The sequence below is a fragment of the Sus scrofa genome, chromosome 8 (assembly GCF_000003025.6).
Source record: "Sus scrofa isolate TJ Tabasco breed Duroc chromosome 8, Sscrofa11.1, whole genome shotgun sequence".
Lineage (NCBI taxonomy): Eukaryota > Metazoa > Chordata > Mammalia > Artiodactyla > Suidae > Sus > Sus scrofa.
In genome coordinates, this window is record NC_010450.4 from 110,066,597 (window position 1) to 110,210,775 (window position 144,179).

The following is a 144,179-nucleotide window of genomic DNA, read 5'->3' on the forward strand; positions in this document are numbered from 1 at the left end:
TAATTTTTTGTTTACAGCAGATTAAAAGATACGGCTCTGTAAAAGTATAAAATATCTATGCAGTAACTAAGTTGAAAGGCAGGAGATTGAATGGGAGAAAATATTTAAAGGAATGTAATAACTGTTGCTAGCAATACAAACAGTTTTGGACTATTTCAGACGTGCTATATAAAATATATCTCTGTTGCAGCAATTCCTACTCTAGAAATCTATCCTATATCCACGTCAACAAAGGTGGTGGAGGACACAATGCGCTTTTAGCAATAAAATAGAGCGGACAACTTCAAGTCCAGTGGAAGCACAGTTACATAAATTGCCGTACATCTCACCGTCGAAGAAATGCAAAGCACTGGTTGAAAAGGAAGAAATAAGGATGTAGGGAGAGGTTGGGAGAAAAGGTGTCCTAATCTTTAAACCTGTGGTTCTACAGTAGAGAAACTGAGTTGAAATCCTAGACTAGCCAGCTACCATGACCTTGAGCCAGTGCTTTAGTTTCCTCATTTTTTTCTTTTGGTTGAGCCTGGGGCAGTTGGAAGTTTCTGGGTCTGGGATCAAACCAATGTCACAGCAGTGACCCGAGCTGATGCAGTGACAATGCCAGATCCTTAACCTGCTGCACCACAAGAGAACTCCAGTTTCTTCATTTTAGTTTTTTTATTTTTTGCTTTTTAAGGCCATACCTTTGGCACTGGAAGTTCCCAGGCTGGGGGCATATTCAGAGCTGCAGCTGCTGGTCTATGCCAGAGCCACAGCAATGCCAGATCTGAGCCATCTCTGTGACCCACACCACAGCTCACGGAAACCTACTGGGTTTTCTAACCCATTGACTGATGTCAGGGATCGAACCTGTATCCTCATGGATACTAGTCAGGTTCGTAACCCACTGAAGCACCACAGGAACTCCCGTCTCTTCATTTCGAAAGTGGTGATAATGGCATCTACTTCACTGTGATTACAGAGCTAAAATAAGATAAAAACCAACGACAGGGGAGTTCCTGTCGTGGCGAAGCAGAAACGAATCTGACTAGGAACCATGAGGTTGCAGGTTCTATCCCTGGCCTTGCTCAGTGGGTTAAGGATCCAAAGTTGCTGTGAGCTGTGGCGTAGGTTGCAGACTCAGCTCGGATCCTGAATTGCTGTGGCTGTGGCGTACACTGGCGGCAAAAGCTCTGATTAGAGCCCTAGCCTGGGAACCTCCATATGCAGTGAGTGAGGCCCTCAAAAGACAAAACAAACAAAACCAATGAGGTTTTCTTTGTGAACGTGGTGTAGAGCATAGTTCTGCAGTTAAAAGCAGCAAACCCCATCGACATGCACAAAGACAGGTAGTGGCACTTAAGGGAATGTGGATACTGAGAATCAGCAACTTGGAAGAGAAAATATCTCTTATGCAACTAAATCTATATCTGACCTAGGGGAACATCTTGAGACACACATTCAATTTAACTCAACTGAACAAATATTTATTGAGAAATTACTTTGTGCAAAGTGTTGGATAATGAAGGGAATACACTTAGCCAAATGATCAAAGGATAGAGACCTTGAAAGGTCATGCCAAATTCTGACTTTGCTTTCAGGAGGCCATTCAGTACCATCTGGAGTAACTTGTTCTGTCACTTACATTGTATTGCAGTATTGCCATTTTATGTTGACTTGCCTGTCTTCCCAAGGCTGTAAATTCCTCAAGGGCAGAAGATCTTACCTTTTCTTTGTATCTCTAATGATTGTTGCTGTTGTTTTTAAGGCTGAGCCCGAGGCATATAGAATTCCCCAGGCTAGGGTCACATTGGAGCTGCAGATGCCAGCCTACACCACAGCCACAGCAATGCCAGGCCCAAGCCACATCTGTGACCTACACAACTCATGGCAATGCTGGATCCTTAACCCACTGAGCAAGGCCAGGGATTGGTTCTCATGGATGCTGGTCTGATTCATTACCCCTGAGCCATGACAAGAACTCCTAATGTTTTTGGTGTTAGTATATGACATACAGCAGAAGCCAAATAAATATCCTATTAAGTAAAGAATAAATGAATGAATGAATGGCATTTTCTCCTCCTCCACCTATTTCTGTCCTTAGGGCTTATCTAACAAATCTGTAATTTTCATCTGTTTTTGTTCAATGTCTCTATCTATTGCTGGAATGTAAGCACAAGAGGGATCTTTGATTTGCTTAATGCTGTATTTCCCAAATGCTACAGCAGTGTCTAAACACAGATATTTGTTGAATGAGTGCTTATCTTGTTTTAATGATGGCCAAGGGGAGAATTTCTGAAATTTTACCTGATAACCTCTCCAGAGTCACCTTAGGACAATCCTCCTTGAGATTAACTGGATTTGTGAGACATACCCCTACTTCTTTGATTATTTGGAATCAACTGGACCATATTTATTCACAATCCTTTTAACAGTTTTTAGCAACTATTTACTGATCATCCCCCACCCCTGAGTGTGTATGCTTACTCTCATGGGGAGAGAAAAACTAGTGAGTCAGTGGCAACCTGCCGGGACATGTATTTTTGGCAGTAATAAGGTCTTGCCATCCCAAGTGACAATGTAGCCAATCTTCTTGAATCTCTGGTCAGTAGGAGTGAATAGATTCTTGATCCTCTGCCTCCCACAAGGTACAGAAGGGAAAACCACATTAGGCCCCCACTGCCTGACAAAGCTGATGGAATTAGAAACGGGTGTATAGCCCAAGAAAATGAACCTCATGGGTGTCCAGAGTATTCTGACATCCTGATGAGAGATTGAGAGACCAGTCATGTACAAACCTTGTAGGTTCATTTCTAGAAAGGCTGGCAACACTCCACTCTGATTTTCCTGAATAAAATGACAGACTTTAGTGATGCCTAAGGATGATTCCTAGATTTTTTTTTTTTCCCCTCTGTTCACAGCATCTGGTACATCTTATTTAGTTTAACCAAAATAAAATGTTTAGCTTCATTTATGAAAACAAACTCAATACTTTTAAAACTTACTATTTTAATTGGAAACAGTTCATATGCTCTGTCCAACTGAAGCTCAGAAACATAAAGTACAATGAGCAGAATGAAATATCACACATTCATCTCCGTATAAAGCAACATGAAAAGATATTTCAAATGGAAAAAGCAAGCTACAAAAGTACAGTGAGAGTTTTATGTTAAACATTTTTCCTAAACCATTCATTTATGTATTATTATTTTTGTAAGTATGTTATTGTTTTTATAATACAAAAACAACAAAATTAGGGATACTGTTCAAAACACATTTATTTTCTAAATCACTTTGAGGTTGATTTATATCAGATAATTTCAACAAATACAATGTTTAATGGAAATCATGGTATATAATGTACCTGTCTCTAGAAAAGTCTTATTTACAAGTTAAAGAACAAAACTGTTTCTTCATTAAATGTAGGTTTTAGAAAGACATTCATTATATGCATTACTACCATAAAAAAAAAAAAATTTCTTAAGAGTTCCACTATCCAGTGAAATCTTGGGAGTGAATCAAAATTTCTTTTAATCGTATTCAGAAAATCTAATGTGTTTACTTGCTTGTTGAGTCTTTGCGAGTCTAATCTTTTCACCTTTGGTGATTAGCTAAAGAAAAAGAAATCAGAAATTAGAATGTACTGGATACCTAAAACCAAAAAGAGAATTATGACTAGAAAAAATTTCATAACTATTAGCTTGAATAACATTTTTTAAAAAGGTGATGAGTTAGACAAATGAGATAATTAAGTTTAGGTCAAATCAGTTACAGAGAAAACTGTTTAGATCATGGCTTATTAAATATAATACATATTAAATCTTTGAACTAGCTAAAATCCTCTCACTTTAGTTCCAGAGTACTAAAAAAACCTTTCAATTATTAAAAAAAAAAAAAAAAATTCTACGATGGTAATTGTTTTGACATTTTAGGAGGGTTAAGGACCAATATTTATTAGTTGTTTCATATCTGTCTGGGCTTGAGTATTAATTATCACAACACTACTTAAATGATATGGAATCTTTAGTCATTATATGGTGCTTAAAAATACCTATGTTCTTTGTATGAGACAGCATATTTTGGGTTAAGTGCTCCACAAAGGTTTGCTTAATTTGAAAGATATTCAAAATAAGGATCTGCTATTAAGAATACTTACACTTTACTAAACTCTTACATAAATACTTGAAAATTTTAAAGGTAAATGAAATTATGTGGAATTCAGAAGATGACCATTTAAAATGTCTAAATATTCCAAAAGCTTTCTTGATAGAAAACTGAAAGAATCTAGTTTTGGAGGAAATTAAAATCTTATTCTCTTAAAAACACAGATTCCAATAAGTATTCATTAAAATAGTTTCTTTAAATGTTTGATGATAAGAGGCCATTGGCAGGAGGTTACACTTCTAGATTAAACTAGAAGCCTATTCATCAGTGAGGTGAATCAAAACGTTAAGTGTTTAAAACTCTGTCACGTCTGTATAGCTCTTCACAAATTTTATGAACCCCACCTTTACCTGCTTAATATCTGACATATCAGTACTTTGCAAAGGAAAGACCATTTTGATAAAAACAACAAAAAAATTCAAATATACTTTAAAAGCTAAAAAGAAATGAGAAAAGCCTCACTGTGTCTCCAGTAGCTGTTATCTAATTTTTACCAACGTGCTCAAAGTGAGAGTACACTCCAAAGATTTGGTCTAGCAAGACTGAATGAAGAGTTCCCTGGTGGCGCAGCAGGTTAAGGATCCGGCGTTGTCACTGCTGTGCCGCTGCTGTGGCGAAGGTTCGACCCCGTGGGTGTGGCGAAAAAAAAAAAAAAGAATGAATGAGACCCCTTTGGCAGATCTTTCCTGCATCTTACTGATCTTTTGACAGAGGTCTTAATTAACCTGTACTTGATTTTTATATGTAAAAATGCCATACACAGAAAATAAAATTTTTCTTTACCAATTCCTTTGTCCTTTAATTCCGTATAAACTGACCAGAACTTAGGAAACTGTCCCCAGTAGCCTTCTCCTCCACAACGTGAAAATAAGAACAAGGATTTTTTACTTAGTGCTTTTTCTGCGCTCAACTATGGACCAAATATAATCCGACCGTGGAAACGGTGGTCTGGCATGTCAGACTTGTTTTGCTGCTAATTTTTTCTAAACACTTCATTTCCATCACCGACATGCTGGCTTCCTGTACCCCAGCTACCCTGGCCTCCTGGTCCAATTATCTCCCTTCAAGGCCTCAGCACTTTATGTTGTCTCCGACTGCAAAGCTGTGCGTCCCAACTTTCCTGGCTCGCTTGCTTGCTTCCCGAGAGTGTGCTGACTGTCACCTTTGCAAACTTAACTTCCCAGACAACCTTGTCTGAGGTAACCTGTAACACTTTTCATTTGATTTTTCTGTTCAGCACTTGTCATCATCTGACCTATAGTAAATGTAAGCCTCCAGGAAGTAGGGGATTTTATTATTCGTGGAGATCTACCCAGTTCCTAGAACACAAACAGGCACCAAAATATTAATTAAGTGAATTAACAAAAAAGTAAACTAATTATGGTTTAACCCTTACCTCCTCTGGGAAGCTATTCCGTGTGGTATAGTTTTTTCATTTCATGAGATGAGTAAACTAGTTATTTCCATAGCTTCAGCTAGGACTCTATACTTTCAGATATTATTATTTATCAAATAAATCGTGCTAATGATAAGCCGGATGGTCTAAGAGGTAAATGAAATCAGCTAAAGAACTCTCTGGTTCAGTGATAGAGCTACTCACTGTGTTCTAAATGAATTTACAAAATTCCCTAGGTCAATGTTTATTTCCCTACCTAAAACTAATTTATGGAGATGGAATCTTTATTTAAAAAAAAACTAACTTCTAGCTTTAAAAATATATACAATTTAAGTAGGACTTCCCTGACGGTTCAGTGAGTTAAGGGTCTGGTGTAGTCACTACTCTGACTCCAGATCCATCCTGGGCCCAGGAACTTTTGTATGCTACAGCGAGGCCAATAAAAAAAAAAAAAAAAAAAAAAAAAAAGAAAGTACACACACACACAATTTAAATGAAATTTCACATCAATTAGAAGGACATATTATTTAACAAAGTGACTTCATTTCAGTTGTGAGTTCTGGATTAAAGATTTTAACATTTAAATAATCTCAAGCAGCCTTTGAAATTAACACCTCACAGACCTGAAAGAGTCCTTAAGAAGGAAGGAGGCCTCCCCATCACAAATTCAGTCCGCATTCAGGGAAATGGAACTAACAAAGACAACTTGGAAACCTCCCCCAAATCATTACATCTCACTACTTGTAGGCAATGCAAGGCTGATGAAAAAAACTTGATTTTTAAGTTAAGAAAGAGGAATTTTGTAAACAGGACCCCAGATTATCAAACCTAGAGCAGAGGAAAAATGACTGATTAAGTGCTAACCAATCATAAAAGATGTACATTTATATTTTTCTGATTTTTATAAAATACACCAAAAAACTGATAGTCATGTTAGTTACTATGTGCCCGATTTTGTTCTAAGCACATTAGGATGCATTAACCTTTACATGTATAATAATTTGTTTTAAAAGAATAAATGAGACAGCTCACTAGCAACAATAAATATCTGAAAAAATTAGTGACATTTAAAATAAAATTTTTGAAAGAGAGGCTTCCTTTAAATTATTTAATGTATTTATTTAGCTTGTTTATATCACTTGTCAACTTATTCTAGCAAAAACGAAAGAAAGCTTACCATTGCTATAGGAAATGTTATACAGAGCTTGTAATTCTTATCTGTAGAGCTCATATCTTTAAAAACTACATACTAAATAAATAGTTTTTACCATTTAGACAATCTTTATTTATTTACTTTTGATTTTTAGAGCCACACTCAAGGCATATGTAAGTTCCCAGGCCATGGGTCAAATTGGAGCTATAGCTGTTGGCATACACCACAGCCACAGCCACAGCCACAGGGCATCTGAGCCTTGTCTGCGACCTACACTGCAGCTCACTGCAACTCGAGATCCTTAACCCACTGAGCAGTGCCAAGGATTGAACCCAAGTCTACACGGACACTAGTTGGGTTCCGTACCTCTGGGCCACAATGGGAACTCCAAGACAATCTTTAAATAATCATTTACCACCAAACTACAAAGAAAGCAACCAGAAATTTAAATTATATCACTAGTTAAAAAAAAAAAAAAAAAAAAAATATATATATATATATATATATATATATAATTGTGCTCCCTTGTGTGGAAAATAATTCTAATTCTGGATATTCAAAATCTAGAGAAATAAAAAAGATAAATATGAATTGATTACCTTATCAGTGCCTCTTCTCTTTTCACGAGGCTGATTAAGTTTGGCTTGCCTATCTACCAAAATCTTCTGCCAATACCTCTGTTCATGATCACCTTAAAAAAAAAACAAAAGAAAAAACTGATCATTGATCATAAGAATACAAAGAAACACATTTAAGGCTTTACACTGTCAATAATAGAACCAGATTAGCTGTCTGATTATATATAATTCTACTTTCTGCATATTAGAGTATTAAAAACCCAGAAATTATAAAACAATCACTTAACAATAATTAGTTTAAAAAGGAAGGTTTTGTAAAGTTTTACCAGAAAGAATCTCGAGTTTCCAGCAGTGTTTCTTTTTAATTTCCGTATACGCAGTTATTACTGCTTGTGCATCCTCAGGCGTTTTAAATCTAGCATGGCATTCTGTATCTCCTTCCAACAAATCCACATAAACAACTTCTGAGATGGCTGCCAAAGTATCCTGAATTAGTTTAGAAAGATCAAAATTAATAACGAAAAAGTTTCATTCTAATTCTAAAATTATTCCACTGATTGTATCCAAATGTATTATACAATTAAGCCATATGTTATTAAAAAGGAATAACTATCCTATATCAAACATTTCTTCTAAAATACATATAAATATATAAATGCCCTTAAAAATTGACTTGGACAAAGTTGAGAACCAACTTAATATCCACTCTACTAACTTCCTTTCATTCAACAGCATCCTTAAAATCTTAATTGGAATGGGAATACTGAATAAGGAAAAAAGATTTATAGAGCAGAAGGTACAAATACTTCCTCCCAACCCTCAAATCTAGGAATTCCAAGTGTAGTTAAAATAAAAAGTAAAATTAAAACAAAACCCAAAAGGGATTAAAGAAGATGTGTTTCCACTCACCTGTACAAAATCACTTATGACTTAAAACACATGTAAAACATTTTATAACCACTGGTGAAAATAGTTTCAAAAAACCTACAAAGATCTAGGTTTACAAGTAGTCTATGGGAATACAGCTCAAGAGCTTTTACTCTCTGATGAAATACCTAGGGAACCTCTTCTAAACAAGGAGAGTCACACAGCAAGGAAAAGTTTCACCTATAACGCCTGCTGTGAGAGCAAATTAACAAGATTCCTGCATTCCTAGCCATTTTTTTTTTTCTCACAGGGGGTTCTACAGTGTATGCAAAGCAATTATGCAGGAATGTCACACTAATTCTTAATTCATCAACTTCCATCTATAAAGCTAAAGAAATAACTGGAGATTCCCCACTTAAAAAAAAAAAAAAGAAAAAGAGCATTTTGCCTACCTCACCCTCTTTAATTTTAACCCAAAATTTCAAGACACAACTAATTTAGATTACTTTTAGGTGTCAGATTTTTCAAGTCTCAACTACAGAAAGAACTGAGCAATACCTGGAAATATTATTTCGTAAGAAAAGTCTTTTAGTTAATAATAGAGAATAAGTAGTAAAAACCTATGCATACGTGTTAAGCCAGGGACTAGGTCTTAACCCAGTACTTGGAATACTGCCTATCACAAAATATGCACTTAATAAATGTATGCTAATTCAGTGAAGAAGAAAAATTAAAAGAACTGGAGAGAAACAGATTTGCCAAATCTTCCCATTTCTCTTAACTAATCAACATTAAATTCAGACATAAAGCAAGAAAAATAAGGTACAAAGTGATAAAATCTGAATGTATTTATTGGTAGTAGTGAGAGTTTTATAATTCATTTATCAGACAGAATAGATAGCTACAATTCAAAAGATATTTACTAAATATCCATTATAATGTCAGGCTAATCTTCAGATTTAAAACCTTTCTAAGACTAATTAACCTGATAATCACATGGGCAAGTCACAGACAGCAGTAGCCATCATAGCCCAGTTTTTTTTTCCAGCATAATGTAAGTAACTACTAACTTGGTTAATGCAGTTATTTAAGATTTCAGTGACCATAAACTAAGAATTTGTTAATTTACATAATTACCATTTAGATAATAAAAGCTCTGAAAAGTATAATTAAACTTATGTCAGTCATTCCATATAACTGAGTAATTTTTCTGTTAAATCTTTTGTAATCTGACTAACCACAGCCACATTTACACGCTCAATTTTTTATCTATCTTATCTGAAATTCTATATTGCTACCAAACTACTGAATGCAAGCTGGTAATATAAATCTCGGAATAAGCTCTCACAGCAAGCATTAGAGGTGATATTTTTCCTTGCTGTGTGACTCTCCCTGTTTAGAAGAGGTTGCTTAAGTATTTTATCAGCAAGTAAAAGCTCTTGAGCTACATTCCCATAGACTATACTTCATCAAATCCCTCATCAATATTGCAGGGAGAATCTAAATCTGTGTTAGTGACAGCTATAGGATTTTAGGATAGGATTTCTAAGATAGAAAGTGCTTACAGGTTTCCCTGGTGGCAGGGCAGGCTAAGGATCCGGTGTTGTCACTGCTGTGGCGCAGGTTCAATCCCTAGCACTGGAACTTCCACATGCCACGGGTAAGGCCCCCACCGATAGAAAAAAAAAAAAAAAAAGTGCTTACAGATGAATGAGCAACCTATGCAAGTTAAAATACATGACTGGTAAGAGTCTATGCAAAATCAAAACAACATAGTACATGATGCTGAATGTCATTACAATAACTTCAAATATACTTGCTATGTTACAGAACATGTTGCATAATTTAAAAGAAAGTTTCTCACCTAAATGGGTGACAAGATTTAAGAGTAAATAAAATAGGGAGTTCCCTGGTGGCGCAGTGGGTTAATGGATTGGCAGCGGGTTAGGATCCAGTTCTCCGTGCTGTAGATCCTGTTTGATCCCTGGCCAGGGAACTTCTGCATGAGTAGGCACGGCCCAAGGGGGAAAAAACATAGTAAATAAAATAGGGTACTCCCACACAAAGGAACATGTGAATAAGAAAGAAATATTGCTGTGCTGGTACAAAAGGATATAGATGATAAACTATATAAAGTGGAAAAAAAAAAAAGAGTAGAACACTATGAAGTGGAAACTGTGTAGAACTATGGATTTATCTGCAAATGCATGTAAAAATTTTAGAGCTATTCAAAATACACTTTTCTATAGTTGTTTCAACTATGAAAAATAATTGGCATGGATTGAATATACCAAAAAATTAAAAAAAAATAAAATAAAAAAGGTGGAGCTCCTGCTCTAGCCCAACAGGATCAGCAGCATCTTGGGAGTGCTGGGATGAGGGTTCAATCTCCGGCCCAACACAGTCGGGTAAGGATCCGGCGTTGCTGCAGCTGTGACTCAGATCTGATCCCTGGCCTGGAGCTCCCTATGCCTGTGGGTGGCCAACAACAACAAAAAATATATATATATTAAATAAAGGCTATTTTCTCCAAAAACCCTGCATTTCTTTGAGAAAAAAATTTCAATTCCTACAAAGATTTTTTAAGATAAAAATAAACCAGAAGTCACTTTGTTATAGAGCAGAAGTTATTACAGCCTTGTAAATTAACTATACTTCAATAAAACTTAAAATAAACTAGGAGTTTCTGCTGTGGTGCGGTGGGTTAAGAATCCAACTGTAGCAGCTCAGGTCCTGAGGAGGTATGGGTTCGATTCCTGGGGTCATCGAAGAGGGTTAAAGGATGCAGTGTTGCCACAGGTGTGGCTCAGATTCAATCCCTGGCCTAGGAACTTCCATATGCTGTGGGAGTGGCAATTTAAAAATATTTAAAAAAAAAAACAAAAAACATCATAAGTGAAAAGTACATGCATATTATTGCTATTATTCCAAAACAGTACTGACTTCAAGTCACAAAATCTTTAAGATATCTATTGAAAGCTAAACGCTCACCTGAAAAAAAAATTACAAATTCTCTAGTTAGCTGCAAACTAGACAAACAGATGACTACAATTTTGTTTTAAAAATAACTTCAGGAGTTCCTGTTGTGGCTCAGCAGGAACGAACCTGACTAGTATCCATGAGGACTTGATTCAATCCCCAGCCCCCACTCAGAGGGTTAAGGACCCAGTGTTGCCATAAACTGCAGTGTAATGTTGCAAATGCAGCTTGGATCTGGCACTGCTGTGGCTGTGGCTGGCAGCTGCAGCTCTGATTCAACCCCTAGCCTGGGAACATCCACATGTCACATCTGGGGCCCTAAAAAAAAAAAAAGAAAACAAAAAAGAATTTCAGACCAACTCTAATGTAGTTGAAATCTATTAAAAAGTTGTAGCAATAAGTATTTTCCTAAAAAAATGAATACTGGGAAAGCATTTTACTTTATCTGCTCTTTTAGTTAATAATGACTATAGGATGGTTTTCTCATACAACTATACAATGACCATTAGGAACACTGAAAAAAATAAGCACAAACTGTAGTCTTCCGATAAAAGCATTAAACTATGTACACTTTAAATTTGATCCAGTGAGGAATTTCCATCTTTAGAATTTGCCTCAGGTCAAACCTAAGGGCTATTGTGGAATCAAACCCAACAAACAGTTTACCACAAGAGAACAAACTCTAATTTGATTGGCTTCATTTTCCACGTTCAGAACATTTTCATAAGGCTTAGTCTTTAAGAGAAAAGGAAGACAACTATCCTGGAGATTCAAAAGCATTATTACCCTGACTTGTTTCCTGCCAGGTAGAGGCTCGGTGCTAAGGATCTTCACAATCACACCGCTCACAAACTGAGGTCCTGTTGCATTAACCTTCTCCTGGGGACAACACTCTTCACCGTTTGCTGCAGATGTGAAAAGAAAAAGACCAGGAAGAATCCTTTACATTTAATCATTTAGCACTTAGGAGGCCCACTTTCGAATAGCAATAAAGGTTTTTCAGCCTGATTTAAAGTTACTATGTTGTAAGTCTTACTACTTACTGCAGATTACCATGAAATACAAAAATTTTTATTACTATAAGTGCAAACTTTTTACTATTGAGAGCATTTGAAAAAGCTTAAAAAAAATGCCCCTTTTCACTGAACCAAGTATTAAAGTGCTTTACTCAATATAAAAAGAAAATAAACATGCATAGGATAATATTTATGAATATTCTATATAAATTACAGTGGAAATGTGAAAATTTCTATTTTCAACTTATAGAAATTTAAATATATCCTGATATTGGAGTTCCCGACGTGGCGCAGTGGTTAACCTATCCGACTAGGAACCATGAGGTTGCGGGTTCGGTCCCTGCCCTTGCTCAGTGGGTTAACGATCCGGCGTTGCCATGGGCTGTGGTGTAGGTTGCAAACGCGGCTCGGATCCCGCGTTGCTGTGGCTCTGGTGTAGGCCAGTGGGTACAGCTCCGATTGGACCCCTAGCCTGGGAATCTCCATATGCCCTGGGAGCGGCCCAAGAAATAGCAAAAAAAAAAAAAAAAAAAAAAAAAATATATATATATATATATATATTCCTGATGTTGAAGATTTCATGAAAATCTTATTTTAATTTGTTCCTGCTTGTAGTTAATACCAAGGAATGAAATGACAGGTGAGAAGTGATGACCTTTGCACAAACTTGCTCAATTCATAAAGTAGGCACTTACTACTAGACCAAAAAAAAGGCATTCAAATATATATATATATTTTTTTTGTCTTTTTGCCATTTCTAGGGCTGCTCCCACGGCATATGGAGGTTCCCAGGCTAGGGGTCGAATCAGAGCTGTAGCCACTGGCCAGAGCGGTATCCAAGCCGCGTCTGTGACCTACACCACAGCTTATGCCAACGCTGGATCCTTAACCCACTGAGCAAGGCCAGGGATCGAACCCACAACCTCATGGTTCCTAGTCGGATTCATTAACCACTGAGCCATGACGGGAACTCCTCAAATTTTCTTATACTAGAAATAAATAACACACCTGGACAACTTGACAAATCAGTAACTGTTCTAATAACCATCATTGCATAATTAAGTTTTTAAAGCTGAAGTTTATACTATAATAAATCAAAAAGAGCATTTTAGTATAAGTACAATATAGTGCTACAAAAATACATTAGTGATGTTTACTTTTTTCATTTTTCATCTCCAACTTATTAGGTACTCCATGGTCTGTTTCCATTTCCGATTCTGATTTTATTTGGGATATTCTTTTTTTAAAGAAGCCATGCTGGCTTTTTGCAGTGCTAAATACTCTTTTTTAAATCCATCCATTCACTCCTGGAACAACAAAAAAAACCTGTAATGTGACAACAGATCATTAAATAAAAAGTAAATATCTAAATACAGACATTCGCTGTGTGACTTACAACCACTTCTTCTCCCCATCTTTCTTTAAACACGTATCCTGAGTTCTAAGGCCATCTGGGAAACAAGCAAAGTTCCCTTTGCCCCAACATTTAGATTAAATGTTTCCTATTTGCCATCTGAATTCTTGAGTATGTTCCAAATATTTGAATTTATGGAAATAAAAGTATTAAATTAACTAACAAGTAACATTTACTAAAGTCAGTCAGCTCTGGAGAGGGGAGAATGAGAAATTAAAATTTAAAGATGATTTGTTAAACTGCTTCCAATTTGAGAGATAACATTCCTCACCATTTACTTGAGTCTAAAAGAATTTCTAAGAAGAAAAAAACACCCCATGGAAGCAATTTATTTATTTACATACATTTAACATGTAGATGTTTCTTCAAACAGCTAGAGCTCCTCCAGACAGAAACACAATGGCTCTCCAGCCCGGCAGGAGCACTCATTGTTACCCTAATCTATGCCATCAAACAAGCAGATAGGGGATTTTTTTTTTTTTTTTTTTTTAAAGAGGAGGATATCTGTGGTAATGGTTTTAGCTGTTAACATTGACATGTGTATACTTCAAAAAAAAAAAAAAAAAAAAAAAGGCATCCAGACCCACCCAGGACCATACATTCCCTGAGAGCTGATACATTAGAATAACAAAGAGCTCTTGTAATGATTCTCTGAGATAAAAAGGCAAAAGGAATCCCGGAGTTAAGAATAGTATAAATACAAGTGCCCAAAGTCCCAGCCTTTTAACCTTCTACAGGAAAACTGGACTCCTAGGAAACTGTAATCCCAGAAGGTTAAGAAAAACTTCTAAAAGGTATGCCATTTCCTTTCTCCTACTTATTTCTCACCCCGATGACATGGACTCCCTTTAACTTTAACATGGGAGTGCTTTCTGTGAGTTTTAAAGTAAGTGCTTCCATGTTTTAGTAGAAGTGAATCCAAATTATGCTTCCGCACGCAGATATCTTTTCTAATTTCAAGAAGCCAAGGGGATCCCCTTTGCTTTAACATGGGGGTACCTGCTGTCTAAAACTAAAGTAAGTGCTTCCATGTTTCAGTGGAGGTGTCTCCAAACCGACACGTTTGTTCTGATCCCAGTTTATTTTCTAAATTCCCTTTACAGGAGAAGGGATGATCATGATTTCCCACTGCTCTCCTCCCCGAGACCGGGCTCCCCACCACTTAAACGTGGATGTACTTGCTTTCAAACTCTAAAAGTAAGTGCTTCCATGTTTTAGTGATGGTAAGTCTTACTTTTACATTTTAACTTAAAGGAAACGTCACTGAACTGCTGGTCTCTGGTACTTTCAAGCTGTCCCCTGCAATGTGCTAAGGAACACCCTCTACTTTAACATGGAGCCACTTGCTGTGAATTGATGAAAAAAAATAAGTGCTTCCATGTTTTAGTGCGGTGGTTCCTTTTTGAAACTTCAAGAGTGTTACACCAGCTTGAGCACAGATACTGGCTACAGGCCATGACTGTTGCTAATATGCAACTCTGTTCAATACAAACTGGAATTGCACTTTAGCAATGGTGATGGGGTGTGGCAACTGCCGACGGGAGCGTGTTTTGCCGCTGACTTACTTCGATAATACTCGTAGAGGTATGACCTCTTCTCCCATTTTATGCCTCTCTTTATGTTTCTTCTTATGCTTTCTTTTGGCTTTCAAGAGGGATCCGTCTTTCGTATCTCCAGTATCCTTCTCCTCTTCAGTAGAAATTTCTAATTCTAAATGAAAGAGAAATAAGACATATAATAAAAGTGAAGAGAAAGCCTCATTTATCTAATCCTAACTTTAAAGCTCGAAATACCTACCTTTGTTTTCTTGGCAAACTTCAGAAGCTTCTTTTATCATGTTGTCTTTCTGAGCCATTTTTTTAATTTTTGATTTTGGAGTTAGGCAATCTGCATCTTCGGAGCTACTTCTCTTCCTTTTCCCTGCTTTGACTAAAGGTAAGCCAGACACTTCAGCTCGTTCCCGTTTTTTCTTTTTCTTCGAGGGTGGCTTTTGGGGTTCGGTAACCTCTACTTCTGAGCCCTCAGATGTGGTCCTCGATCTTTTTACTTTATCGACAGTGTCCTTGCTAGTAGTGTCTGTATTTGAGTCTTTGGTCTGGATGTTGTCTTCTTTCTTCATTCGGCCTTTCTTCTTCTTTTTCTTTTTCTTTTCTTCTGTAAAAATTGTAGCATTAGTTTTAGTTTACCTTGCCATCATTTTACTTCAACTATATCTACTTTAAAAATACCAACTTACCGGCCACCCTAAGGGTAGGAATGGGCTTATTTTTCACGGTTTTGGGAAATATACCAGGTTTTCTAGGTGCTTCTTCTGGTGGGTTATTAAGAAACTGAAATGAAATGATGCAGAATTTTTTTTGTTACTGTTTAAAACCCTTGGTAATTTTCTTTCTCTTTTTGTTTTAGGTTCTGGACCTACCTCAATAGCTTTTGCTGCTTGTTCTTTTGTTTCAAATTCCACAAAGGCAAATCCCTTTGGGTCTCCAGTAGATTTATAATGTGGAATACTTATATAAACAACGTTTCCACATTTTCCAAACACTCTTTCAATCCAGCTGTGATTAACATTTTTGGGCAATAACTCCTATGGTAAATCAAAGTAGATATTAAATAATAAATAAATTTTTACTTTTAATAACTGAATATTAAAAATGTTTCGGTTCTTTGGGGACAGCTCTGAGCTTTCTTTCCAGGCTTACCACATACACTGTCCGCTCATCCTCATCTTTCGGTCTTTCGCCCAGAGGCTTTTTTCTCCTAATTCTGGTGCCTTCTAAATCCAGCTTTAAAACAGTATATAAGGTTAATAAATAATACAATATCATGTGACATAAATAAGTTGTAACAATTCTTACCTCCACAACAGCGGAACTTTTCAATGCTCTGGCTATTAGCTTCCGATCAGTGGTTAATTTTTTCATTTTGTTGAATGACACAAGAAGTGATATATCAACATCTAATGAAAACAAGTGAATAAACAAAATATTTTTTTCTCATTAAATACTAACACGAATTTGACATTTTTTCCCTTTTAAACGGGTGTTTTTGAGTAAATGCTTGTCTGAATTCTGCCTTCTACCCTATGCAAAACAGTTTAAACTATTTCCTTTGTAATGAGACCCTGCTATATAACAATGGGAAAAAGACTGACCCGGTCACCTTAACTGACAAAACTGTAAACCAGCAATGACGGGAAGAGTAATCATTTAAAAAGTGGGTCCTAAATAGTAAAAGTTATACTTTGTTATTGGACACTTTTTAAGTTAGGTCAGTTATTATAGAAACAAACTTACATCCATCTCTAGATTTTTCTATTTGCTCTCGGAGAAATCTATCCTTGTGAAGATTTGCATCTCCAAACCAGAAGTCCACTTGTTTTGCAATATCTGCAAGCACCTGTTTAACTCGAGACCGTTTCTTTTTTTCTACTTCTTTTTTCTTTTCAGTGCTTTCCTCTTCCATTGCTTTTTCTAGATTTCCACTTTTTGTTTCCATTCCTGTAAATCAGAAGCAATTCAGCAATATAGGAAAATACGCGCACCTGTGACAGTCAGTTCCCAGGTGTAGGATCCAAGCAGCAAATGTGACCACAGCTCAGCAGTGCTGGATCCTTAACCACCTGAGCAAGGCCAGGGATACTAGTCGGATTCCCACAACAGGAACTCCTAGAGAGCAGAGTTTCACCATCAGCTGTGGAAATTTTCATTGCCCTTGTGTTTTTTAGGTTTTGTTTTCTAAGCTCTTCGACGACACTAATTCTCACTTGGCTTTGCTTTTACCTTAAAAAGCAATCTCAATCAAGGTTTAAGTTAGCAAAGCCAAAATGTAAAAAGCCAAAATGTAAAAATTAAGGAAACTTGGACACTTCCTTTACTCTTAAGGTGGGCTTTTTGAGCTTATAACTAGTTGAAGTACTGGCCACTGCATTATTTAAAAATGCAATTTCTGGATGCTTTTATCTCCCCCACCTTATTTTTTTCTCCATTGCACTTACAACTGCCTAAAATGCTTACCCATCACCCCCCGCCCTAATACACAGTAATCACTAAAAAGAATAACCTGTCTCCCATAACAATCTCCTGGGAAACAAGAGTTTAGACATATCTTACTGTCTCCCATTGCACTGGGGGTGGGAGCTGCTATCATTTGGTATGCTGGCCTTGGGCCTGTGACCAGGACGACATAAGGACATAAGAGATATGCAGGCAAAAGGGCTAAAGCTTTTACATATATATCAAGGTGCCCCACACACCTTTGCCTTTATCTGTAAATGCCATACACATCTGCTGTAGATAAGGGGCAGCTGGGAGGAAATCAGTGGATTTGGGTTAGTGCTGGGCCTGGGACTCTGTCCCTAAGTATCTTCTGCCCTGTAGCCTTTAAAGTTCTGTAAACAGTTATAGATTAAAGCCTATTTGTGTCTCCTGAGTCCGTTGGCTAGAATCTGTCACTGCCAATAGTGATGCTTGCAGACAGCAACGGAAATAATGTGTCTCAAAGTGATATTCAGTAACATGGTACAAAGCTATTATGCATTTCAAATCCCCAACCAGATATGCATTCTCACCAATAGGAGGAGAATTTTGGCATTTTTAGAATAGGCTCCTTGCTGATCACCCAAGCACCAATTTTAAAAATATACAAGTAATGAAGTATTTGTTTAGCTGTTGCTACTAGTGTACCTCATAAAATGGAACTACAGGTCAAAATTAATCATTAGAAAACAATCAAGTGTAATTAGTGTTGCATTACCACATTCCTCATGTCACACTTTCACCTCAACCCATCCTGGCAGGCTTTCCTTCCCACCACCCTACGAAAAACTATGAAACAGTCTATCTCCTATTACACATTACCTTTCTGTAGCACTTGCTGTCGTTACTCCCTCACTAACACTGCCTTCATTTGGCTTCCGGGAGCGCTTTCTTCCCTTTCAATTCCTTTTTTTCTGGTCCCCCCTACTCTGCTCTACCTCTACCTGCTGCCTAGGATTGCTTTCAATCCGAGCTCTCTTCTCATCTACACAGACATCCTTTAGGAGGGTCTCTGGCTTCAAGCTCCTTGGCTTGGTTTCATAAATCTCTTTTCCAGGAGCTCCTGTTGTGGCACAGTGGAAAGGAATCTGACTCGGAACCATGAGGTTTTGGGTTTGATCCCTGGTCTCACTCAGGGGGTTGAGGATCTGGTGTTGCTGCGAGCTGAGGTGTAGGTCACAGATGTGGCTCCGATCTGGCACGGCTGTGGCATAGGCCAGCAGCTGCAGCTCCGATTTGACCACTTAGCCTGGGAACCTCCATATGCCGCTGGGGCGGCCCTAAAGGAAAAAAAAAAAAAAAAAGTATATCTTAAGCTTAAAATGGTGCAAACTGAACTCTCAAATGTTAAAAAAACCTATTCGTTGCCTAATTTTCTCCATCTCAAAACACCAGCGACAAAATGGCTGAGGGCAAAAACACCAGAATTCTCCTTAATTCTTCTTTCCTTATACCCCACAGCCACTTCATTAGTATTTCTTTTTTTTTTTTTTTTTTTTTTTTTGTCTTTTTGCTATTTCTTGGGCCGCTCCAGCAGCATATGGAAGTTCCCAGGCTAGGGGTTGTATCGGAGCTGGAGCCACCGGCCTACGCCAGAGCCACAGCAACACAGGATCCGAGCTGCGTCTGCAACCTTCACCACAGCTCACAGCAACGCTGGATCTTTAACCCACTGAGCAAGGGCAGGGATCGAACCCGCAACCTCATGGTTCCTAGTCGGATTCGTTAACCACTGTGCCACAATGGGAACTCCCATTAGTATTTCTGTTAGCTGTACCTTTACATCCTGAACACGAAGGGTGTACATCTTCATTTCTTCCATAACAATCACCTGCTCCAAACCATCACCAAATCCTGCGTTAACTTCCATAAACACACCCTAATACGTGCTGGCTGATACTTTTCTTCCATTATTGTCAAGTTTCCAGGTAGCAGCCAGAATAATCATTTAAACAGGTAAACAAAATATCACTCTCTTGAACAAAATCCTCCCCAGGTTTCTTACCATATTCGGAATAAAATCCAAAATTCTGGAGTTCCTGCCATGGCTTATCGGGTTAAGAACCCGACGCAGTGTCCATGAAGATCTGGGTTAGATCCCTGGCTTCTCCCAGTGGGTTAAGGATCCGCCGTTGCTGGAAACTGCGGCATAAGTTGCAGATGCTGCTGGGATTTGACTCACAGCCTGGGAACTTCCATATGCCGCAGGTGCAGACCTAAAAAGAAAAGAAAAAAAAATCCGAAATTCTTACCGTGGCCTACAGGCCTTATTCCATCTGGCCAGGTGATCTCGCTCTAATGTCCTTCATCACTTACATCTTCTTCCAGTTGGGCTCATTTCAACCACAACAAACCACCTTCAACATGCTAAGTAAGGCCATTCCCATTGCAAGGCTTTTGCTCCTGCTGCTCCCTAGCCTCCCTGTCACACCTGTAAGGATAACTTCCTTGTTCTTCAGGTCTCTGCAAATGTCACTCATTTTCTATTTCTTTTTCTTTTCTTTTTTTAGGGCTGCACCCACAGCATATGGAAGTTCCCCAGCTAGGGGTTGATTTGGAGCTGCAGCTGCCAGCCTACCCCACAGCCACAGCAACACAGGATACGAGCTACGTCTATGGCCTACATGGCAACTCATGGCAATACTAGATCCTTAACCCACCGAGCAGGGCCAGGGATAGAACCAGCATCCTCATGTAAGATATCAGTCTGGTTCGTTACCACTCAGCCACAACAAGAACTACCGATTGTCACTTCCTCATAGGGGCTTTCTCTTTCACCCAGTCTAAAATACCCCTTCCTGCCAACCTTAACCCCACACACCCTCTAGGTCACCACTTTCTATACTTACATGCTTTCATCCCTACCTGGAATTATAATTTTATTGCTCATCTGCCTCACTAGAATATAAATACTGTGAATGCAGGGACTCCAGCTTGATCACAACCTCAGCATTTGTTGGTTAAAATCTAAAAGGATCTAATAAACTGTAAAGTGTCAAGCATTTCAAGTTATTTTGTAAAGAGGCAGCATTATGGGATTATAAAGAAGATACAAATGTAGCTCTGATTGTCACTACAGCAGGATCTAACTTTCCCTTCTGAAAAACTACAAATTATAAAGGGCAGGTTAGCAGCTCTCTAATTCTTTTCATTGTCAAAGCCATCATCTAAGAAAATAGTGGACAGAACTGCATAAGCACAAAAATCACAATTCTCCCAGAAATTAGATTTTTCTGATCATTCTCACATCTCAGCATAAATAGTCTCCTTTCCTTTTCCTAAGGATTTTTTGGTGGCTTGAAGAATTAAGTTCAGAAAATCTTGCCTGCTATGAATAACACTTATCTGTAATTTTCGATCTTAAACATATATTCTGTAGATTACCAAATATACCTTCATTTTAGAGGAAGACATGCATCAAATAGAAAATAACAAGCTATAGGACAAGTTAGCTTCCCTACACAATAGCTGCGGAAGATCAGGAAGTACACGGAAGCACTTCTGCTATAATTTTTATCTTCAGTTTACTTTCTCAATGTCTTATGAATGGTAACAAATGTGTCTACTGTCACCCATACATTTCAAATCAAACTTTTATTTTTCCTACCCATGTCTGTTCTCACCATCCTCACTTTATTTAAGGATGACATATTCTACTTAGCCAATCAAGCTATTTACTAGCTGTATGGATCTTGAGCAAATTACCTCATCTTTCTGAGGTCTATAAAATGTTTATTAAAATTAGACCTACCTAATAGCTTGTTGTAAGAATTCATCAAAATAATGTAAATAAAACACTAAACATGGCTGCTATATAGTGCACACTCAGTAATTTGGAACCATTATTATCATTTTATCATTTGCCAATCTGTCATTAAGTCCTACCAATTCAACCTGCGAAAGGCCTTTTAGCTCCATCTAACGTTTTCCACAACTACTGTCCCCATAATAGAAACAGTTTATAAATTGTTCTAGAAGTCATCCATTCTTCACAGAAGCTGTGTAACATGTCTAAAACAGATCTAATTTTGTGATCCTGATGTTAAAACTTTCAACATTAGAAATTCCTTAGCATCTTCTTATAACTGAATATATACATATATATATTTAAAAAAAACTGTTAAATAAACCAAGGGACTTCATGGGCTTTAGCAAAGAATAAAAGTTACTGTGTAACAATGCCGTTACTTTACATACAGGGTTTTAATCCTCACAACCCCTTTGGGTTGTTTCTTTTAACTCCTTTATATGAAGGTTCAAAGGTTAAGTAACTTGGCTAAAGCTAGGTAAGTAAGCAAGCTCAGGTATGCTTGACTTCCACACTGCCTACCTTTTAGTAGAAACTCTTGCAACCTGTCACCATGCAGTCAATGCTCTGACTCAGGAACTCTTAATCTGCAGTCTATGGAATTTGAGGTGGGTTTTAAGATTTCTTGTGAATCCCAGGAAAATTTTAAAAGATAAATTTTAATGAAAAGGTAAAATTATGACTCTTGTACAAATTAAGTGACAATGAAAGACAGAGATAACCTGGAAGAGTAAGCTAGACAAGACATCTAGTTTTATTTTTTTCTTGGCCACTTCAATGTCTTTCACACCTTTTCTTTCAAAAAAATTATAGCAAAATGGTTTAATATATACATGCATTTTCCTGGGAGGCTCAATGATAGATTTTTTTTTTTTTTCCCACTGTACAGCAAGGGGATCAAGTTATCCTTACATGTATACATTACATTTTTTTCCCCCATCAACGACAGATTTTTTTAACAAGTAAATGGATGCCATAAAGGTTAAGAAACACTAGTCACAGTTGACTATTTAGCGATACCCACACACTTTGTCTCCATGCCTTTGCTTTAAATGAGTCTTCTCATCTTCCTTGCTTTATAAACTCCTATTCAATTTTTAAAGCTCAGGTTAAATGGCATTTTACTCTCTGCAGCTTTCCACTACCACGTGTTCCCTAATTAATGGCCTCATCTATTTTCCCTTACGTATTTATTAGTGCACTCATACACTATTTAGTTCTTACTTGTTGGCTCTTTTCCCTAATTGGACTTTTAGTTCTTCGAATGACAAGGCGCAAAGTTCTAAACGAGAAAATGACTTAATTTTAAATTACAAACTCTCACATTCGTTAGCCTCCTGCCACCAAAAGGCAAACCTGCGAAGCAAAGCTATTTACCCTCTCGTCCTTCCGCGTGGAAGCAGAAAATGCGGGGCTGCCCTAAACCTGCCAACATCGGACAACAAGCGCCCCCAACCACTGAGGATTGGAACTACAAAGACTGCCAGAGGACTTTTGCGCGTGCGCAGAGAGAACTAGGACAGGCGAAGTGATGGACTCGTGGGAGGGGGCAGGGCGAGAAGGACGACAGATGATAGAATGGACTGCATGAAAAAGCACTGAGGACTTTAGATCTCACCTAGCCAGGGCAACCCCATAGTCCACTTAGAACTTACTCCGTCCAATTCCCAAAATAGAGTAGGGCCAGAGACTGCGTCCTTCAATCCTTCCCGTCTCCCGATCCTTAGAGTCGTGGTTGTTTCCGCGTCATAGGATGAGCGACACCGTCCTTCGCTACGCCTCGGAAAAGACAGGCCCAGAGGCTGTGCGTCCGTCGTAGACGTCACAGGCGTGGGCTGGCTCGGCATGGGGGCGGGGCCTCGGAGATCGCGGCCGCCTCAGAGGCTCGCATCCAGCAAAGAATTTGATTGGCGGTTTGAAAACGGCAGTTCTGGTTGGGGCAGTGGTGGGCGGGCTAAATAGTGGGTCTTGATTTGGTGTGGTCGCGAGTTGATGACGTCAAGGGCTTTTCGCGGGAGAGATTCGAAAGTGGATTTTGTGCAATGGCCGGGTGAAATGAGCTGTTTCCCGGGGTTTCTGGGGAGTAAGAGGCGAGAGGCGGTGTCGCTGATTTTGGCGCGACTGGACGAAGAAGTTTGCTCCGCCAGAAGCGGACGATAAGGATACCGTGTGGAACAGGATTGGCTCACAGCTTGGTCGAACAACTTGCAATAATTGGTGCCCCGTCTTCCTCGCCTTCTCCAATCTCTGCTTTGCAGTTCCCGCATACATGTGAGAACCAAAGACGGTTTTGCTGTTTCTTTTTAGGACTGACGAAGGGTCAATTCTCCATTGTCATTTGGTTACACAGGATTATGGTAATTAGTGTTCTCAAATGAAATATGGGCTTTTACTTATCTGCACAGGGTGGTTTCTTAACAGGGTATATGATTCGTGACTCTTAAACTCTTACATCTGTGAACTATTTAGGGATTCGAAAGATCCGGCCTGTTCCAAAACAACAGGACCAAAAACATCTCGTCAAACTTAGCAAAAGAATAGTTCATTTTTTAGTGAAAACACTGAATATATATATATATATATATCAATGAAACAGCGTAACACCTTATGTATATGTATGAAGATACGCATTTTTGTACTTATGTAATTATCACAGAACATCTGGGGTCTCTATGCCAAAAACTTTTTGAACATGAAGTTTTCACCCATTATAGATATGTCAACATTTGAATTGTTTCACAGATGAGGAGAGATGAAGATTTTCAGCATTTTTATCTTTGCATCTCATATATATGATGCTGCTGGCTGAAAACATTTTTCCTATTGACTCACTTTTGACTGTGGCAAATACACCTCTTAAGTATTTTAAGATCAAGTTAGATTTTTTTTTAAGGTTTAATCCTATAATTTTTTTCTTTTTCCAGCACACCTGCAGCCTATGGAAGTTCCTGGACTAGGAGTTGAATGAATCGGAGTTGCAGCTGGAGCCTATCCAGAGCCAGGGCAACACCGGATCTGAGCCACATCTGCGACGTACTCTGCAGGTTGCAACCCACTGAGTGAGTCCAGGGATGGAATCCAGCATCCTCATTGAGACAAGGTCAGGTTCTTAATCTGCTGAGCCACAACGAAAACTGCTAATCCTATAATCTTAATTTTCCATTTATGAATCTTTGGACCTTCTCAGTTCCTTTTTTTTTTTGTTTTCTTTTCTTTTTAGGGCCTCATCCACGGCATATGGAGGTTCCCAGGCTAGGGGCTGAATCAGAGCTGTAGCAGCTGTCCTAAGCCACAGCCATAGCAACACAGGATCCAAGCCAAGTCTACAACCTACACCACTGCCCAGGGCAACACAGGATCCTTAACCCACTCAGCAAGGCCAGGGATAGAACTGAGACCTCAAGGATGCTAGTCAGATTTGTTAACCACTGAGCCACCACGGGAACTCCTTCTCAGTTCCTTTTAAATTTAAATCTCACGTATAATATTTCTAATTTAGGAAAACAATGGGGGAATTTATTTTGTAATTCCTAGACAGCCTAAAAGTAATCCTAAATTAGTAAATACTGGATTCCTAATCTGTAAATTGTGATGATAATAACTACTATTCAGGGTTATGAGACTGATAAATATTATATATAAAGTATCTAGTCCCATTCCTGCCTGACACAGTAGGTATTAGGTAAATAGTCATATGCAAATGTGAGCTCCAAAATTTAGACTACTTAGTTTTGAATTCTGAATCTGCCATTTATTTACTTTATGGTCTTAGGCAAGTTATTCATCTGTTATATATCTCAGTTTTCTTTTTGTAAAATCAATACTAAAATATCTATACCATAAGGTATGAACATTTTAAGCATTTTAACAGTATCTAGCATATAATTGCGCTGAATAAGTAATAACTATTATTATTAAAGAGATCTAATGTTAATAACTGCCGCATGCCAAATATTATGTTGACACCATGTAGTCTCATCTATGTGTATAGGATATCTAACTTATTCTGTGGCTAGAGATATGGTGCTGTATAAGCAGCAGTGAGTGAATATGTTTCTCTGGATCTCTCCATTATCTTCTTGACATTCATTAGGCATCTAGCAATCCTGTGGGCTGGAGGGGAGGGGTATAGGATATAGGAGTTTTGTTTTGTTTTATTTTTGGGTTTCTTTTTTTTTTGCTTTTTAGGGCCACACCTGTGGCATATGGAGGTTCCCAGGCCAGGGGTCTAATCGGAGCTACAGCTGCCAGCCCACACCACAGCAACACCAGATCCCAGCCGCATCTGCAACCTACACCACAGCTCATGACAACGCTGGATCCTTGACCCACTGAGCGAGGCCAGGAATCGAACTCGCAACCTCATCGTTCCTAGTCGGATTTGTTTCCACTGAGCCATGCCGGGAAATCTGGGAGTCACATTTCTGAAAGGCAGTGCCTCTGTAGGTCTAGGTCATGTCCTATGAACTATGTCATAGGGCAAGTTTTCATATCATTTGCCAACCCCTTACCCCATCCTTTCTCTATTTGGTGGCCAGAGGAATCTTTGTAAAACCCAAGTCACATGTGTAATCTTATTCTTAAAATCCTGCCTTGGAGTTCCTGTCGTGGCGCCGTGGTTAACGAATCCAACTGGGACCCATGAGTTTGTGGGTTCCATCCCTGGCCTCACTCAGTGGGTTAAGAATCCGGCGTTGCTGTGGCTCTGGGGTAGGCCGTCGGCTACAGCTCTGATTAGACCCCTCACCTGGGAACCTCCATGTGCCGCGGGTGCGGCCCTAGAAAAGACCAAAAAAAAATCCTGCCTTGGCTTCCTACTGTCCTTATAGAAAGTACATATTACTTAGCATAAAATGGAAGACCCTTTGCATCCTGTTACTGCTCACTTTTTCAGTCTTATATCTCACAACTCACTATCTGACACTTGAATTACTAGAACTCCTGGATTATGCCTTGCTGTAACTTCCACAGGCCTTTGTGCATGTTGATTTCTATTTGGAAATAATCGTCCCTGGCCTTTTTCCTTGGTTAATGGTTATTTTACAGTTTAGACATGTCCTTCAGGAAGCATTGTTTGATGCCCTGGACCAACTTAGGTGCCTATCCTGTGCTTAACCCTGCTTTATTTTATCGTAATTACTGTTATTACCCTGCTATACTGAAAATTATTTGAGACTAGGAATAGTATTTTGTTCATTTTAGTTTCTTGGCCTAGCACAATGTCTGGTACACAGTAAGTACTAAACATATGTAATTTATAATTAGTAGGTGGCCCATTTTTGTATGTTTTGTATGCATAAAGGATGAATTCAATCCAGAATGACAAATGGTAGCTTTATTGAATCCTCCTAGGTTTCAAACTTAAGAACCTATCTCTGTCACCTGCAGGACTTGTTAAATTACAGGCTATTGGGCCGCAACCCCAGATTTTATGATTTAACAAGTCGGGGGGCAGGGGGACTCAATAATTTGAATTTCTAATTAGTTTTCAGGTGGTGCCAATGCTGTTGGTCCAGGGATCTGAGGCAGTGGTTTATGAAAAAACATAATAATTTTCTTTGGCATCTCTGTTTGCTTCTTCATTTCACTGTCAGTGATTTTTGATTTCCACATTTGCATATGGTAACAGTTCTATCCAATAGTATAGGGAAACTGCAGTACTCATTGCAATGATGCTGAAAGGGTTTTTCTGGAGAGGTACTATAATGTATACTTGGTTTTAGCTACTGTGTAATATGTAAAAGCAAAAATTCGCAGCGCAAGGGAGCCATCTTGTGGGGATTGTAGCAATTCAGAAAAGTTTAAAAATTGATGTTCTTTCTATAAGGAACCAAGGGGTGGGGATCATATTTCCTGACGCATTTTTATAGTATCTGGAAAAATGTTGAGATCCTACTAATTATTTTATATATTTTAATTAGGTTTCTCTTTACTTGGCAGTTATTTTTCCACAGGGTGGTGTCGACTATTTTATTCTCAGTGGCAGATAATTTGATTACACCCATGTTGTTTATCTTTGTAGTAAAATAATCTCAGAACACTTAAATGCCTCTCTCTGGTCAAGAGTTTGTGGGGAAGAATTGTATTTGATACTTACTCTGTTCATCAATGTTGATATTTTTTGTCATTTTTCATTTTAGGTGGTATAAATAGTTGTATGACCACTGATTATTCTCCGGAGACCTGACTATATATAATTTCAGAAGAAACAATGGAAAGCCAGGAATTTATTGTAAGTCTCACCGTTTTTCACTAATTCCTGTTTTCTTCCACACTTCACAAATGTTTTGTCAGATTTAGCAAAATAACTTTTCAGATAAACAGTGAATAATTTTTTAGTATAAGTATGTGTGTCTTAAATATTGCCCTGTATTCTCTCTTGCAACGTTGGTTATTCAGAGTTCCTTGGAACAATTTTTTTTCTCAGAGGACTGGCATGCCTCTTCTATCTAGGTCAGCTGTTCTTAGCCTATTTGGACTCAGGACTCTTTTATGTTCTTAAAAATTATCGAGGACCCCAAAGATTTTTTTTTAATGGCCACACCCACGGCATATGGAAGTTGCCAGGCCAGGAATTGAATCTGAGCTGCAGCTGTGACCTACACTATAGCTGAGGCAACACCGGATCCTTAATCCACCATGCCACAGCAGAATCGCCCAAGAATTTTTGATTATGGGGCTTATATTTATTCATGTCTTTCATATTAGAAATTATAATGGAAAATTTTTAAATGTTTATTAATTTGCTAAAAAACAATAAAACCATTCCATTTAACATAAATTACTTAGGTTTTTTGGCTGAGACCACAGCATATGGAAGTTCCTGGGCCAAGGACTGAACCTTTGCCACAGCAGCAGCTGAAGCCACTGCAGTGACAAGGCAGGATCCTTAACCCACTGTGCCAAAAGGGAACTCCCATAAATTACATTTTTAATGAAAAGTTACTTTCCAAAAACAGTAACAGTGGAAAAGAACATTGTAAGGTGTAGCAATGCTGAACATTTTTTGCAAATCCCTTTAACATTTGACATAATAGAAAACAGCTAGATTCTCAGACATTGATTCTTCATTCAATCTGAAATTGAATATTGCAATATTGGATGCATATAACCCTAGGAGCCACCGCTAAGCATGACCAAAGGAATGAGATTGAAAGGCAAATACATCATGAAAATAGTTTTTCCTTCATAGACCCCGAAAAGTCTCAAGGGAGACACCTCCAGGAGTCTGTGGACTCCTGGACTTTGAGAACTGCATAATTTTTCTCATCCTACCAATGACTAGGAAGCTCAAAATTATTTTTCTTGCTCAGTTAATTTTTCAGTGTCTTCCTTAGATTTTTACCTCTCCTTTCTCCCTTCCCTTGCCTTTTACTACTTGGTTTCTTTTTTTTTTTTTTTTTTTTTTTTTTTTTTTTTAGGGCTGCACTCACATCTACAGAAATTCCCCGGCCAGGGGTCAAATCAGAGCTACGGCTGCTGGCCTACACCACAGCCACAGCAACACCAGATCTGAGCCGCATCTGCGACCTACACCACAGCTCATGGCAATGCTGGATCCTTAATCCATTGAGTGAGGCCTTGGATCGAACCCGCAATCTCATGGTTCCTAGTCGGATTCGTTAACCACTGAGCCACGACGGGAACTCCTTTTTCCTTTTTTTTTAATAGATGTTTTGTTGTTAGTGGTATGGTATCTGTGCTTTTATTTTGATAAAAAAATGTCGTAACTTTTTTGGTATGTAGAAAGGGTATAAACATTTCATGCATGGAAATAGAAACCATGTTTTCCTTTGTATTTTTGTAAATAAGGTCCTATATACTCATCAAAAGATGAAGAAGTCAAAAGTATGGCAAGATGGAATTCTGAAGATCACTCACGTAGGAAACAAAGTAAGTGCAACGTGGTTGACGACTACAGAGTCCAAGAGTTGGGTTCTTGCCTTTTGACTGAATGCTAAGAAAACTCTGTAGATGATAAAATTTTAGATGTCCATAAGCTGATGTGTTGTGAAAACAGACGTTGTCAAATGATTTCCACATCACAGTGATTAGTTTGTGCATTATAAAATGTCAGTTACTACTATTTAATTTGCTTTGATTTTTTGTTGTTCTTGTTGCACCCATGGCATATGAAATTCCTGGCCAGGGCTCAAACTTCCACCACAGCAGCTACTCAAGCCTTAATCTGCTAGGCTACCAGGGAACTCTGTGATGAGGATTTTTAAGATATAGTCTCAGCAACTTTCAAATGTACAGTACAGTATATTATAGTCACCATCCTCTACATACATCCCCATAACTTAGTTGTAAGTGGAAGTTTGTACCTTTTGACCCCCTTCACCCGTTTTACCTACCACTCTGTTTTGATTGTTTTTTGAAAACTTTTCAAGTGCTTACTATAAACCAGGGATAATGCTTTAACTGTGTCGACTTACTTAGTCTTTATAACTCTATTAGTTACTATTTGTGTTTTTATTTTACTGATGATGAAACTGAGGCACAGAGAGGTGAAGTTGCTTGCCTGCCAGTCTCACATAGCTCAGAAGTGGAGGAGTCATAAATGAACCATGCCCTAACCATTCTGTTGTCTCTCTTAATATTGCTAATTTAAAAGAAGAACTTTATTACAGTTGAGTTGATAACATAGGACACATTGGCAAGATTGTGGCCTCCTGAATGAGGAGGTTAACGATCTCCATATTCTGTCCTTATTCTAGATGGTTTCCTTATCTATCACTATGAAATTATCATAAAGAAGTTTTTTAACATAGCAGGGCTACTTATTATTTTATTTTTATTTTTTTTTCTTTTTTGCCATTTCTTGGGCTGCTCCCGTGGCATATGGAGATTCCCAGGCTAGGGGTTGAATCAGAGCTGTAGCCACCGGCCTACGCCAGAGCCACAGCAACCTGGGATCCAAACCGTGTCTGCAACCTACACTACAGCTCATGGCAACGCCGGATCCTTAACCCACTAAGCAAGGGCAGGGATCAAACCCGCAACCTCATGGTTCCTAGTCGGATTCGTTAACCACTGCGCCACGACGGGTACTCCTACTTATTATTTTTAAAATTAATTTTTAATAAAGTAGAAAAGTAAAAGAAAAACTAGGTTTACCTTAAGGCTTCAAGTTCGTCTTATAGATCTTATTAATTTTTTTGATTCCTTTCAGGGCCACACCACAGCATATGGAGGTTCCTAGGCTAGGGATTGAATCAGAGCTGTAGCTGCAGGCCTACACCACAGCCACAGCAATGCTGGTTCCAAGCCACATCTGTAACCTGCGTTGCAGCTTGCAGCAACACAGAATCCTCAACCCACTGAGCAAGGCCAGGGATCAAAGCTGCATCCTCACAGACACTATGTCAGGTTCTTAACCTGCTGAGCCACAATGGAAACTCACAGATCTTACTAAATTTACAAATAGTTTAACTTTTGCTTTTTTTTTAACTTTTTTTTAGGGCCGCACGAAGGCATATCGAGGTTCCCAAGCTAGGGGTCGAATCAGAGCTGTAGCTGCTGATCTGCACCACAGTTCACAGAAGTTCTGAATCCTTAACCCACTGAGCAAGGCCAGGGATTGAACCTGTGTCCTCATCGATGCTAGTCAGATTCGTTAACCACTGAGCTATGATGGGAACTCCTAGTTTAGTTTAACTTTTAGTTGAATCCTAGCTTAATGTTTAGTCATCTTAAGTTGAACAAGCTAGATAATTTTAAACTAATTCAAATCTTTTACTGTCCAGTGCTGTTCTGTAAAACTTTTTCCTTTTATGTTTTTCCTATTCAGTTAGGGCCAAGTCTTTATTATTATTATTATTGTCTTTTTAGGGCCGTACCCATGGCATATGGAGGTTCCCAGGTTAGGGATCCAATCGGAGCTACAGCTGCCAGCCTACACCACAGCCACAGCAACACAAGATCTGACCTGCTTCTGCTACTATACCACAGCTCATGGTTACACTGGATCCTTAACCCACTGAGCAAGGCCATGGTTTGAATCCGCATCCTCATGGTTACTAGTCAGGTTTGTTCCACTGAGCCATAATGGGAACTTCTGCACCAAGTCTTTAAAATTTTACTGATTTTGTGTTATGTTAAAAAGACATATGATTGGGTTCTGCCTATCTTTCATGCCTTCTTTTAGTATGAAATTCTAAGTATTAAGGTTGTGCTTGTGGTATTATCTAACTTTATCTTCAAAGATAGCATGTTTGTTGAATATTCATTACATACTTTGCACTGGTAGGTTATAGGAAAATAAGATAAATATAAGTTAGTTCCAGAGAGATTTTCTGTGATCCAGGGAAATTAATAATCTCATATCCTAGACAATACCCTTCTTCGCTAATATAAACTATTGCTTACACTCTTTTTCTTGCAAGTAATGCCTTTTCTTTATGTATTTAAATTCTTACTGTCAGTGTTATTCATCTTTCATTAGTTGAGTCATCCAGTAAAGATAAATTGCTGGTAAGCAGTGGGAAAATTCAAATAAGACATATGGAAGCAATGTAGGAGAGCAGTTATTGTCAAATAGACATTAGCCTGAATCCTGCTCTTCACTTATTTGATTTGTAATCTTGGCAAGTTATTTAGGCTCTCCGGGCCTATAGTCTCTTCTTTGTAAAATAGGGAAAGTGATACTTCCTAAAATTATCCTAGGGATTAAATAAGAAAACAAATAGCAGTTCCCACTGTGGTGCAGTGGGTTGGGTGGCATCACTGGGGCACAGTCTCTATCGCTGGCCTGGCCCAGTTCAAGGATCCTTTGCAGCAGTGGCTCGGATCTGATCCCTGGCCTGGGAACTCCATATGCCGCAGAGTGGCCAAAAATATTTTAAAAAAAGAAAAAAGAAAGCAAACCTCTTAACACAGAAGCTGGCACATTTTAAGCATGCAGTGATTAAAAACAGTTTTCGTCTTCGAGGAACTTTTATCTCATCTTTACCTAAGAGCCTAAGGATTAAAATATGTACAGAGATATGCTTACAGTTCTATGAGATTACAGTGGAGGGACATCATAATCTGGTCCAGAGACGTCTTTCCAGATGAAGAGTGTTTTTTTGAATATTTGTTTTGTTAACAAAATTGATACGTTGGAGGGAGAGTGTCTGAAGATGGTGTCATAGCTATAACAGTGTGGAAATATGGAACAAGATGAAATATATCTGGGGAACTACAAACAAGTCAGTATGGCTGCAACAAAGGGCCCCTGTTGGGAAACTGTAGAATATACAGCTAAAGAGGTAGGTAGGAGCCATATTATGAAAGACTGTGTGCTCATCTTGGGGAGCCAGTAAAGAATTAGAATCATAATAAAGAGGCTATAGAGTAATGTCAACAAAAATGGTGAGGGTCTGACCAAGCAGGCATTAGCACTGACAGTGGAGAAGGATGATTAGAGAGAACTTTTGAGACTATTATAGAATCTTAAGGTTCTTGGATATGGGAGATGGGTAGAATCCAGAATGACTTTCAGCTTTCTGTGTTACAATTATAGTAATGAGATAGGCTGTCTGGAAAAAGAAAAGCAAGTTTAGGGGAAACAGTGAAGATTCTGAGTTCCATTTTGAATATACTGAAGTTGCAGGGTTATAAAAAAACTCAACATAGATATCACTTATAACTGGAATCTAATATCCAGCACAAATGAACATCTCCTCAGAAAAGAAAATCATGGACTTGGAGAAGAGACTTGTGGCTGCCTGATGGGAGGGGGAGGGAGTGGGAGGGATCGGGAGCTTGGGCTTATCAGACACAACTTAGAATAGATTTACAAGGAGATCCTGCTGAATAGCATTGAGAACTATGTCTAGATACTCATGTCGCAACAGAAGAAAGGGTGGGGGAAAAACTGTAATTGTAATGTGTACATGTAAGGATAACCTGACCCCCTTGCTGTACAGTGGGAAAATAAAAAAAAAAAAAAAAAAAACTCAACATAGTTGACTCTAAGGTCCTAGAACTCAGGAAACAGTTCTGGGCTACTGATATAAATTGGAAGTACTTGGCATTTAGATATTTGAAGCTCTTGGCATAGATTCATTCATTTATTCAACAAATTTTTACTTTTTTTTTTGTCTTTTCTAGGGCTGTACTGGCAGCACATGGAGGTTCCCAGGCTAGGGGTCCCATCGGAGGGGTAGCTGCCGGCCTACGCCAGAGCTACAGCAATGCGAGATCTGAGCCACATCTGCGATCTACACCACAGCTCACGGCAATGCTGGATCCTTAACCCACTGAACAATGCCAGGGATTGAACCTGCAACCTCATGGTTCGTAGTTGGATTCATTAACCACTGTGCCACGATGGGAACTCCCATTGTAAGGACTTTTGTCTTATTCTTTGGGAGCTGTGGAAGCTTTGGAAGGATTTAAACAGAAGTGTGACATGAGCTGATTTGTGTGGATGATACTGCTCAGCAATGGATTATAGAATGTAAAGAATAGAAGAGAAAGATTGAGCATTAGAAATACCAAATTTTCAAACTGATTTATTGAGATACAGTTCATACATTTTTAAATATACTCATTAAAGTATACAGTCTGATGGTTCTTAGAATATTCACAGAGTTTTGCACCTATGACCACAGTCTATTTTTAGAATATTTTTGTCACCCCCAAAAGAAATCCCGTAAAGGCACTAACCAGTACCCAACCCTCAGTCCTAACCAACCATCAATACTGTCTCAACACACTGGCATATTCTAGACTATTCACATGAATGGAGTTATACCGTAAGTGGTCTTTTGTGAATGACTTATTCAATTTAGCATGTTTTCAAGGTTCATTTATGTTGAAACATGTGACAATACTTTATTCCTTTTTATTGTTAATACTCTTTTTTATGGATATGTCACATTTTGTTTACCCATTCATCAATTGATGAACTTTTTAAGTTGTTTCTACCTTTTGGGATTATGAATAATGCTCCTGTGAACATTTATATGCAAGTTTTCGTGAACACTGTTTTCATTTCTCTGCACAATTCCTGGGAGGGGAAATGCTCGATTATGTGGTAACTCTGAGTTTAATATTTTAGGGAACCCGCCACCTATTATCCAAAGTGATGGAAACAGCAATGCTTAAGGAGCTAGTGGAGAAGACACTTGAAAAATGGCTAGAGAGCTAGAGAGACAGAGGAGAAAGCCAGAAAATGATAATCACTGTATTTTTCTTTTTCTTCCATATTGCACATATTCAATAAGTTTTATTCGTCATGCTTCTTAAACAATAGTCTTATCCCAGTGATCAAGACTTATTTCAAGCACTAACCATCACCTAGATCCTTCAAACCACTCCATTACAATACTTTCTTTACTAATCTTGTTTCTTGTTTTGCCACCTCTAACTCATTCCAATTCTCTTTTCTCCCTAATTCCATTCCAAGAGTCTCCTGTAGGGATTAAATTCTTAAATTTCTTTATGTGCGTGCCTTTGTTATCTTGCACATACTGAGTGGATACTTACAAACATTTGAGATAGTTGAACTTTTAAATATAAGTTAACAAAGTAGGTAATCCTTTCATTACATGATGTACTTATAAAAGGATTTTTTTTTTTTAATGTGGATATCTTTCTTTATTTTCTTTTGCTTTTTAGGGCTACACCCCCTGCATATGGAGGTTCCCAGGCTAGGGGTCTAACTGGAGTTACAGCTGCCGGTCTATACCACAGCCACAGTGAAACCAGATCCTAGCTGTGTCTGTGACCTACACCACAGCTCATGGCAACACTGGATCCTTAACCCAATGAGCAAGGCCAGGGATCAAACCTGCAACCTCATGGTTCCTAGTCGGATTTGTTTCTGCTGCACCACCACAGGAACTCCTAAAAGGATTTTTTTTTTCCTACACCTGTGGCATGTGGAAGTTGCCAGCCCGGGAATCAGAACCCATACCACAGGAGCAACCCCAGCCACTGCAGTGACAATGCTGTATCCTTTACCTGCTGTGCCATGAGAGAAGTCCTATATAACAATTTCTGATTTGCTTTGAAGATGTTTAAGAAAAGCAGAATTACATTGTGTCCCATTTTAATGTCTTTAACATTTGTTTTGTTTTTATTTAGGCCATTTTATATGATGACAAAGGACAGTGTTTGGAGAGTTTATTTCTTAAGTGCCTTGAGGTATTTTAATGTATCTTATTTTTAAGTTACTGTTAAAAGACCTTTTACCTTATGAGTATTATTAAATAGTATAGTAATGGTACTAATACTAATAATTATAGCTGGTATTTATTGAACATTTTTTTACTAGCCAGACATTGCCAAAAGCTTTTAGGTATTGTTTCATTGACTCTTTACACATCCCTGTGATTCTTATAGGTTAGGAGTGTGGTGATGGAAGGTTAAGTAACTTGTCCACATTCACAGAGCTAGAGTGGTTAGCCTGGAATTTAAACCAGGAAAGTGACTCTGACTCTATTATACGGTTTTGATAAGCAGAGAACTACAGTGGGGTATATTATGTGAGATCATTCCTACTTAAAATATTTTCTCAAATATTCTGTGTTTTCCTCTGTTGGAAAAAGGAAGGGAATGTAACTAAAAGCATATTTTAGTGTAAAGAATAAGGATCTTAGAACTGTTTGTTCCAAGTTCATTTCCCACTTTCACATACTTCCTAGCTAATCTAACCTCTATGTTTAACTTCTTTGCTATAAAATGTAGACCATAGATAGACTTTATGTAAAGTGCCTAGCAGTTTTAGTACAGTGATTCTAAAAGTGTTAAAATGCCTATTCATATCATCATGTTGATTTTGGCCATGGTACTTATTTTTAAATTTTATATGACTTTAATAGTGGTCGTGGAATTTTTTTTTTTTTTTTTTTTTTTTTTTTGTCTTTTTAGGGCTGCACCCATGACATAGAGGTTCCCAGGCTAGGGGTCCAGTTAGAGCTGTAGCCACTGGCCTATGCCACAGCCACACAGGATCCAAGCCACGTCTGCAACCTAAACCACAGCTCACGGCAATGCTGGATCCTTAATCTGCTAAGCAAGGCTAGGGATCGAACCTGGGTCCTCATGGATACTAGTCAGATTAATTTCCACTGAGCCACAACAGGAACTCAGAGATGTGAAATTTTTACACTTATCAAAAGAAGGTCGTGGGATGGAAATCCTATAAAATTGGATTGCGATGATCATTGTACAACTATAAATGCAATAAATTCATTGAGTAATAAATAAATAAAAAGTGAAGCACACACACACAAAGAAAAGAAGGTCTAGGAAAAGCCCTAATTTAATAGATGCTTGTTGGTGTTAACAACTACTATTATTATTTCATTTAAAATTATTTCATGACTAAAAATTAAACACATTATCTGTGATAATACAGATTTTGTGCAGGTTGATAATCTTATTTTTATGCTGCAGTCAGAAATGGTGGCAAGTACTATATTAAAGTGATTAAAAATGCTTTTTTTGAATATGATTTAAATAGCAATTTATAATTTGTAGTAATTATGTGTGTATCTAATTCACATTAATTTATAGATATATGACTGATTATTTAATAGTTCTAATTATAAAAATTGCAGTTAAGTTTTATGGATTCTAAGTGAAGTCCTTGAGAGGAGGCATATTTTCTTGCTTATCTTTGTATCTCTAGCATGTAACAAAAGTCCTCATGGGGTCCTTCATGTGTATTGTTGAATAAACAAATTAGTGAATTTTTTAAAGCTCGTTGATAGTTAACTGTACATAGTAATAAAGAATTTAGTTATTGATTCATTTGTTCAACAACTATTGAATATCCATTGTGTCTTTGCTGGTGCTAGAAGCTTATTGGAACACATAGAAAATTGAATAATTATATATGATGTTGACATATATTCTTTAAAATTTAGGTGAAACCTGGAGATGATTTAGAAAGTGATCGATACTTAATCACAGTTGAGGAGGTTAAAGTTGCTGGAAGCATAGCTGTTAAACAAGATATCATTAAAGGAGCACCTCCATTAAATTCAAAGAGCTTTATACCTTCTGGCCGGTCCCTTGGGTGTCAACCTGCTGGTTTAAAAAGGAAATTTACTGTAAGTTTCTCTGTTGAAAATAATAAATCAATTTATATTTATAAGATTGTTTTAAGAATTAGTGAATTTTGAAGCTATTGTACTGAATTGTTAAAACAGTACTTTATACTATATGCTTAGGTAGAAAGGAAGTAAACCCTAATCTTTTTTTTTTTTTTTTTTTTTTTTGTCTTTTTGCCATTTCTTGGGCCGCTCCCACGGCATATGGAGGTTCCCAGGCTAGGGGTCTAATTGGAGTTGTAGCCACTGGCCTACACCAGAGCCACAGCAACTCGGGATCTGAGCCGTGTCTGCGACCTACACCACAGCTCACAGCAACGCCGGATCCTTAACCTGCTGAGCAAGGCCAGGGATCGAACCCGCAACCTCATGGTTCCTAGTCGGATTTGTTAACCACTGTGCCACGACGGGAACTCCATAAACCCTAATCTTAAAAAGAAATGAGAATTTGCGTTTTTACTTTTTTTTTTTTTTGAGAATTTGCATTTTAAGTTAGCAAACTTTGCATCTTTATTACTATTTTACTTTGGAAAACATACATATTCCTTTTCTTTTTTCAGACAGTTCATTTCACATCTTTATAGATTATAGAGTAGCTAATAATTGTTTAATATTTTAGGGTTTTCAAGGACCACGGCAAGTGCCAAAGAAAATGGCTATTACAGAAAATAGTGAATCAGCTGCTTCACTTGAGGCTAAGGAAGCTGGTCCTGTTTTTCTTTCTCCAGTCTACAGCACACCTCCTTTGTTTCCTACTGTTGGCAAAAAAGATATAAATTATATGCCAACAGACCCTGACAACCAGGACAGAGAGAGAAATGGCATAGCTTTTTCTTCGGTTGTCTCTACTCCATCCTTCAAGATTAACCCAGAAATGCTATGTGAAGAAAATTATTTTTGCTCTACTGTCAATTCTGTAAATAAGCATTCAGGTTCTTTACTGACCGATGAGCTTATGAAAAGAGATTGTTTGGTATCTCACAATTCAGGAGTTTCACAGAACATTAGAAGTAAAGCCCAGATATTGGCTCTTCTGAAATCCAAATCCACTGGTACATCTAAAGAACCAAATTCTGAGATTACAGGACATTTCCCTCTGATACAACCACAAGGAAGTTTAAAAATTCCTGCTAAACTTGAGTGCTTAATTGAACAGGAAGAACACACTCAGGTGAAGAGCACAGAAAGTTTATACTGCCAACATCAATCAAAAAATACCATGAGAAATAAAAGCCGGTGGGCCATGTATTTATCCTCACAGAGTTCACCTACACATTCTTCTACAGTAGATGGAAATAATACAGGAAAAAATCCTGAGGCCGAGGGAGGTAATATAAATTTAAATTTGAAAGACGCTTTGGTGCAAAAAAGCATGCGGTTTTTAGAAACATGTACTGAAGAGGGAAAAAAGTATAATGAAGACAAGCCAGTAGTTGATAATGATCAATCCTGGAATCAAAAAGTAAAATTAGAATTTCCTTCATTCTGTGAAAGCAGTGCCTTACCAGTTACTTGTGACAACGTAGAAAACGACAGCTTATTATCAGAAAATGACAGCTTATTATCAGAAAATGACATTCAAGAAAATAATAAAAGACTTTTTAATCAAAATGACCAGATGGGCATAAAAGGATCAATTCTCATTACAGAAAAAGCTCAGGAGATAACCATGTATGGAACCCCAGCTAAGGAGTATAAACATCTGCAGATTGAATCTTCACTAAGTAACGATTTTAGGGTCTCTAATGGCATTGCTGACATGTTTTCTAAAAGTAATGCTGATAATGAAAATCTGAACAGTATTCATGAACCACTTGTGGAGATTACTTTTAATCTGAACAATTTTGAAACCAGTGACTCTGAGGAGGAATCACAGGAAAGCAGCAGAATTTCCCACGATTCAGAGGGTTGGGTGAAGGAAACTTTAGTTAAAGACAATTCAAGCTGTGAGAATATAAACTGTGCAGAAGTTGGCAGTGACCATTTGCCTCTCTTAACGTCTAGTGGGGACAGACTTGCAGAGACATTTTCCATGAAAGAGACTCTGCTATCACAATTTTGTGATAAAACTTCTGTAGGTTTTGACACAGGACCTTGGAAAGCTGGAAACACTAGAAAAGAAATAGAGGAGGAGTACGGTGACACCTCAAACAATCTTGACTCATCTTTAGAGTGGACTGAAGATGCAAATGTAGGTAGTAATGAAGGCACTAATAAATCTACTCAGGAAGTCACAGTTAACTATGATTTTGCTTCTCTCCCAAATGAAAGTATAAACACAAATTTACATATCCCTCACTCTTTAAACACAGCCACTAATCAGGATCCTGAAAACAATCCATGGTCACAACAGGCTCAGCCTCAGCCTTTTATTATGGGAACTGACTTACACAAAAATACTGAACAGGTTTTACCATTAACTTCTAGCAGTGGCAACGGCACCCAACTATTAAATGCCAGTCAGAATCACTCTGAAGAATTTCTTGCACTTGATAAATCACATACCCAAGTTTCCAATTCTTCGTTTTACCCTCTGGGAGTAAAATATCCTATATCTAAAGACACAGAATCACATATTCTGGAATCTGAAGATTTGGGAAGGACTAGAAGTTTACCTCATGACAATACTGACATAGAAACTGCCAGAGAGAGCAAACAGTACTGGAATACTCCTAAAAATTCTTCAGAACTTTCTGGATTAGAAAATAGCATTTCCCTATTAAAATCATTGTCTGAACACAGTACTGCTTTAGAAGGCTTGGAAATATTGAAAAAGAAACATACCTCCTTTAAGCAACAAGGAACTCTGCAGACGTATGATCCAGAAAGCAGTCCTGAAGGTTAGAATGGCTTGACTATATTGGATTGTTCTCTTTATAGTTCAAAGGATGAGAAGATGTTTGCTCTGGAGGCTACATTAAAGAATTACATAGTATTTAAATAGGTAATATGTATGCTTGGCAAAATCAATTCTAATAGAAGATAATATAGTGAAAAACAAATTTCATTCCTACCACAGTCCTTCAGTCTATTCCTCAGAAGTAGCCATTTCTTTCCTTCCAAAAATATGTATGTATATAAGCATATGTAGGCACATATAACCAAATATGTGTATGTGTGTGTTTTATAATCCATTCCTGTTGTTATGTATTTTTGGTCAAGTGCTAGGAGATCCTTTATTTTGTCTTTTTAGGGCTGTACCCGCGGCATATGAAAGTTTCTAGGCTAGGGGTCGGTTTGGAGTTGCAGCTGTTGCTGGCTGGCCTACACCACAGCTACAGCAAGGCAGGATCTGAGCTGTGACTTACACCACAGCTCAGGGCAGCTTAACCCACTGAATGGGTGCAAGGATCGAACCCGTGTCCTCATGCATACCAGTCAGGTTTGTTACCACTGGCCGAGCCTCAAGGGGAACTCCTAGAAGATACTTTTTTAGAAAAAATATTTTTGAGTTCATATTGAGATCTCTTAATTCCAGTTCTAAACCAGATTTCTTCCTTTCTTTCCTTTATTATATAATTGTATTTCTCTTTTCTTACATTGGAGAGGGCCCTGGTGCCAAGCAGCATCAGGGTATTTACTTCTCAGTTCTACAGTGCATACTGAATGGTTAAACTGATATCACTACTGGCAAAAAAAATTTTCAGGAGTTCCTTTTGTGGCTCAGCGAGTTAAGAACCCGGCTAATATCCATGAGGATATGGGTTTGATCCCTGGCCTCCCTCAGTGGGTTAAGGATCTGGCATTGCCACAAGCTTTGGCCTAGGTCTAGGTTGCAGAGGTGGCTTGGATCTGGTGTTGCTGTGGCTGTAGCCTAGGCTGGCGGCTGTGACTCCAATTCAGCCGCTAGCCTGGGAACTTCCATATGCCACAGAACCCTAAAAAGAAAACAGCAAAATATTTACAGATTTAAAGCTTAGAAATTCCTTGGAGTTTTTCTTTGTCTTGAAGTTTTTTTGTGTGCTTTGTTTTTGTTTTTTTGATTGGTTTTTGTTTGCTTGTTTTTAGAGTACATCCTGAGTGTAGAGTTGGCATATTATGTTCCAAAATTATTGGGTACTTTTATTTCTTTAGCATTATTATTGTTATCATTTGATTTAAATTTAGTTAAGTTCATTACATTAGGGCCACACCTACAGCATATGGAGGTTCCCAGGCTAGGGGTTGAATCAGAACTGTAGCCACTGGCCTACATCACAGCCACAACAATGACAGATCTGAGCTGCGTCTGCGACCTACACCACAGCTCACAGCAACACCAGATCCTTAACCCACTGAGTGAGGCCAGGGTTTGAACTTGTGTCCTCATGGATACCAGTCAGATTCGTTTCTGCTGAGCCACAACGGAGACTCCCATTATATTCTGTATGAGGGCTTTTTGCCATCCTTGTTGATTTATTTTTATTTCTGACTATATAAAATATTACCCCTCAAAAATCAAAATTATATAAAAACATATACTCAGATTCTTTTCTTATGCCTTCCATCCTATTCTTGCCCACCTGCTGTAGGTAACCATTTTATCATACCTGTGGTTGGTTGGTTTTTTGTTTTGTATTTTTGGCTGCGCCCCCGCATATGGAAGTTCTGGGCCAGGGATTGAAACTGCACCATAGCAGCAACCTGAGCTGCTGCAGTGACGATGTCAGATCCTTAACCTACTGCACCACAAGAGAACTGGTTTTTTTGTTGTTGTTTGTTTTGGGTGGTTTTATTTTTATTTTTTTTTTCAAAAATAAACAGCTCCATGTATAAAGTCTTGTTTCCCCTTATTTAATATAAGGTACCACACTCTATAATTTCTTTAGCGCCTTGCTTCTTTTTTTTTTTTTTTTTTTTTTTGTCTTTTTGTCTTTTGTTGTTGTTGTTGCTATCTCTTGGGCCGCTTCTGCGGCATATGGAGGTTCCCAGGCTAGGGGTTGAATCGGAGCTGTAGCCACCGGCCTACGCCAGAGCCACAGCAACTCGGGATCCGAGCCGCGTCTGCAACCTACACCACAGCTCACGGCAACGCCGGATCGTTAACCCACTGAGCAAGGGCAGGGACTGAACCCGAGACCTCATGGTTCCTAGTCGGATTCGTTAACCACTGCGCCACGAGGGGAACTCCGCCTTGCTTCTTTTCACTTAATAATATATCCTAGAAATTGATTCATATCACTTCATAAAACTCATCCTCATTTTATTTGTTTGCATCTATGTAATATTTTACTGTGTGAATGAATTGTCATTTATGCAACTAGTCTCCAATATCTTGCTATTACAAATAATGTAACAATAAGTTACTGTGTATGTCTGTATCTGTATAACCGTATGGACAGAATTTTTGCATGTTGTTGGAAGTGTGTCTTCAGGGCAGATTCCTAACAGTAGGGTTATTGGGTAAATATATATCTCTATTACATACTTCAAAATTCCCCCAAAGGAATCATACTGTTTTTCCCTCCAATAACTTATGGGAATGCGTGTTTGTCCATAGCATTGCCAAATTCTGAATTTTTACCAACCTAATAGATGAGAGTATATTTTATCTTATTTATTCTATTTATTTTTTGCTTTTTAGGGCTGTGCCCATGACACGGAATTTCCCAGGGTACGGGTCACATCAGAGCCACAGCTGCTGGCCTACACCATGGCAATGCCAGATCCCAGCTGCATCTGCAACCTACACCACAGCTTGCAGCAATCCCAGACCGTTAACCCACTGAGCAAGGCCAGAGATCAAACCCACATCCTTGTGGATACTAGTCAGGTTCTTAACCTGCCAAGCCACAGCGGGAACTCCCTGAGAGTATATTTTAAATTTGTATTTCTGTTACTGCAAGTGAAATCGAGCTTTTCCTGTGTTTAAGCATCATTTGTGTGTCTTTTTTCATGAAGTATCTGCTCTACTCTTTGTCTCGTTTTTTAATCATTGTTGGTCCTTTTCTTCACTTTGATGGTAAGAGTTCTTTACATATGAGATATCAGCCGTTTATGACATATGTTGCAAATATCTTTTCAATATGTCATTGATTGGTCTTTTGACTTGGCTTATGGTATGTTGCCAATAGCATTTTCTTAAGAAAAACAGTATTGTAGAACATAAATATGTACTCTTAAATATAAATGAAAAATGTATTTTATGATACCCAAAAGTTAAAATTGAACTCTATTTTAATATCTCAAGGAATCCCTGAGAAAAATAGGAATAAATTATTATACCTAGTAAAATATTTCTTTTAAAAGTAGTTAAATTGATCACAATTGTTATAATTTATTTTCTAAAAAATTAAAAATAAAAAACTTTTGAAAAATAAATGTGGGTAGATATAGTTATATAATATCATATAAGGATATAAATTCCTGTCTTTTGTCTTTTTGTTGTTGTTGTTGCTATTTCTTGGGCCGCTCCCCCGGCATATGGAGGTTCCCAGGCGAGGGCTTGAATCGGAGCTGTAGCCACCGGCCTACGCCAGAGCCACAGCAACGCGTAGGATATAAATTCCTAATGTGAAGATAGAGGAATTATAGAATTTAGTTTTGGGAAATTTATTCTTTTTTTCTCACGTTAGAAAAGAGGTTACTGTTGAGTCTATTTTTGGTAGTTCTATAAAGTAACTAAGCAGTGAATTAGTTGAAAATAAGCAGTTGCTTCTAGGAGAAATGTAGGGTTAGGTTTCTTCAGACCTCTAGTCAGAACGTTTTCATGAGCTGATCTGTACAAAACCTTATTTTATGTGTTTCCATTTAGTATAGTTGATTGATTAACTTTGAACTCATGACCAACAGCCCTGTAGTTCATGCCTGAATGAAACTTAAAATTTTTTTCTACATGAGAAACATCATAGCCTTCTTGTACTTAGGAACACTAGGCAGTACTGTTCTTAGAGAACATTTTAAAATAGCAAAGTCACCAACAAAAAGCCCCCACATGTGAAAAATGTATTAAATAGACCACAAAAAGGACACTTGTTTGTAGCATGAAAGGCGGAACGTTGTCTTGTCCTACCTCAGTTGGGAATGTGTAGGTCAGGCAACTCGTTTTTTGTAGCTTCTGCATGTCTGCAAATGACCTCAAAAACCAGGGTATAGTTTTGGGGGTTACAAATAAACAAGTAGGCAGAGTCTCTGAATAATAAAGAGTGACTTATTTTCTGATATAAATATTTTAAAATGATTAAATTGGTTTTCTTGAGAGAATCTGAGAAAATGGAGTTTTTTTAATTGGAGTGCAAATGAATGACAACATTGTTAAATACAGAATTAGAGAAAAATCAGTTTTACCACCGCTTTAGGATGTGTGAAGGTTATTTTCTTTGGTATGTTAATTTTTTTGTGAGATGACTTGATATATTTTAGAAATGTTAATTTAGAATTTTTTTTTTTTTTTTTTTTTTTTTTTTTTTTTTGCTTTTTAGGGCCGCACCTGCGGCAAATGGAGGTTCCCAGGCTAGGGGTCTAATTGAAGCTACAGGTGCCAGCCTATGCCAGAGCCACAGCAATACCAGGTCCGAACTGCATCTGCAACCTGCTTCACAGCTCCCAGCAACGTCAGATCCTTAACCCACTGAGATGCTGGCCTACACCGAAGCCGCAGCAACGTGGAATCCAAGCCACATCTGTGACCTACACTACAGCTTGTGGCAACGCTGGATCCTTAACCCACTAAGCAAGGCCAGGGATCCAACCTGTATCCTCATGGATATCATTCAGGTTCTTAACCCGCTGAGCCATAAAAGGAACTCCATCCAGTGCCTTTTTAAAACTCTTTTTATAAATAACCTCAAGTTCCAAAGTCTAGTTACTTTTGTTTCATTTAGTAGATTCTGAATTTTTACAGTAAAATATTGAAACAAAAGTTTGCAAAAAATGAAGTTTACACCAGATATAGCTATTTTTTTTTTTTTGTCTTTTTTTTTTTTGTTGTTGTTGTTGTTGCTGCTGTTTCTTGGGCCGCTCCCTCGGCATATGGAGGTTCCCAGACTAGGGGTTGAATCGGAGCTGTAGCCACCGGCCTACGCCAGAGCCACAGCAACTCGGGATCCGAGCCGCGTCTGCAACCTACACCACAGCTCACGGCAACGCCGGATCGTTAACCCACTGAGCAGGGGCAGGGACTGAACCCGCAACCTCATTGTTCCTAGTCGGATTCGTTAACCACTGCGCCACGACGGGAACTCCAGATATAGCTATTTTTTTTTAAACAGTAATCACTTTAAAATTATAATCTTATATGGAATTCCATGGTGGCCTAGTGGGTTAAGGATCCAGTGTTGTCACTGCTGTGGCTTGGGTAGCTGCTGTGGCTCAGGTTTGATCCCTGGCCCAAGAACTTTTGCATGCCATGGGCATGGCTGAAAAAAAATTATAGTCTCATTCGTGACTTTAGAAGATGCTGAGATTTTAAAATTTTTATTTATTTATTTTTAGGTTTTTTGTTTTTTGTTTTTTGTTTTCTTCTTTTTTGGCTGTATCCACAGCATATGGAAGTTCTTGGGCCAGAAATCAAACCCAAGCCACAGCAGTGACAACACTGAATCCTTAACCTCTAGACCACTAGGGAACTCTGAAGAAACATATTATTTTCTTTTAAGAAAAAAGTCCCATTTTAAACAGACACCTGGTAAATTGGTTTGGCCTAGCTACCCTGTCCTCCTTTCCGTTATGCAGGCTCACCAGCTTTTCAGGATCTTTACACTTGTTCTGCCTTTCACCTGACCACCTTTACCACTGCGTAGCTGGTTTTTTCTTGTCAGGTCTCAGCATAAATGTTAGGTCCCACGAGATCTCTGTGGATCATCATACTAAAATAACTATCATATCATCCTATGTTGTGAAACCCTTTTGTTTCAGTCTGAATTTATCTCTCTGCTGTGTCCCCCTCCCTTTGCAAGGGAACCTGTTTTGTTTGCTGTCGTTTTCCTACTGCCTGGCATACTGCACTTAGAAAATAATTAAATTATATTCATTGTCTTATCTACTTTTAGAAATAAGTTTTTAAAAACTTTAGAGCACTAGTATATGTATGATGAATAAGATTTTGGGTTTTGTTCATTATAGCTAGGAAACCATTGACTACAATAGTTTCACAAGCTATACCAAAGTCTCATCCGAACCAGGATCCTCAACAGGTATATATTTTTTTTCTATCACTATATTTCTTTATCCTGGTATAGAATGTTCTGTAATTTATAATGATAAAGAAATACAGAGGGTCTGAAACTATCTTTGTTCAAGACCTCCCCTGTATCTCAGCCTTTTTTTAATCACATTGATGAGCCAAAAGGAATGACCTAACAGTTTCATTTATTTAGTTAGTAGTATTAGAAATTTAAGTATCATTGGTAAGCATTTTGTTTTTTGTGGGTTTTTTCTTTCAGTTTTATTGAGATATAATTGACAGTATAACGTTGTATTAAAGATGTACAACATAACGATTTGATATATGCATATATTGTGAAGTGATTACCATAAACATTCAATTTTGTATTATTTGTTTTTTTAAGGTTTTGCCTACGGCATATGGAAGTTCCCAGGCTAGGAATCAAATTGGAACTATAGCTGCCAGCCTACATCACAGTCATAGCAACAGCAACACCAGATCCAACCTGTGTCTGCAACCTGTGCCACAGCTCATGACAGTGCTGGATTCTTAACCTGGGCAGGCCCAGGGATGGAACCCGTGTCTTCATGGATACTAGTTGGCTTCGTTGCCACTGAGCCACAACGAGAACTCCTAGCATTTTATTTTTATTTTTTTTTCGTCTTTTTGCCATTTCTTGGGCCGCTCTCATGGCATATGGAGGTTCCCAGGCTAGGGCTCTAATCGAAGCTGTAGCTGCCAGCCTACGCCAGAGCCACAGCATTGCGGGATCCGAGCCGAGGTTGCGACCTACACCACAGCTCACAGCAACACCAGATTGTTAACCCACTGAGCAAGGGCAGGGATCAAACCCGCAACCTCATGGTTCCTAGTCGGATTCGTTAACCACTGCGCCACGACGGGAACTCCAGCATTTTATTTTTAAATAAACACAGTTACTAATGGAATGTGCATCCTTGGTGGACACTGTCCAACTTCTCAGACCTTGGAATAGATAAGGTTTCTTGGTCCACCTTGATTTGCATGGTCATTGGTTTGTATCATAGCAGTTTCCTAAAACCCAGCTTCATAGATATGTCACTAAAAGAAATGACATGAGATCTGATGTTGAAACAATACTACTTTGAGTTAGTAGTTTGTTCAGTTTATGATAGATGTCTAATGACAGTGTATACACTTCCCTTTTTCTTTTTTAAACTGCAGCATGCAACTGCTTGATAGGGGATCTCAGTTCCCAGACCAGGGATTGAACCTGGGCCATGGTGGTGACAGTGCCAAATCTTAACCACTATACTACCAGGGAACTACTGCCTCACTTTTTTTTTTTTTTTTTTTTTTTGGTCTTTTTGCTATTTCTTGGGCCGCTCCCGAGGCATATGGAGGTTCCCAGGCTAGGGGTCGAATCGGAACTGTAGCCACTAGCCTACGCCAGAGCCACAGCAATGCAGGATCTGAGCCGGGTCTGCAACCTACACCACAGCTCACGGCAACGCCGGCTCCTTAACCCACTGAGCAAGGCCAGGGACCGAACCCGCAACCTCATGGTTCCTAGTCGGATTCGTTAACCACTGCGCCATGACGGGAACTCCTGCTTCACATTTAAAACATCTGTGGAGTCCCTGTTGAGTTCACTGTAGCACCCCAAATTATTTTGTTATACCAGTTTGGGAAACATGGAAATAATATAAAAAATAATAGTACTTAAAAAATAGTGCTAATTAGGATGAATTAAAATTCTAGAATAAGTTATCCAGATTAATATGTCTCAGTGGAGATACTTTTAGCATTTTTGGAGGGACAGTTCTTTTATTGTTTCATTTACCCCCGGTTTGTATCATATTCTATTTTCCATGTTACAGGAACTTTTCTAAAAAAAAAAAAAATACCAAGATTCTCCTCCTATTTTAAATACAGAAAAAAGTAAAGAAAAAAACAAAACCTACCATAACACTTGGAAATATTTATTAACATTTCCAGCCTTTGGGGGACCTATTTTTCAAGATATGGTTAGGTTGATAGGTACAAATAGTTTTAAATCCTTTCTTCTTAGTATCATATTGCATTTTCTTACATTTAAACTCTTAAATATACCTTTTATTTCTTCTTTTTTTTTTTTTTCCTGTCTTTTTAGGGCTTCACCTGCAGCATATGGAGATTCCCAGGATAGGGGTTGAATTGGAGCTATAGCCGCTGGCCTACACCACAGTCACAGCAACGTCAGATTGATCCTTAACCCACTGAGTGAGGCCAGGGATCTAACCTATGTCCTCATGGATACTAGTCAGATTTGTTTCCACTGAGCCACGATGGGAGCTCCAAAAATACCTTTTAGAAGTTACTTAGTCCATCGTATATCCAATGCTTTGGACAATCAGTTCCTTATTTTGGATCTTTAGATTATTTCTAGCATTTTTCTGTTAGAAATAAAACTTTAATAGATGTTTTTGCATGTAAATTGTTTACATTTTTAGTTATTTTCTTAGATTTGATTTCCAGAAGTGGAACTGATGACTTGAAAGGTCAAGAACAGCTTTCCTAGATTTCTTGATATAAGTACAATTGACATATCTTATTATTTTACAATATGAATATTTACTTCACATTTACAAGTACTAAGATCTTTGAAAATTCTTCCTAGGTAAAAATAGTGTTTAATTAACACTTAGTTTTTATTTCTTTAAATATTAGTAATGGTATTCTTATATTTCTTATGTCTAAAAGAAATTTATTTTCTGTTACCTTTGGCTTATATTAATGTTCTCTTCTTAAGATGATAAAAGAAAATGAAGTTAAACCAAGTGAATCCCTCACCAAGGTGAGTTAACTTTTAAAATATAAAGTAGCCAGGAATTGTAGATATATATGTAGATATGGCATATATTTTTTTTTTCTTTTTGGCCTTGCCTGAGGCATGCAGAAATTCTCAGGCCAGGGATCAAAGTTGTGCCACAGCTCTGACCAGGCCATGGCAGGGATGATGCTGGATCCTTAACCTGCTAAGCCACCAGGGAACTTCCAAAATAAATGTCATATATTTTTAAAGCAAAATATTTTATAATTCACACTAATGAGGAATGTCTTACAATCATTTGCAAAAGTAAATGTCTTTTTAGCATTAATATAGAAGTACATTTGTATTTTGTAGTAACTTTTTTGTTACAGCTCCTGAAACAAACTGTTCATGTATATTTTCAGAACTTAAATTTAGGGTGGTCTTTGATACTGGATCAAATAAGTTGGATATACTTATTGCCACTTTCACTTTATTTCTGTAAATGTAATTAGCTACACATAGCAAATGAGCTAGAAGATACTATACTAATTAATATTTTTAACTCACTGTATTAAAAAATGCTAGTTCTAAAATATGAGTAAATGTTTTTAAGAGCTACTTGGTTGGCAGTTGTGCTTATATATAGGTGTTATAAAAGGAAAGTGACCAGTATTTGAAGAAATAGTTTACCTCTTCTATTGAGGTCAGTTTGTTTGTTTGTTTGTTTTTTGTCTTTTTGCCCTTTCTAGGGCCACTCCCGCAGCATATGGAGGTTCCCAGGCCAGGGGTCTAATCAGAGCTGTAGCTGCCAGCCTACACTAGAGCCACAGCAATGCCAGATCCGAGCTGTGTCTGCAATCTACACCATAGCTCATGGCAACTTCAGATCCTTAACCCACTGAGCAAGGCCAGGAATCAAACCCACAACCTCATGGTTCCTAGTCGGATTCGTTAACCACTGAGCCACAATGGGAACTCCTTGAGGTCAGTTTTTTTCCCCTCCATATTTATTAAATATAAACTATTTCTAGGCGTTTCCTTGTGGCTCAGTGGGTTAAGGATCTGGTGTTGTCACTGCCACAACTTAGGTCGCTGCTGTGGCTCTGTTTTGTTCCCTGGTTTGAGAACCTCCACATGCCCTGGCAAGGCTCCTCCCAAAAAACTGCTTAATGCAGTTGAGTTCATTTTCTAATGCAGTAGTTTATATTAGAAGTTAGGGCTATTTTATATAGTTACTTGAACTAAAAATGAGTAGTTGCTGTTGTTTATATCTTGTATTTTATGGCTGCTAAAAGATGATTCATTCTGTCTTTTTTTTTTTTTTTTAAGCTGCATTTATGGCATGTGAAATTACCTGGGCCAGGGATGGCACCTTTGCTGTGGCTGTGACCTGAGCCACTGAAATACTGCACTGACAATGCCAGATTCCTTAATTAGCTGCACAACAAGGGAATTCCCTCATTCTTTTTTTGTTTGTTTTTGGCCAGTGGTTCATTTTTCAGATAAACTAGTACACTTTTCATAATTTTTCCTTCTTTAATTTCACACTAATTTTTGAATTAAAAATCTGTATTAACATAAATATTAGTTATAACATATCCAACCTTTTTTTCTAGTGTTAAAAGAATTCAATTAATAGTTTAGAATTTGAATTTTCTAATGCTGAGTTTTAAAATTAATTATTATAAAACTTTCTCTACCATAGCACTCTTTTGCCAGGGGTAACTCGTATGTATCTATAGAGAGAAGCAAAATGGAGAAGTCAAGTATTCTTTTTTTAACTATGTAATATTACTTTAATAGTTAAATTAGTAGTGAATAATGAGTTTGGGAACTATTTGGTAAGCTATAAAGACTATACACATAGTTTCTATTTTTATAGATGATCTTTTTTTTGTTTTTTTTTTTTTGTCTTTTTTTGCCTTTGCTAGGGCCGCTCCCGTGGAACATGGAGGTTCCCAGGCTAGGGGTCCAATCGGAGCCGTAGCCACCTGCCTACGCCAGAGCCACAGCAATGCGGGATCCGAGCCGAGTCTGCAACCTACACCACAGCTCAGGGCAACACCAGATCACCAGATCTTTATAGGTGCTCTTATCAATTATTATTATGAATCGTAATGCTAGCTATCATTGGTATTTTTTTTCTCTTTCAGATCCTTTTCCCACATAGATTATCACAGAATATTGGGTAGAGTTCTCTGTGCTATACAGCAGGTCCACAAGTGTATTTTCAAAGGGCAAATTTTAAGTTTGGGGAGTATTTTCCCATCATACTCATAACCACCTGCAAAATGATTTTAGCTAACACCTTATTGCTGTTTTATCCTAGTTTTTTCCCTTGGGCAGTGAAGAAGAGACTGACTCCCGAGCTCTCATTCCTAAACAAATGGAGAGAAAAACCTGTGACCCTAAGGTAAAATTTGCGCAGAATTGATTTTCTAACCCACTGTATTTACCTGCTGTTTTTCACACAACTGTCTTAGTCTTCGTAGGCAGAAGTTTAGTGAGCATAGTGAATGAACATGGGTTTTAAGAATAAGAGAAACTAATGACTTCGACCTCTTTTTTTAGTTTTGAGGCCTGTCTCTGTTACTAATGAACATCATGCCTTATGTATATGTAGGATACCTGAGAGATTGGACACAAAGATATGCAAAGTACAGTTAATGAGTGTTCTGTGGAGAAATGAAGATCTTTATAGCTTTTAATTCATTAATTTTATTCCATCAATTTTACTTCAGACTGAATGTGTAGAAGTATGTATAACAGGCTCTCAGTAGTGCTATCCACTCTATAGCAAATATGGAAAGAGGAACAGCACATAGATGGTTGGGTTTTGGAAATAGTGATTCTATTCCTAAAACCCAATAGACCTCTGGAAAAGATCTGCGTAGCAGCAAAGAAAGTGAGGCATCTGCTTGTAGAGAATTTGTATTCCCCCATGAAACAAAGCAGAAATGTACACTCTTTGAAAGTTTAGACTTTTTAATTGATATGTGTATGTTTTCAAATTCAGAACAATGTTTTCAGTAGAAGCCCTGTTTAAGAGGCATTTTAGATTTGATTTTCCTTTCAAATGTGTGATTGAGAATCTTCATTTTAAAATAAGAGAATATTAAGATTATATATTATTTTCATTTTGTTAAATTGTCAGTTAAAGATAAATTCATCCTTTGTGTACATTCATTCCTTTGGCTCTGCAGCACTCTATTTTTCCTCATTCTGGGTAGACTTTGTCACCCTGTGTAGTAAAAATCCTGGAACCCTCTAGGGGGCAGCAGAGAAAGCCATTTGAAGTCTGAAAGCAGACCAAGCCTCTGAAGGGATGTGGGAACCCCCTGAGGTAGAGGTCTGTCTGGGTACTCTTAGACCTTTGTTCTCAGAGCTACAGGATCAGATCCTGTGGGAGGCTGAGAGCCCAGCTTCCCTCTGGCTAATGGCATGATAGTTTACAAAACCCTTAAAGAAAGGAAACAGCTTCCTCTATTCCATCTTTCTTCCCTTCCTATTATCATGTTTATTGATTGCCTCCTATATTGCATATATATCCTATATATATAACATGTATACATATACATCATATCTATATATGTATATAAAACATATATGTCATGTTTATTGATTGCAAGGTGTTAAATGCAGGTGACACCCTGAGAAGGAGCTTGCAGTATAGTTAGTATACAAATAAGAAGCTGCCCTCAAGGAGCTTGTAGTACAATTAGTATACAGATAAGAAGAAGCTTCACTGGAGTAAAATGTGACGTCTGTCATGGAGAGCTGTATAATGTGTAGTGGAAGCATAGAGAAGGAGCACCTGTGTCTTTCTGGCTAAATCAGCCCATTATTACCAAACTCCTTATGATTGTAATAAAATAAAATCCTACTTATTAATGTTGAATTTTAATGCAGTTAAATCATTGCACTTTTAATTAGCCTACCTTTAACATGTTTTAGGATAATAGGAATATTTCCTGATTTTCAGTATTAGCCTCTTAGTAATTACTTACCTTAAATAAATATTTAATAGCTGAATGATGCATTACGTTCTTTGTCTATATGCATTGTAATACATATACTTATGCAATGCTCATTTTTAATAATTTACTGTAGCCTGTTGAGTTTCAAGGGCACCAAGTGAAAGGATCAGCTGCTAGTGCTGTGATGGTCAGAGGACACAGCTCCCAGTTTGAATGCAGTCAATTTCCAGATAGCGTGTATGAAAACTGCATGACAAATACTTGTTTTTTGACACCTAAGTTGCCTAGCACTTGTATGCAGATTGACTTCTTGCAGGTAAAAATATTTTTAAAGTTTCATCTTGCCAAATCATTTTCTTTATGTCAATACTAAGTTTTGTAAAGAGAGTATATTTAAATCATTGTACAGTTGTAAATTTAAAAGTTCAGTAAATTGGTAAGTATAATATCTCAAACCAAACTAAGACAGAAAAATTTGAAAGATTTTTAGGATCAGGAATTTAAAGGATTACTTTCACTTCAGGGAATACTAGGAATTCATGACAAGACCAGATAGGCAGATAATGTATAGAAAATATATTTAGTTCTTTTTTGGACACCCCACAGTATATGGAGTTCCTGGTCCAGGGATCAGATCCAAACCACAGTTTTGACCTAGTCCTCAGCCACAGCAACACTGGATCCTTTAACCCACTGTGCCCAGCTGGGGACCGAATCTGTGTTGTGGCACTGCAGAGACACTGCTGATCCCATTGCACCACAGTGGGGTCCTACTGTATGGCACAGGGAACTGTGTCCAGTCTCTTGGGATAGAATCTGATGGGGGATGATATGAGAAAAAGAATGTGTGTGTGTGTGTGTGTGTGTGTGTGTGTGTGTGTGTATGAGACTGGGTTATCATCCTATACAACAGAAATTGGCACTACATTGTAAATCAACTATAGCGAAAAAAAAAGAAAATATATTTAACAGCTAGTAGATTTTTTTTCCATCTAATATCCACCCCCTCCCCTGTAAGTATGATGCCAAATACCTCTCATTGCTGCCAAATAGAATAAGGTTATGGAGAGAAGATAATATGCATGTATTTAAAATAGTATCTGTTGGAGTTCCCTGGTGGCTTTGTGGTAAGGATCTGGCATTGTCACTGTTGTGGCTGGGGTTCAATACCTGGTCCAGGAGCTTCTGCGTGCCTCAAATTGGCCAAAATTTAAAACAGCAGTATCTGTTAAAGAGATTTAAAAATTTTCCCCTTTTTTATTAAAGCATAATACACATGCAAAATAAGTGCACAGACTGTAAGTGCACAGTACAATAATTACCGCAAAGTGGACACACCTATGCAAGCTCCACCCTTAAGAAATAAGAGCATTACTAGCATCTCAGAAGTCCCTCCTCTCCTGCCCCTTGTAATTACTACGCCTTCCATTCTCCACAAAGAAAACCACCATCTTGACTGATTGTACCAAATAGTAGTTTTGCTTTTAAATCTTTATATAAATAGGGTAATACACAGTGTATTTTTTTTGTCTGGCTTCTTTTGTTCAACATTGCAATTTTGAAATTCATATTGTTGCGTGTTTCTGTAATTTATTCATTTTTATTGTGGGTGTAGGATTCCATTGTGTGAATACACAGCCGTACATTCTTCAGTTGTTTGCATTGTTTGCATTTGGGGGTTATTACAGGTAATACTGTCAGCATTCACGTACTGTCATGAATGTGTACCCATATGATATGCTTCTGTTAATGGCACTACCTAGAAGTGGAATTGAGTCACTAGATATTCGTGTCATTACTTTTTGTAGATGATGCCAAACTGCTTTCCAAAATGGTTGTTATAGTTTACATTTCTCTCAGGAATGTGCCAGAGTCCCCATAGCTCTATATCTTCATCAGCACTTGGTGCTGATAGCTTTTTGTTTTGAATTTTAGCTATTCTGGTAAGGTATGTAGTAGTATTTCAGTTTGGCTTTAATTTGCATTTTCCTTCTAACAATGAGGTTGGAAACTTTTCCTATGATTATTAGCCTTCTCCATATCCTGCCTCATAAAGTGTTTGCTAAGCTTTCTTCCTCAGTTTTTAGTTGCTATGCTTATCTTCCCTGACTGACATCTTTTACTCTTAATGGACGTTTATAATTTTTATTTATTTATTTATTTTTTGTCTTTTTGCCATTTCTTGGGCCGCTCCTGCGGCATATGGAGGTTCCCAGGCTAGGGGTCTAATTGTAGCCGTAGCCACCAGCCTACACCAGAGCCACAGCAATGCGGGATCCGAGCCGCATCTGCAACCTACACCACAGCTCACAGCAACACCGGATCCTCAACCCACTGAGCAAGGCCAGGGATTGAACCCGCAACCTCATGGTTCCTAGTCAGATTCGTTAACCACTGCACCACAACGGGAACTCCAGAAGTTTATAATTTTTAATACAATTCAGTTTTCTGTTTTTTCTTTTCTTTTTCTTTTTTGTCTTTTTGCCATTTCTTGGGCTGCTCCAGCGGCATGTGGAGGTTCCCAGGCTAGGGGTTGAATCAGAGCTGTAGCCCCCGGCCTACGCCAGAGCCACAGCAATGCAGGATCTGAGCTGCGTCTGCAACCTACACCACAGCTCACGGCAACACCGGATCGTTAACCCACTGAGCAAGGGCAGGGACCGAACCCGCAACCTCATGGTTCCTAGTCAGATTCGCTAACCACTGCTCCACGACGGGAACTCCTTGGTTTCTATTCTGATTCTTTGCTCTAGAGTTTATTTTGTCCGTTTTTTTGGACTTGCCTGTGGCATGTGGAAGTTCCCCGGCCAGGGATCAAACCAGTGCCACAATAGCAACCCGAGCCACAGCAGTGACAACTCTGGATCCCACCTGCTAAGTGTTTTAAATCTTCTCACTTTGTTCTTAGCTTTATGCGTCTTCATTTATATTTCAGAATTAGCTTAACAGTTTCCATACATACACATAAGCATGCTGGGAATTTGTAATTTCATTGTGTACAGAGACCTTGGGGAAAATCAACTTCCTTGTTTGTTTTTTAGGGGCGCACCTGCAGCATATGGAGGTTCCCAGGTTAGGGGTTGAATTGGAGCTGCAGCTGCCGGCCTATGCCACAGCCATAGCAGCACCAGATCTGAGCCACGTCTGTGATCTACACCATAGCTGACGCCAGCATCAGATCCTTTACCCACTGAGCAAAGCCAGGGATTGAACCTGTGTCTTCATAGATACTAGTCAGGTTCATTACTGCTGAGCCACAATGGGAACTCCAAGAATCGACATTTTTACAATAACTGATTTTGCAATTTTGCAGAAATCGATCTGTTTTCAATGTTGTAATGATATATCCCTCTATTTCTTCTTTAATTTCTCCCAGTAATGTTTTACAGTTTTGGTATAGAGGTTCTCCATATGTTATTTATATGTTCGATTTGTAGGAACTCTTTCTATGTTAAGAAAATGAACCCTTTGTCATTTTCCCTAATTTATTAGTTTTGACTTTCTTTATGGTTTTTTCCAGAAATACATATTTAGTATTTATGTAATCAGATAGGTCAATGTTTTCTTTTATGGTTTCTCGAGTCCAGAATTCTTAAGTCTTCATTTAATGCTTTTTATTAATAAATCTTGATAGTTTTATTAGCTGTTATCATGGTTTTACACTATCTTTAGCAAGAGCTAATTATCAGAGTGGCTATGTTAAGTAAAATAAGTTAATTCTGAATTCCTCCCCTATATTGTCCTAGACTCCTAGTATTACTATATCATAAATTTTAGATAGATATTCAACATTTTTGTTATTATAAATGTATAACGTTTTCATAGTTTAATAGTTTCATAGTTTAATGTAACTGTGGTTATATTTTCTTTTAGAAGTCTTTTTCCTTTTAAATTTTTTATTATACTTGATTTACAATGTTCAGTCAATATCTGCTATACAGTAAAGTCACCCAGTTTTACATATATATATGTATGTATATATATATGTTCTTTTTCCCACATTATCCTCCATTTTCCATCACAAGTGATTAGATGTAGTTCCCTGTGCTGTACAGCAGAATCTCATTGCTTATCCACTCCAAATGCAATAGTTTGCATCTCCTAACCACAAACTCCCAGTCCATCTCATATGCTGTGGGTGTGGCCTTAAAAAGCAAGTAAAAAAAAAACCCTCAAAAATTCTAAAAGAGTCACTAGTTTTGCCATTTGTAGCAACATGATGAAACTAGTGACTTTCAGAATTTTTGAGGGTTTTTTTTTTTTTTTTTTTTTTTTTTTTTTTTGCTTTTTAAGGCCACACCCACAGCATATGGAAGTTCCCAGGCAAGGGGTCAAATCGGAGCTACAGCTGCCAGCCTATGCCACAGCCACAGCCACAGCACAGAGGATCCGAGCCGCATCTGTGACCTATACCAAAACTCGTGGCAATGCTGGATCCTACCCACCCACCCCACCCGCCCCCACTGAGCAAGGCCAGGGATGGAACCTCCATCCTCATGGATACTAGCTGGATTGTTTCCACTCTACCACGACAGAAACTCCAAGGTTTTTTTCTTAGTTTACTATTATCTCATTTAAAAAAATTTGCTTAGTGCTCTTTGACTATTAGGGTAAAGAGTTTTCCATACCCTCCAAAATTTTATAAAATACTCTTCAATACAGGAATCCACACAAATTTATCATATAATTTTTATTAGTTCCATTTTTCCCCCAGGTCTTCCATCTGTCTGCCATAATCTACACCATCTTGCAAAAGCCCTTTGCCTCTTTCCTAGCTTGGGTTATCAGTATCTTGAACACATTATCTTTTTTCTTGTTTCTCTGGAACACATCTTGAGTACCTCTTAGGAAAGGGAGCAAGGAGATTTGGGGAGCTTTGCATGTTGACAGGTTTTTTTGTTTTGTTTTTTTTTCTTTTTCTTTTTTTGGCTATACCCTCAGCATACAGGCCAGGGATCAAATCTGAGTTGCAACTGTGATCTATGCCACAGTTGCCACAGCACCAAATCCTTAATCCACCATGCTGGGCCTGGAATTGACCCGTGCTGCCTCAGAGACAATGCTGGATCCTAAACCCACTGCACTATAGTGGGAACTCCTTGAACAGTTTTTTATTCTGTTTCCATACTTGATTGAAAGTTTGGCTGGGTATAGAATTCGGATATGATATGCCTTTTTTCTTTTTAAATTTAAATATAATAGTACTTTCTTTATCTAAAAGTTTTTCACATATTTTCTTTATTCCTGGTGTTCTGAAATTTCACTGTGGTGTGCCTTTCTTCAGGTTTATTAACACCTTATACTGGCTACTCAGTCTTTTTATCCCGTAGGTACAAGTTCATTAGTCCTATAAAAATTTTTCTTTTAAATCATTTCTTTGATAATTTCTCCCCACTATTCTTTTGGTTTTTCTCTTTCTAAACTTCTATTGTTTTCAGTCCTTTGTATCCTTTTTCAGCAGTCTCTGTGGACTCCAGTTTCAATGTGTTTTCATGGTTATTGGGGTTTATAAATTAACTTTTTATTGGTCTTTCTTGTAGTAGGTGCTTGGGTTTGACTTTCCTCCCTATTGCTAAGCCTGTACTCTGTTCTTATCCTCTTCATATATTATAATTCAGGGTTACCATTATTTCTTAGTTTTATCAAAAGTGAGAGGTGTTTCTGTTTCTCATTTCCTGTGCTTTTTGAGAGGAAAATAAATTAGGGAGGTATTCCATACTGACAAAGAAATTTATGTCCATTTGTTTATTTTTAATTATTTTTGCATACATCAGTATAGTCTTGTTTTATATCCTGAGTTTATAAAAATATTCTAAGTCAAAATGACTAGGCTTACCAACAGAGAGATAAGAGCTTTTTGAAATAAGTGTGACAGATTGCTCACACACAGTGGTTTCTGAACTTAAAAAATCTTGTATTTCATCAAATTCTAAGATACTATCACTGATTATAAAAAGCACCATTATAATATATACCACTAAGAAAGAAAGCAGTCAATCAACACTACTCAATGATTTTTCACTGCCTTTTTTTTTTTTTTTTTTTTTTTTTTTGTCTTTTGTCTTTTTATTTTGTTTTGTTTTGTTTTTGTCTTTTGTCTTTTTAAGGCCGCACCTGCAGCATATGGAAGTTCCCAGGCTAGGGGTTGAATTGGAGCTACAGCTGCCGGCCTAGGCCACAGCCACAGCAATGCCAGATCCAAGCTGTATCTACGACCTACACCACAGCTTATGGCCAACACTGGATCCTTAACCCACTGAGTGAGGCCAGGAATCAAACTTGCGACCTCAAGGTTCCTAGTCGGATTAGTTTCCACTGCTCCACAACCGGAACTCCCTTCACTGCCTTTTTTATTTAAAAAGTTCCCTTTTAAAACTAAAGGGTTCTTTTAGGGCCACACCTGTGGCACATGAAAGTTCCCATGCTAGGGGTCAAATCAGAGCTGCAGCTGCCTGCGTATGTCATAGCCACAGCAACACCAGACCTGAGCCATGTCTCAACCTACACCACAGCTCACAGCAGTGTTGGATCCTTAACCCACTGAGCAGGGCCAGGGATTGAACCTGTATCCTCATGGATAAGTCAGGTGTGTTACCGCTGAGCCACAAGAGGAACTTCAAAAAAGTTCTTTTTTTTTAATATGATAAATACATATCATAAAATTACCATCATAACCATTTTTATGTGTACACCCTGGTAATGGGAAGTATATTTGCAGTGTTATGAAACAGATCCCCAGAACTTTTTCACCTTCACTGGGATTTTTAATGTTATATCTCTTGAAAGAATCTTAGATTTATTTGAGCATAGATTTTTGCAACATATCACACTGCTTTGTTTTCTTGTTTTTCTGTGAACACAGTACTTTTTGTTCGATGCTAAATTCTAGTGTAGTCTTTTTGAAGCTGTTCAAACAGAAAAATTTTTCACATGTCTCATGTTAACAATGCAGAAACTCATATTTAAGTGATCATTATGTGAGAAGTCTGACTCCTTTACATGTAGTTGCACATGCACAGGCAATGACAACTATGTCATAACTGTTGCCTGTGCTATAGAAATGTAAAAATGTCATTTTTAAGGTTCATCCCAATATCGAAGATGTTAAGATGTAAGAAACCTGAGTCATAAGAATTGATGAAATATAGTGTACTCTGCTTTCCTCAAATGGAATTGATTCATAACGTATTTCTTTCTGTCTTCCTATGTTTCAAGTTATAACCGTAAACTGTATGTATATGTATGTATATATATATAGAGAGAGATAAAGGTATGGATATGTACACACATTTTTTCTAAACTGATAATTGGATCTGTTTTCTAGTTGCCAGATGAAGAAAACTTGATAAAAGGAGATTCCAGCTTTAACACTGAAGACAATTTTCAAGTGATAGCTGAGCCTAATAAGAATTCAGTTAAAAATGATCGTAAGTAAATTACAAATATTTTAACATTAAAAAGTTATTCTACATTGAAGAAACAATTGTGTAAGATCTATGCTTTCCCCCATATACAGCAATTTTAGATTTCTCTCCTAAAGATTCAGAACATTTTTATTTATTTTTATTTATTTTTTATTTTATTTATTTGTCTTTTTGCCATTTCTTGGGCCACCCTTTCGGCATATGGAGGTTCCCAGGCTAGGGGTCTAATCGGAGCTGTGGCCGCTGGCCTACACCACAGCCACAGCAACTCGGCATCCGAGCCACATCTGGGACCTACACCACAGCTCTTGGCAACACCGGATCCTTAACCCACTGAGCAAGACCAGGGATCAAACCCGCAACCTTATGGTTCCTAGTCGGGTTCGTTAACCACTGAGCCACCACGGGAACTCCACATTTTTATCATTATTTGGATTATAATTTTAAATCAGCAGACCTGATTTGTGGGAAGTAAATAATGTATAATGTAAACAAAGTTTTAGTAGTTGTGAGTGAAAAACTTCGGTTAATTTTAAAACAAAGGAACCTATTAAAAACTAGAAAGATAAAAATCTTAAGACTAGATGATTTTTTTCAACATGGTCAAGTAAGTATATGAATAACCAACCAATATTATTTTAGTAATGAAATAGCACAGAGTCATTTCTTTTAGAATAAATAACCATTTAAGTTAAATTTTGGAGGTAGAAGCATAACTGTTGCTGGACTGGATGTAGAGAATAGAGTGAAGGAAAGGGAGGAGAAAGACCCCTGGCTTTCTGACTTAGTGTGGACTGAGGTGGGCTTTACTGAGTGGGGTAAGGTGGAGGAGTGTATTTGTCAGCTAGGGTTACCGTAACAAAATGCAGTAGGATGATGGCTTAAACACAAGAAATTTATTTTGTCATAGCTCTGGAGGGTAGAAGTCCAAATGTCTGGTGAGAAATCTATTCCTGGCTTACAGATGGCTACCTTCCCACTGTGGCCTCCTTTGGTATATGCACGTGGAGAGAGAGGGGTTGGGGGAGGGAGAGAGGGAGAGACTGTTCTATGTTCAAAGACACTCATTCTGCTGGATCCGGGCACCACTCTTACAACCTCATTTACCCTTTATTACCTCTTAAAGGCCCTCTCTCCAAATAGTCACATTGGGCGTTATGACTTGAACATATGAATTTTGAGGTGGGGGATGAGGGGCACAGGGCTGGGGAGGACACAGTTCCCATGGTGGGTGGAACAGGTTTGGTATGTGGATAGGTGTAGATAAGGCATGTCTGTGAGACAGAAAGGTAGAGATGTTAAGGAGTTGGGAGTTCCCGTCGTGGCTCAGTGGTTAGTTAATGCGTCCGATTAGGAATCATGAGGTTGAGGGTTCGATCCCTGGCCTCGATTAAGGATTTGGCGTTGCCATGAGCTGTGGTGTACGTCGCAAACAAGGCTCAGATCTGGCGTTGCTGTGGCTGTGGTGTAGGCTGGCGGCTACAGCTCCGATTAGACCCCTAGTCTGGGAACCCCCATGTGCCGCGGGTGTAGCCCTAGAAAAGACAAAAAAAAAAAAAAAAAGAAGTTGGGCGCTGGGTCTGGTTCATAGACGTTTACACACAGAAACATTGAAAGTACTGAGAATAGGTGGGTTCATCAAGAGAGAAGAGAGTGTGTTATATCCCACACTCTCAAGATTCTGGAGGTGGAGAGGGTTAGTTATGTCAGTTACTGAGACATCCCATAAAACGAGAACAGAAACATCCCATTTGGCGACTTGAGAGTCTTTGTTTACCTTGGGAGGATCATTTTCAGTGAAATAGGGTAAAAATTAGTTAAAAATGGAGCAAATATTGAATAAGAAAGTATAGACAGTGTGTGTGGGCACAGTCCTTAAAAGGATTAGTCTATTTAGCCAGTCACTCACTTATCAAATATTTCTGGAGTGGTTACTATGTGTTGCATTCTCCTAGATGTTAGAGATAGGTCTGTGAATAAAACAAGCAAAGGTCTGCCCTCATGGAACTTAAATTCCAATGAAAGGAGACTGACGATAAACAAATATGTAGTACCTCAGAGGGTTTTAAGGCTCGGAGGCCAAAATAGCTGTGTAAGGGGGATAAGAGTGCAGGTGGGGATGGAGTTCTATTTTATATGGGTCAAGTAGGACCTCTGATAAAATGACATTGGAGTAGAGATCTGAAGGAAGAAAGAGAGAGCCATTCAGATAGCTGGAGGAATATTTCCTGGGCCTGGAAATACGAAGTATAGAGGTTTTGAGGCAGGAGAATGATGGCCAGTTGTGGAACAGCAAGGAGGCTGCCATGGCCTGAGTGAGTGAAGGCGAGTGACAGGAAATGAGGGTGAAGAGGCGATAAGGTAAGGTTCCTGATCTTTTTTTTTTTTTTTTTTTAATTAAAAAAAAAACTTTTGGCTTTTTCAGGGCCGCACTTGCGGCACATGGAAGTTCCTAGGCTAGGGGTCGAATCGGAGCTGTAGCCTCTGGCCTATACCACAGCCACAGCAACACCAGATCCAAGCCGCGTCTGCAACCTACACCGCAGCTCATGGCAATGCCCAATCCTTAACCCACTGAGTGAGGCCAAGGATTAAATGTGCATCCTCATGGATACCAATTGAGTTTGTTCAGGTTTGTTACTGCTGAACCACAACAGGAATTCCAAGGTTCCTGATCTTACGGGGCAGCTGCAATAGGATACTATAAGAGCTGCCTTGAACTTTGAAAGATAATAGGAACTGTGAGAGTTTTCTTTTTTTTTTTTTTTTAAGATTTTTTAAAATTATAGTTCATTTACAATGTTCTGTCAATTTCTGTTGTACAGCAAAGTGACCCAGTTATATATACATATATATACATTGTTTTTCTCACATTATCCTCTATTATGTTCCATCACAAGTAATTAGATACAGTTCCCTGTGCTACACAGCAGGATCTCATTGCTTATCTACTCCAAATGTAGTAGTTTCTATCTACTAGCCCCAAACTCCCAGTCTATCCCATTCCCTTCCCCTCCCCTTGACAACCACAAGTCTGTTCTCCATGTCCATGAGTTTGGTTTTTTTTTCCTGTAAATAGGGTCATTTGTGCCATATATTAGATTCCAGATTAAATAGATTGGTTCATTTGTGCCATATATTAGATTCCAGATAAAGTGATAACATGGTATTTGTTTTCTCTTTCTGACTTAATATGAGAGTCTAGTTCCATCCATGTTGCTGCAAATGGCCTTATTTTGTTCTTTTTTATGGCTGAATAGTATTCCATTGTGTGTGTGTGTGGCTGTGTGTGTATACCACATCTTAATCCATTTGTCTGTTGATAGACGTTTAGATTTCTGTGTCTTGGCTATTGTAAATAGCACTGCAGTGAGCATAGGGGTGCAGGTATCTTTTTCAGTGAAAGTTTTGTCTGGATATATGCCCAGAAGTGGGATTTCTGGGTCATATGGTAGTTCTATATTTAGTTTTCTGAGGTATTTCCATAATGTTTTCCATAGTGGTTGTACCAATCATATTCCTATCAACAGTGAAGGAGGGTACCCTTTTCTTCACACCCTCACCAGCCTTTGTTATTTGTTGATGTGTTAATGATGGCCATTCTGACCAGTGTGAGGTGGTACCTCACAGAAGTTTTGATTTGCATTTCTCTAATAATAAGTGATGTTGAGCATTTTTTCATGTGCCTGTTAGCCATCTGTATATCTTCTTTGGAGAAATGTCTACTCAGGTCTTCTGCCCAATTTTCAACTGGGTTGTTGGTTTTTTTGTTGTTGAGTTGTTTGTATATTTTAGAGATTAAGCCCTTGTCAGTTGCATCATTTGAAACTATTTTCTCCCATTCTGCAGGTTGTCTTTTTTTTTTTTTTTTTTTTTTTAATGGTTTCCTTTGCTGTACAAAAGCTTTTAAGTTTGATTAGGTTCCATTGGTTTATTTTTGTTTTTATTTCTGTCGCCTTGGGAGACCTAAGAAAACATTTGTATGGTTGATGTCGGAGAATGTTTTCTTTTCTTTTTTTTTTGTCTTTTTGCCATTTCTTGGGCCGCTCCCGTGGCATATGAAGGTTCCCAGGCTAGGGGTCTAATCAGAGCTATAGCTGCTGGCCTATGCCAGAGCCACAGCAATGCCAGATCTGAGCCACATCTGTGACCTACACTACAGCTCACGGCAATGCCGGATCGTTAACCCACTGAGCAAGGGCAGGGATCGAACCTGTAACCTCATGGTTCCTAGTCAGATTCGTTAACCACTGCGCCACGATGGGAACTCCGGAGAATGTTTTCTTCTAGGAGTTTTGTGGTGTCTTGTCTTATGTTTATGTCTTTAAGCTATTTTGAGTTAATTTTTGTGCATGGCGTGAGGGTGTTTTCTAGTGATTTATATGCAGCTGTCCAGTTTTCCCAGCACCACTTGCTGAAGAGACTGTTTTTTTTCCTATTTTATAGTCTTGCCTCCTTTGCTGAAGATTAATTGACCATAGGTGTCTGGGTTAATTTCTGGATTCTCTATTCTGTTCCATTGGTTTGTATGTTTGTTCTTATATAAGCACCACCCTGTCTTCATTACTGTAGCTTTGTAATATTGACTGAAGTCTGGGAGAGTTATGCCTCCTGCTTGTTTTGGTTTTTTTTTTTTTTTTTTTTTCCTTTCTCAGGATAGCTTTGGCAATTCTGGGTCCTTTATGGTTCCATATAAATTTTTGAATTGTTCTAGTTCTATGCAAAATGTCATGGGTAATTCGATAGGGAGTGCAGTGAATCTATAGATCGCTTTGGGTAGTATGTCCATTTTTACAATACTAATTCTTCTAATCCAAGAGCATGGAATATCTCTCCATTTCTTTGAATCCGCTTTAATTTCCTTAATTAATGTTTTTTAGTTCTCAGTGCCTTTAACTCAGCTTGCATCTCTGCAAATGAATTTTCTAATTTTTCTTGGCTCCTTATATTTTGTAATTCCTTTCTAAAGTAATCTGCATTCATATTTACTCTTAATTCCTTCATATTCGCTCTTAATTCTTGCAGTATTTTCACTATCTCTTTTTTGAACTTGGTGTCTGTTAGACTGCAGAGGTCCGTTTTTGTTGTTTGCACCCTCAGGGGAATTCTCCTGTTCTTTTAACTGGGAATGGCTGCTGAGCGTCTTCATTTTGTTTATATTTTTCTTATGCTCCAGAGCCTGAGTCTCAGCACCCAGCCCCTGTCCGAGTGTCTCGGGCTGTGGTGTCCCGGGAGGTGGTACCAGTGGTTTGTGCGGCTCTCACTCTGCTTTGCCTTGGTCAGCCCAGCTGCTGTGCTTTTCTCTGAGACATTGAGGTCCCTCTGTCTTGGCTGATTACCCAATTGGTTAGGTAGTTTCCCAGGATGTGGGTTCCTTTCTTCTTTCACAGCCCTTCTCAAGGAGTTCTAGTCCCATCCTGGTTCCTTCTCTCTCTCTTTTTTTCCCTTTTGTTCTGCCCAGTTATGTGGGGGATTTCTTGCCCTTTTTGGAGGTTTAAGGTCTTCTGCCAGCATTCAGTAGATGTTCTCTGTGAATCATTCTACATGTAGATGGGTTTTTTTGATGTGTTTGTGGGAGAATGTGAGCACCACGTCTTACTCCTGTACTATCTTGATCCTTCCCTCTCAATCATTCTTTATTCAACAAATAATGCTTTTTACGTTTTCAGTAATATATCTATTACTAATGCTGCTGAGAGAAGGAATTATAAAACTCAGCTAAAATCTGCCATAACATGAGTTTACCAGAGTTGAACACTTACCACATGACAATATCAAAATAAAGCTAAAAATCTTCTTTATATGAAGGTTAACATATTAATTTATGAGTGTAATAACCATATAAAGGAAGCTATAACTCATTGATAAATGAACTTCGACCTTCAGTCTCTGGAGAAGGAATATAAAGTTGAGAACAAAAAACTAGTTCTGGTTTCTTATCTTAACTCTGCCAGTTGGTCATCATGTTACCTTAGGCTTTGGTGGCAGTCTTATCTGTAAAATGAAGTGATAATCCCTCCTTGGTTGTAAAGTACTTTGAAAACTTAAGTACTGTGTACATATAATGTAGTAATTGGGGGGCCCTTGGTGGAAATCCTTAGCTAAGAGGGAAAAGAAAAAGAATGTCAATCAAGTTTATCAATCCTAAAAAAAAAATTCAAAGTCTGTTACTTAAGCTTTGAAATCTTAATTTTTTTATTTTTTATTTTTGGCTGTACCTGTGGAAGTTATCAGGGCAGGGATCAAACCTGCACTGCACTTGCAACCTGCACCACAGCTTTGGCAATGCCAGATCCTTAACCCACAGCACCACAAGGAAATTTTTGAAATCTTTGTTTTCTTGAGACTAACACCATCACATTTTTCTAGAGAAAATGTGATTTTTTTTTTTTTTTTTTTGAGGTGGCGCAAGGCAGCTTGGTATTTTTTGCTGTTTTGTATGGATGCTCAATGTTTTCTAGAACCTGGATGATGTCTGTGATACATTTTTATTTAATCAGCTTTTTTTTTTTTTTTTTTTCAGTAATGAAAAAGTCTCTGGAGAATAAGAACCTTCAAAGGCTTTCATTAGTAAGTAGAATCCGAGTTCCACTTATTACTTTGCCAGCTACCAGTGGGTCACCTGACCTAGATTCTTGTTCGTGTGTGATCGACTGTGACAGGCAAGAGTCTTCTGATTCTCCCATAGTCAACTTGTATGAAGAGTCAGAGCTTCCTTCTTTCAGCTTTGGATCTGAGGACCAAAGTGAAACTTCTTTCTCTAAAGAATCTACTGAAATGACTCCAAGGGATATTTCACTTCTCGATAATACATCTACTCAAAGCAAGTGGCTGAAATATCAAAACATAATCCAATGCAAGTTGACTACACCAAACAGACTTGATCAGAAAGTAACAGATGGCTTCTTTGCTGAGGCTGTTTCCAGGATGCATTTTAGTGACACAGGTGAAAGACAGAGTGATGCTGTGAATGAAAGCTTAGACTCTGAGCATTTGCAAATGATAAAATGCATGCTTCAACAACAGCGGCAGGATTTTAGCAGTCAAGATTTGGTTTCCAGACAGAAAGCACTCTCTTTGAATTTAAAGCACACTTCTAAGACTGAGGAAATTAAAAATGTGTTAGGAGAGTCTGCCTGCTACACCTGCAGTGTAAGAGGAGATTTACAGGTGAGAAAATGTACCAGTGTTTCTTGGTGCATTTTTTCCAACAGTTATTGTCTGAATTTCAACGGAAGAGTTACTAAAATCATATAGATGCAGTGATTTTAGTCTTGAAGATAACAGCTCTGTTATTTTTTAGATTTTTCCAGAACTTTTGGTACAATCACATCTTGTTTGACTTAACATCCCTCTTAGAGGTTGTGAACACTAAATGAAATTATACATTTGAAAGTGTCTGATGCAGTATCTGGCACATAATAAGTACTTAATAAAGGAGTTCCCATCGTGGCACAGTGGTTAACGAATCCGACTAGGAACCATGAGGTTGTGGGTTCGGTCCCTGCCCTTGCTCAGTGGGTTAAGGATCCGGCGTTGCCGTGAGCTGTGGTGTAGGTTGCAGACGCGGCTCGGATCCTGCATTGCTGTGGCTCTGGCGTAGGCCGGTGGCTACAGCTCCGATTCAACCCCTAGCCTGGGAACCTCCATATGCCACGGGAGTGGCCCAAAGAAATAGCAAAAAAAAAAAAAAAGTACTCAATAAAGTACAGCTTGGTTTCACCACCACTTCCACCTCTACTACTACTGTGATTGTTTTCTTTCTTTCTTTTTTTTTTTTTTGCCTTTTCTAGGGCTGCTTCCTGAGGCACATGGAGGTTCCCAGAACAGGGGTCTAATTGGAGCCGGAGCCGGAGCCACCAGCCTATGCCAGAGCCACAGCAATGCAGAATCTGAGCTGTGTCTGCGACCTACACCACAGCTCACAGCAACACCAGATCCTTAACCCACTGAGCAAAGCCAGGGATCAAACCCACAGCGTCATGGGTCCTAGTTGTATTCGTTAACCACTGCGCCACGACGGGAACTCCATGTGATTGTTTTCATTTTTAGCTATCAGCTCAGTTTTGCTGATCAGATCATTTTTAGGGTAAAGGTACATCGTACTATACATTAGTTATGAACAATTCTTGTCGTAGATGTAACCAGAAATAGAGATACATAATGATTCATTCACATCGGTTAGGCAAAAATATTTTAAAACTTATTAAGGGGCAGACAAGAAAAATTAGTCTTATATATCATTAAAAGTGTTGGAATTCCCATCATGGCGTAGCAGAAACAAATTCCACTAGGAACCACGAGGTTGCGGTTTTGATCCCTGGCCTCGCTCAGTTGCTTAAGGATCTGGCACTGCTGTGAGCTCTGGTGTAAGTTGCGGATGCAGCTCAGATCCTATGTTGCTGTGGCTGTGGTGTAGGCCGGCTCCTGTAGCTCTGATTAGATCCTGGGAACCTCCATATTCTGCAAGTATGGCCCTAAAAAGCAAAAAAGAAAAAGAAAAGGTGTCATGTCATAGCCTTTCTTGCTATACTTAGTTTCTTTCTTTCTTTTTTCTTTTTTTTTTTTGTCTTTTTGCCTTTTCTAGGGCCGCTCTGTGGCGCATAGAGATTCCCAGGCTAGGGGTCTAATCGGAGCTGTAGCCACTGGCCTATGCCATAGCCATAGCAACTCATAATCCGAGTTGCATCTGGGACCTATACCACAGCTCACAGCAAGGCCAGGGATGGAACCTACAACCTCATGGCTGCTAGTCGGATTTGTTACCCACTGAGCCACGTGGGGAACTCCTATACTTAGTTTCCTATTTAAAATTAGAAAATGAGGGTGTTCCTGCTGTGGCACAATAGAATTGATGGCATCTCTCCAGTACCAGGACACAGGTTCCATCCCTGGCTGGCACAGTGGGTTAAGGATCTGATCTTGCCGCAGCTGCTGCTTAGGTCACAACTGTGGCTCAGATCTGATCCCAGGCCTGGGAACTCCATATGATACAGGGTGGCCAAAAATGTAAAAATAATAATAAAATTAGAAAATGAAGAATTTTCCTGTGGCACAGAGGGTTTGGGATCTTGCATTGTCACCACAGTGGCACTGGTTGCTGCTCTGGCGACAGTTTGATTCCTGGCTCAGAAACTTCCACATGCCATGGACATGTCCAAAAAGCAAATTAGAAAAGAATTTTCATGGACTCGGGAAATCAAAAGAAATATTTATTTTCTTTAACATATCTGTAGAATTAGCTTACTAGTAAAAAGCATTTTTCTGGAGTTGTTATAATAACTTGAATTATTCTATTTCAGGAGATAAGTGACTGTGAGCTGTGCTTCCCAAGTGGGGAGAAAGTAAAATCTGCATATCTTCCCCAAAGGCAAATTCACATACCAGCTGTTTTTCAGTCTCCTGCTCATTATAAACAGATTTTTACATCTTGTCTCATAGGTATGACTATTACCTTTTTATTTTATTATGATTGATTGCTGGATAATATAAATAATATAGCCACAAGGAAGTTGTGAATTTTTCCATTAAATTTTCTATTTGTGATTTGTTATTTTCTATATATTTAATTCAGTTTTTGATAGTAAGTTTTTTGAGGGTTTTTTTTTTTTTTTTTGTTTTTTTTAGGGCCCCACCTGCAGCATAGGGAAGTTCTCAGGCCAGGGGTTGAATCACAGCTGTAGCTGCAGGCCTATGCCACAGCCACAACAACACTGGATCCTTAATTCACTGAGCAAGGCCAGGGATCAAACCTGCATCCTCATGGATACTAGTCAGATTCTTTTCTACTGAGCCACGACGGGAACTTCAGTTACGTTTTAATTTCAGATAAAAATAGAATTTTAAAAGTGGAAATGACAGCATTAACTTTTTCAACATGTAACTTAAAAAAAATTTTTTTTTTTTTTGTCTTTTTTTTTTTGTTGTTGTTGTTGCTATTTCTTGGGCCGCTCCCGCAGCATATGGAGGTTCCCAGGCTAGGGGTCGAATCGGAGCTGTAGCCACCGGCCTACGCCAGAGCCACAGCAACGCGGGATCTGAGCCGCGTCTGCAACCTACACCACAGCTCACGTCAACGCCGGATCCTTAACCCACTGAGCAAGGGCAGGGATCGAACCCGAAACCTCATGGTTCCTAGTCGGCTTCGTTAACCACTGCGCCACGACGGGAACTCCTAAAAAAATTTTTTTTTTAAACTGGAAGTGTTACAGACAGTTTTGTTAAATTAACTAGAATTTTTTTTTTTTTTTTTTTTTTTTTTTGCCACACCTGAAGCATGTGGAAGTTTCTGGGCTGGGGGTTGAACTCATGCCACAGCAGTGACCTGAGCCAGTTCGATAATAATGCCAGATCCTTAACTCACTGTGTCACAAGGCAACTCCAAGGAGGAAATTTTAAGTTTGATGTATGATTAGTTATGATACTTTGTTTTGTACAAGGATACAACTTGACTTTTAACAAATGGATGTAATTAGGTTATAGTTTTAGCTAAATAGTAAAGTTTAGCTCATGGTACATATCTGTTACAAATGTGGGATTGTTCTGTACTTAATCTTCATCTGTATTTATATGTTTCTGAAATTTTCTTTAAACATTTTTATAGAACATCTAAATATATTGCTGTTTGGGTTGGCACAAAGGCTGCACAAAGCTCTTTCAAAAGTTGACATATCATTTTACTCATCAAACGGAGACAAACGGAAAAATGTAGAAAATAATGTGCCATCATGCCATCATCATCACCCTGCAAAACTTGTCATGGTTAAAAAGGAAGGTCCAAATAAGGTATTGTTCCCTCTTCCCCTCCTGTTGCTCTTCCAAATACTTATCCCACCAAAGGCCTAGGCACTATTGATAAAAGCTTAGAGAGAGAGATATGTAAAAGGAAATTTTATATAATACTATAACTGACAAACTAGGAGGGGTATGCACAAATCACAGTGAGAGCACTAAGGCGGGAATATGTCCCTACCTCAGGGCACAGGGAATGCAGAGAATGCAGAAATGAGCCTGAAGGAAGTAAATGTTACTCTTGCTGGGGTCTGTGATCCCCAGTAAGAGTAATGCAACCAATTAAACCAGGGGAATAGAAGAGCATAGTGATTTAGTTTACATTGCTGATAACATTATTATGGAAGAAGTTAAGTTAGTAAAATATTTGTAATATTGACTGATGGTTTGTACTCATTCATAAGACTGTGCTTCCACTCATAATAATGCAACTTTCCTCTATTGTTTGCATATTCCAGTTCATCATTAGTTGAATATGTAAATTTGGATTTAAATTTAGTTGTCAAAAGCAAGAATTCTTAAGTAATATTATGACCACAGAATATAATATTATAGAGCCACTACAAGTCTTTTTTTTCTTTCTTGTCTTTCTTTTTTTTTTTTTTTTTCTTTCCTTTTAGGGCTGCACCCATGGCATATGGAAGTTCCCAGGCTAGGAGCTGAGGTGTGGTGCCAGCCTACACCACAGCCACAGCAATGCCAGATCCAAGCTGTAGGCTAGGAGCTGAGGTGTGGTGCCAGCCTACACCACAGCCACAGCAATGCCCGATCCAAGCTGCATCCATGATCTGTGCTGCAGCTCGCAGCAATGCTGGATCCTTAATTCACTGAGCAAGGCCCTTCTGTGTCAGGTTCTTAACCTACTGAGCCACAATGGGAACTCCCCTTTTTTTCTTTCTAAGATTATTTGATGACATAGTTGTCATGCTCATAGTTTGTTTTCGTGTATAAGGGTTAGGTTATAGAATAGAAAATGTATTGTTATCTGAATTTTACTTAATACACACGTGCGTATCCTCATGTGTGCATGCATGCACTTATGTGAGTGAGAAAAAAGGCTGGGAAGAAATGTCCAAGATGTTACATGTAATTGTTTTTTGGACAGCTTTCAGGCTTTCTATAGTAAAAGTTTTAAATCAGAAATCAATAAATATTATTTTTCAAATAAGCTTATATTCTCAGAATAGTGTAATTTTTGATGAGAAAAAACGGAAAAGTGGTTTTAAGTTTAATTTATTAATAAAAAGGTTAAGTTATATAGTGGCTAATTTATTACATTAATGCCAAGTAGCCTTTATAAAAATCTTAACAAACATAGTACAAAAACAGTGTAAAAAAAAAAAAGTTATTTTTCTAAGTTTCAATATCTTTTTCTCCTTAGGGTCGTCTCTTTTATGCTTGTGATGGACCCAAAGCTGACCAATGTAAATTTTTCAAGTGGCTTGATGAAGTGACCCCAGGATATTTAACACAGGAAGAATCACTACCTAGCATGGTTTTAAGTGATATAAAAAGTATTGGCTTGTACTTAAGAAGTCAAAAGATACCCCTCTATGAGGAATGCCAACTTTTGGTGAGGTATATATTATGGTACCAAATAACTGCCTCTAATTATATCAAAAAATAGAAAATAGTAACCTCATAGAATTATCATCAGTTTTCAAAGAGATTGAGATAGGGAGTTCCTGTTGGGGCTCAGTAGTAATGAACCTGATTAGTATCCATGAGGATGTGGGTTCAATCCCCGGCCCCGCTCAGTGGGTTAAGGATCCAGCGTTGCTGTGAGCTGCAGTGTAGGTTGGAAACAAGGCGGGGATCTGGGATCTAGGATTTGGTATTGCTGTGGCCCTGGTGTAGGCCTGCAGCTAGAGCTCCATTTTGACCCCTAGCCTGGAAACTTCCATATGCTTCAGGTGTGGCCCCTAAAAAAAAAAAAAAGAGAGTTAAGATAGGACAAATATCTAAAAGATAGAATACCTCAGTTTTTGTAACTATAAATGGGAATAACTCCCTAAAGCTAACTTTGGCCTCCTCTACACATTGAGCAGTGTCAGCAATATCAGGATTACTGGCATGAATGATATTTTTTTTATGTACAATCATGTCTATTATGTACAATCATGGTCTAAGGGAAACCCTATTGAACAAATCACAAGAATAATTTTTGTCAGTGTAGAATAATAGGTAGTGGTCATTCACAAGCCTAAACTACATAATTTATAGGATAATAGAACGCTGCTTTTTGGAAACATGTCTTACAAAAGCTGGATTACCCAAAAAATAAATATAATGAGCATTTACTGGTAAATTAATGACAACAACATTTACTGGAAGCTTATATACTCTAGGCACTCTTCTAAGCATTTTGCATGTATTTTTTCATTTACTTGTCATGATAATCTATAAGATGAAAATGGGATAATATTTTTAAAAAGTCTTTTTTCTTTTTTCTTTCTTTTTTTTTACAGCTGCTCCTGCAGCATATCGAAGTTTCCAGGCTAGGGGTTGAATCGCAGCTACAACTGCCAGCCTACATCACAGCCGCAGCAATGTGGGATCCAAGCTGCATCTGCAACTTATACCACAGCTCACAGTAACGCTGGATCCTTAACCCACTGAGCGAGGCCAGGGATAGAACCCACCTCCTCATGGATGCTAGTCGGGTTCTTAAGCTGCTGAGCCATGACGGGAACTCCTCCATCTCTTTTAAAACTAACGATGTTTCTGTGATGATTGCTATTTGCTTCCTTTGACACAGTATATTTTTATTTTGTACATATGTATGAAAGTATGTAAACATATACATTCCCTGTTTTTTTCCTCTTCATACTGTATTTTAAAGATTTTTTTTTAAAATTTGTACCTTTAGACTTCTAGTTATAAAATAAATAAGTCCTGCAGATGTAACACACAGCATACCACTCTAGTTAACATTGCTTTATTGTATATTTGATTGAAAGTTACTAAGTGAGAGTTCTCATTACAAGGAAATATTTTTATTAAAAAATATTTATATATGTAATGAATTCTTCAGTGCTTAGAAAATTTATTTTAAAATAAACAAAAATTATTCACCCATTTTCTTCACAAGAAAAAAATTTTTTTTTTGTCTTTTTGTCTTTCTAGGGCCTGTGGAAGTTACCAGGCTAGGGGTCCAATCGGAGCTGTAGCTGCTAGCCTACATCACAGGCACAGCAATGCCAGATCTGAGCCTCATCTGTGGCCTGTGCCACAGCTCACAGCAACGCTGGATCCTTAACCCACTGAGTGAGGCCAGGGACAAAACCCTCATCCTCATGGATGCTAGTTGAGTTCTTTAACTGCTGAGCCACAATGGGAACTCCAAGAAAAAAAAATTTGTAACTGTGTGGGGATGGGTGTTAACTAGCCTTATGGTGGTATTTTCACAATATATCAAATCATTATGTTGTACACTTGAAACTGATGTTACTTGTATCTCAATAAAAAAATTATTACCTTAATATTCAAATTCAGTTTTGTCATTCATTTTGCAGAAAAGGATTTGATTTTCAAAGAAAACGGTATGGTAAACTAAAGAAGTTTACAACTGTAGATCCTGAATTTTATAACGAACCTAAGAGCAGACTTTATCTTAAGCTGAGTCGTAAGGAAAGTTCATCTGCTTATAGTAAAGGTAAGTTGATCTAATTATTATTATTATTATTATTATTTTGTCTTTTGTCTTTTTTATGGCCACACCAGCAGCATATGGTGGTTCCCAGGCTAGGGGTCCAATCGGAGCTAAGACTGCTACCTACACCATAGCCACAACAACATCAGATCCGAGCCATGTCTGTGACCTACACCACAGCACACGGCAGTGCGGGATCCTTAACCCACTGAGCAAGACCAGGGATCGAACCTGCATCCTCCTAGATACTAGTCAGTTTCGTAAACCACTGAGCCAGTGGTTCCACCAATTAGGAACTCCAAGTTGATCTAATTATGATGTGACTGACTAGCCTTGTATCTCAGTTACATATAGCTCTATAAATTCTTTTTTTCTCTTTTTTTTTGTCTTTTTGCCTTTTCTAGGGCCGCTTCCCATGGCACATGGAGGTTCCCAGACTAGGGGTCGAATTGGAGCTATAGCCGCTGGCCTACACCATAGCCACAGCAACGTGGCATCCGAGCCTCGTCTGTGACCTACACCACAGCTCACAGCAACGCCGGATAGTTAACCCACTGAGCAAGGCCAGGGATCGAACCAACAACCTCGTGGTTCCTAGTCAGATTCGTTAACCACTGCGCCATGATGGGAACTCCTATAAATTCTTTATATTAAAGAGATTTTTTTTTTTAAAGTGCAGTTAATAGTGTATATTGTGAATTGTTGTGTAATAAACAATTCACAATTTCTGAAAAGCATATTTTTTAATTTATTTATTTTGAGCTCACCTATGATATGTGGAAGACCAGGGATCAAACCCATGCAACAGCTATAACCAGAGCTATAGAATGACAACAGGATTCTTAACCTGCTGAGCCATGAGCAAACTCTGAAAAAGCATATTTTAAATTTTAGTTTTCGAAAAAAATTTATAGGCTACCAAAAACTGTTTAATTTTGTTTAAAAAGTCACACTAAGTTCTAGTTATAATAATATCAAAAATAAACTGAAAATATAGTGAGTTTCTTGATACTCCTGTCATTGCTGCACAATATAACAACACTGGACCCCAAATTTTGCATATTTGGAAATAAAGTCCTTAAATTTTTTTTTTTCTAAGGAGTTTAGATACACTAAATTGGGTAATTATCATCTTTGGTTTCATGACCTCACCTAGCTTGCTTTAGTTACTTTAGTTAATTATTTTAAATGATATAAGTAACTGAATCAACAAAGCAAAGCAAAATCTAGTATCTTTTAGTTACCAACATTTAATATAATGTAACCTCACTAACTCATCTAATTGTCTCTTAGCATTTTGATCCTATGTTCATGAACATATTGCTTTCCCTTGTATATAGGTTTATATAAATGAATTCCTAAAAAGCATATTTAAAAAAAATTTTTTTTAGATGTTATTCAAGTGGTACAATTCTGGTGTGGGTGTGGCTATAGCATAGGCCAGCAGCTGCAGCTCCAATGCAATCCGTAGCCTGGGAACTTCCATATACCCTACATGTAGCAGTAAAAAGGAAAAAAAGAGAGAAAATAAATACAGTGTTTACACCAGTTTATACTCCTATTATCCCTACTATCCTGTGGTTAGAGTAGTCAAATGGATGTTAAATTATCTCATTTTGGTTTCAGTTTGCATTTCTCTGCTCGTCAGTAACATTGAACAGCTTTTTCATGTATTTATTAGTTATATATATCTCACCCATTTTATTATGTTGCTTATATCTTATTTATTTATAGTTCTTATATATTTTTCATATTAATCTTTTGTTAATCATGTTTATTGTGATTATCTGGCTCCTAGTTTTTTTCATGTCTTTTCACTTACTTTTTTTTTTTTTTTTTTGTCTTTTTGCTATTTCTTGGGCTGCTCCCGCGGCATATGGAGGGTTCCCAGGCTGGGGGTCTAATCGGAGCCGTAGTCACCAGCCTACGCCAGACGAGGGATCTGAGCCGCGTCTGCAACCTACACCACAGTTCACGGCAACACCAGATCGTGAACCCACTGAGCAAGGCCAGGGACTGAACCCACAACCTCATGGTTCCTAGTCGGATTCGTTAACCACTGCGCCACGACGGGAACTCCTCACTTACTTTTAGGGTATCTTTAGGTAAATAGAAATTCTTTTTTAATATAGTCAGAGGTATTAGCCTTTTTTTTTTTTTTTTTTTTTTTTTTTTTTTTGTCTTTTTGCCGTTTCTTGGGCCGCTCTCATGGCATATGGAGGTTCCCAGGCTAGGGGTCAAATCGGAGCTGTAGCCACCGGCCTACGCCAGAGCCACAGCAACTCGGGATCTGAGTCATGTCTGTGACCTACACCACAGCTCAAGGCAATGCCAGATCCTTAATCCATTGATCTAGGCCAGGGATGGAACCCATGTCCTCATGGATCCTAGTCAGGGTCATTATTGCTGAGCTATGACTGGAACTCCCTTTTTTTTTTTTTTTTTTTTTTTTTACTTTTTTAAAGTTTTTCAAGCTTTCCTTTTTAAAAAATTCTTATTAATTTACAGTAGTCTGTCAATTTCTGCTATATAGCAAAGTGACCCAGTTATACATGTATATAATTATTTTTCTCATATTATCTTCCATCATGTTCTACCACAAGTGATTGTATATAGTTCCCTGTGCTATATAGCAGGACCTCATTGCTTATCCACTTCAAATGCAATAGTTTGCATCTATTCAAGGTTTTCTTAATGGCATAGTACATGAAAAAGTTTTCAATCCATTTGGAAGTTTTTTTGGAATATGGTATGAGATAGGGATACAAATTCATCTTTTTCCCTTTAGTTACCAGTTTTGCTAGAATAGTAATCATTTTTTATTGATGAGTCCCTTTCCCAGAAACTTTGACCCCTAGCCCAGGAACTTGCAGATGCCACAGGTATGGCCATAAAAAGAAAGAAAAAAAAGGATAGTTAAATCTCCAGAGTTCCCTTTGTGGCTCGGTGGTTAACGAACCCAACTAGAATCCAGGAGGATGCGGGTTTGATCTCTGGCCTCGCTCAGTGGGTTAAGGATTTGGCATTGCCGTGAGCTGTGGTGTAGGTCACAGATGTGGCTTGGATGCCACGTGGCTGTGGCTGTGGCTGTGGCCGGCAGCTGTAGCTCCAATTCAACCCCTAGCCTGGGAACCTCCATATGCCGCAGGTGTGGCTCTAAGAAGCAAAAAAAAAAAATCGTATCATTGAACAAGTTAAGAACTTAGAACTCAGATCACTTGCTTTTTTCCCCTTTACCTTTTCTTTCATGCCCCTCCCCCATCAAGTTGATTTCTGCAGACTGGTTCTGGTCACAGACTGTTACTTGTTCCCAAAGAGGTGAGGAACTGCTCCAGAATGTCAGTCACCTATGTCATTAGCAGACTGTTACTTTCATTGCATTTTGCTTTGTTTTACTTGTATCAAGATTTTTAAAATAAACATTATGTTGATTTGTTGAATACCTAGTACAAGCATCTTGTTGCAGACCAATAACAGTCTATTCAGGACAGGCTGCTTTAAGTAGCAATAGTCTAAACATGTAACTTTTGGGTACCATGGATTTATCTTCTACTGTTCTTTGGATGTAGATGACTATAAGCTACATCCTTTTTAAAAGATGACTATAAGCTTATCCAAGGCATTTAATTTATCTTTATTTCATGTATCCCTTTTAGTATCTCCTGGATTTTTCTCTCTTACTTATGTATTTCATCAAAAATTGTTTTTGAGGAGGTCCCCTTGTGGTGTGGAAACAAACTTGATTACTACCCGTGAGAACGCATATTCAATCCCTGGCCTTGCTCAGTGGGTCAAGGATCTGTTGTTGCCCATGGGCTGTGGCATAGGTTGTAGACGCAGTTCGGATTCCGAGTTGTGGCTGTGGCGGCAGCCCTAGCTCCAATTCGACCCCTCACCTGGGAACTTCCATATGCTGGGAGTGCAGCCCTAAAATGCAAAAAAAAAAAATACCCCAAAAACTGTTTTGAATATGCATCTTTGAATGATAAACCTTCTGAAGCCTTGAATGCCTGAGACTATTTCTATTAAACATTCACATTTGAATGATAGTTTGGCTCCATGTAAAATTTTAGGTGGTAAGTTATTTTCTTTTAATGCTTTCTTTGGTTTGTTTTTCGCTGCACTTGCAACATATGTAAAAGTTCCCATGGCAGGGACTGAATCTGAGCCACAGCTTCGACCTACGTCACTGCTGCACCTACACCATAGCTGTCGGATCCTTAACCCCCTTACCAGGCTGGAGATCAAACCCGAGTCTCAGCAGCAACCTGAGCCACCACAGAGGCAATGCTGGATCCTTAACACTCTGTGCCAAAGTGGCAACTTCTCTTTTCTTTTAATACTTTTTACCTTCAGAAAAATGTTTCATATATTTTAGCCTGTTATTTAGTATAGTTGCATATCTTCTTGCTTCCATTGTTGCTGCTGAAAAATCTCATGGCACTCCTGATTCTTACACCTTTGTGTGAAGTTTTTTCTTTTGAGCTAGAAGCATTAGAATTTTTTCTGTGTTTTTTTGTTTTATTTTGTTTTTATGGCTGAAATTGTGGCATATGGAAGTTCCCCAGCCAGGGACTGAATCTGAGCCTCAGCTGTGACCTACACTGCAACTGTGGCAATGCTGGATCCTTTAACCCACTGCACCAGGCTGGGTGTTGAACCCGAGGCTCTTCATTGACCTGAACCTCTGCAGTCAGATTCTTAACCCACTGCATCACAGAGGGAACTCCTCCATGATTTTTATAATCCTAAATTTCACTAAAATGTGCCTAACTCTGGAATTTTCCTTTTTTTCCTTTTGGGTGCACAGTGGACCTTTTAAATCTAAAGTCCTCTATCTCCAAACTTATCTAGTGTATACATTAAATATGTACAGCTTTTGTATGTCAGTCATACTACCATAGGGTGGTTTAAAAAGTAAAGTCCTTTATTATTTCATATTTTTTTAAAAAATTTGTTAATTAAAAAAATTTTTTCCTTTTTATGGATGCACCTGTGGCATATGGAAGTTCCCATGCTAGGGGTCAAATCACAGCTGCAGCTGAGGGCTATACCACAGCCATGGCTACTCTGGATCTGAGCTGCATCTGCCACCTGACACTGAGCTAGGCCAAGGATTGAACCAGTATCCTCAGGGACACCATGTCGGGGTCTTAAGCCACAATGGGAACTCCTGTCTTTTTATTTTCTTTTTATTTTTAAAATCTGCGTAATTGATCTTCATTATTTCATCAGAATTTTTTCCTCTTTTTTCTCTCTAGGATTTTTATTATTTGGATGTTAGCACTATTGAATCTATCCAGTAAATCTATTAATGTTTATATTGTCTGGATTTTTATCCTTTCTTCCCCTAAAAGATATCCTCAACGTGGTATTTTGAGGGGCACAGCTATGCCCTTGGCATGCAGAAATTCCTGGGCTAGGGATCAAACCTGTGCCTCATCTGTAACTAGAGCCACAGCAGGGACAATGCTGGATCCTTAACCCACTGAGCCACGAGGGAACTCCTTCAATGTGATGTTCTAAATTGCTTATTCCTCAGATGGTATCCATTCTGCTATTTATCCCATCAATTACAACTTTATTTCAACTCATGTATTTTTCCAACCCAGTATTTTTTAAATGTATTTTCATATTTTCTTGTTCTTATTTTGCACCGTTACTATCTTCCCTTACCGATTTTAGTATCTTTACCAGGCTGAATTTAAATCCTTTGTTTATCTCATCTGATATTTCCTTTTCTGTAGGACCTTGTGATCCAGCTTGTTTTTCTTTTGAAGTCTTTGTGCTCCTTAAGTGTTTCATTATTTTGGCCTCTGAACAAATTTTCCCTTGGTGGTATCAACTATTCTTTCTGGCAACGCATATGGGGAGGAGGTGGACCCCAGTCTAGTCAGCTCTGATGAGCTCAGGGAATTGGGTTCAGTCTCAGACCTGCCATTTATTGGCTCTATGTCTATGGATAATTTTTTTTCTTTTTTTTTCACCCCCTACCCCCATCCCAACCCCCTCCCATGGATAATTTATTTAGCTTCTCTGGGCTTCAGCCCTACTTCATGTATATAATGGTAATAATAATAGTACCTGTCTGACATTTAAAATGTATGTTAACCCAGAACATAATATAGATTATTGTGTTTTACTAAGAACAAAATTCTCATAAGATACATGACCTACCAGTGGAGTGACCTGTTTACCTATCCCTGGTACCAAGTAGTTATGTAGGTTACTCCCCCATTTTTCTCACTCAAAGTCCCCTCTGGTAGTCTCTGGTTTAGAGGGTTGCATTCTCAAGTTCAGCCTCAGAACACATCTTGGAGTCAGCTGCTCCAAGAGTGATAGGATGTATTCCACCATCCTTTAATGACTGTCACAGCTGAACTTCTACATCCATAACTCCTTGGTTGGTAAGCTTGGGGTTAATCCAGGAATCTCTTGGTGAAACTGTGTGTATTTTCAGAATTCCTTTCTATCATCTGTAAAGGATTAGTATTTTCCCAGCTTTGTAGGATTTTATCATCTTTCTTTTCCCATTCCCTTTGTGGCTTCCTTAAGAATCTCTGAAATGAGTGTGGCTTTCTCTGCCCCACCCCTGGCTATTTTCCAGTACTGTACTAGATTTGTATTTTATATTCCTCCTATTATTTTAATGGGATTTAGAGAGAAAAGAGAGGTAAATGCTTTTTTCCATCAACTCTCTTGAATTGGAGATCTTTTTAAAAATTGTGAATATTGAATAAGATAAATATTTGCAAATAGGAAATGAACTGTTTAAATATGTTTTACCTCAATTGGCAAATATTTTTAAATAAATTAGGTATATGATATACTATAGATAAGCATTTTCTAAAATATTTTCCTAAATATATTTCCTTAAAAAAATAGTTCTATGGGGGTATTGGTAAGAGTTAAAAATAAATCAGTTCTGTGTTAAAAAATAATGCAGTATTTTTCAGTCTTATGTGATATGCATTGGACTTTCCAAGGCAGTAATGTAGTTTTCTTTTTTTTCTTTTCTTTTTTTTTTTTTTTGTCTTTTTGCCATTTCTTGGGCCGCTCCCACGACATATGGGAGGGTCCCAGGCTAGGGGTCTAATCAGAGCTGTAACTGCCAGCCTACGTTAGAGCCACAGCAATGCGGGATCCAAGCCACGTCTGCGACCTACACCACAGCTCACGGCAACGCCGGATCCTCAACCCACTGAGCAAGGCCAGGGATCAAACCCGCAACCTCATGGTTCCTAGTCGGATTCATTAACCACTGAGCCACGATGGGAACTCCCAGTAACGTAGTTTTCTTAATAGTTTTTTCCTTCATACTCATAATGGGTCAAATAGTATGTGATTAATTTATGTAATTATAATAGTAAATACACCTAGAATAAGTAAGTTTGAGAACAAATGCAGTCAATTCTTTGTAAGTGTAAACTCACCTGATAGTAGAACTAGTATACAGGTATTCTCGAAAGTAGCCTACTAGCTATGTGTGCTTGATGTACTATGAGGAAGAAACAACATTAATCTGGAGCATCTGTTAAGTGAGGTCTATTAAGAGAACTTGTATTCTATCCAAGGATTGCTGACTTTTTTGAGCGTGGAAACCATTACATGACTGAGCATCTTTTTAGACTAATATTCTGCTTTGGGAAAATCAGATGTTACAGAACTGTTAAAAAAGAGAAAGATGAATTGTTAAAAGAGAAAGATGAATTAGATGGGCTTTTTTGAGTTATTTACAAGTAAAAAAAATAATTATAAAATAACTTTAAAAACATAAAACTGAGTGAAAAACATGGAAATGAAATGTTACGTGTTTAGGTCTTAGTTTGGATGGAATCTTGTTGATGACCATAACCAATTTTGTGTTTTGAGAAATAATATAGGACTAAGCATCTAAGAAGTCTAAGGTGGCTTTGGATTGAACATAGTTCTGAGTTCTTTACAAACATTTGTCTTTTCAGATGATCTTTGGGTGGTTTCAAAAACCCTAGACTTTGAATTGGATACTTTTATTGCATGTAGTACATTCTTTGGACCGTCATCTGTCAATGAGGTAGAGCTACTACCTTTGAAAGGTTATTTCCCTTCCAACTGGCCCACTAACAGTAAGTATTACTATGCCCATTTTAATTTTTATTTAAAAAAAAAGAAAGAGGGAGTTCCCGTCTTGGGTGCAGCAGAAATGAATCCAACTAGGAACTATGCGGGTTCAATCCCTGGCCCCACCCAGTGGGTTAAGTATCCGGCGTTGCCGTGAGCTTTGGTGTAGGTCACAGATGTGGCTTGGATCTGGCATTGCTGTGGCTGTGGTGTAGGCCAGCAGCTATAGCTCTGATTAGACCCCTAGCCTGGCAACCTCCATATGCCGCAGGTGCGGCCCTAAAAAGACAAAACACAGTCAAAAAAATAAAAAATAAATTAAAAAATGAAAGATGTGATGCACTAAGAGCAAGAATCCTAACTTTGTGTGGGACTGTTTGATTAAAGCCAACAAAAAGCAACAAGCTCTACTTACCATTACTGTATATACAGTGTTTCTGAAAATGTGTATGAAAGTTGAATATCTAATATTTCTGAGAGTTTCCAGCGTGGTGCAGCAAAAACAAATCTGACTAGGATCCATGAGGTTTCGGTTCAATCCCTGGCCTCGCTCAGTGGGTTAAGGATCTGGCGTTGCCGTGAGCTGTGGCGTAGGTCACAGACACGGCTTGGATCCTGCGTTGCTGTGGCTCTGGCATAGGCCGGCGGCTACAGCTCCGATTGGACCCTTAGCCTGGGAACCTCCATATGCCACGGGTGTGTCCCTAAAAAGCAAAATCAACCAATCAATAAATCAGTCAATCTCCATATGCCAGGGTGCAGGTGTGGCGCTAAAAACAAAATAAATAAAATAAAAAAAAAATAAATATTTCTGAAGCTCAAGTCCCAGAGGGCTAAAATATTAAAAAGCTTGACCCCTCACTTAAGTATTTTGTTGGCTGAATTTTACATGGTATATACCTGCTTTCTAAGTATTAAACATATAAACATTTTCTTGCATAAGTCTGATTCTTGATTTATTAAATTTTCTTGGTTTATTATTCTAGTGTACATTTAGTAAACAAGTCATTTATTTTTACATTGAGAAGGTCTTGTAGATTTTGTAAGAAATTTTGTGAGTGGTTGAGCAGGAGGGTATGGTTTTCATTTGAGAGTATTTTATCATTTTTCTTGAGAAATTCTTAATAAAACAGTAAGCTATGAACCTTATTTTTCTTTTAATAAAGGAAGCCTTAGTAAGCTGAATCCCTATCCAGTTCTGTGAATCTGTAGATTTCTCTATATATTTTGATCTCTGGAATAATTTCTGATGGTTGAATTTGGTCCATAACTAAAGACAGCATTTAATGACTCATTTCAGGTATTTCATAGATATTTCTAACTTGATTCTTTTTCTTTCAGAACTGAATAAACCTAGTCAGTCAGGTTGAGCCTAATTAAGTGAACATTTATTATTTTTCAAATTTATATTTTCCTATTTGTTGCTGTAATTTCCTCAGCAATAATAGCATTCTCGTTTTCTGCTTTCCATATATTTCTATAAAATAATCGAGGAAGAAATATAAGAAAATGTTCAAAAATTACACACATTACTGTACATTATGCTATGCTGATAAAACTGAACTGCTGGCTGTTAGCGGTGTCACCCCCCCCACTAACTCTAAGCAGTTGTTCTTTTTCATTAACTAATGTGTGGAAATCCAAATTTGATTTAAGTTATGCAAGGTATAAATGAGCAGGTAGTATAGTAGTTTTTTTAATGGCCCATTTTATTTATATTAAATGTTCATTTTCTGCATTCTGTCTACAGCATTGGTCCATGCATTATTGGTTTGTAATGCTAGCACGGAGCTGACCACTTTGAAAAATATTCAGGACTACTTTAATCCAGCTACTCTGCCTCTAACACAGAACCTGTTAACAATGTAAGTCATTATTTACCTTTGGGTCATTGGTCTTCAGAAATGGTGACTAATCGTGATGATGAAAATGCAGTAAAAGTACATTACATAAATTGTTACTAACAAAGTGTGTTTTTTTTTCAGGGGTTATGAGATTACTGTTTGTCAGTAGTTAAAAAGAGAGGAGTTCCCATCGTGGCTCAGCAGATAATGAACCTGACTAGCATCCATGGGAATGGGGGTTCTATCCCTGGCCTTGCTCAGTGGGTTAAGGACCTGGCATTGCCGTGAGCTGTGGTGTGGGTCGCAGACGAGGCTCGGATCTGGCATTTCTGTGGCTGTGGCATAGGATGGCAGCTGTAGCTTCGATTCAGCCCCTAGCCTGGGAACATCCATATGCCATGGGTGCGGCCCTAAAAAAAGACCAAAAAGTAAATAAATAAGAGAAAGGGGAATACACATTTCCCAACAATCCATCCATTCGTCTTCCCATTTATTTATGGTGTGTGGGGTAATAAGTGTTACTGTAAAATTTTTCTTTTGTCCAGGAACAATTTAAGAATCTTTTGAATATTTTAATTTTTTTATTTATCTCTATTTTTATGTCACAAATTATTTAACATTCAAAAGAATTATTTTAAAGTAATTTTACAGCTTGAGTCCAGTATATATATTGATACAAATTGTATTCTTTTTTTTTTTTTTTCTTTATAGGGCCACACCCACTGCATATGGAAGTTCCCAGGCAAGGGGTTGAATCAGAGCTGCAGCAGCCGGCCACAGCCACAGCAATGCCAGACCCGAGCAGCGTCTGCAACCCACACCACATCTCACCACAACACCGGATCCTTAACCCACTGAGTGAAGCATCGAACCTGCATCGTCATGGATACTAGCCGGATTCATTTCTGCTATGTCACAACAGGAACTTCGACTAATTTCATTCTTGATGAAATTTTATTTTTAATTTCTCAAGCACCATGCCCCCTTTTTATTTATTTATTTTTCTTTTTCAGCTGCCCCCACAGCATATGGAAGTTCCTGGGATCAAATCCAAGCTTGAGCTGCAACCTATGCCACAGCTGCAGCAATGCCAGATCCTTAACCTACTGCACTAGGCTGGGGATCAAACCAGCATCACCACAGAGACAAGCCAGATCATTAACCTACTGTGCCACAGCAGGAACTCCCATGCCCCCTTTTTTAAAAATTAGAAGTAACATTATATTGAATTCATGAAAATGATAGAAAAAGCCTAGTTTTTTTGTTTGTTTTGTTTTGTTTTTTGGTCTTTTTGGCCATTTCTTGGGCCGCTCCCGAGGCATATGGAGGTTCCCAGGCTAGGGTCTAATTGGAGCTGTGGCCGCCCAGCCTACACCAGAGCCACAGCAACTTGGGATCCAAGCCGTATCTGTGACCTACATCACAGCTAACAGCAACACCGGATCCTTAACCCACTGAGCAAGGCCAGGGATGGAACCCACAACCTCATGGTTCCTAGTCGGATTTGTTAACCACTGAGCTGCGACGGGAACTCCAAAAAAGCCTGGTTTCTAATTTAGGTTGTTTTTTTTTTTTTTGTCTTTTTGTCTTTTGTCTTTTGTTGTTGTTGTTGTTATTGTTGCTATTTCTTGGGCCGCTCCCACGGCATATGGAGGTTCCCAGGCTAGGGGTTGAATCAGAGCTGTAGCCACCGGCCTACGCCAGAGCCACAGCAACGCGGGATCCGAGCCGAGTCTGCAACCTACACCACAGCCCACGGCAACGCCGGATCGTTAACCCACTGAGCAAGGGCAGGGACTGAACCCGCAACCTCATGGTTCCTAGTCGGATTCGTTAACCACTGCGCCACGACAGGAACTCCTGGGTTTTTTTTTTTTTTTTTTTTTTTTTGCTTTTTAGGACCACACCTCCAGTATATGGAAGTTCCTAGGCTAGGGGTTGAATCAGAGCTGCAGGTGCTGGCCTACACCACAGCCACTGCAGTGCCAGATCTGAGCTTTGTCTGCAACCCACACCACGGCTCATGGCATCACCGGATCCTTAACCCACTGAGTGGGGCCAGAGATCAAACTTGCATCCTCGTGGATCCTAGTTGGGTTTGTAACCTCCTGAGCCACAAGGGGAATGTTGTTTCATTTTTTTCACCACAGTGAAGTTCTAGGAAAAAAAAAATCAATATCCATTTTGTTATTTATCTACTTTGAAATGAATTCAGTCTTAATAGAAATAGAAATAAAACCAACTTATTGCAGTTTTACCTGGAGGCTATATTAATTAAGTTTTAATTGGAGACTATATTAATTATCCAAGTTTTATTTACTGGAACATGGGCTTTAAAGTCAATACAAAACACTTACTAGCTATGTGCTTTTTGGGGAAAAATGTTAATGTTTCTGTATCTCTATTTGAGATAATTAACTATTTAGTATTGTCAAGATTACATCAATTGATATGTAAAATGCTTAGTGTAATGCCAGCATATAGTAGGTTTTCAATAAATGTTAGTTTTCTTCTACCCTCCTCCAAATTGGGGTGTATATGCATTTGTATCTGCAAAAAAATGTTCTCTGTGATGCTTATAAAGTGCAGGCTATTATGAATAGATCTACTTCCCTATTTCAAAAGCCCCTCATTTAAGAAAAAATTTTATTTGCTGCCTTTTTACCTAGGTCTTCATCAACTATAGTGAGCAACAAGAGAGTCAATAAGAGAAAATTTATCCCACCAGCCTTCTCAAATATCAATACAAAATTTGAACTGCTCAGTATAGGAGCAACGCTGCAGTTAGCTGGTGAGTTAATTCACACACACAAGTTAAACAAGGATCAAGCTACAGCCCTAATTCAGATAGCGCAAATGATGGCATCACAAGGAAGTGCTGAAGAAGTGAAGGAACTGGGAACTCACACCCTCCCAATCACGATCATACATGGTAAGAAGCAAAAAAGAAAACAGTTCTATTAAATGCATTGTGTAAGCTTTCGTAACTCTGTCTACTCACTTGTAATTTCCTAGTCAAATAAGATTCCAGAATAGATTTTTCGAATTTGAGCCCCCTTAGTAAACTATTAGGTGGGAGGAGAACTGACCACCCTAAAAGGGAGAGTAGGTGGCATATCTGATGAATGAATAACATTATACTCTCATTATTATCAAAGTATCCACATTCGATCTAGACATCTACATGTTACTATTATTGAATGAATTAATTCCTAGTCAGCTCACTCTTCATCCTTCATAGTGGCTAGTCCAAACCTTCGGTCTTATAACCCCATCCTTGCCTCTGTCCAGCTCTCTTTCTGAAATTGATCTTGCCTCTGAAACAGGAAATGCAGTTCGTAACAGAAGCTCATTTCAGTGTCCTGCCGTCTTCAAACTTAATGAAGTCTGGGCCTCTTCCTACTCTGTTGGTTCTGTCCCAGTGAAAGAGCTTTGCTTTGCCCTCTTCAGAGCTAATACTTTTGTCTGGAATTGGTTACCTCTAATTCATTTTGTTTCACAGACTTCTTCCCCAAAGCTGATCATACATTTTGTCCTATTTTATTTTATTATTATTTTTCTTTTTTTCTTTTTGGTCTTTTTGCCTTTTCTAGGGCCGCTCCCACAGCATATGGAGGTTCCCAGGCTAGGGGTCTAATCAGAGCTGTAGCCGCCGGCCTGCGCCAGAGCCACAGCAACGTGGGATCCGAGCCTTGTCTGTGACCTACACCACAGCTCACAGCAACGCTGGATCCTTAACCCACTGAGCAAGGCCAGGGATTGAACCTGTAGCCTCATTGTTCCTAGTCAGATTCATTAACCACTGAGCCCTGACAGGAACTCCTGTTTTGTCCTATTTTAAGTATTCGTATCATTTCTACTCTGTTGACCAAGCTAGACACTTGAGAATCATCCTAGATTATTCTTTCTCCCTAGATTAAGTGACTTTCTCTTAATCTTCCTCCATCACTCTTGCCGCGCCCCCCCCACCCCCCGGCAGCAGATCACTGAGCTGTCCCTTCCAGTTTCTACCTGTTTTTCATATTGATTCTCTCCTCTCCAACTCATTTGCTCCTCCTCGATCCAAGACTTCACCACACCTCCCCATAGCCTATTGAGAGTGTGAGTTCTCTTAGCTCTAATCCCTACTTTGTAAAATGGGGTTTGTAATAGCATCTGTCTCATAGGTTTGAAGTATTAAATGAGTTAATATAGGTAAAGGGCTTAGAATGGTGCCTGGCACATAAGAAGCACTTTAAGTAAAGTTAGAGTGTATTATTGTTATGATTATCTCACACAGATTTCGAATTGATCTACCTTTAGTTTGACCTTTCTTTATATTTTCACTCAAGTAGTTTTTTTAAAACAAATCTTTTTTTTGGAAAATTTTATTTTTTACTACTCAATGAATTTATTACATTTATAGTTGTACAATGATCATCACAATCCAGTTTTATAGGATTTCCATCCCACAACCCCAGCGCATCCCCCCCACCTCCCTAAAACACAAATCTGATTGAAGTCAATTCCATTGCTTAAAATTGTTCATTGATTTCCCCTGGCTTTTAAGATACAATTCACACTCCTAGCCATAGCAAGCAGAACTCTTGTGATTTACCCCTTTGCCTACCTTGTCACATACCTTGTCTCTTGCCTATTTGTTATATGCTGTAATCAGGGAGTTCTCTTGTGGTGCGGTGGGTTAAGGATCCAATGTGGTCACTATAGCAGCTTGGGTCGTTGCTGTGGTATAGGTTCGATCCCTGGCCTGGGAACTTCCACATGCTGCACGCATGTGAAAGGAGGGATGGAAGGAGGGAGAGAGGTCCTGCTGTGGTGCAACGGATCGGCAGCATCTTGGGGGCACTGGAATGCAGGTTCTATCCCTGGCCTGGGAACCCCATGTGTCTCGAGGCAGCCAAAAAAAAAAAAAAAAGAAAAGAAATACTTATCAACTACATGCTTTGTCATACCTTTGCATGGAATGACCTTTATTTTTAGGAAGCATTCCCATGTCCACCAAAGCAGAGAGAGATGTTCTTTTTTTGATACCCAGCAACGTTACTATATTATCATTTTCCTTTACTTGTCTGTCTTCCTAAATACACCATGGCCTCCTTAAATGTGGAGGTCTTTTGAATATTTATTTATATATTTATCCATTGTACTAATTAAGAACATAATAAGCATTCAACTAATACTTTTGAGTAAATCCAAGGAGAGAGCAAGATAGGTGGATAAAATATTTGTTGTACTTTTCAGAGATTTATTTATGATAAAATTGCTTTTATTTTTTTCTCCCCTTCCTTCAAAATAATTAGGTGTTTTTGGAGCAGGAAAAAGTTATTTGCTGGCAGTGGTGATTTTGTTTTTTGTTCAGCTATTTGAAAAGAGTGAAGCTCTTGCAGTTGGAAATGGAAGACCTTGGAAACTTCTGATTTCTTCTTCTACTAATGTAGCTGTTGACAGAGTACTTCTTGGGTAGGTATGGCGGGTGTATTTAAGTACCTAGGTTTTAGGTTGTTTTTGAGAGAAGCAGTCCACCATGGGCCTTGCTCCTTTTTACTGGGTCTGCCAAAAATGCAAGGCCTTTGTCTCTGATGCAAGAACCAGCATCCATGAAACAGTAACAGGCTAACTTATTAGTTTTTGTGAGTAGGATATAATCAAATACAAAAACTGACAATTTTGGCACAAAGATGGGATCTCATGTGAAAATTTGAGTCCAGCCAAGAATGTGTATTGCTGGGGGAGGCAATCTACCATGCAAGGCTCTGACCACTCTTACTCAGCACATTGCTTCGGATTGTATTTGCAGTAAGCAACCTTGACCGGTGAGGTAATGTCTCCCCCCAGGACAGAGTGCAGGGTGCTTACTGCTTGTTATAAAAATAGTGGATCCCCGAGTTCAGTGTTTTTTCCTACAACTCAGTCCATTGCAGTGTAGGCATTTGTCTTGCGGACCACTGTTGAAATGTTGGTGCTTATGCTGCTTCCTGTGCCATGAGTAAAAGTCCTTTGTCCCTGACCCAAGAGTTTGGGGTGGTTACCTTGGAAGTAGGCTAATATTGTAGAACCAAGTTATATGTTATTCTCTTTCCACCTGCCTGTATAGTAAAATAATAGTAAAATAGCTGAACAGTTTAAATTATGTTCTTGGTCTCAATTAGAGAGATCTACTTTTAGTATTATTTTTATCCCATCCTGGTACCAAAATCATCAGGTTTTGTGTTTGATTTTTATCCTACTTACAAACTAATAAGTTAGTCTGTTACTGTTTCATGGAAGACAATGAACAATCTCTTCTACAGGTATAAAAATTTTGTGTAAGATTTTATTAAAAATGCAAAGAAAATATAATATTAATATTTTACCAATATTCCAATGTTTAATGATATGAGTTGCAATATAAATTATGAAATTTGATTAGGAGAAGTCATTATTTATAAAAGTAAGATTTTTTAAAATGAACTTTTACAGTTACCTAAGTTAACGCTTATAATAGAAAATATGCAAATAATTATATTTATTTATAGACTTTATATATATATATATACACACTCATTTTGTTTTCTAAACTTGGTATTCAACAGTATATATTGTTTTGTGCCCTGTTTTTTTGTTTTTTTTTTAGGGTTGCATCTGTGGCATATGGAAGTTCCCAGGCTAGGGGTCGATTCAGAGCTGCAGCTGCCGGCCTATGTCACAGCCACAGCAACAGCAACACCAGATCCAAGCTGCATCTGCAACCCACTCTGCAGCTTGTGGCAACCCTGCATCCTTAACCCACTGACCAAGTCCAGTGATCGAACCCACATCCTCATGGATACCAGTCAAATTTTTAACCTGCTGAGCCACAATGGGAACTCCCCCCCCTTTTTTTTAAACTCAGATTCTCTGTGGTATTAAATCTTAGCAACTAAAATTTTTTATAGCTCTTTAAGTTCTTTCCAATTTTTTGCCATTATAAATAATATTGCAACCAATATCCTTAAACATAAATCTTTGTCTCCATTTCTGATTCTCTCTGAGGAAAAAGTCTAGACCTAGAATAAAAAATATGAATGAACATTTTAAACCTTCTTAATATAGAAGGTTTCTGTGTGTACTCTTCTAAGTAATCTAAAACAGTGGGTGAGGACATTTTTTGATTCAAGTAACTTCAATGCGAAGTAACCTGGGGACTAAGCAGGAAAGATCTTTAGATTGTTTAGCCTGAGATTAAAATTTCATTGTAGGGAGTTCCCGTCGTGGCGCAGTGGTTAACAAATCCAACTAGGAACCATGAGGTTGCGGGTTTGGTCCCTGCCCTTGCTCAGTGGGTTAACGATCCGGCGTTGCCGTGAGCTGTGGTGTAGGTTGCAGACGCGGCTCGGATCCCGCGTTGCTGTGGCTCTGGCGTAGGCCGGTGGCTACAGCTCCGATTCAACCCCTAGCCTGGGAACCTCCATATGCCGCGGGAGCGGCCCAAGAAATAGCAACAACAACAACAACAACAAAAGACAAAAAAAAAAAAAAAAAAAAAATTTTCATTGTAGACTGTTAGAAAAGAAGAATCAAGGAGTTCCCGTCGTGGCACAGTGGTTAACGAATCCAACTAGAAACCATGAGGTTTCAGGTTCGATGCCTGGCCTTGCTCAGTGGGTTAACGATCCGGCATTGCCGTGAGCTGTGGTGTAGGTTGCAGATGCAGCTCGGATCCCGCATTGCTGTGGCTCTGGCATAGGCTGGCAGCTATAACTCTGATTCAACCCCTAGCCTGGGAACCTCCATATGCCATGGGAGCAGCCCTAGAAAAAGCAAAAAGACAAAAAAAAAAAAAAAAAAGACAAAACGAAGAGTCCAGAAGCTAGGAGAACAGGGCAGGTAAGTACTGACTACTGAAAGGTAACAGAAAACATTTAGAAGATATTCTTTAATGTTCAGATGCGGACCTGAGGAATTCATATCTACGGTTACATAGAACTGTATGTACTGGACCTGTACATTTCTTCACACAGAGCTACTAGCATTTAGCCGTGCACTTGGACAATGCATTTCAATTGTAATGGACAGAACAAGACAGAGTTTCTTGGGAAAAAAATGAAACATTTTTTTGCCCCATGGTATGATGGAGGATACTGTACATTAGCAGAGAATTAACACAAATTTACACTGAAAAAAAGGTAAACTAGTTTTTCAGACTGAAACATAGCTGTTTTTCAAGATGTAAACTGAAAAATCCAAAAATTGAAATCTATTCATGTATTGACAGATACATTGCTTCAAAATTATTTGGGAAAAACTGTGTTGGGAGAGCTATAGTTTCTTTAGTTTTCCACTCTTTATTTCCCACTTGAGGTGGTAGAAGATGTTTGAGAAGATCAGATGTTCACTGAGCTTCTCCTCTGTTCCCAACCTAGAGCTTAAGCTCTAAGACACGTGGGAGGGAAGGGCAGGTGGGGGCCCCTGCTTCACAAAGCGCTCCCTGGAAGTAATGCACACAGAACCATCACCGATAGCCTCTGAGGTAGACTTGCCTAGGTTTGAATCGTGGCTGACTCCTCCGCTATGTGGCCTCAGCCAAATAACTGACTTCTAAGTTTCACGGTCCTCATCTCTAAGATGAGATATTGTGGGAAACTGTAATGAGTATTTAACAAGGTCATGTATGTAAAAAGGCTGACACCCTTCCTCTTAAGTCTTGATGCTAAATATGATAGCTCTTACTTTCCATGTTATGTCTACAGGGGCACTTTCATTTGTGATAAATTCTAACGTGAACATTTAATGATCCTTCAACACAAAAATTCCCTGAGATACATTTTATGTCTATTTTTATTTTGCTTTTTAGGGCCGCACCAGTGGCATACGGAGATTCCCAGGCTAGGGGGTCCAGTCAAAGCTACAGCTGCTGGCTTATGCCACAGCCACTGCAACTTGGCATCCGAGCCATGTCTGTGACCTATGCCACAGCTCTCGGCAATACTGGATCCTTAACCCGTTGAGCAAGGCCAGGGATCAAACCTCATGGTTCCTAGTTGGATTCATTTCCACTGTGCCATGACGGGAACGCCTGAGGTACATTTTATAAAAAGGTCTTCAGCTGTATTGTATTTACTTTGAGTTTAGGCATTTCACATTGATCTATGTAACTATAAAATGTACTGTTATACAAAGCTAACTTTAATAATGTATATATTATATGAACTTTGTTCCATATTCTAGTATCTAAATTATCAGCATCTATTTTACCTTGTTTTCTTCAAAGGCTTCTTAGTCTTGGGTTTGAAAAGTTTGTCAGAGTTGGGAGTGTCAGGAAGATTGCCAAGCCAATTTTACCTTACAGGTAAGAACGCTAAATTCCCAAAGTCACAGAATGTTCACAGAAGTATACTAATTGTATATAGCTCTTACTTTGAAGTTTGGTTATTGAAGAAGAGTAGAGAAAGCCTTATGTTTCTCCTGGTTAATTTAAGGAAATCTATATTTTACTTTTTGGTGATATGATGAAAACAGAATAAAAGGGTGTTCTTTTATGTAATCATTTTTTAAGTTTGCATGCTGGCTCAGAAAATGAAAATGAACAATTAAAAGAACTGCATACACTCATGAAGGAAGACCTGACTCCTGTGGAAAGAGTCTATGTGAGAAAAAGTATTGAGCAACATAAACTGGGGACCAATAAAACCCTGCTGAAGCAGGTGAGGGGAAACAGCTTCAGTCTGTTTATTTAATTTATAATATTCAGATTCCTTTTGTTCCTGTTGTTAGCGATATTATTCCTGTTTATTACCCTTAAATAAAACAAATGACTGAGATAGTTTAGAATCAACAAAAGTGCATGTCTATGCAGTGCACCTTTTATTTTTTTTCTTTTTTTTCTTTTTAAGGCCGCATAGGGAGGTTCCCAGGCGAGGGGTCAAATCAGAGCTACAGCTGCCGACCTGTGCCACAGCCACAGCAACGCCAGATCCGAGCTGTGTCTGCAACCTACACCACAGCTCACAGCAATGCCAGATCCTTAACCCACTGAAGGGGGCCAGGGATCAAATCCCCATCCTCATGGTTAGCAGTCAGGTTCTTAACCCACTGAGCCACAACAGAAATTCCTACACTTTTTATTTTATTGCAAGGCATTCTTCAAATTTGTGAACACATCCAACTCATCAGGACAGAGGCATCTTTTCTTTCTTCTTATATATGTATCTTTTTTATAGACTTAAGAGGAGAGTGAAGAGGTGGGAATAAATTCCTGGCAAATTAAATGAAACTTGGATTTTTCCTAGGAGAAACACAGGAAGAGAAAGTCTGACACCGGACAGACTATCCAAGCGAAATTTATTTTTGGTGCTTTCCTAGAAAATCAAGGCTTTCAGGGTGTGTCTGAAATCTCTCCCAAGAATCTAGGAGGCTCATTTACTCCCAGGTATTGGGAGCCAACACTGGACGCATAGGATCCCCAGCTAAAACAGATAGCATCATCTCCTTTATCAAGTTCTGATCCAGCCAGCCTGGGCATCAGCTGGGAGGAGAGAAAGAAGTCATTTAGTTGCTTTCTCCTGTGCAAGGAGAGCATGGGGGAAAGAACAGCTAGTGGAGGAGAAGAGGTTGGACCAGGTGGACAGTGGTCACTTTCTGCAAGAGATTTCAGACAGTCAACCTACTTGGGACCCTGTTTTGATCAGCTGTTGTTGAAATGCTGCTTAACAAACAAAATCTCAAAAATTTAAGGCAAGAAATTTAATCATGCTACCGGTTAATTGGTGTGGCTCAGCTTGAAGTGATGGGTCAAGCCTCTGGTTCTGAGGACAGTTGTGTGTGGCATGATGGCTGTCTCCTGACAGGTGGCAGAAGTACAGCAGGGCAGGCTAGGTCACACAAATAATGGAACATTTCTATTCCTATCATGTCCGCTCACATTCCTTTTGCTGTAACAGGTCCCATGGCCAAGCCCAGCGCATTAGGGAAGGGAAATAGACTCCACCTGCTTCTCTGGCAGTACGCACTGCCAGGTCATACAGCAGAGGCTGTGGATGAGCAACACTCTCGGGAAGGAGGGAGAGTTGGAAGTAGTAACCGTTCTCCAAGTTTTGGTGCTAGAAGCCCTCAGAAGGCTTCAGACTAGCTTTTTTTATCTCAATTATGGATATGACTTTCTTCCCTTCTCCCCAACCAAATTAGTTTGACTGTGTTCGATTAATGCAAGTTAGTCATTTACGTGAACTACTTACCATTTTATGTTCTTATCCAACATACTGATATGTGAGAATAATTACTAGTGGTTTCTTTAATAATTTTCTAAGTGGAAGCCCAGTTACTATTGCTCACTGGTATCACCTGTTCATCAGTGAAAACTCTCTTAGAAGAATTTCCATTGCTTATGTGAGAATAATGAAAATGTGGAGGTAAAGTGGTCTATGACTTCTGATTGTGAGTAATTATGTTAAGAGTAGCTCATTTCTGGAGTTCCCATTGTGGCTCAGTGGAAACGAATCTGAGGACACAAGTTCCATTCTTGGTCTCGCTCAGTGAGTCAAGAATCCGGTGTTGCTGTGAGCTGTGGTGTAGGTCGCAGACGTGGCTTGGGTCTGCCGTGGCTGTGGCTGTGGCTGTGGCATAGGGCAGCAGTGTAGCTCCAGTTCGACCACTGGCCTACTTCCATATGCTGCGGTTATAGCCCTAAAAAGACCAAAGAAAAAAGAGTAGGTCATTTTTTATTTTAGCCTACAAGTTGTTTGGTAAATATATTCTCTTAATTTTTTTCCTGTTTTTTTAATTTTAAAATTATTTTTTAAATTTATTTTTAATTGTTATTTCCCCAACACCCTTCCCCCCCCCCACTGTACAGCATGGGGACCCAGTTACACATACATGTATACATAATTTAAAATTTTTTTTATTATAGTTGATTTACAATGTTCTTTCAATTTCTGTACAATGTTCTGTCAATTTCTGAATTTTTAAAAATAGTTAATAACATTCTTATTGTAATAAAGGTTCGAGTAGTTGGAGTTACCTGTGCAGCCTGCCCATTTCCATGCATGAATGACCTTAAATTTCCTGTGGTTGTACTGGATGAGTGTAGCCAAATAACCGAACCAGCTTCTCTCCTTCCCATTGCAAGGTAACCCATAAGATTCTTTCCCAAAGGCACTCAGATGTTACAATTATTTCAAACATTTCCTCAGTTTAAACTTACCAAACTTTTGTGAAAATTCCTAGCAATGCAAGTGCTTAGCTGTTTTTTTTTTTTTTAAAGCAGAAGAAAATTTGGGGGGTTAATATATCAAAATTTTGTGAGATCACAGTTTAGACATTTGGATCACATAATTCTTAAAGCCTTGAAAGTTCTAGTACTAGGATTCTATTGGAACCTTAAAGATTTCTCAACCAGATTAAAGGTGCCTCTTTTCTTTTTTTACTTTCTTTGTTTTTAAAAAATTTTATTGAAGTGTAGTTGATTTATAATGTGTTAATTTCTTCTGAACAGGAAAGTGACTCGGTTATACTTTTTTCATATTCTTTTCTATTATGGTTACATAACAGGATATTAAATATGGTTCCCTGTGTTATATAGTAGGACTTTGTTTATCCATTCTGTATGTAAGAGTTTGCATCTGCTAACTGCATACTCCCAATTCTTCCCTCCCCCACCCAGTTCCCCTTGGCAACAAGTCTGTTCTCTATATCTGTGAATCTGTTTTTGTTTCATAGATAGGTTGATATGTGTCATATTTTAGATTCCACATGTAAATGACAGAAAATGATATTTGCCATTCTTCTCTTAGTATGATAATCTCTAGGTCCATCCATTTTGCTGCAAGTGGCATTATTTCATTCTTTTAATGGCTGAGTAATATTCATACATATATATAATTATTTGTTATTTGCAAATATAGGTGGAATACTTGTGGAGCACCTCTGTACACTAAACAGATTACATACTTTGTTAAATCCAAAATTATGTAAAGGATTCTTCACTGCATAATTTTTTAAAGCCTTTTAATACACTTATTAGCATTATAAAGCCTTGTTAGTTCTCAGAATGCTTCATGATATTCAAATTCTTTGAAATACATTTTAGAAAATAGTGCAATAAATGATGTCAATGCATGTTTTTCTTGTTGCTTAGATTAACATTTAGAATTCTGTTTTCAGGTTTGAGTGTGAAAAGCTTATTCTTGTTGGAGATCCCAAACAGCTTCCTCCTACTATTCAGGGTTCTGATGCAGCTCATGAAAATGGACTGGAACAAACTCTTTTTGATCGACTTTGCTTAATGGTACTATTGCTGTCTTAATGGGTGTGAAGCGGTGTCTCATTGTGGTTTCCTTAATGACTAATGATATTGAGCATCTTTTCATGTATTTATCTTTAGGAAATGCCTATTCAAGTCTTTTGCCTAATATTGAATTGGGTTGTTTGTTGCTAAGTTGTAGGAGTTTTTCATATATTCTGGATAGTAATCCCTTATCAGACATATGATTTCCACATATTTTCTTCCATTTGATGGGTTGTATTTTTACAAATTTATGCCCCAGAAGAGTTTTGGGGATAGATTTTCTCACATATTTTCCCCCATAGAAGATATTTTGTTCATGTGATCACTAATCCTGCATTTTATCACATATTTATTATTATTAGAGTACCTTGTAACTATTAAAAATGTTCAAACAATGTCATAGAACATTTTGCAAATAAAGAACATACTCTAGGAGAACCCTAAAGTAAATGGGAGTTGGTTTATGATGTATTAACAAAATCAGAAAGTTCTTTGAAAATTCAGGAGTTCCCATCATGGCTCAGGGGTTAATGAATCGGACTAGGAACAATAAGGTTGCAGGTTCGATCCCTGGCCTTGCTCAGTGGGTTAAAGATCCAGCGTTGCTGTGAGCTGTGGTGTAGGTCGCAAACGCGGCTCGGAGCTCGGATCCCCCGTTGCTGTGGCTCTGGCATAGGCCGGTGGCTACAGCTCCGATTGGACCCCTAGCCTGGGAACCTCCATATGCCTCAGGAGTGGCCCTTCTTAGAAAAGGCAAAAAGACAAAAAAAAAAAAAAAAAAAAAAAAAGAAAGAAAAGAAAGTTATTTGAAAATTCAGAATGAAAAATGACTTGTATTCAGGGAGGAAAGTTAATGAGTTATCAACAAGTTTTTTGTTTTTTTGTTTTTTTTTTTTACAGATTTCTTTTCAACTTAGTGTTAGGCCAACTCTGTTTAGATTACGAAAGCCTAATGTTAGCTACCAAACTTATTAGATGGTTAATCTAAGACTTGACGTGTTTTATATTTTATAATTTTATGGTAGAGTTTACCATGGAAGTATTTTTAGTAATTAAAAAAACCTTTTAATTTATAGTCCATTTTATCATAGTTATAATTATTTACTAAGAGCACAATATGGCATTATTTTTAAACTTTAAAATATTATTTTGGATTTTTTTCTCTTGAGAAAAAAAATGCTATTTTCTTTTCTGCACTTAAATTTCTTAGGGTCACAAGCCAGTTCTTTTGCGAACCCAGTACCGTTGTCACCCTACAATCAGTGCTATTGCTAATGATCTGTTTTATGAAGGAAACCTCGTGAATGGAGTTTCAGAAACAGAGAGGAGCCCTTTATTGGAATGGCTTCCAACCCTGTGTTTCTATAACATTCAAGGGCTGGAACAGGTAAATGGCATTAGCGTTGATGAGAGTCAACACAGTTTAGTTTCCTGGTTTAATTTTATGTTGTGTTTGTGTGATTATCTTGGTCTTTCCGTAGCAGTTCTGGGAAATATAATTTAGGTTCTGTTTCTTATTTCAGATCGAAAGAGATAACAGCTTTCATAACGTAGCAGAAGCTGCTTTTACACTCAAGCTGATTCAATCACTGATTGTGAGTGGAATAGCAGGCTCTATGATTGGGGTGATAACATTATACAAATCCCAGATGTACAAGGTTTGTATTACATATTATGGTATTTATATTACTAAATATATTACAATATTTGCTATTACATTTGTAGAGTAGTTTGGTTTGTGTTGGTTTGGTGCTTGAAAAACTTTTGGCACTGTAGTTAATGTAGTAAAAGAGAAGCATTCATAGTTTTGCCTACTCTGGCTTTTTTTCTATATAATTAAATGTAAATCTAACAAGGTTTAATTAAATTCCATTTACAGCTGTTGGGGCAAAAATGCAAATAAACAAATTAGAAGGAAGGAAATATGGTGTATGCTTTGTGTTTTGGGACAGATGGGATTGAATCTATTTTCCAAAATATTATTTCATTATTGTTACTTTTTATCAGTAAATCAAAGATACCAAATATTAATCTACACACAAGCCAGTTACTTCTAACTACTTATATTTTAGTATTTTTCATTTGCTTCATATTAGTTTATCAGCTCTAAATTGGCATATCCAAATGAGCTTCCCAGCAACAGATCAATCATCACTTTAATTTTGTTTCATAGCTTACATTATCATCTAGTTATTAACCTGTTATGTCAGAAACTAGCCAAATCTCTGTGCCTCATAACAAAGAAAACAAAAATTACCCACTTACCATTAGTTAAATGACAAGGGCCACTGCGGGCAGGTTGAGAGGTGTGGGTTCTTCACCATCTCTGCACCTCATGACCTTGTCCTCTTTCCTCCGCAGCTTTGTCACTTACTCACTGCACTGGACTTTGACCATCCTGGTAATGTGAAAGCTGTGCAGGTGTCCACAGTAGATGCTTTTCAGGGCGCTGAAAAGGAGATCATCATTCTGTCCTGTGTGAGGACAAGACAAGTAGGATTTATTGATTCAGAACAAAGAATGAATGTTGCATTGACCAGAGGAAGGAGACATTTGTTGATTGTGGGAAATTTGGCCTGTTTGAGGAAAAATCGACTATGGGGGCGTGTGATCCAACACTGTGAAGGTAAAATAAAAATGTATTTATAAGTAAATGTATTATAAATAATTTATTTTTGAATGAATACTGACCTTGGGGTGGTTCAGGTTGGAACTGCTCTTAATTTGCCAGTGTAGGAGATGACCAAAATGAACCCTGAAATAATAATATGGAGACCACTGTAATAGGTGTTTTTCTCATATTTCATATCTTTTTCAGGCAGGGAAGATGGATTGCAACATGCAAGCCAATATGAACCACAGCTCAACCATCTCCTTAAAGATTATTTTGAAAAACAAGCAGAAGAAAAACAAAAGAAAAAGAATGAAAAAGATAAATCCAAAGATAAATCTCATTTACAAAAAGAAACAGTATAGTTTGTATTTATATAAATTCAAATTAATTTTATGCTATACATTTTTATTACCCCCAAACCCTTGCTACTGGGAAAAAAAAAAAGTTAAACATATATAAAATTTGCTCTCCAAAAAAACTATGATTACCTATATTAAGATAGATGTAGAAGGTAATATAAAATCTCAGTAATAAAAGTTAATTTTCTTCTGGAGTTCCCGTCATGGCTCAATGGTTAACGAACCCGACTAGCATCCATGAGGACTCAAGTTCAATCCCTGGCACCATTCAGTGGGTTAAGGATCCGGGGTTGCCTTGAGCTGTGTTACAGGTCACAGATGTGGCTTGGATCTCGCGTTGCCATGGCTGTGGTGTAGGCTGGCAGCTGCAGCTCCAATTCAACCTCTAGCCTAGGAACCTTCATATGCCGCAGATGTGGCCCTAAAAAGATAAAAGACAAAAAAAAAAAACAAAAAAAAAACCTAATTTTTTCCTAAAAATTATGGCTTCTGTTTGCTAAAGAACTGAATTTTATAAGAAGCAGGAACCAGCCTTCATGGGGAACACCACTGTTACTTCGTAAGTTAATTTCTCAAAAGCTTATCTGTTAAAACATATCTACCCAGTTATACCAACATATTCCTTCTGAACTATATTATTTAAAATTAGGAGTTCTCATCGTGGCGCAGTGGTTAATGAATCCGACTAGGAACCATGAGGTTGCGGGTTCCATCCCTGGCCTTCCTCAGTGGGTTGACGATCTGGCGTTGCTGTGAGCTGTGGTGTAGGTCGCAAACGCGGCTCGGAGCTCGGATCCCGCGTTGCTGTGGCTCTGGCATAGGCCGGTGGCTACAGCTCCGATTGGACCCCTAGCCTGGGAACCTCCATATGCCACGGGAGCGGCCCAAGAAATAGCAAAAAGACAAAAATAAATAAATAAAATTAAATACAATGCCATGTCATTTTATATAAGTGAAAACACATTCACAGTAAAGCTTTTAAGAAGTACAAAAGAAAGAAGAAATGTGAACTAAAAGTTCAGTCCCAGAGATGGTAGTATTCAGCACTGGCCATGACCAGTACCCAGCTCCATACCTGGTATTATACATGCTCAATGAGTATCTATTGAATGAGTAGATGAGAGACTTTCCTGTGCATTTATTTGCACAGTAGTTATTGATAAATATAGTATACAATTGATTTTATTTTAAAAAATTATTCGTTGGCCGCACCCATGGCATGTAGAAACTCCTGGCCAGGGATCAAACCTGCAACACAGCCATGACCCAAGCTGCTGCAGTGACAACACTGGATCCTTAACCCATTGCACCATAAGAGAACTCCTAATAGATTTTAAAATACTATAAAAAGAATACATTCTCCTTACAGAACATTTGCAAAATACAGAAGAATATAGGAATTCCCGCTGTGGCACAATGGGAATACCAGTGTCTCTGGAGTGCCAGGATGCAAGTTTGATCCCCGGCCCAGCATGGTTAATGATACAGTATTGCCATAGTTGCAGTGAATGTTGCACCTGTGCCTCAGATCTGATCCCTCGCCTGGGAACGCCCTATGCTGTGGGGCAGCCGAAAAAAAGCAAAAAAAAAGGGTATATAATGGAAAATAAAAAGCATCTAGTGATTCACTACCCAGAGATGATAATTGCTAACATAATTGCTTCAGTCTTTTTCCTATACTTATATTTTATACATATATATGTACATAAGTTAAACCATTTGTTGTATGGCTTTTGTTCATTAACAAAGGAACATTTACTTATCCTACATGGAAAAATGACAAGTTCTTGATTATAATTAATATCGATGAAATAATTTTTACCAATTAAAAAATCTTGGTGACTCAAGTCACTCAGCATTTATTTTAAAGGTGCAGAAAATTATTTGAATTCACTATAAAAAAATGACCAGTCTAAGTAATGGAACTCTTGTTTGGGAAGAAAATTAATCTAACAAAAAAAAGTTGTAATTCTCCAAGCCTTGTCCTACGTGTGTTAATGATTTTAACAGCAGTTGCTCTGTTAAGCATTCATCTAAACTGTAAGTGAAAGATGTGACTCTCAAGTTCTGGGCAGCCCCTGACTGGATAGGAGATGCCCCAGAAGTCACCCACTGCCCCTCAGAGACCCTCGTAGATTCCAAATACCCGGGGAACCCAGCACATCCTCAGTAGATTCCCTAGGACAGAGACACAGGCCTAGAGATAGCATAAGAGACACCACCCACAGGCCAGAGAGGGCATGCACCAAGCCGAATTCTGCATCACCATCTGGGAGAACAGAGGGGAGAAGCCTTTAATGGTCAGTCATCACCCCAAAGAGGCCTTGCTTAGCCAGAAGTTACTATAAAAAAGAAGAGAGATGCTTAGGAGAGAGGGACTGGAGCTCAACTTCTCTCCTAAAAACAACAAAACTCACAACTAAAGACTGAGCAATCTCCACCCAAATGGACTGAAAACCTTAAAAAAGATACCCTACTCCAGAAGAAAAAAAGGCCACATCAAGAGGTAGGAGGGGCGACTTCGTGATATGAACCCCATACCTCCGGGGTGGGAAGCTCCGCAGACTGGAAACTGGTTCACAGAGACGCCTAGAGGAGTGAGAGTTCTGAGCCCCACATCAAACCCTCACGTGCGGGGATCCAGCACTGGGAGAAAGAGCCCCTGGAGCATCTGGCATTGAAGGCCAGTGGGGCTTGTGTGCAGGAGCTCCATGGGACTGGGGGAGACGGAGACCCCATTCTTAAAAGGCGCACACAGACTTTCACATGCACTGGGTCCCAGGGCAGAGCGAGGTCTGCATAGTAATCTGGGTCATACCTGACTGCAGTTCTTGGAGGACATCCTGGGAAAACAGGTGAATGTGGCTTGTTGGGAGGGAAGGACAATGAAAGCAAAACTCTCGGGAATATTCAGCAGCTGTGCCTTTCCCTGGAGGTGGCCATTTTGGGAAAATCTGGCCCCACCCGTCAGTGCTGAGAAGCCCCAGGGCAAACAATAATCCAGGTGGGATCACAGCCCTGCCCCTCAGTAAACAGGCTACCTGAAGACCCCTCAGGCACACAGCTGCCTCTAATCCCATCCAGAGACTAAGCCCCACCCACCAGAGGGATTAGATTCAGCTCCACCTACCAGGTGGCAGGCATCAGCCCCTCCCATCAGGAAGCCTACAGCAAGCCCCCATACCTACTTCAGCCACAAGGGGGGCAGACACCAGAAGTAAGAGAGGCTACAACCCTATTATCTGTAAAAAAGCCAGAAGTTACTATTCTACACTGGAATTGTGTGTCTTACAACTGAAAGACTAGGAGTAGCCTTAATAGACAGGTTTACTTCCTAACTCTACTTAGAGTACAAGTGTAAGCACATCATGTCAACTATATAGACAAGAAAGGAGCCACATTTTCACAAAATGCAATAAGGTGGTGGGGTAGAAGGTCCTTGAGCTATCTCCTCTCAGAAGCACACCAGAATCACAACTACGTGCTGAACAACAGTTTAAAAAGACTGGAAACTGCCAAAAAGATAGTGTATACCCAAAGACATAAAGAAGAAAGCCAATGAGATGGTAGGAGGGGTGCACACGCAAAATAGTGAAAACCCATAACCCCCACCCCCAAGTGAGCGACCCACAAACTGGAGAACAATTGCTGAAGTTCTCCCACAGGAGTAAGAGTTCCGAGCCCCATGGTAAGCTCCCCAGCCAGGAGCTTCAGAGCACTTGGCTTTGAAGGCCAGCAGGGCTTGATCCCAGGAGTTCCACTCCTGGAGGATGCACACAAGGTTTCATGCACATCAAGACCCAGGGCAAAAACAAAGATTTCATAGGCGCCTGGGCCAAATCTACCTGCAGGTTTTAGAGGGTCTCCTGGGGAGGTAGAGGGCTGTGGCTTACCATGGGGACAAGGACACGTGTTGAAAGTACCAGGGAGCATCCATGGTGTGAAATTTCCTGGAGGCTGCTGTTTGGGGGACTAAAACCTGGCCTCACCCAACACCCTGTAGCCTATAGGCTCCAGTGCTGGGGTGCCTCAGGACAAACAACCCAGAGAGTGAGAACACAGCCCCACCCATCAGCAGAGAGGCTTTGGAAAGGCTTCCTGAGCTTACAGCCGTCACTAGATGTACCCCTTCACTTGGCCCTACCCACCAGAAGGCCACCACCCAGCCCCATCCACCAATGGGCAGACACTGACCCTACCCACCAGGAAGACTACAAGCCTCTAGACCAGCCTTACACCAGAAGCAAGACAACTATACTCCAGAAGGCTGTGGAACTGAGTCCACAAACACAGATCAGGACCTACACTGGCACTAGCTGGTCAGTGGACCTTGGGAGACAAGAGGTGAGTGTACTGCTGGGACACAAAGAAAGCCCCCTACACAGGGCCATTTCTCTTGAGAAACATAAGTTTCCACATGCAAAAAATATAAGCCCCCATAAGACTATCAGCTGATTTCTCTACAGAAACACTACAGGCCAGAAAAGAGTGGCAAGATATATTAAAAATTCTGAAAGGGAAAAATTTGCAACCTAGAATACCCCACCAAGATTATCATTTAAAATAGAAAAAGATCAATGGATGCAAACTATTGCTCATGGAATGGATTTACAAAGATCCTGCTGTGTACACTGAGAACTATGTCTAGATACTTAACATCGCAGCATGATAATGGGAGAAAAAACTATGTATGCATGTATGTGTAACTGGGTCCCCCTGCTGTACAGTGGAGGCAAAAATAAGTGTGTTGGGGGAAATAACAATAAAAAATAAATTAAAAAAATAGAAATAATTTCTTTGAAAAACAAAAACTAAAGAATACAGCAATACTAAACCCATTTTAAAATAAATATTGAAAGGTCTCTAAATTGGAAAGACGAAAGAAGATACAGGATGGAGGAAATCACAATTGGAAAGTAATCACCTATGTAAGCCAGTACACATATCAAAAAAAAAAAATGTGAAAGCAATGATAAATACAAAGAACAGCAAAAGAATAAACATGAAGATGTAAAAAAGGACATCAAAATCACAAAAGAGGGGAAGGAGAGTAAGAAAATATAGACTCTTTTTAAAAAGAATGTGTTTGAGGAGTTCCTGTCATGGCTCAGGGGTAATGAACCCAACTAGGATCAATGAGGACATGGGTTCGATCCCTGGCCTTGATCAGTGGGTTAAGGATCTGGTGTTGCTGTGAGCCGTGGTATAAGTTGCAGAAATAGCTTGGATCCTGTGTTGCTGTGGCTGTGGTGTAGGCCAGCAGCTGTAGCTCCAATTCAACCCCTAGCCTGGGAACTTCGACATGCTGAGAGTATGGCCCTAAAAAGCAGGAAAAAAAAAGTGTTTGAGCCTATATGACTATCAATCTAAAGCAAGCAGATATAGGAAAGGGTTAACATACTTGAAAAACAGGGCAATCATAAATCAAAACCAAACAATACATTCAAAAAAACTAAAAAGAGGAGGACACAAGCCATAAAATAAAAGGAAATCATCCAACCAAAAAGAAAGGAACAAAAAAGCAAGAACAATCCCAAATCAATAACTTTTCCTACCACCTATAAGAATTAGAAAAAGAACAAACCGAACCTAAAGTCTGCAGAAGGAAGGAAATCATAAAGATGAGAGAGAAAATCAATCAACCAGATTTAAAAAAAACAGAAAGAAAAAAAACAAACAGTAAAACCAAAAGCTGATTTGTGGGGGGGGGGGTTTCGTTTTTTTGTTTTTTTTTTTCAGTTGCTTCTTTTTTCCTGGAGAAGTTGGCAGGATAATTGCATCCCAGGAGATTCTCTGTGTTGAATCTGAGAAAGTGGAACAAAAAGAAAGTAGCCTTTTCCAATCCAAATCATGGAGGTAAAATGTAGAGAAGAGATATCCATGTTTTGGAGTTCCTGTTGTGGCTCAGTGGTTAGCGAACCTGACTAGGATCCATGAGGATGTGGGTTTGATCCCTGGCCTCACTCAGTGGGTTAAGGATCCACCATTGCGTGAGCTGTGATGTAGGTCGCAGATGTGGCTCGGATCATGTGTTGCTGTGGCTCTGGCATAGGCCGGTGGCTACATTTCCGATTGGACCCCTAGCCTGGGAACCTCCATATGCTGTGGGTGCGGCCCTAAAAGACAAAAAAGAAAAAGAAGAAATATCCACATTTTAATGGGGAAGGTGGCCCAATAAAAGGAGCAAGACCACCACACTCAGGAGACAACACAGAAATAACCTCAATTCCAAACTGAACTTGAATAAAATAATCTCTTCCGGTTGAAGACAAGACCATTTTGACTCAAAACCTCACACTGGCCAGAAGAACTCAAGCACCTGGGGGCCGCCCCCCCACCCCACCCCCGGCCCAACAGCCATTGAGCTGTGACGCACCTCACCCTGCCACCTTTGCTCCTTCTCAAGTCCACCCAGAAGCTGGTTCTTTGAAAGGGTAAACTGCTGAGACCAGCTCAGCAGGATGGGGTGGAAGAATGGGTGCTGTGGAACTTAAGGAAAAAAGTTAACATAAAACGAGACACAGAGACATTTATCTTAAGTAAAGGTGGGAACCAGGACTCGAGGTCTCAGGGACCAAGAGCCCCGCCTCAAGAAACCACACTGCTTTCATTGGGCTCTTTAGGATGAGATCAAGTGAGGAGGGGCTTATGGGTGGAGGATATAGGGTTTGTTTATTATTTTATAAGTTCTTTTACTATTTTAATAGCCACTTTGGTAAAAGGTTAAGCTTTTACTCTGACCTTTAGGCACATACTAGCTTATGCCTTTAGGTCTTTGTTCTTAAGCTTAAGTCATTTACCAGCACTGTGACTGTTTTTCAAGCAAGAAGATGGGATAAAGTAAAGAAGGACAAGGTGGAGTTTTCAGCAAAGAGGCTAAGAAAACATTGTAGAAACATGTCTTGCGACAGTAAACAAAATTGACAAACCTCTAGCCAGATTCACCAAGAAGAGAGAGAAAACCCAAATAAACAAAATAAGAAATGGAAAAGGAGAACTCTCAATGGATACTGCAGAAATACAAAAAACCGTAAGAGAATATTATGAACAATTACATGCCCACAATTTGACAACCCAGAAGTGGACAACTTTCGAGAGACATATAGCCAACTAGACTGAATGAAGAAGAAATAGATTATTTGAACAGACCCATTACTAGAAATGAAGTTGAATATGTAAAAAAACAAACAAACCAAAAAAACCACCCCTACAAACAAAAGTCCAGGACCAGATGGCTTCACAGGCAAATTCTTCCATACATACAAAGAACTTATACCCATCCTTTTAAAATGTTTCCAAAAGACTGAAGAAGGAATACTCCCAAAGACATTTTATGAAGCAACCATCAAAACCAAAGATACCACCAGAAAAACTCATAAGCCAGTATCTTTGATGAATATAGACGCAAAAATTATCAACAAAATTTCAGCCACCTGAATCCAACAACATATAAAAAAGATCATACATCACCACCAGGTGGGATTCATCCCAAGTTCACAAGGATGGTTATGTTTTGTCTTTCTAGGGCCGCACTCACAGCATATGGAGGTTCCCAGGCTAGGGGTGGAATTGGAGCTGTAGTCTCTGGCCTACACCGCAGCAACGTGGGATCCGAGCCACATCTGTGACCTACACCACACCTCACGGCATCGCCAGATCCTTAACCCACTGAGCAAGGCCAGGGATCAAAACTGCATCCTCATGGATACCAGTCAAATTCTTTTCCGATGAGCCACAATGGAACTCTCAAGGATAGTTTTTTGTTTTTTGCTTTTTGGGGGGTTTTTTTGGTCTTTTTGTCTTTTTAGGGCCGCATCTGTTGGCATATGGAGGTTCCCAGGCTAGGGGGCAAATCAGAGCTACAGGTGCTGGCCTATGCCAGAGCCACAGCAACGCAGGGTCCGAGCCATGTCTGTGACCTACACCACAGCTCACGGCAACGCCAGAGCCTTAACCCACTGAGCAAGGCCAGGGATCAAACCCTTGGTCCTCATGGATGTTAGTCGGGTTTATTAACCACTGAGCCATGATGGGAACTCCCCAGGGATGGTTTTATCATATGCAGATCAATCAATGTAATACACCACATTAACCAAAGAAAAGTCCAAAACCACATGATCATCTCAATTGACGCAGAAAAAAACGTTTGACAAAAATCTAACATCCATTCATGATTAAAAACTCTTACCAAAGTGGGTATAGAGGGAACATATCTCAACATATTAAAAGCCATCTATGATAAACCCACAGCCAATATAATACTCAAAGAAGAAATGCTGAAATTCTTCCCGCTAAAATATGCAACACGACAATGATGCCCATTCTCACCTCTCTTAATTCAACATAGTACTGGAAGTCCTAGCCACAGCAATTAGACAAACAAAAGAAATACAATTGGAAGAGAAAAGATAAAATTGTCACTCTATGCAGATGACATGATTCTGTATATAGAAAACCCCAGGGACTCCACACAAAAAATACTCAAACTCATCAATGAATTCAGCAAAGTAGAAGGATACAATATGAATGTTCAGAAATAGGTTGCATTTCTGTATACTAATAATGCAATATTAGAAAAGGAAATAAAAAACAATATTGTTAAAATAACATCCCCCAAAATAAAATACCTAGGAATAAACCTGAGCAAGGAGGTGAAAGACTTATACCCTGAGAACCATAAAACATTAATCAAGGACATTAAAAAGGATTCAAGAAAAGGAAAGATATTCCATGCTCCTGGATTGGAAGAATTAATATTGTTAAAATGGCCATACTACCCAAAGCAATTTACAGATCTAATGAAATTCCTATCAATTACCCATGACATTTTTCACAGAACTAGAACAAATAATTCAAAAATTTATATGAAACCATAAAAGACCCAGAATTGCCAAAGCAATCCTGAGGAAAAAGAACAAAGCAGGGGGCATAATTCTCCCAGACTTCAAATAATATTACAGTTGTCAAGACAGTGTGGTACTGGCACAAAAACAGACATATAAATCAATAGAACAGAATAGAGAGCCCAGAAAGAAACCCAGACACCTACAGTCAATTAATCTTCCACAAAGGAGGCAAGATAAACAATGGGGAAAAAGACAGTCTCTTCAGCAACTGGTGCTAGGAAAAACTGGACAGCTGCAATGAAACTCTAACACATTCTCACACCATGCACAAAAATAAACTCAAGACGGCTTAAAGACTTAAGCATAAGATATGATAACCAAAAAAAAAAAAAAAAAAAAAAAAAAAAAAAACCACTAGAAGAGAACATAGGAAAAACATTCTCTGACATAAACTGTACAAGTATATTCTTAGGTCAGTCTCCTAAGGCAATAGAAATAAAAAACAAATAAATCAATGGGACCTAATCAAACATACAAGCTTTGGTACAGCAAAGGAAACCATAAACAAAAAGATAAGAAACCTACAGAATAGGAGAAAATAGTTGCAAATGATGCAACTGACAAGGGCTTAATCTCCAAAATATACACAACAATAAAAAACAAAGAACCCAATCAAAAAATGGGCAGAAGACCTAAATAGACATTTCTCCAAAGAAAACATATGGATGACCAGTAGGCACATGAAAAAATGCTTAACATCACTGATGGTTTGAGAAATGCAAATCAAAATGGCAATGAGGTATTACTTCATACTGGTCAGAATGGCCATCATCAAAAAGTCTACAAATAATAAACGCTGGAGAGGTTGTGGAGAAAAGGGAACCCTCCTACACTGTTGTTTGGAATATACATTGGTATAACCACTATGAAAAACATTACAGAGATTCCTCAGAAAAGTAAATGTAGGGAGTTCCCGTCGTGGCTCAGTGGTTAACGAATCCGACTAGGAACCATGAAGTTTCAGGTTTGATCCCTAGCCTTGCTCAGTGGGTTAAGGATCTGGCGTTGCCATAAGCTGTGGTGTAGGTTGCAGATATGGCTCAGATCCCACGTTGCTGTGGCTCTGGCGTAGGCCAGCGGCTATGGCTCCGATTCAACCCCTAGCCTAGAAACCTCCGTATACCAAGGGAGCGACCCAAGAAATGGCAAAAAGACAAAAAAGAAAAAAAAAAAGAAAAAAAAAGTAAATGTAGAACTGCAATATGATCCAACAATCCCACTCCTGGGCATATATCTGGACAAAACTACAATTCAAAAAGATACGTGCTACCATTATGTTCATAGCCCTACTATTCCCAACTGCCAAGATGTGGAAGCAACCTAGATGTCCAAAGATATAGTATTGGAGTTCCTGTTGTGGCTCAGCAGTAATGAACTGGAACAGTGTCTATGAGGATGTGTGTTCGATCCCTAGCCTCGCTCAATGGGTTAAGGATCCGGTGTTGTCATGAGCTGTGGTGTAGGTTGCAGACGTGGCTTGGATCTGGTATTGCAGTGGCTGTGGCTTAGGCCAGCAACTGTAGCTCCAATTTGACCCCTAGCCTGGAAACTTCCATATGTTGTGAGTGTGGCCCTAAAAAGACCAAAAAAAAGAAGAAGAAGAAACAGTATCATATATATACAATGAAATACTACTCAGCCATAAAAATGAACAAAATAATGCCATTTGCAGCAACATGAGGCAGCTAGAGATTCTCATCCTAAGTGAAGTCAGAAAAAGACAAAGACATACCACATAATATCACTTATATGTGGAATCTAAAATATGGCACAAACGAACCTATCTACAAAACAGAAACAAACTTACAGAACCTATCTACAAAACAGAAACAAACTTACAGACATAGCGAACAGACTTATTGCCAAAGGGGATGGGGGAGGGTGTGGGATGGACTGGGAGTTTGGGTTTAGTGGATGCAAACTGTTAGAATGGATATGCAAACACTTAGAATGGATATGCAATGACGTCCTACTATACAGCACAGGGAACTATATCCAATCTCTTGGGATAGAGCATGAAGGAAGATAATATAAGAAAGGGAAAAAATATATATATATACACACACATACATATGACTGGGTCACTTTGCATTACAGCAGAAATGGGTACAACTATATTGTAATTCAAAAAAGAAAGAAAAGGGAAAACAAAACTTATAAATGAAGTGCAAGTACTCATCTCATTTTGAACAGCAGGAATAAATTTCTGTATCTGAAATAAGTAATGAGTATAGAAGGTGGTTAAGGGATTGATAGTATGGTGTATGGTATATTACTTTTGTTAAGGGGCAGCTCTATGTTAGCAATTATATACCTTTTTTCTGATTTATAGTATATATGTATTTTTTACTAAAGCCAAAATCATTTTATTTGATAAATTGACATTCCGATTTTTTTTTCTTTTTACCTTTTGACCCCCTTCACCTATTTCTCCCACCCTGCCCTCTATTTTGCAACCACTGATCTGTTTTCCGTATCTATGATTTTTTTTTTTGTTTGTTTTGTTTAGCTATTTTGGTTTTTTTAGATTCCATGTTTAAGAAAGATCATATTGTACTTGTCTTTCTCTGTCTGATTTATTTCAGTTAGCATAATGCCCTTGATGTCCATCCATGTTGTTGCAAATGGCAAGATTTCCTATTTAATTTAATTTAATTTTATTTTAGCTTTTTTAGGGCCGAACCCTTGGCATATGGAAGTTCCCAGGTTAGGGGTTGAATCAGAGCTACGGCTGCCAGCCTACGCCACAGCCAAAGCAATGCCAGATCTCTCTCAGTCACATCTGTGACATGCACCACAGCTCATGGCAATGCCAGGTCCTTAACCCACTGAGCGAGGGCAGGGATTGAACAGGCAAACATCATGGTTCCTAGTTGGATTTGTTTCCGCTGTGCCATGATGGGAACTCCAAGATTTCCTTTTTTGTCTGTTTGGTTTTTGAAAATGCTTGAATAATATTCCAGTTTGTGTGTGTGTGTGTGTGTGTGTGTGTACAGCCATCCTTTGGTATCCAAGGGGTACTGGTTGCAGGATTTACACTGGATAACAAAATCCATGGATGCTCAAGTCCCTTATATAAAAGTGCGTAGGATTTTATATAACCTAAGCACAACCTCCCATGTACTTTAAATCATCTCTAGATTCCTTATAATGTCTAGTACAATGTACATTCTATGTATGGAAACAGCTGCTAGAGTGAGGCAAATTCAAATTTTGCTTTTGGAAGCTTTCTGAGATTTTTCTTCAAATGTTTTTGATCCTTGGTTGGTTGAATTTGTGGATGCAGAACCTGTAAATCAGAGGGCCCACTGTGAACCACAATTTCTTTACCCATTCATTCATTGATAGACACTTCAGTTGTTTCCATATCCTGGTTATCATAAGTAATGCTTTAGTGAACATGAGGTTGCATATATCTCTATAATTTATAGTATATTGAAATTAACAGAGGTCTAAAACCTAATTACAGAATTGTAATTGGTGTTGTAGAATTGCTTCTGGGCCAGCCTTTTCAGTTTTTTTCTAGCTCACATGCATAATTTACCATACTAAACACTCCTTTACACCAGGCACTTCGGAAAAGAAAAAGAATAGTGGTGTGGGAGGGGGAAAAAAAGGGAACAGATAGAAATGGCTCAGGCTCTCTTCCGTTGCTTCCCTCAGCCCAGGGTAGAGATTTGCCATTCAGGTTTGCTTCCCCTCTGGGTAGACATGACTTACAGTAGATATGGTGTTGCTAGTTTTTTGTCTGGTTCTCATCATCCCCACGCTGGAGAAAGACTATTCGGACTGGATCACAGAGCATCATCCCAGAACGTAATGTCTGCTACAGAAGGTCTGGCGCATATGCAGGAGTCAGATCCTAAACAGCGCTCCTGCCTCAGCCCGTCCATCAGAGACAATCAGGCTTCCTCCATCCCTTCTTCCCAAGGCTGTTACAACAGAAATAGGCTGAGGGACAGTTAGCTGTCATTTCTGTCCATCCTTCCAAGACTCAGTAAGAGGAGCTGGGGAATCTACTCTTAAAGATTAATTTAATAAATCAAAAAATCTTCTGATTGGGGGTTATTGACCCCTGTAGAGTTGTTTTTGGTTCACGATTTATTTTGATCCAAAAACATACTTTCCCAATCCTGGATAATAGTATTTTTATTTTCAAGAAGAAAAAGGCTATAACAATTCCTGATATAGAAAAATCTCCAAACTTCCAGACTAATGCCTGCTTTATCTTTTTCATCTCAAATTCCAAGATTAAACACAAATTGAATTGTAAGGAGTATCCCACTCAATAAACAAATATTAAAATGTCTCATTATTTTAGGGAGTTCCCATCGTAGCTCAGAGGAAACCAGTATGACTGGTATCCATGAGGATGCAGGTTCAATCCCTGGCTTCGTTTAGTGGGTTGGGGATCCGGCATTGCCATGAGCTGTGGTGTAGGTCGCAGACACGGCTCAGATCCTGTGTTGCTGTGGCTGTGGAGTAGGCTGGCAGCTGCAGCTTCAATTCGACCCCTAGCCGGGGAACTTCCATTTGCTGCAGGTGAGGCCCTAAAAACAAAACGAAATAAAACAAAACAAAAATTTCTCATTATTTTACACTATGCTCAAAATAATAGGCCAGTTTTATAGCTAGAGCCATCATATATCTACAGATAGCAATTAATATTAAAATGATATTTCCCACGTGTTCAGTAAGTGGCTGAATTAAATAAGAATGTTCTCTAGATTTTATTTTATTTTTTTTTTAATTTTAATTTTATTTTTTTTGTCTTCTTTTTTTGCTATTTCTTGGCCGTCCGCATATGAGTTCCAGCAAGGTCGAATCGGAGCGTAGCCACTAGCCTACCAGAGCCAGCAACGCGGATCGACACTCTGCAACCACACACACTCATGCAACGCGATCGTAACCCACAACAAGACGCAACCTCATGTTCTAGTCGATTCGTTAACCACTGCGCCACGAAGGGAACTCCTAGATTTTAATTTTTAAAAAAGGTCTTTTAGTTTACACATCACATATTGAAACAGAATGAAATTTCTAGGCTTTAATCCACACACAACAATTGCCTTTGCTTTACACAGGGGATGTGTTTTAACTTTTTTCCAAGATTTCTTCACAAACATCACGCTGATCACAAGGAGAAGACAAGGCATTTTCCCCACTTTATAAATGACAAGGTCAAGAGTCAGAGAAATTAAAGTGATCCATCGAACCTTCCACAACTAGTACAAGGCAGGGCTGGAACCCAGACTAATCCAGCAGAGGCTTTTCTGCTACACTGTACTGTCTGCTTAGTAAGTCACTTCACTTTATCAAATGGTGAAAGACACTGAAACCCCAAATTCTACAGTCCTCTTTGACCAAACCAAACCCTCAATTCCTGATCATTTAACTTGGTTAACTGATTGTGCAACATTTTATTAACAATTTATTTGTTCGAAAAATCTATACCTTCCTGGTAAAAAAAAATTTTGCTAGAAAAAATGGGTTCGTTGATTTTTCTTTGAAGGTCTTCAAGGTGTACACATTTGCTACCAGAAGAGCAATTTGGATTTAATGTAAGAGAAACTGATTATTAACAAAACTGCAGGAATAGCTGAGTTGATAATTCTTATTATCAAAAGTTGGTAAAAAGCTAATAATTATATTTCATATTGTTCCACTCTGCAGCCAACCTCTACCCTTGGAAACATACCCTTCAATACTTAGTTACTTGTGAAAAGTCACAAGTTAAAATCTGAGATTATGAAGCCCCTCTTAAAACTTCCAATTAAAATGTAACAATTGGTATTATTCTTTAATATCTGAGAAAAAAGAATGTTTGATTTGGAGATATCAAAGCAATCCCAAATGCTGCATGCTCTTGACTTTGGTTTAACTGAAAGACAGCTGTGAAATAGCTTTACACTAATTCGATTTTTTTATATTAAATAAGAATGAAATGGAAATTGGTGATTTGCTCGACAGATATTGGACCTTGAAAATTAAATAATTGTTCTAAAAGCATTAGCTCAACGCTCATTTGAAATGCCTGCTTTGTAATTAGTCATGATTGAAATGTATGTTTAGTTCAAGTTGTGTTTTTGGTTTATATTAGCATACTTGATTATAAAGAAAAGGAAAAACACAATCCAGTATCTCTGCAAGCCTCTGAGTTCCTTTCATCCTGAAACTCTAGTTAGGTTGATTTTTTTTTTTTAATTCTTTCGTTAGTCTCTTAATTATCAATATTTCTTTCTTTTTTTGTGGAGGGGGAACCCACCTGTGGCATATGGAAGTTCCCAGGCTAGGAGTTGAATCAGAGCTACAGCTACCAGTCTATGCCACAGCCACAACAACTGGGGATCCGATACGTATCTGCGACCTACACCACAGCTCACGGCAATACTGGATCCTTAACCCACTGAGCAAGGCCAGGGATCAAACCCACAACCTCATGGTTCCTAGTTGGATTCGTTTCTGCTGCACCACGATGAGAACTCCAACAATATTTCTTACTATTCTACTTTCCAGTTGGGCAAATTTTGGTCTTGATAGTATGGTAAATGAAGGGGTGTGTGTATGTGAAAAATTAGGGAGCAGGGAGTTCCCGTCGTGGCTCAGTAGTTAATGAATCCAACTAGGAACCATGAGGTTGTGGGTTCGATCCCTGGCCTTGCTCAGTGGGTTAAGGATCCGGCATTGCCGTGAGCTGTGGTGTAGGTCACAGATGTGGCTCGGTCCTGCGTTGCTGTGGCTGTGGTGTAGGCTGGTGGCTACAGCTCCGATTAGACCCCTAGCGTGGGAACCTCCATATGCCATGGGAGCAGCCCTAGAAGAAGAAAAAAAAAAAAATTAGGAAGCATCCAACTTTCCAGTTAAAGAATTAGTAGAGGAGACTGTCTAAGGGAAAGCTTTAAGGTATCTATTACATCTTTTTTTTTTTTTTTTTTTTTTGGCCATGCTGTGGGCATGCAGAAGTTCTTGGGCCAGGGATCTAACCAAGCCAAAGCAGTAACCTGAGCCATAGCAGTGACACCACCAAGTCCTTAACTGCTAGGCCACCAGAGAACTCCTTCATTTTACCTGCTACTGCTCCTTTTAAAATAAAATCTTCAAGTATATTGATTTTATTGGCTGAATTATGATGGATTTGTGGCTTCTTGGAATAGAACTCACTCTTTGGTTCTTTGGTTCAGTGCATTTTCTGAGCATCTACTCTGTGGCGAGCCCTGGGCTAAATGGAGAGTACTCTGGCTCATCCTGGAACAGATACGTGCAGCTTGTTTTATTTGTCATCCTGGGCATGGAGTATGGGTGAACTAGTTACGTATCACGCTATCCCTCAAAGCTCTCCCTGATGGAGAAACTTAGCAGAAATCTTGAGGGAAGAAAATCAGGCTTCTTTGGCCATTCTTTTGGAATGTGTACTTCTAAATAAGCCAAGAACTAAGAGGGAGTTCCCATCATGGCTCAGTGGTAAGGAAACACAACTAGTATCTATGGAGGACATGGGTTCAATCCCTGGCCTCGCTCAAGGGGTTAAGGATCCAGCATTGCCATGAGCTGTGGTGTCTGTTGCAGTCATGGCTTGGATCTGATGCTGCAGTGGCTGTGGTGTGGGCCGGCAGCTGCAGCTCCAATTTGACTTATAGCCTGGGAACTTCCACGTGCTGTGGGTGAGTCCCTTAAAAAAAAAAAAGAAAAGAAAAAAGAACTAATCAGGCCATGATGTGTTGGGAGCTCAGATGCGCTGTCCCCTACATCCTCAGGTTCCTTATTTCTAGAGTCTGTGTCAGGCTTTCAAGCTTTGGGTTGTGAGGCAGAGGCCAGATCTTTGAGGATCAGGCAAAGCAGTGAGAAGAGAAGCAGGATGGATATGCATGGGGAGGAAGACCGATGGTGGACCAATTCTGTGGTCTGAAAAGTTCGTAGGCTTTACAGGACAGATGGGGTGTTAAACCAGATGACATCTCCCATTGGTCTGTGACTTCTTTTAGGTCTCCCAGGCCCTATACAGTGTTTTTGTTTGTTTGTTTGTTTGTTTGTTTGTTTTTGCCTTTTTGCCATTTTCTTGGGCCGCTCCCACGACATATGGAGGTTCCCAGGCTAGGGGTCGAATCAGAGCTGTAGCCACCGGCCTACACCAGAGCCACAGCAACGCAGGATCTGAGCCACGTCTGCAACCTACACCACAGCTCACGGCAACGCTGGATCCTTAACCCACTGAGCAAGGGCAGGGACCGAACCCGCAACCCCATGGTTCCTAGTTGGATTCATTAACCACTGAGCCACGACGGGAACTCCCCTATACAGTGTTTTGAATGGATAATGAGGACATCCCTGACCTATGTGGTAACATCACATGAGTACAGGAGCAGGACATCAGACAAAGCATAACTGCTGAGTCTAGATGTTGTATGAGCTGGCTTTTATGTGCTGGCATGCTTCTATAAGCAAGCGGAATATAAAGGACCAAGGACAAAATAGACAACATATTGTGAAGAAGCTACTCACATAACTTTTTGTTTGTTTGTTTGTTTTGCCTTTTCTAGGGTGCTCCTGTGGCATATGGAGGTTCCCAGGCTAGGGGTCAAATTGGAGCTGTAGCCACTGGCCTACGCCAGAGCCACAGCAACAAGGGATCTGAGCCGTGTCTGCGACCTACACCACAGCTCATGACAATGCCGGCTCCTTAACCCACTGAGCAAGGGCAGGGACCGAACCTGCAACATCATGGTTTCCAGTCGGATTCGTTAACCACTGCGACAAAACGGGAACTCCAAGAAGCTACTCACATAACTTTAGTGCCAATGGCTCTTCAAAATCCTATTTTGCATTTCTAACTTTCGATCAGCACCATCACAGTAAGCACTAAGTGTTTAACCACTGGATAATATAATCTAGAATGTCCAGTGACCTGTTTTTCTTTTTTTGATTACCTTCTTTTAAAGCATTTTCTTCTATATTTTAAAGCAAATCAAACAGGGCTTGCTTCTCTTACCATCTATTATTGGTGCATATATGTGTCCAAGCATGTATATACTTGAAGCATGAATACCTCACTTTGTATTCTGTTTTTTTTCTATTCTTAGGGCCACACCCGTGGCATAGGGAAGGTCCCGTGCAAGGGGCTGAACTGGAGTTGCAGCTGCTGGGCCACACCACAGCCGCAGCAGATCCAAGAATCGTCTGCAACCTACACCACAGCTCACAGCAACACAGCCTTAACCCACCAAGTGAGGGCAGGAATTGAACCTGCATCCTCATGGATATTAATTGGGTCTGTAACCCGCTGAGCCATGACAGGAAATTCCCTGTGTTCCATTTTTATTCATTATATTATATCTGTTTTCTTTGCCCTTGTTTTTTGTTTAATTTGATTCACATATTTTAATAGGTAATAACACACACCAGTCAATAGTCAAGAGGAACAGAAGGGATGCAAGTACCAAGTCTCCCTCCTTCCTGGGTGCCCAGCTCCGCAGTTCCCTTCCCCAGAGTCAAGTGATGTGATGAGGTTCTTACATTTCCTTGTAGAAATGGTTTACCCACATGCAAGTACACACATATAAGTGGTCTCCCCTTTGACATGGCAGCCTCATACACATCTTCCTGTACCCTTCTTTGCCTTTCTCACTAAGCAGAGTATCTTAGAGTTCATGCCACGTTGTCTCTATTTTTAAAAAGTTGCCTTGGATTTGTCATCACCTAATTACTCCAACATGCCGCCAACCACAGCCTCCCCCACACTTCCCCTCGCGCGCGTCCCGGCTCCATCATGATCCCCCATCTGCTGGCCTCCTACGGCTCCCCCAGCCTCCTTTTGATGTTTTCCTGTCTCCAGACACCGTTGTGTTTAATCATTCTCAAATGCCTGGCTGCACTGCCTCTTTGCTGCATGGTTTTTCCACGGATTGGCCCAAACCTCCTTTTCTGTTTTGTTACGGCTGGCCTGCTGGGTGCTCTAGAGAAAATTACACTAATGTGCAGATGGGTGCCACAATCATTTATGATAACGGATCTCATAGGTCCCACAGGCCTGGAAGTTATCCGTTCCTAATAAGCTCTTCAACTTATTGTCCCCAGTCTCTCTTCCCACCAGAATGATTTTTCTAACGTGCAAAAATCCCATGAATTCAAATAACCTCTCCTCCACTCTGTCACCATAGATGAGTTGTTTTTTTTTTTTTTTTTTTTTTTTTGATTTTTGGTCTTTTGTCTTTTCAGGGCCGCGCCCACGGCACATGGAGGTTCCCAGGCTAGGGGTCAAGTCGGAGCTGTTGCTGCCAGCCTCCGCCACAGCCACAGCCACGCCAGATTCAAGCTGCGTCTGTAACCTACACCACAGGTCACGGAAATGCCAGATCCTTAACCCACTGAGCGAGGCCAGGAGTCGAACCTGCAACCTCATGGTTACTAGTCACATTCGTTCCCACTGCGCCACAGAAGGAACTTCCACAGATGAGTTTTGCCTACATTAAAACTTCATCTATATTGAATCTCACAGAATCTACTCTTTTGAGTCTTTGTACCCAGCATGTTTTCAGGTTATTACATGAATATTATACGTGTAATACATAGGATATATGTGTGATATCCATGTTATTACACGTCAGCAATTCTTTTAATGCAGAGTAATATTCTATTGTATGAATTTTGTTGTGTTAAATCTGTTCACCAGTGCTTCACTTGTTTTTTTTTTTTTTTTTTTTCCTTTTTAGGGCTGCACCTGCGGCATATGGAAGTTCCCAGGCTAGGGGTTGAGCTGGAGCTATTGCTACCGGCCTACGCCACAGCCACAGCAACGCAGGATCCGAGCCATGCCTGAGACCTACACCACAGCTCATGGCAATGCCAAATCCCCCTACCCACTGAGCAAGGCCAGGAATCAAACTCGCATCTTCATGGATACTAGTTGGATTTGTTTCTGCTGACCCACAATGGGAACTCTTACATATTTTTAAATAACGTTATAATAACAGCCACAGTCTACATTGAGGGGAACACAGAGAATCTTTTCCTTTCCAGAAGGATCAACACATTACTCAAAGAGAGGGTACTGGCTTGGAGATGTCAAGCCTTTGTGAAGAGTGTGACAGGTCTAGACTGAGATCAGGGAGTTCCCGTCGTGGTGCAGCGGAAACGAATCCAACTAGGAACCATGAGGTTGCAGGTTTGATCCCTGGCCTCGCTCAATGGGTTAAGGATCTGGCATTGCCATGAGCTGTGGTGTAAGTCGCAGACTCGGCTCAGATCTGATGTTGCTGTGGCTGTGGTGTAGGCCGGCGGCTACAACACTAATTGGACCCCTAGCCTGGGAATTTCCATGTGCTGTAGGTGCGGCCCTAAAAACATAGAAAAGAAGAAAAAAAAAAAAGCACTCTAGAAAATGCTGCCTTCTTTGACCACTTACTGCAACCTAAAAATAGAGGGAAAGAATACATAAGAAAAAATTGCAAAAGAAATCGCTCCTTTAGGAGACAGTTTTGTCAAGAGCACGGATGTTGATCTCTACTTCCCCGGCCTGGCCTTGAACGGTGCACCATGCGATCAATATTAACTCATAAAGAGGAGGTAATAGAAAAATTCCTGTAAATGCCACATTGGCCTAAATTTTGACTGGGCTCTCCACTATGATTAAATTCACTCTGGGTTTTATAGATACAGATTTAGTTCTTCAATATTGTGTTAGAATTTTCAGTTGCCAGCAAACTGTGAGTGAAATCACTCTCAAGGTATTCTTTCTTGGCCAAATGCTTGGAACCAAGAAATGTATTGCTGACCTCTTATTAGACTGTATGCATATGTTTTTATTTATTACTATTTTAAAATTCAAGCCTAAAAAATGGCTCAGCGGGTTAAGGATCTAGCATTGTCACTGCTGTGGCTGGGGTTACTGCTGTGGCATGGGTTTGATCCCCAGCCTGGGGGACTTCCACATGCTGCAGAGTAGTCAAAAAAAATTCTGTATGGCCTATTTTATTTCTCCCCTATTTTGTGGGGAAAAGAGAAACACTTTCAGCTTTGGGGATAAGAAGAAAGGAAAAGGCTGTTATTTTAATGAGATTATTTTGTAATTAACTTATTTTGAACAAATGAATTGTTTTCAAGCATCAGCCCAGGGTAAAGTAAGCAACGTTAATATCGATTTTATGAGACTGAGAGCCAAAGGAAGATTCAGAGAAAAACCAAAATACCATGTGATTCTTTGGGTGTAGCTAGGAATTTACCCTCAGGAATAATTCCCTTAGCCCTAAAACAATGTCCTTAACCATATGAGGACTCGTTTTCTAAAAAATGTTGGTCTCAAATCCAATGTAACTCAAAGAGTTTATAGTACAAGAGTAGAGGTCACTAGATTCATGAAAATAACAAAACTGTACTTTCCTCTAGTTTTGGGTGGCAGATTAGATTCTCCATATCTGGGAAATTTGTAAAAAGCAAGGGAAAAGCTATGTTCTACTTAGGGCAGGAATAGGAGTTCAAGTTTGGGTTAATATTGATAGAAAGTTTTAGTTTTTTTTTTTTTTTTTTTTTTTTTGCTATTTCTTTGGGCCACTCCCGCGGCATATGGAGGTTCCCAGGCTAGGGGTCGAATTGGAGCTGTAGCCACGGCCTACGCCAGAGCCACAGCAACGCGGGATCCCAGCCGCTTCTGCAACCTACACCACAGCTCACGGCAACGCCGGATCGTTAACCCACTGAGCAAGGGCAGGGACCGAACCGCAACCCCATGGTTCCTAGTCGGATTCGTTAACCACCGCGCCACGACGGGAACTCCAAGTTTTAGTTTTTATTTTTAGCCTGTTTTATTTTTCAGAATGTCTCAATAGACATTTACCATGAAACTCTCTCTTGCTTTTTTGGCATAATATTGCATTGTGAGACTATACGTTCTTTTCCTTCAAGAGAAAATGAACTCTCAAATCCAAAAAAAAAAAAAAAAAAAAAAAAAAAACCTGGACAAAAGGAATTTGCTGAGAAGAATGCCATTATTCTCTTGCAAATCCTTTTCTTTCTCTTATTCCACTTCCTGCTGTCTCATGCCCAGACAATGATACAACATAGTTTCAGTGTGGTGACTGGTGCTATAAAAATGCAGAGTTAAACAGAAACCTGCAGTACCTCCTTCAGGGTAAAGATGGCTCTGTCAACAGAGAAAGCCAAAAGCCTAAAAAGCATAGGAGGAAAGCAAAACTCTGAATTAAACATTTTCTGGGTCCTGATTATTTTTAAAATAGAAGCATTAGCTGCTATATTTTTAAGCAAAAAATGACAAAGAGGAAGGTTTTTAATCACTACTGAGGACTAGTCAGCCAACACATTGAAGAAAGTTAGACACAAATAATTTCCTATTAGCAAATAGTATTAAATAAGGGAATATACTACTTTGTGACACTGGGTAAAAAAAAATCTTTCTTTAGAAACCCATCAAGTCCCTGGGCTGTGCTCTCATCCCTCTGTAAAACTAGATGTGTCATTTATCAAGAATAGAGAAGACAGGAGGTCCCGTTGTGGCTCAGCAGTAAGGAACCCAACTATCAGCCATAATGATACGAAACAAATCTGACTAGTATCTGTAAGGACATGGGTTCGATCCCTGGCCTTGCTCAGTGAGTTGGGGATCCAGCATTGCCTGTGAGCTGTAGTGTAGGTCACAGATATGGCTCAGATCCCTCACTGCTGTGGCTGTGGGGTAGTTCGGAAGCTGTAGCTCCTATTAGACCCCTAGCCTGGGAACCTCCACATGTCGAAGGTATGGCCAGGGATCAAATCCAAGACACAGATACCACAGCTATGGCAATGTGGATCCTTAACCCACTGTGCCATAGCAGGAACTCGAACTTGTCTATGTAACAATGTTTCCATTATAGCAAGAGCAACATTTGTTTGTTTGTTTGTTTTGTCTTTTTTTCTTTTAGGGCCCACCGCACCTTCAGTATAGGGAGATTCCCAGGCTAGGGGTCCATTTGGAATTGTGGCCTCCAGCCTACACCAGAGCCACAGCAACTTGGGATCCGAGCCGCGTCTGCAAACTACACCACAGCTCATGGCAAGGCCAGATCCTTAACCCACTGAGTGAGGCTAGGGATTGAACCTCGTCCTCATGGATGCTAACTGGGTTCATTAACCACTGAGCCAGGATGGGAACTCCCAAGAGCAAGGGTTAAATGTTGGTTTTTAAGTTATATTATCCCATGTCAACCCAAATGGTCCAACACCTGGGACCTTAATTTTGACTGTGACAGATTCTGTGACATAATTTACCATCCCACTTCAGACATCTCTGTTCTAAAATTTACAACCAATCTTTAATGAAGACAGAGCACTTTCCAGACGGCCAGTGTTTTTTTAAAATAACAATTTCTGGAGTTCCCATCTTGGCACAGTGGAAATGAATCCAACTAGGAACCATGAGGTTGTGGTTTGATCCCTGGCCTCACTCAGTGGGTTAAGGATCCTGTGTTGCCATGAGCTGTGGTGTAGGTTGCAGATGTGGCTCGGATCCTGCATTGCTATGGCTATGGTGTAGGCTGGCAGCTGTAGCTCCGATTTGACAGGTGCGGCCCTAAAAAGCAAAAAACCAAAAACAAACAAATCCCCCCCAAAATTTCTGATTATAAATGTTCCAAAATTTACTTGGAAAACAAAATAGAGAATTTTTTTTTTTAGGGCCACACTAGCAGTATGTGGAGGTTCCCAGGCTAGGGGTCAAATCGGAGCTACAGCTGCCGGTCTACACCACAGCCACAGCAATGCAGGATCCGAGTCACATCTTCCACCTACACCACAGCTCACGGCAACAGGGGATCCTTAACCCACTGAGCAAGGCCAGGGATCGAACCCCCAACCTCATGGTTCCTAGTCTGATTCGTTTCCGCTGTACCACGATGGGAACTCCTGTAAGAGAGAAAATTTAAATCACCACTACCCAATGACAAAAAGATAAGCACCATGAATATTTTTCTCTCCAGGATGTGTGTGTTTATATTCCTCTCCAATCAAAGGTATGTATTATCTGAAAACTGGGGTCACAACTAAGCATTATATGATTTTTAAAAATTAAATACCCATCAAAAATGATTTTAAAGTCTGCATGACATTTTGTCATTGTGGCAGTTTTATATTTATCATTGCTCTCTACGGTTGGTACATGTGGACAGCGTAAGAGATTCACAGGTCAAGTGTGAAATAACAAGTCCTTAGGGTTACCTTAGGCGAATGGGAAAGTACAATTTGCCTGATAAAGTTAAGGACAAGCAAATTTAAGCAGGAAAGAGATGAGCACAGGGGTTAGGAACGTGGGTGCCTGGATCCAGGGGACGAGACCTAAGGGGATTGGCACTTTGCGCCTCACAGACCTCGCATTTTCTTTTTTTTTTTTTTTTCTTGTCTTTTTTACCTTGTCTAGGGCTGCTTCGGCGGCATATGGAGTTCCCAAGCTAGGGGTTAATCGGAGCTGCAGCCACCGGTCTACACCAGAGCCACAGCAACGTGGGATCCGAGCCACGTCTGCAACCTACACCGCAGCTCCCGGCAATGCCGGATCCTTAACCCACTGAGCACGGACGGGGATTGAACCTGCAACCTCATGGTTCCTAGTCGGATTCGTTAACCACTGAGCCACGATGGGAACTCTTGTGTGTGTGGGGGGGGGGGTGTGTGCGCGCATGCGCGCGCGCATTTTCTATGCCTGACATCTAGCTAAACTGAGCATCAAATGGCAGTTTGGAAGAGAATAAAAAATACCAGAGGAGTGACAAGCAGTCTGGAGAATGAATTTGGAAGCCGCTCTGGGTGCGTGAGGGGCAACACTGATCTGTACGGATAAGGCATGGACCAGGTGAGCACAGACGAAGTCCTCTGAACAGTCTGGAGTCCAAGTCTTTTTCCCAATCGGTTGAGTCTTGGCATCACTTCGAGCTGTTGAATTGTTCAATGCTCAAAACAAAAGTTGGGGGCCCGAGGCCGCTCAAACTTGGCAGCCGTCAGAGCTACCGGGGGAGGTGTCTTACATGTTTGTGGATTTTGACTCGGAAGCCACATTTCTGACGCTTTGGAGCCTGAAGGTTGGGAGGGGCCGTTTGTAACCCGAGCCGCAGGTGCAGGCCCCAGAGGGTGACCCAGGAGGAAATGCGAAGTGACACCTAGTCCAACGCAGCGGCCGCGACGGGCGGGCGGGGTAAGGGGCTCGGGGCCCCCGCCAGAGGGCGCCAGGACCTCGCCGCGCGCCCAGGGGTCCCGGACGCCGGGCAAGACCTGAAAACGTTCAGGTGCGACGGGAAGGGCGTGTGACCTTGGGGCCCCGGCGGGCTGTAGGGGGCGCCTCCTGCAAACCCATTCCGTACTCCGGCTCCCTCGGCTACCGCCCGAGCGGAGCGAGGGCAAGATTTGTTTTGTGTTTTGTTTTAAAAGCCTTCTCCACCCCCGTACGGGCTCGGAGGCTTAAATGAGAGAGGGTGGGAGGGTGAGGGGGGCAAGTGGAGAAAAGAGGCGCTGGAGGACTGAATGCCTTCTTTAAATTACTGCTGACACCTCGGTTCCAGGCCCCTAAAATCTCAATCAACAATCCATTAGAACTCAACAGGAGTAAAACGAAATCCTCGTTTAAGTGTATTTATCCGATCTCCTTTCTCTCTTTCAAATGCTAAATCCATTTCAGCATATGCCCCCTTCTTTCTCTCGCCTTTCTCTCAAGACTGGCAGCCCATACCACTCTTGTAAATATGAAAGATGCTAATCATATGACATATCACGTCTCCGTCGGAGCCGGAATAAAGCCTTCAGATTTGGGATCATTGCCTCCAGACAACAGCTTCATCAGCCGGAAAGTTGGTTTTTTTCTCCTTTCCTTCAACTCTCAATCCCTTCTTTGTCTGGAGTAAAATGCAGCCGACTCGAGCCACCCAGGCCATATGGTTCACTCTGTATTTTCTTAGTTGAATTCTGAATTGTTTCTGTGACTTGCGAAGTTTTTTTGGAAGTGCATATAAAGACATAGAAGAGCTACTTGTGCAGGGAGCGCTGCCTGGGCGCGCCGCGGCCGCCCCCTCCCGGCCTGGAGCCCCGGACTTCGCGGTCGCGGCTCAGGGTTGTGTGATATCTGCAACGGCCTTGTCGCACCGCCCGCTGGCCGTTAGGCCGCCCCTGCGGGGACCTCTGGCAGGACATTCTCCGTGGCTTGCACCGCGCCTGGCACGCAGTAGGCGCTTGAGAAATATTTGGGGAGAATGAAAAAAAATAAATAAATCAGCTACGAGGGTCTACCTGAATAGTTTGTGTCCTAATGGATCCATGAAAATAAAAGGTAGCCTTGCCATCTTCCAACCCTGTTACATTACAATGCTTTATTGTCTACACAGCACAGGGTTTTCTGACATGCAACTTTTTTTCCCCTTTAATCTGCACATTTGAATGTAAGCTCTCTGGGGGTAGGAATGGTGCCTGTCTGGTACATGGCGCTGTTCCCAGGGGCTGGTGCAGTGCTTGGCACACACTGGGTGCTCATTAAGTATATTTTGCATGTGGAAGGGAAGGGATGATTGAATAAATGAATGAAGGAGTTAACATAGAAAGACGATACTGTTTCCCCAAGGTACAGATTAAAGAACTTTTTCTGCGAAATATTCGAACTTATTTATCCAACCTCACCCTTTTAATTTGTGTCATCAACAAACAAGAATTTCCAGACAAGAATTCAGTGGGGAGGTTATGTTTTTCCCTAGTGAGGAGAGGGGAGGGAAAATCAGCTTTCAGATCTTTATCCGTTGCTTTGAATAAGTTTTGTGTTTTTCAGGTTCGGGACTGTCCGTGAGAGGGAGCAGGCTGCCAAATTTCCTTTCTCTCTGTCTAACTCCTTACACAAACCCCAAAGGGTCCTTTCACCAAATCATTAAATTCTACAGAGGTGGTCAAGCTCGCACTGCTTTTCATGAAACGGAGAAAGAAAAGGGTCCTTGAAGTTTAGAAGATGCCCAAGGAAAACTCCTTGAATGACATCAAAAGAATGAGTTTCCATAGCTGTTGAAGCACGAGGGCCGTGTATCCGCACAAAGAGGGACGGGGCACCGGGACGGGCCCACCGCTCTGTCCCAGGACAATTGGGTCACTGAAATAGGGAATTAATTACCATTGGAGAGTGGGCAGCCCATTCACCACTGGCTGAGTTTTATTAAACGCCAATATAAATAACAAAACAACTCTTGTGGCTGCACTATTCCTACACGCCAAAGGAAGGATTATGCTGGGGATTAACATCTTAAAGTCTATGAGACTTTCTGACTCAAGGCTCGGAGCTGGTAATCGTGTTTGTCTCCTGGTTCAGCGATTAGTGCTCTCTTTCTTGCACTTTCCCCTGGATAGCCAATGTCCCTTTTTGCAGGCACAGAGGGGTGGAGGTGGGGGGCTTCTTCCCTAGTGGGTCCCCAGCCCCCCATTCACGCGCCGACTGTTCTTTTCCCCTTACCTGAGGAAAACAATCAGAAAGCTGGCAGAGACTGACAAAATCTCCTACAGTGATTTCTTTCATTCGTGGGAAAGAAGAAGGGCGCTTGGGCAGCGGGTGGCGTAAGGAGTGAAGGGAAGCCTGCGGGGTGCTGCCTTTCGGGAGCGGGCGGGGGGAGGGGGGGGGAGTCGGCGCAGAAGGAAGGGAGCCTTTCAGCACCTGCCGGGAGGATTTCGCCGCCATCAAGACGACCTTGTGTGTCAAGCTCATTCCCGGAATGTTTGGCTTGGGGCACCAAAGCACATTATGCGGGCTTAGGGCAAGGGTCTCAGGAATGGGGGTCCGGCCGGGGGTGGGGGCAGGTTACGATCTTCTCCGCCTCTCGTCTCCTCTTATAGATTCATCCCCCGCCCCCGCTTCTCCCCAAATACGGAAGGGGGAGGGGCTGACGACGGGAGGCGGCAGCACCGCATGCTAGCTCGGACCTCTGCAGGACTAGATTGACAAGTCTTCCTGGGACGGGACCCCACGGGAGTACCAGGGTGACAAGGAGGATTCTGTGCAGGGGTCCAGTAAGAAGGTGGGGTGTGAGTTTGCGTTGTTGTTGGTCTTGACTTCCTTGGTTCCCCGCAAGGGGGCCGCCGGAAAACCCGAGCTCACACTGGCTTCCCGCGCTCACCATCACCAGCGAGAACTCTGGCCCGGTGAGGGGGCCCCTGCGAGAACGGCGAATCGTTCCCACTAAGGCCTCCCCAGCTCTGGGAAACTGCGTTTCTAGTCCCCAGCGGAGAACTAAACCTACTAAGGATTGGCTTTGTCTCTCCATTTCTCGGCCTTTCTGGGAGCTCACCAGCGGACTAGGACTCAGGCTCCAAAGCTACTCTGGGCAGACGAGTCATCCTGTCCTCTTAGCAGCACGCAGACCCTCCCTCCCCTCGCGGGCAGGCGGTTTACTGCGAACTGGAGGCCGGGCAAACTTTTGCTCTTTTACCCTCGGGGAAAAGCGTCCTTCTCCACCCCGTCACTAATTCACCTGCAACAGCAAGAGGGGGGCGTGGGGACTATTTGTCTCCTTTGGCCACTTGTGAGGTCGAAGTGTGGATGGGATGTAGCCTATGGCCCCACAGCAACACCTACCCTAAACTTTAGGGCTTTTGGGTCGTCTCAAAGTTCAAGCTTCTTAGAAACAACAAAGACTTTCTAAAGATCTCCACCCCCTTCCCCCCTCCCCTTACTTTTCTCTCCCTACACGCACTGGGGCGGCTGGGGGGGGGGCGGGGAGGGCTTTCTTTCTAAGGCTTGGGGGTGAGTTTAAATCACTGGGCTCCCATTTCTTGATAACTGCCTGCTTTGAACTTTTGTTCTCTTAAAGTAGGATTGCACACTGAAAGAGGGGCTGAAGATGAACAGTTTGACCCTGTAGGACAGTTCACGCAATGGACAGGAGCGGCCCTCGGCCGCCAAACTCACTGCCGCTATTGACGCGCTCCCCTCCCCCTTCGCCTAACATTTCAGCCTCGTTTCATCTGGACAATCTTTTAGACCACACAAGCGCCTCTTGAATTTATTTAGGATAAAAGAGTGCTAGAAGAGTCCAGCTAAGGAGGATATTTGGCATTAGCCACGTCTTCGCAAATCTGAGTACAAATCGAAATGGCTTGCTTTCAGCAAAACCCAAGCAAGATGCTGAACCAATAGAATTTTGCAACTGAGTGTGAATGGCTGGTTTCTGGATTGCACTGGGGTGTTAGACTGTTCTTGGGGTTCCTCTCTTTTAAAAAATGATACTCTTCATAGGGGGAAATGTGTCCAGGAATATTATCAAGAGTGATGTTTCTCTTGAAGACTACAAAGCAAACACACAGCCAAAATTCTTAGAATTCCAAGACAGTATAGAGGGTGACTTTTTAAAAATGCCTGTAGTTTGCACATCACTGCAAACACACACCACTGTACATACCCAAAGAAGCCCCAATTTTAAAAACAAAGTTATATATAAACTCCATAATATCTTTATATTTATATAGAGATCAATTGATGTCATTTGAATGTGTATATAAGCTTAAGTTTCTTGGCATACTTTTTCCTTTCAAAGGAAATTTCCAGAATCAGAAATGTGCAATTTACCCTCATAATAGTTTACTTTTACTAGATAACTACACAGGATACACTTATATAAGCATTATTAATGTTTTACGGATAGTATAAAAAGTTTGGGTTTTGACAAAGGGAAAGCATGTGCCCTTTCAGCACACCATAAACACATAAAATCTTGGGAGAACATAAAAACTGGGGAGTCAGACACCCAAATACTGTTAAAAATCAACTAAAAAAAAATCCATTGTGTTTCACAAGCACTAAGTTAGACCCAGCTTGATCTCAGTGTTCATTTGGAGTTATCCAGTTTTCCTTTAGGCCTCCACTTAACTGGATTCTGATTCTGTTCTTCCCCCAATATATTCTATCATCAAATCAACCCAGCACTTTCTAGCCAAATGAAAAATTTAAGACCTGTCCAAAGAAGTAGGTTCCTGCTGATACTAAAATAAAACTTTTTTTTTTTGCCTTTTCTAAGGGCCACTCCCGAGGCATAAGGAGATTATCAAACTAGGGGTCTAATTGGAGCTATAGTTGCTGGCCTACACCAGAGCCACAGCAACTCGGGATCCAAGCACGCCGGATCGTTAACCCACTGAGCAAGGGCAGGGATCAAACCTGCAACCTCATGGTTCCTAGTCAGATTCGTTAACCGCTGCACGACGACGGGAACTCCTGAAATAAACCTCCCTTTGCTTCTACTACGTTAACCTATTGGCTTTTCTTTCTTTGCAAGCTATCCAAAGACTGACACTCCATAATATGTCCCATCACTCCAGTACGTGCTCTTAGTAGTCTTATTTCCTCAGAAATTTCCTTTCTCACCCTGTTTCTTTCAAAATTAACACCCAAATCCTGCATGTGCTCCCATGTGTTTCTTCCATTTTTATGCCCACTAAGCCAAGACCTTTGAGGGTTTTCCTTTAGCAGGGCTGTAAAGAGTATTTCTTTGGTATCAGTGATCATCACCTATAAACTAATGCCACTGTGTGTGCATGCAGCCGAGGTAAGCACTTCTGGTGTCCACTACTGACACATCTTTCGCTTGATCCAACTCTTTTATGAAGTTCTTATTCTGCAAGTTCACACAGAGACAGAGACTCAAGGAAGTGTGCACGAGGCAGATGCTGTATTCTGGAGATACTGGACGTTTTTGTCCTTTCTTTTTAAATATCTGCACTTCTGCCAGGAGAAATGAAGCTGTTCTGAAAGGAGTGAGGAAGGAACTGGGGAAATAATGCTTTTAAATTTAGAGAATTTGTTTTTTAAAGGGGAGGAGATGCCAAGCACAAACATGAACCAGCAAGGTGACCATTATAGCAGTTTTCAAATAATTTCAAGACAAGAGGAAGTCTGAAGGTTGGGCACCTGCCGTGAGTAACAGTCTCTTTCACGGGTTTCTAATTTTCATTTTCTTTACTTTGTGTCTTGCAAGCCTGCTCATTACCTCCCTGCAGAAAACATTAAACAAATTAAAACCACGCCAAAACACTTTCATCATCCCTGTCTCTGAAATACAACTTGTTTCCAACGTCAATGAGCCAGAGATCACAGACACTTTCTCTCTTGCCGCTTTTCACGTTCTAACATTCCACCTGTGCCTTGCTTAAACCTCATTTGCAAAAGGGACTCCTCTCCAATCTTCTGGAGTCCAGATCCACCCCTGATCTCTATGTACCATCTAACACTTGGCCCAGAACCCACTTCTGGGGGCTCGGGTTCTGTCCCTAAGAAGTCGGCCACTCTGACAAGAGGGTGGGCGTCAAAGTGAGGAGGAGGAGGCGTGAGGGAGTGCTGCTGAGCAATTCTGAACAAGTTCCCTCCGAAGTCCAGTAGCCCTTCAGCTCTTTTTTCCCATTGAAAAGCCGGGAGAATCAAGAGTATGGGCCCCATGTCCCTACAACGCCCCCCAGCGCGGAGCAGAGGTCATGGAAATGTCAGTGCAGCCCATTCGCTGGAGGGAGGTGCTGGCTGCCACCCAGGCGGGATGCCTCCTTGCTGTACCGCCCAGCCATAAACTGGGGTTAACCCCTACCCCAAACTAAAAAGCCGTAGCAGTGCTCAGAGCCTCAGTTTGTCACAGTAAAACGAGGAGTCCCTTTTAGATCTAACACGTGAGCGCTTTTCTTCTCACACCCTCTGAAAGCCCGTCTACGGCACCCCCCAACTCGATCTCCCCTGGCAGGAAATGCCTCTATGAACCTGCCAACTGCCTCACTCTCCCATGTGAGTCTCTCTGGAACCTAAACACGCTTGCCCACCAAGCGCCCACAGCTCGCCACCCACACCCCATTCCTCCTTTAACTAAATGAATGCATTTTAAAATCGGTCACCACTTGATACAGCTCCTAAGAAGCTTTGCCAACACACGGCCGGCAGCACCAGAGGGCTAACTGCTTTCCCCGGGATCCTGACCCCCATTAACTAATTCCTCGGATCCCAACGTCCGGGAGCTAGGAGGCTGGGCAGCGCCGGGTGCGGTGCCTGTGCGCGCGCGGCGGGGGCGGGGGGTGGGGTGCAGCCTCGAGGATCCGGCGGGGGCTGTCGCCTTGGTCTCCCCAGCGGCCGCCAGCGCCCCGGCCCCTAATGAGCCGCTGAAAGGGAGCGGGCTCCGGTGCGCGTGGCTCGCAGGCCTCCCGGAGTCCGGGACGCCGTGATTGGCCAGCTGCGCCTCGCGACCTCCATTCATTAATAAATTAGCGGCACGCTCCAGCCGAGCGCGAGCCACCAATCACAATGGGCAGCGGCGGCGACAACAGCCGCAGCTTGAGCCGATGCTGCCGCCACCGCTTCAGCAGTCCGACCGCAGCCTCGAGCTCCAACAGGAGCTTTAGAACCATTTTATGCTGATTAGATAAAGGGGGGAAAAGAGAGGCGGGGGCGATGGGAGGGGGATGGATGGCAGGGCCTAGGGGAGGGGGGGAAGGGGGTGAAAAAAGAGAAAGAAATGAATGATGATAATGCAATGAAAAGAGTAAGCCGGAGAGGGAAAAGCGGGGGAGAAGGGGGGCCGGCACGGGAGTGGGGAGGAGGCGGCGGCGGCCGGGGGTGGGGGGAGATGGGGGCCCCGGGGGCAGATCTGATTGTTTTCTCGGTGGTATATAAGGGGTTTTAAGGAGAGTCGTGTGCCAGACACGCAGCCACTGAACCACAAGCAGCTTCGCTTTAACTGGAGTGCCTAAGAGTCGCGTGCCGGGAGCCGCACCGCCGGGGACTGACTGACAGACAGACACGCACCACCACCAAAACACACGAGACCCGGGCGGGTCACCGCGGCCGCCGAGGCTCTTGGCAACCTCGCGGGTAGGAGAGGTCCCCCGCGGAGCGGCGCCGCAGTAGCGCCAGGTCCGCAGGGTTCCAACCCGCAGAAGGCGCGGCGCTGTGCTCCGAGCTGAGCGGAGAATCGCAGCACAGTCTAAAGTAATAGCGACGCTGAGGCACATTTAGAGAGCCAAGTAAGTAAGTATCCGCGCTGGGCCTTCCAACTTGGAACGGTGTTTCCCGCACTCTGTCCCACCACACCCGAAAGCCTCTTGCTCCCGCTGAATCGGTTGCGGGAGCCGCATTCCCTTCCCGGGAGGGAACACAACCGCCACGGCGGCCCGCAGCGTTAGGAACCCACTTAGCCGGCGACAGGGTCGCAACGAGGGGCGCTCCTGAGCTTGGAGGGCGCTGGCGCGGTTTCCTCCCCAACTTACGTTACTCCTTGGCGCTGTTCGGAGCCGGTCTTCTCCGAAGCGCGCAAGAGGACGTCCCGGTGACACCAAGAACTTGCTTCTGCTTCTGTATTAACACTTCGTTCGGTTCTTTCTCCTTCACCGCTCTCTCCTCCAGGATGTTCGTCAAGTCCGAGACCTTGGAGTTGAAGGAGGAAGAGGACGTGTTGGTGTTGCTCCGCTCGGCCTCCCCCGCCTCAGCAGCTCTGACCCCGCTGTCTTCCAGCACCGACGAGGAGGAAGAGGAGGAGCTGCGCTCGTCGGGCGGGGCGAGTCGGCCGCGTGGAGCAGAGGCCGGGCCCGGGGCGCAGGGCCGCTCGCCGGGAGGAACAGAGGGCTGCCGACCCGCGCGGCTACTGGGTCTGGTGCACGAGTGCAAGCGGCGCCCCTCCAGGGCGCGGGCAGTTTCTCGGGGCGCCAAAACTGCCGAGACGGTGCAGCGCATCAAGAAGACCCGTAGATTGAAGGCCAACAACCGCGAGCGCAACCGCATGCACAACCTCAACGCGGCGCTGGATGCGCTGCGCGAGGTGCTCCCCACTTTCCCGGAGGACGCAAAGCTCACCAAGATTGAGACCCTGCGCTTCGCCCACAACTACATTTGGGCGCTCACAGAGACCCTCCGCTTGGCCGACCACTGCGGGGGCGGCGGCGGAGGCCTGCCGGGGGCGCTCTTCTCCGAGGCAGTCTTGCTGAGCCCGGGAGGCTCTAGCGCCGCGCTGAGTAGCAGCGGAGACAGCCCTTCGCCTGCCTCCACGTGGAGCTGCACCAACAGCCCCGCGCCGTCCTCCTCCGCATCCTCCAACTCCACCTCCCCCTACAGCTGCACTTTATCTCCTGCCAGTCCGGCGGGTTCAGACATGGACTATTGGCAGTCCCCACCTCCCGACAAGCACCGCTACGCATCTCACCTCCCCATAGTCAGGGACTGTATCTAGAGCTCTGCTACACACGCCAGGCTTTAGTGGGTACCCTTTCCTGCCCTCGATCAAGCCTTCCTCCCACCCCTTTCCTGCCCCGCGCTCCATGCCCTAGAAACCGTCTCACTACTCAGAGCAGGTGTAGCCGTTCTAGTTCCTCAGCTGTTTGTTGCATTCCTAGGCTAAAGGCTTCCTTCATTCAGACAGGCTCCCTAATTTATTGGTATGATGGAGCTTACTGTCAAAGAAAATAGTAGAGGTGCGGGGGGAGCATTTGTTAAGGCTAACAAGATGCCGGGAAGAGATGAAGGGGGCTTGTCTAAAGAGTTCGCAGAGCCGACCGACGCCCCTCCCCTCTCTCGGAGCCGTTCGTGTGAATCTCCCAGGGGGAATGCAACTGGTTCCTGTGATCTCTTCACCTTTGCTTCTACATAGAGATGTTAATGTCGAGTAGAAAGAAATGTATCTTAGCATCTGAATGATTTTACTGGTAATAATATTATCCACTGATTTGCAATGGCTGGCATCTGCTTTCTTCCCAGTGCTGTCTGCGGGCTGTGGGAATTTCACCTGTCAAACCAAACTTTCCCTCTCTGATGTGCACTTTGTTCTGTTTCCCAGATTCGTCACAATGCCTATTGTCCCGCCCTTCTCTTTCCTTTTTCTTCTCCATTTTGCCATCTGTCTCTTATGATTTATAAGGGGGAAAAAGTTGTTTTGTTAGAGGGCCAGGTTAGAAGTCATTGTATAATTTGTAGGCTTTGTAATGATTGAATGCAAGCGTGGAAATTTAGGCTGAACTCTCTATCAAAAGGAAAAATGTGGAGGAAAAGGGAAAAATCAGGAGGGAGGACTGCTTCATGCATTATTTATCTCGACCTTTTAGGGGAGAAGGAACTCCCCCATTCTTTCAAGAGATTAAAAATAAATCAACAGACTGAAAACCTAAGCAGACACGGAGCATTATCAGAATCAGCCACACACGTGTTTCCTTCTATTTATTATAAAGAAAAATTTCATGGGAAAAGTATGTATTTTTTGTATATTCTACAGAGTTTATTCTAGTATGTATTTACATATTGGAAGAACAAGAAAATTGTTCTTGTGATTAAGCTATAAATAAAGTATAATTTTCATAATTTTTGTGGTTGTATTATAATTTTTTTCCTGCTTAGGTGGTTTTTAGAAGAATGAGTTGCATTTTTCTGAAATTCTCCCTATATCAAATTAAGTAGATGACTTGTGTTTTTCATCTGTTTGTATGTAGAATTTCAATGACACACAAAGTCTGAGTGATCATAGGAAGCTGAACTCTACTAGAGACACTAACATTGACATAAAAGTAACTCTCAATACAAACCAAACTTGGTTTTTAAGAAACCAATTTCTGAGCAAGCAAGATTAGTGGGGAAAAAGGGGGGGGATTTAAATGATAATTAAGTCATGATAAGCACCAAAGTTCAGAAACTTTGATTTCAAAAAATAGTGAAGTTGAAATTTCTTGGTAGAGTGAGCAGAAATTTGGTTCTTTCACTTCTCAGAGCTTCGATTATTTGTGAGCTGAAGCAACTGGACAGTGATCTCTAAGGTGGCTTCCAGCCCTACCATCTGTAGTGTAGCAGTGTTTATAAATTCATTACTGGAAGCTGATTTCATATTAGCCAATCCAATCTTTGTTAAAATAGTTACATGGTCAAAACTTCCTCAAAGAGAAAGCAAAGACGATTTCCAATCTTCAGGATACATAATTCTGTAACTTGCACCCCAATCTCCAAAGCAGAAATGAATGACTTTGGCCTTGGGTGAAAGTTGACCAAGTAAAGGTTGACCACATTCTAGGTTTAAGCCTCTTGGGGGAAGGGTGATCAGGACAACACAAGCTAAAAGATCAGATTAGCAAAGAAATGTTGGTTGTGCAGTCTCCCCCTCCCTCATGAGTTTTATATCTGCTTACAGTTTGAGCTAAATCCTCCGCTCTGCGTGACGCAAGGATAATTCTTCTGAGGTGTTCATCTGAAACTTCTCCTCCTCTCCCTCCATATGGAAAATACTAAGTGTTGAATATCTTAATAACTTCACTTTCAATCAAAGGAAGAACTAACTCAGGGTTTGGTTTTCATCTCTGGAAGACCTGTTGAAACTCCCTGTTGAAGCTGGAAGCCTTCAAGATTGTATTATTCTTAGTCACTCTTGATTATCTAACATGAAGAGAAAGTGATACTTCTCTTACATTCACCTTAGTGTTTTAGTGTCTTCTGTTTCTACTGTTTAAAAAGCCAAGCCAGCAAGCAAAGCACCTGTAGTATGAGAGTTTTAAAATATCACAGTTTTGATGCCAAATAATGGTTCTTTTAGTGATGATCATGTTTATGGTGATTATAGGGTGCTTTTTTTTGAAAACTTGCCGAGGAAACAGCTCATGGCACAGGTCTGAGGCGGAAAATCCTCAGCTGCAGGTGCTTGAGAAACTTCAACGGATGAGGGGATCCCATAAACAGGTGGTGACCTCAACGGGCTTATTTGGAGAGGCTGGGATGGGGAGAGAGGTCAAGAATCACAGCTTTGAGTAATGGTGATTCAGCTAAGCACTTAAGCTGCAACCTAGTTGAATCTAGCAGCCACTTCTACACAATTTCTCCAGGATCAGAGTCCCCTTATACACCAGCAGCACGTCTCACACGGCAGAAATTCCGTCTACCGTCTGTAATTTTCACGCACGCTTTCCCTTCCCTTCCTCCTTTATTTTACACTAAAATTGGTGCAATTACTTTTTATGGCGACTAATCACTTTTAGCAATTACGAATGTTCTTTCTGCCTCACTTCGCGCTGGGAGTTCTCTTCCCCAACCCCCAGCAACTCCACAGCCTGTGGGCTGAGGCCCAGTCGTCCTCTCCCCTCCCTCCCAGGAGTGAGAATTAAAGGGCAGAAGCTTCAGCTGTAGGGAATATAGCCGCTCTTCGATTTTATCCATTTCCCTCACCGCCTTGGGACAAGGTGCTCTGTCTGCACCCAGGGGTCCTCCTATTTCTGGAGTTCTCTGCTGGGCGACGTTTCAAGCAAAGTCAGAGATGTTCTTCCCCCAAGGGTTGCCGGATCTTTTCAGACCAGGGGCGCGGCGGGCGTGTTTACCGAAGTGCGATGAGGTGCGAGGGCTGGTCCTGTCCTGGCTGGGTCTTCGCTTCCACGCCGCCAGGCTTTGGACATCGATTGCGTTTTTGCTGTTCTGAATTATCCAGGCCTCGTTAAGGGGGATTTTTCCTTCACTAGATTTAAAAGAAATCCATCAGAGGGCGAACAGGGAGAAAAAGAGGCAGGGAGGCGGGCTACCAGGCGAGGTGGGGGAGAGGAGAGCTCGGGCATCCAGAGCATCCCCCGCCCCCAACCCGAGCAGAAGCCAGGTGGGCGCCTTCGCTGCAGAGCCCTGCCGGCCGGGTGGAGGTGAGGTGGTCGGAAGGCCCTGGGCAGCCTTGGCCAATTGGAGCAAGGGTTCGGTGGCTCCTTCCTTAGGGTTAGCCCGTTACCCTCAGACGGCATCTAAGCCCGGGGCTCCCGGCCGCAGCAGGGCCGGGTCTGCCGGAGAGGCTGGGAGTTGCAAGCCGGCGCCCGCCCACCGCGTGCACCCCCTGCATCGCACAGCCTTGGGCAGGTTGTGACTTCTGGGCATCGACACCTGGAACCCGTTAAAAGCGCCTTCCCCTCACGCCTGGCCTCGGCCTCCCCCCACCCCGAGGCTCTCGGGTCCCAGGCGAGCTTTGAATGTATTAATTAAATAAAGCAGGCAGCCCTTGAATCGCGCCAATGCAGGGCGCTCCCGGGAGCGTGAAAGTCCCGGCCTCAGAATCCGCAAAAGAAAACGTGTGAAAAGAGAATTAGTGAAATTAGGTTAGACCAATAAAACGTGAGGGCTCCAGCACCCCCCTTTTAGCTCCCCCAGCCTGGGGCTAGAAGGGCTATCTGGTCTATTGTTTCCCACCCCGGCAGGGGGTTCATTGTGTGATAAATAATTCCCCGTCCATTTTAGTCTTTAAAAAAATGGGTATTTGCATAATCACTGCTTTGATGTGGCCAGAAATCGGAGGCTTGGTCTCCCCAACTCTGCTATTGGTAGCGAAGCAACAAAGCTCGATCCAGATCTTTCATTTCGCTGACAGTGTGTGGGGCAGATTGTCAGAAACGGCAGCATTAAGCCGCTGCCTCCTTTTAAAAAAAGGATCCACTTTAATGATTAAACCTAGGGAATGTCCCCAAAAGGGGGAGGGGTGAAAGATGAGGGTTCTCAACCCCCCCCACCTCCCTCTGTCCTCCGGGGTTCATTGTTCTTAGTTTCTTTTCCAAAGCCCTTGTGTGTGGGGGGTGCGCCGGTCTTGGGGCCTCCCCACGTGGCTCGCTGTGGGCGCCCGCAGGGGTCCGGAGGCCGAGGAGGGGCGAGGTCTTCAGGAGCAGTCCTCCTCGCCCCGTACCCATTTTTCTTTTCCCAGTTTGGTTTATCCAGCCTGGAAGGGGTTCGTCCTATGAAGGATGCCGACATGAGCTCCTCTTTGGTCCCCGAGTGGAAGCCAGGCGGGGAGGTCCCCTGGGAACGCAACTTGGGGGCAGTTTCAGATGGTCCCCGACAAGAGTGAGGAGCAAAGAAATTCAGTCATCCGGAAAGCCGACCGGGAAAGCCAGTGTGGCCGAAGCTATTATTTCCCTGCAAGGTGGCAGTGAGTCGGAAGACGGAGTGGGAAAGAATCCTGATGGTGTTGCGCTACAATAAATAACTTTTTCTTTTTTTTCCTCTCGGTTCCAGGGTCGCGGGAGGAGGGAAGGGGATGGGAGCGCTCCTGTCTGCTTTCGCTAGCACCCGGCCTCTCCAGCCCCTCGAGCGCCAAGGGGGAACAGCCAGCTTGGATTCTTAATTAGGAACACCACGGGAAAGGCTGGGGCTGCCTGAGCCTCGGGACAGGCGCTGGCTCTGCGCTCCAGCCCGGGGTAGGTCTCACCTGTGGGAGAAAAGGCTCAGCCTCCCCGGACCTGAGCGGGGGTGGGGACGGGGGTTGGAGGGAGCAGGCAGGAAAAGAGGAAGATGAGGAAGCACCTGAGCGACCTGGGTCCCATTCCTTGTGGCTCTTCCGAGCCCCCACATCTTACCGAGCAGCACCCCCCCACCCCCGCCGGGGCCATTTGACTGGTGTTCCAAGAGCTTTTGGGCGCAGAGCTTCCATGGTTGTTTAGCTCCTTATAAATGCTCTTTTTACTTATCAAGGCTGTAACTTTATAAGCAATTGGCTTTCTTCATATCAACTTTCTCACAAAAGCATACTTCTTAGGAAATAAAAGGACTTGGAATTCAAGATTTTTCCCAATGGAGGCATACCTTTAATTTTGTTTGGACTTTGAGAGTAGCCCTTTAGAGTCATGTTACCTCGGTAAACATTGTAGGGTGTGCTGAATCCCAGAGACGTAGGAAGTCAAGAAACAAAAAGTTGTTTCAAAGGACATATCTCCCAGAGAGGCCGTTTGGACTGTAGCTGGCCTTTCAAAGACTCAATAACAAGTGTATGTCTTTTCTGATGTTGTTGAATTGTAGAAAAGCCTGTGCCACCAGTACTTTGCTTCATTTCTCCTTCCTTTCTGATGATTCCATCACCACCTTCTCCTTTCTCTTCACTCCAGGACCTGGAACTATAGCTGAAGACATTAAACAATGGGGTGAAGAAACAAAACCTTTCACTTGTCTTAAATGATCAAGAAACTCAGCCATAAAAAAAAAAAAAATGACATAATGCCATTTGCGGCAACATGGATGGAACTAGAGACTCTCATACTGAGGGAAATGAGTCAGAAAGACAACGACATATACCATATGATATCACTTATAACTGGACTCTAATATCCAGCACGAATGAACATCTCCACAGAAAAGAAAATCATGGACTTGGAGAAGAGACTTGTGGCTGCCTGATGGGAGAGGGAGGGAGTGGGAGGGATCGGGAGCTTGGGCTTATCAGACACAACTTAGCATAGATTTACAAGGAGATCCTACTGAGCAGCATTGAGGAACTATGTCTAGATACTCATATTGCAACAGAACAAAGGGTGGGGGAAAATGTATACATGTAAGGATAACTTGATCCCCTTGCTGTACAGTGGGAAAAAAATAAATTAATAAAAAGCTTAAAAAAAAAAAAGAAAAAGAAACAATTAAGGCAAAGAGTCCATGTTAAATGGGAATAGGAACCTTCAACATAAGCAGAGAAAACTGGGAGCTGGTTTCCATGGCAGCAGGTTGCAATAAAGCTTAATTCCTTGTGACAAAGAGGTCATCTTCCTTTTCAAATGTTTTTATGATCCCTTTGTGCATTGTATTTTGGCATAAAAGCTTCTTTGCACCGTCAGGGCTCCACAGGCAGCTCTGTGACTCTCAAGGGGGTTTATTGCCTCCTTGGTATAATAGCAGAAAGGAGCCAAACTAGTGCCAGTGTGACAAAAGACAACCCCAGAGGCTTGCCACTGCTTTCTTTCTGTAAGACATAAATCTTGCTATGCATTAAAATAATTTTAAAAATGAGGTATTTGGGATAATTTCAATTTGATTTTGTGTTTCTTCAACTTTTCACACATATTGAAACACTAAATGCAAACACAGATAAGAAGACTGATTCAATGTGAGAATACGGTTAATTTATTTTTCGCCTTACTTTCCAGATAATTTTGGAAAAGAAATCAAACGAAGTAAAACCTGGAACATACCTTTGAAACTGTGTGGAGAAAGCCTAACCATAAAGTTTAGATAACTATTGTATTAACGCATTGATACTGCTTTCATATCACTGTGTCTAGAACATGATCCAAAAAAAATTTTTTTTTTTTAAATCAGACGTACCTAAACATCTTTCTTAACTCTAAACTGCCATGGCAGCAGCTTGGAATAGACAAAGAAAAAAATATGATTTTTCTGTTAGAAGAGTAAAGCAACACAAAAGTTTTCTTTTCTTTTTTTGTCTTTTCTAGGGCCACACCTGAGGCATATGGAGGTTCCCAGGCTAGGGGTCTAATCAGAACTATAGCTGCCAGCCTACACTAGAGCCACAGCAATGCCAGATCCGAGTCATGTCTTCGACCTACACCACAGCTCATGGCAACGCCAGATCCTTAATCCACTGAGCAAGGCCAGGGATCGAACCTGCAACCTCATGGTTGCTAGTCAGATTCATTAACCACTGAGGCACAATGGGAACTCCAACACAAAAGTTTTGAGTTCAAATCTAGTGTTTTTCTTGAATTAGAAGAAAATGATGTCACCATATCTGCACAACATGGGTGCTACACAGGCAAGCTTGCCAACAGAGCTCTCAATGGCTTCACAGAGGAAGCTCCTATCATTTTCAGCAGACCTGGGGGAGCCCTTCTGACATCTTCAGTCTGGGAAGAATCAGAAAGTAGCGAAAACTGAGTTTTATTTTTCTTGAGCAAATAATTTAAAAGAGATTTCAATTCTATTTGAGTGAAATCTTGGACTATTCCGCTCTTGTACATTGGTGAGAGTTGTATAGACCTTCTAGAGGTTTGCTTTTTTTTTTTTTTTCCCCCAGAGCAGAATGGTTCTGAACTATAGTAGATGAAGCTGAACTGACGATGAAGGCACAAGCCACAGGTACACCCCTCACTTTCACATTACTCTGAATTCTCAGATACTCATGTCTTTGATGATGGTAATGATAATAATACATTACAAAGTGGGCTGGAGCAAATCCCTATGGTGACAACTACTGGTCACAGCTCTCCAGATAATGGCTAGTTCCATATCTTTCCACTGAAAAGACACCAAGGTTTAATTTTCTGCAATGGCTCCCTTTTCCTACCCCAGCAAAATAAGTGATGTTACAAGACTGTTTGTAAGGGACTAGAAGGAGAGTATTCGGAAACGGGGGGGGGGGGGGGGGGGGGCTCCTCTTTTTGTTATTCATGACACACTTTAGCATTTCAATAGCACATTTGAAGGGACTAGGAGTCTCCAAGTAACATCAAACAAGCCAGCTATGCTTACACCACACAGTATCTTCACGGTGTCTCACAGAATCTGTAGCATTCACAACCGTCAACTTCTGTCCTTCAGCATTGTATCACTGTTTGGGTAGAACTGACTCTTGTCCTGACAATGCCTTCCAAACACTAGGCAATATTCCCGCGTGTTTCAGGAAACAGAATTTCATTGGTACTATTTTTATCCTACACTGGAACTGTTCTTCAAAGCCCATGATTTCATTTCATTCCATCTGGACAAATTCCGGCTGCCTGATACTGTGGAGGACGTGTCTAGCTTCCACCAATATCTGATGTTTTAACCCTACTGGGCAGGCTCAGGCCCCTTACAACAGGGTGGAGCTCCGTCTCTGTTCTCTCTTCCTCTTCTCTTGAGAGAAGAAGAGAGATCAAAATATCAAAGCCGGTTGGGTTTCTGAGGGACCATATGAAGAACAGTTTTTGTGAGTCACCTCAACTCACAGTGGATTATTACATGAAGTGGAAAAAAACTTGTGATTTGAAAGCTGCTAAGATTTGATGGTTTTTATTGCTTTGTAACAGTCTATTTTGATTAATATGGATGCATATTTATTTGAAGACTGTATAATTTTTGGGTAGCAAAAAGAAGTCTGTAAAACTTGGTAGCTTAACTCTGAATAGTTTGAAGATTCCATTATAAAAGGTTTTTTTGTTTGTTTTGTTTCTTTTTAGGCCTACACCTATGGCATGTGGAAGTTCTGGGACTAGGGTTCATATCAGAGGTGCAGCTGCAAGCCTATGCCACAGCCACACCAATACCAGATCTG

General features: G+C 40.3%; 3 protein-coding genes and 1 long non-coding RNA gene across 11 annotated transcripts; 2 read left to right on the plus strand and 2 right to left on the minus strand.

Moving 5' to 3' along the window:
* LARP7 (La ribonucleoprotein domain family member 7) lies at positions 2,969-23,193 on the minus strand. The gene is given in 15 exon segments (NM_001243815.2): positions 2,969-3,587; positions 7,289-7,380; positions 7,594-7,753; positions 11,900-12,018; positions 13,287-13,367; positions 13,370-13,412; positions 13,415-13,436; positions 15,109-15,253; positions 15,341-15,697; positions 15,780-15,873; positions 15,963-16,127; positions 16,243-16,326; positions 16,399-16,499; positions 16,837-17,040; positions 23,041-23,193. Coding segments are annotated over 14 exon segments (1,746 nt in total). The 5' UTR covers positions 17,039-17,040; positions 23,041-23,193; the 3' UTR covers positions 2,969-3,506.
* On the plus strand, positions 23,324-101,490 carry ZGRF1 (zinc finger GRF-type containing 1). Of its 8 annotated transcripts, none has more exons than XM_021101662.1 (28): positions 23,324-23,742; positions 27,526-27,617; positions 29,198-29,278; positions 35,462-35,521; positions 37,249-37,434; positions 38,054-40,274; positions 46,477-46,547; positions 49,290-49,334; positions 51,622-51,705; positions 53,403-53,585; positions 60,594-60,696; positions 67,217-67,863; positions 69,996-70,134; positions 71,297-71,478; positions 72,866-73,062; positions 75,000-75,139; positions 83,098-83,241; positions 84,987-85,101; positions 87,750-88,012; positions 90,381-90,540; positions 94,310-94,387; positions 94,595-94,742; positions 97,038-97,165; positions 98,200-98,323; positions 99,534-99,710; positions 99,847-99,981; positions 100,685-100,949; positions 101,142-101,490. In XM_021101662.1, the coding sequence occupies exons 2-28, from the start codon at positions 27,597-27,599 to the stop codon at positions 101,297-101,299; spliced, it is 6,255 nt and encodes a 2,084-aa protein (XP_020957321.1). In that variant the 5' UTR covers positions 23,324-23,742; positions 27,526-27,596; the 3' UTR covers positions 101,300-101,490. The 8 variants fall into 8 exon arrangements, with proteins under 8 accessions (XP_020957321.1, XP_020957320.1, XP_020957324.1 ...); XM_021101661.1 differs by having other exon boundaries at positions 23,324-23,656; XM_021101665.1 differs by having other exon boundaries at positions 23,324-23,656; positions 67,217-67,263.
* LOC110262172 lies at positions 36,255-100,691 on the minus strand. The gene is made up of 3 exons (XR_002346828.1): positions 100,589-100,691; positions 40,219-40,346; positions 36,255-37,411 (listed from the first exon to the last, which is right to left on the minus strand). It is a non-coding gene; the product is annotated as an uncharacterized LOC110262172 (long non-coding RNA).
* NEUROG2 (neurogenin 2) lies at positions 134,085-139,485 on the plus strand. The gene is made up of 2 exons (XM_021101670.1): positions 134,085-134,188; positions 134,564-139,485. Exon 2 carries the CDS (start codon positions 134,565-134,567, stop codon positions 135,381-135,383), a length of 819 nt encoding a protein of 272 aa, XP_020957329.1. The 5' UTR covers positions 134,085-134,188; position 134,564; the 3' UTR covers positions 135,384-139,485.

Excerpts from the sequence above, each read along its gene's own strand:
- ZGRF1 (XM_021101662.1), top strand. The coding sequence starts at position 27,597 with ATGGAAAGCCAGGAATTTATT. Across the intron at positions 71,479-72,865 it reads AAAAGGAAGGTCCAAATAAG|GGTCGTCTCTTTTATGCTTG; the intron begins GTATTGTTCCCT and ends TTTTCTCCTTAG. Across the intron at positions 88,013-90,380 it reads CCCAATCACGATCATACATG|GTGTTTTTGGAGCAGGAAAA; the intron begins GTAAGAAGCAAA and ends CAAAATAATTAG.
- NEUROG2 (XM_021101670.1), top strand. The coding sequence starts at position 134,565 with ATGTTCGTCAAGTCCGAGACCTTGGAGTTGAAGGAGGAAGAGGACGTG.